Raw genomic sequence first — 139906 nt, 5'->3', positions numbered from 1 at the left:
CTTTTTAAGAGCAAAAACATTTTACCCCAGATGCCTTCCACTAGCCAGCCCCCAGCAGACTCCCCCTCCAAGTCAGTCACTGCTGTGACTTCTGCCTGGCCAGGAGTGTGTCCCAGCCTTTTCCAGAACCAATCACCAACAAGAATACAGGAGAACTATGCCTGGCTTAGATCACTCAGAGGCTGAGGGTACTTTTTCTGAACACGTGGTCAGAGCTAATAAACAGGCTAATAAAATTAAGGCTCTGCTTACAAAGAAGTAAAGGAAAATGGGCTTGCTTATTAATAATGCAGATTCCCAATTCCTGCTGCTAGTTGCAGGGCTGCTTCTGTAGACAGTCTGCCTCCGTCTGGCCTGGCACTTTGATCTTGTTTTTATGCCTCAGGATGAATGAACCTCAAACACCCAGGCTTCTTAGAATAGAAGGTCCTAGAGGAGGAGTGGTTTCTGAGAGAAGGAAGCACCTGCCCGCATCTCTTAAAAGGAAAGTACCTAAGCTTGACTGTCTGCTTATCTTTGAGGTTTTATTATCAATCAGGCCTTCTGGCACAAGTGATTAAAACCCAAACTAGCTTAAGTACAAAGAGAATGTATTGGTTCTTAGAATGGAAAGTCTCGGATTTCAGGTATGGCTGGATCCAGGTGCCCCTACAATACACTCAGGATTATGCCTCTCTCCCTCTCACCTCTGCTGTCCTCAATATTGACTTCATTTTCATGCAGCAAAGATGACCTCCAGCAGTTCCAGGCTTAGAGCATAGCAGATAAGTAACCATAGCAGAAAAAGAAACACCACTTTCCCAATAGTTCCAGCAAAAGTCCTGCAGCTGTCTCTCATTGGCTTTACTTGGAATGGCGTGTTCATTTCTGGATCTGGGGAATGTAGTTGGCTGTGTCCGAATCACATAGACTAAGAGCAGGGGAGGCTGGTTCCCAAAGAAAATGAGAAGGGTAAACGAATGTCCGTCAGGCTAATCTCTCTCTTGTGTGTAGAGAGCCCCAGAGAGCATCAACCTGTCCTGTTTTACCATGAAGAGCATTCAAAAGCTAACAGGGTGATAGGGGTTTAGTAAGTTGGGAGTGGTCAGGGAGGGGTCTTGGAAGAGACAGTATTGAAAGCAAAGCCTTGAGAGATAAGAAGTCAGTGTTTTAGGCGGCAGGACCTGTGAGGGCAAAACACCTGAGAAAAATCAGTATTTGACAAATGAGTGGCTAAACGAATGAATGAATGAGTGAATGATTAAATGAATGAGTGAGTGAATGACTATAGACAGACACTGTATACAAAGAGCCCCATCTTCTTGCTCAGAAGAACCCACCAGCCCCTGTAGTAATGGGAGAGCTGGAGTTGGGCTGCAGACCTTGCAGGGAAAATGGAGAGGGAGAGAAGGAGGAGGGGAGAGGAGGGAAGGAGGGAAAAAGCCACTCGGACTCCGCAGGAGCCAGGAGGAAGGGCCAGATGGACCCTACCTGGGAGACTACATCCAACGTTTCTCTCCTTGAGGGTCCTGGGCTGCCTGGAAACCCTCCCCCCTCCACAGCCTCCATTCCCTGCCCCTTCCCTCCCCCGCCTCACTCTCACTTCCTCTTTTCTGTTCCTCTTGCATACCAAGCTAGCTCTCATCTCAGGCCTTTGTGCTTGCTGTTCCCTCTGCCTGGAACACCCTTCTCTAAGAACTTCACAGCCCTCAGGTCTCAGCCAAGAGTCCCCTCCACCAAGCAGCCCTCCCTGACCACCCCAACTGAATTACCCATCCCTCTGCGCCCACAGCCTCTTCCAAATCACACCACCCTGCATACCTTCCTCTCTCTGAAAATGTCATGTTTGTGAATCTGTTGTGGTCACAGTTGTCACCCTGTCAGAGGCGTTTGAACCAGAGCAACCCCATCTTGAGTAGGGGCCAGGTAAAATGAGGCTGAGACTTACTGGGCTGCATCCCCAGATGGTTAAGGCATTCTGAGTCACAGGGTGAGATAGGAGGTCAACACAAGATGCAGGTCATAAAGACCCTGCTGATAAAACAGGATGCAGTAAAGAAGCCAGATAATACCCATCAAAACCAAGATGGCCACGAGAGTGACCTCTGGTCGTCCTCACTGCTACACTCCCACCAGCGCCATGACAGTTTACAAGTACCATGGCGATGTCGGGAAGTTACCCTCTATGGTCTAAAAAGGGAAGAAATGAATAATCCACCCCTTGTGTAGCATATCATCGAGAAATAACCATAAAAATGGGCAACCAGCAGTCCTCGGGGCTGCTCTGTCTATGGAGTAGCCATTCTTTATTCCTTTATTTTCCTAATAAACTTGCTTTCACTTTATGGACCTGCCCTGAATTCTCTCTTGTGGGAATCCAAGAACCCTTTCTTGGGGTCTGGATCGGGACTCCTTTCCTGTAACACTATTATTACTGACTTATGAATACTCTAGGGTTATTGCGAAGTCTGGGTGGGAGTCAGGCACAGTGTTTACCTGCTTGGCCCTGCAGTGCCCAGCCAGGTTCGTGGCCTCCTGCCTCTGTGACCCTGTTCAAGTGACCTCCCTGCTCTGGGACTGTCTGTTCCCCCATAATATGGAGACCTCTATATTGCTCTTCTATACCTCATGTCTGTCTTTTACACACACACACACGTGTGTGTGCATGGCTGTGGTGCAGGTTTAATGACCTCATGTAGATGTCTAGAGCATGGTTCTAGGCAGAAAATGGAAAAGTATTTATAATATAATTAGTTCAACCAGCTACAATATAGAGAGGGGTTTCCTGGCAGGCCATGTGACTTCAATGATGGCCTGGGTCTGGCTTCGCCTTTAACCTTCTTCCCAGCCTCCCCTCAGCTCTCAAGGGTCAGCTAGGGGCCATCGCCCTGCATGTAGGGAGGCTGGACGGCAGAAAGCATGAACCCCATGATGCTCCCTGTCCTGCCCTGCCCATGCTGTCACCAAGTGGGGCAGCTAGACTGAAAGGGCTTCCACAACTCTGGGGTGGGCACCAACAGCCAGGGGAGCTGGAGATTGAAGGGTAACATTGCAGACTGGAATAGGAAGCTCCCTGGCCTCCAAGCCAGGCCTCACTAGGACTCTCCTGCCCTCAAATCTGGAAGCTCAGTGTCTTCACCCTTTAGGTCTCTGGGGGATAGGAGACAGAGACTTAGGAGGGTCCAGGGGAAAAGAATTTCCAAGTAATAACATGGAAAACAAAACAAAGCTACTAAACCAAAGGATATTGCTATCAACCACAGCAGCTTTCACACTTTTTTTTTTTAACTGTGAGAGAGTCATTTGACATCACAACCTAGAATATATACTTTGAACCAAAAATAAAATCCTAAGCCCCCCAACTAACTAAGTGGACCCCCTTTTGGGCCAAAGGGACCCCAGAGACATCTGAACAACTGAATTCTAGCCATGAAGAAATGGGAGGTGCACATGCCTCATTCTAGCCCCTCCCTTCTGGAGTTTAGGCCCAACTGACCAACATTAACATTAAAATACAGATCACAGGACTGACAGAGTAGACTCTTTATGGCAATCAGATCCCAAATTCCAAGCTGACCCTGGTCACATGTTCTCTGAGCGCTGCCACTTAGGAGACTTCATCTGCATAACAAGGGCCTTGTCTTCTACAACCCCTTATGTTAGCTCAAGCATTCCTTTCTAAGGACTTCTTCAGTCTTTAGGCAAAGCTTAACTCTTCCAACCAAATGGCAATCAGAAAGTCTTTGAATCTGCCTGTAAGCCCTGCTCCCCACCCTCTGACTCAAGATATCCCACCTCTTTAGGCTGAACCAATGTACACCTTCCGTGTATTGATTTATGTCTTTGCCTGTAACTCCTGTCTCCCTAAAATGTATAAAACCAAACTGTAACCTGACCCCCTCAGGCACATGTTCTCAGGACCTCTTGAGACTGTACCCCAGGCCATGGCCACTCATATAGGCTCAGAATAAACCTCTTTAAATATTTCACAAAGTTTGGCTTTTCTGTCAACAATACACACTCACAATAAGAGTTTACCAAAGTAACACTTACTTAAGGCTGGAGACAAACTCTGATACTCTGAAATTTCTTTTTTCTTCTACTTAATTCCATTTCAGAAAAAAATTGCTGGTTAGGACCTTCTAAATTGATCTCATGAACCACTAACGAGTCACTACTCACAGCATGCAAAGCTCTAATTACACACTAGAAAGTATGTTTTAACACCAGAGGAAAATGGGAAAGTTTTACTCATAGAATATTCCTTTGCATTACACTGAATGTATTTTACTTGATAGAAAATGCTGTACTTTTGCTTAAAGCTAATTTCTACAGCAGACAGATGGAGAGTATACCATGGATAGGCACAGGCAGAGGAGGCTCTGCTTTCTGGGCCTAACTTCATTCATTCATTCCACAAATCTGTACCAGGTGTTGGAGGGTCAGCAGCAGTGTCGTGCTGTATTAATCTGTTCTCACACTGCTAATAAAGACATACCTGAAGGCTGGGTGCGGTGGCTCACGCCTGTAATCCTCGGGGAGGCCGAGGCAGGTGGATCATGAGATCAGGAGACCGAGACCATCCTGGCTAACATTGTGAAACCCCGTCTCTACTAAAAATACAAAAAATTAGCCAGGCGTGGTGGCGGACGCCTGTAGTCCCAGCTACTCGGGAGGCTGAGGAAGGAGAATGGCATGAACCTGGGAGGCGGAGCTTGCAGTGAGCTGAGATTGCGCCACTGCATTCCAGCCTGGGCAACAGAGCGAGACTATGTCTCAAAAAAAAAAGACGTACCGGAGACTGGGTAATTTATAAAGAAAAGAGGTTTAATTGACTCACAGTTCAGCATGGCTAGGGAGGCCTCAGGAAACTTACAATCATGGTGGAAGGGAAAGCAAACATGTTCTTCTTCACATGGTGCAAGAGAGAGAAGTGCTGAGCCAAAGGGGGAAAAGCCCCTTATAAAACCATCAAATCTCATGAGAACACACTCGCTATCATGAGAACAGCATGAGGGTAACCTCCTCCATGATTCAGTTACCTCCCACTGCGTTCCTCCCCCTGACACATAGGGATTATGGGAACTACAATTCAAGATGAGATTTAGGTGGGGACACAGCCAAACCATATTATGTGCCGAAGCCAGTTTATCCCAACTCACAAGAGCCCTTTGTTAAGTTTTTCAGGAGTTATGGTTGAACTCACATTGGTAGCTTGAAATCAGTCGTGGTGGAAGATTTATACTACGGAATCAGCAACTCTATAAGTCAGCATCCCCCAGCGCCTACAAAGGTTGTCAAACCTTTATGAGCACACTGCTAGTTAGCAGTGACCAAGACCTGATCCCTGCCCTGGCACAGGCTGTCCTAAAAGGACGGGGGCACACTTTACTCAACCACAAAAACACATATAAACACGTGCCTTATGTGTGCTATGTTCTATACACCTGCTATGAAGGAGAAGTATAGGAATTCATGAGAGAAGATAACAGAAGGAATTCAAACAAGGCTTCTCCAAGGACACGAAGTTTGAGCAGAGACTTGAAGGATGAGGGGATTTAACTAGACAAAGAATGCAGGGAACAGTATTTCAATGAGAAGGAATAGTGTGTGCAAAAGACCAGTGCTGAGAGAGGATGGTGAGTCTGCACAGCATAGCTGGAGTGGAGAGGATGTAGGAGCAGAGTGAGAGACAGAGACACCAGGCTGGAGATGTGAGCATCCCGGCCATGCGGGATCTGAGGCAGCACGAGGCCTCTGGTTTTTATGCAAAGAGCAATTCTCACAAAGCTACTCCCGCATTGCCATGCCCTCTTTTACACCTTGTCCTATCGGATTCTGCAAACTAGATTTATGGTGCAGATTGCACTCACTGTCCCCTTCACAGATGCAGAGGAGAGGAGACATCTCCATCTCCTCCTGACATGACTTTTGCTAACCTGCATTTTAGAAGTCAGCCTCTGAAAGATCAGACGTGAACATGATAAGAAAAAAAAAGTCCACAGCACTGAAAAGCTCATCATTTCACTGGCAGTAAAATAAGAAGCATTTACTTTATAGTTTTTCTTCAGCCTAAAGTGAGCTTTGAGGTGATGTCAGGAGGTAATTAAGGTGGGAGCTAATCAGCCCACACCAAGAAGATACTTTGAGGGCAGCCAGGAAAGCCTCCAAGTAACAATCGAAGAAACCAGGGGTTGACGGTGAAAGGGCACAGCTGCTTCTAGCATCTGCTAGTCTTACAGTGAGAGAAACAGAGCTCCACTTACCTGTGACCACAGAGGGCAGAGGGAGGACTGTTAGGTGGCAATTATGAGGGGGCACTTCTAGCCCAAAATAAGGTCTTTCCTGACTAGCCAGAGGCAGGACCCCTCCCATTCAGCATTGCAAGAAGTTGTGCTTAGATAACCTGGACAGGTCCAAATTGGGGGATTCAATGTCTCCCTCTCCCATTCCCATGCCCGGGAAGTCATCTCAGCCACTATTGTCAGGAGGCGGTGGACACTCCCTTCCTAACAATGCTTCTTGCTTGTTGTATAACCTTGAGGTGGCTGCCTAAACTCTCTGATCCACATCTAAAACTGGGGGCGGCCGGGCACGGTGGCTCACACCTGTAATCCCAGCACTTTGGGAGGCCGAGGCGGGCAGATCACTTGAGGTCAGGAGTTTGAGACTAGCCTGGCCAACATGATGAAATCCTGTCTCTACTAAAAATACAAAATTAGCTGGGCATGGTGGCGGGTGCCTATAATCCCAGCTACTCAGGAGGCTGAGGAAGGAGAATCACTTGAACCCGGGAGGCAGAGGTTGCAAAGAGCCAAGATCGCACCTCTGCAGTCCAGCCTGGGCGACAAGAGTGAGACTCTGTCTCAAAAAATAAATAAATAAAACGGGGCAATTTTAGTAGCCACCTCATAGGGTTGTTTTGAGGATTATAAGGTACAATGTGTATAGTGTTTGAAGAGCATCTGGTGCATAGTAAGTCCTCGACAAAGTTAGCTACCATCGGTAATAGTATTTCCAGCCTCCCTGCTCTTCCCCCAAATCAAACACACCTGAGATATGAGATGGGCGTTAACAAATTCTTTTACTGAAAGGTCAGTTTATTAGTTTTTACTCTGTTGCTAGTGCCAGAACCCCGATTTCAAATTGACTTAATTAGAAAGACAACAATAACAACGACAAAGATGGAACTTAATGGTACACATAACTAAAAAGTCCAGCTATATTTAGCTTCAGACATAGTTGTATCCAGGTGCTCAAAGGATGACATGAGGAGTGTCTCCCTGTCCCTTCTGCCAGTTCAATGTGCCTCTGTGTTGACCTCATTCTCAAACTGACTCCTCCCTTCTGGGGGAAACAGTGGCCACCAGCAGCTCCAGGTTCACATTCTACCATCTGAGCAACCCAGACAGAGGATCAGCAAACGTCCTAGAATTGGGTCTCAGTTCAGTGTGACCATGAATCTGTCCCAGAACCAAGAACAGTCGCCAGGGTTACATAGATTCCCATTTCCCAGGCCTGGGACATATGTCCATTTCTAGAGCTTGGAGAGGGGATCGCATCTTACTTAAATCATAGGGGCTGAACATGGGTAGAAGTGCGCCCTAAAGGAAAACAGGAGTGCTGTGACCCAAAGAGGAGAAAATGGTAGCTAAGCAGGGTGCAGCAACATATGTCACCTATAGTCACGCAGATCTCTTCTTGGAGGGCTCAAGGATGTGACTTTACCCATCTTTCTTGCCCCCCAGGCTTGGAAAAGGAGGTGTCTGAAGTGCAAGCTGTTCTCTCCTGCTCCCTTTTTCTCTTCTCAGCCTCCCTCCAACAGCCTTCTCTTTGCAGCCCTCCTGTCTGGGGTTCTTCTACTTTCCTGTGAAATTCCATCCTTGCATTTCTTTTTTTAATTGAGGCTTCAGTCAGATAATAACAGAAGCTCTCCTCCAGCCAGCTCTCCTATTCTTAAGGCGTCATACACATATTCCAGGCTCTGGTTGTGAAGTGGCTAGAATTTGGTGCCTGGATCAGTCAGGATTGAATCACAGGTGGGGGGCTGAAGCACCACTAAGATATACCTATAGACTGATTAGCTGCTACAAAAGGACTTGTTACTGGATTTGACCTTATGTAATTTAGGGAGCTGGTTAAATGGTCTCTGTCAGGTTGTTATCTTTGAGTCAGATGCTGGAACTGAACCCCATAGGTGCAGGAAGTCAGGAAGGGAAGATGGAGGAAAGGTTGGGGAGAGCAAAGAACAAGATGGAACCCACACGCATAAGCCGGAGTCCACAAGGACAAACCAAACCCCATGTGAGTTCTTTTGTAAATTTTATTTATTTTATTTTTTATATTTTTGAGACAGGATCACAGTCTGTCACCTACGCTGGAGTGCAGTGGCATGATCATAGCTCACTGCAGCCTTGACCTCCCGAGCTCAAGCAATCCTCCTGCCTCAGCCTCCCAAGCAGCTGGGATGCCAGGTGTGCACAACCACACCTGGCTAATTTTTCAAAATTTTTTGTAGAAATGGGGTCTTGCTGTGTTTCCCAGGCTGGTCTCAAATTCCTGGCTTCAAGTGATCCTCCCACCTTGGACTCCCAAAGTGCTGGGATTACAGGCATGAGCCACTGCGCCCAGCCCCATTTCAGTTCTTGTTGCCTCCAACCTTGGTGGTGTGGCTATCCTGGTGGAGCCAGGGTCCTTTATCATGGGGCAAAACACATATATCTGGCCCCATTTTAATATTAATGCTGGTCAGTTGTGCCTAACTTCTCAAAATGGAGGGGCTGAAATGAGGCACGTCTGACCTCCCTTCCTGTCATGGCCGGGAATTCAGTGTTTCAGGTTTCTCTGTGATCCCCCTCAGCCAAGGGGGGGTGTGTTCAGTTGTTTGGGGGGTTTAGGATTTTAGTTTTGGTTTACACTACTACAGTTTTTTATTTCTGGACACATAATCATGGCTGGCATTTATAATTATGTTTACAGTTACCTTTCCCATTACCTATTCCATATTCGCTTTGCCCTCAGCAACTACCTCATCTGGTTGGATCTTTGCCTGGTAGGGCGACCTAAACCCTCACTTCGGAAGGACCTGAGCCATTAGCAGCCCTGTCTCAATTGAGTTGCTGTAGTTTTCCATTGACTTCAATCACAAGACATGATAGTACTAAGAGACACCCTAGACCATATTCTGTATTCCAGACATACTCTTTATACTCAATTTCCCTTTGATACTCAGAATTAATTGCCTTGGCCAGTACAGTGACCTCCCCTGTGGCCTGTTGATTCAGTGGCATGAGGAGCCCAAAGTAGCCAGGGGGCAGTCTCAACTTCCAGTTCACTGGAATCATTGTTGTGTCTGCTGGTGGAAGCATCACTCGCTTTGGAAATAGGACCTCTAGACCAGAAGAACCTAGAGTTGTGGGAGGTAGCAAAAATTTTGATAGTGGATCACTAGGGGAAATAATGAGAAAATCCAATCCTGTTTTCATCCCTTTGTGTTGGGAACCCATGAATCATGCCTGGGGAAAGACAGCACCATATATTAGTCATTGATTTAGGGCATATACCACATCCTAGAGGACATTGCTCCAGCCCCACAGGTGTTGCCATATAGATTATGCTATGATCTGAATATCTGTGTCCTCCCTGCCAAATTCATATGTTGAATTTTTTTTTTTTTCAGAGCCTCGCTCTGTCACCCAGAGTGTGGTGGCATGATCTCAGCTCACTGCAACCTCCACCTCCTGAGTTCAAGCGATCCTCCCACCTCAGCCTCCTGAGTAGCTGGGACTACAGGTGCGCACCACCACACCCAGCTAATTTTTGTATTTTAGTAGAGACAGGGTTTCACCACGTTGACCAGGCTGGTCTCGAACTCCTTACCTCAAGTGATCTGCCTGCCTCGGCCTCCCAAAGTACTGGCATTACAGGTGTGAGTCACTGCACCCGGCCTCATATGTTGAAATTCTAATCCCTGAGGTGATAGTATTAGGAGGTGGAGCCTTTGGGAGGATGATTAGGTCATGAGGGAAGATCCCTCATGAATGAGATTAGTGCTGTTGTGAAGAAGACTCAAGAGAGATACTTTGTTCCTTCCACCATGTGAAGACACAGTGAGAAGGGACTGTTTATGAACCGGAGAGTAAGCCCTCACCAGACACCGAATCTTCTGGTACCTTGATCTTGGACTTACCAGCCTCCAGAACTGTGAGCAATAAATTTCCAGTGTTTAAGCCACCCAGTTTATGGTATTTTTGCTAGAGCAGCCTGAATAGACTAAGACAGATGACACCGAAACCAAATCTTCAAAAGTCCATTTCGAGTTCCAGTTCTGGGAAAGAAGTAGTAAACCCAGGCAAGAAGGAGTAAACACGTGCTACACTTTCTTTTCCACTGAACACAACTAGAAAATCCAGACAGAATACATGGCCCAGCTATTTGACAATTTTGGAAAGTCAGTTACAACAGTTGCATTGGGAAAGGAACACAAAAATTTAAAGTGCCACCAAATCAATGATGAGTTTACTATATTATTTTCCTCCTGTATCCCCTGACCTGAACTCAATACAGTCCAAAACTTGGAAATGAGCACTGTGGTGCAGACAGGGAGAAACCTAGGAGAGGCCTGGCTGAAGGAGCAGGAAAGGGTACTCCTAAAGTTCAGAGAGAGTGGGGAGAATTTATTTTCTCCCCCTTTTCTCTGTTTTCTTTCGAGCAATCCCATTGCAGTAGCAGAGCAGCTGGCAGAAGCCAAAATTTCAGGAAAGGACTTTTCTCTCCATTCAGTGGAAAGGATCAGACTCCATTGCTTTTTTTTCTCCCTCTCTGTTCTCCAACCTCTTGATCCTAGACCTGGCACAATCATGAAATTGGGCAGTTTCTGTCTGGAGGATCAAAAAGGGGAGCCCAGGGAACCAGAAAGTATCGGAAGATAACAGAGAGGGAAGGGCTTGAGAAAGTCACCCCATAAAGTTATTTATGAACTCATGGACTCATCTGGCCCTAATTAGCATGCCACAGACTGGAAACTGAGCTAATGATTAGACTTCTGCCCAGGGCCCAGACTGACCACTGGATGACACATTTGGAAGATAGATCAGAATAGCATTGCAAATGCTTCAAAAACTGAACTGACATTGGAACTACAGGGTGTAGAAGGCAAGTAGGAACTTATCAGTCTGAATCTACCCAGGTTAATTGGCCACTAAAACAAAACCATCAATATTCTCAATAGGATTTAAACAAGACTCAGAGTGTCATGATATAATGTTCAAAATGTGCAGGATGCAGTCCAAAATTACTTGGCATACAAAGGATACCAAAATTCTTAACTCTCATGGGAAAAGACAATCAATTCATGCTATTGCAATGATGTAAACTTTGTGATTATATAAAAAAACTCTTAAAACAAATATTAAAGTTATCAGCAAGGAAATAAACACACGAAGAAGAAACAAATGGAAATTGTGCAACTGAAAAACACTATAACCAAAATAAAATATTCATCGAATGGGCTCAATAACAAAATGGAGATGGGAGAAGAGAGTCAGTCAACTTAAAGATACAACAATAAAAATAACCAAATCTGTATAGTAGAAAGAAAAAAGACTTTGAAAAAAAACTGAACAGTGCCTTAGGAACCTGTGGGACAACCACAAAGGTCTAACATTTGTATCCCAGAGGCCAGAGGAAAGTGCGGTGCTGAAAAATATTTTGAAGAAATAATGACAGAAAATATCTCAAGTTTAGTAAAAGCCATTGTGACATAATAAGAGGTAAATTTTTTTTTTTTTTTTTTTTGAGAGAGTCTAGCTCTGTCACTCAGGCTGGAGTGCAGTGGTGCCACTGAAACCTCCGCCTCCCGGGTTCCAGCGATTCTACTGTCTTAGCCTCCCGAGTAGCTGGGATTACAGGCACGCGCCACCATGCCTGGCTAATTTTTGTATTTTTAGTACAGACGGGGTTTCACCGTGTTGGCCAGGCTGGTCTCCAACTCCTGACCTCAAATGATCCACCCGCCTCGGCCTCCCAAACTGCTGGGATTACAGGCATGAGCCACCGCACCCGGCCAAGAAATAAATTTTGGTCTATGCCTTCCCCCACTTCCTGACACACTGCTCCTAAAACAACTGAAATATTTTTGTATGCTAATGAGATGACTGATGGTTGGGGGATCCAGGACAGCTTCAGAATGAGGGCTCCTTGCCCAGAGAACCAAACACGTGATGAGTTGGCTAGAACTTCTAGCCACACCCCACCTCCATCTCTGGGGAGCGGGACGGGGAGTGAAGGTAGAGTTCATCACCAAAGGCCAACGATGCAATCAATCATGCCTATGTAATGAAGCTTTCCACCAAAACCCAAACAGATAGGGTTCTGAGAGCTTCTGGGTTGCTGAACAAGTGGAAATGCTAGGAGGCAGGTACAGCTGGACAGGACATGAAGCTCTGCACCCCTTCCCTCATATCTTGCCCTATGCATCTTCCATCCGGCTGTTCCTGATTTGGATTCTTTATAACAAGTGGGTAAATATTGATACTGAGCAAGGTTCATTTTGCCTGCACTCAATAAGCCAATCACTGTGGCGAAAGGTTTTGCAAAAAATAAAGGGTTTGTTCATGAGACAGCCAAGTGAGGAGGTGGGTGAATGGGTCTCAAATCTGCCTCCCCAAAGATGGGATTTAGGGATATTTATGAGATAAAGAAGCAGAGTGGTCTGAGGTGTGGAGAAAGGGAATTGGGATAAGAAAAAGTGAGGTAATTGGCAATCTGCACACACATAGTCAAGCCTCATGGCTCTTCATAGGAAGCATGTTTAGAAAATGGTGGCGTTAGTATGATCTGTAGGAAGATCTTTATGGCCCTCTGGCGTCAAAAGCTCACCTCTTGGACATTCACGCAGGCCCAGGTGAAGTGGTCTCAAGTGGCTTGAACTGGACAAGAGCTGACCCCAAATTCATGAAAAATAACTTTAAGCAACTGTTACCATGGTGACCTATACATCAGAGATGTTATCTATAAGGAAGCTAGTAGATTGCTTAGTTACGTGACTTTTAGCTATATAGGTATTAAGATTAACTAGAAGTAAGGAATTAAAAGTAAGTAAGGCAGTTTAAGTTCAGTGGGCTTAATCAAGTTAATTCTCAGTTTCAGCATACAGAGTGGGTTCTGTGAGCCATTCTAGCAAATGACTGAACCCAAGTAAAGGATCTTGTGAACCTGTAATTTGTAGCCAAGTCAGACAGAAGTTGTGGATAACCTGGGAACCTATCACTTATGATTGACATCTGAAGTGGGATGCAGTCTTACGGGACTGAGCCCTTAACTTCTGGGATCTGACACTGTCTCTAGGTAAATAGTGTTAGAACTGAATTGAATTGTAGGACTCCCAACTGCCACAGGAGAATTGCTTGTTTGAGGGGGGAAAAACCCCACAATCTGGCATCAGAAGTGTTGAGTGCTGAGGGTGAGTATAGAAGAGGAAAAACAGTTTGTTTTCCCTATATACAGACTTAAACCTGCAGATTCAAGGAGCTAAGTGAACCCCAAATAGGATAAACCCACAGAAATCCATGCACAGACAAATCATAATTAAACTGCTAAAAATTAAATATGAAGAAAATATCTTGAAAGAAGCAAAAAAAAAAAAAAAAAAGAAAAAGAAAAAAAACCCAACAAGCCAATACATGTGAATAATTCAAATGATGGCATATTTCTCAGCAGAAAGCATGGAAGCCAGAAGGAAATGGCCTAATATTCTTAAAGTGCTGAAAGAAAATAAGTGTCAATCTGGAATTCTATCTCCAGTGAAAATAACTTTCAGGAATAAAGGCGAAATAAAGACATTCTTAGATTAAGTAAAACTAAGAAAATTCATACCCAGCAGAAATGCTGTAAAAAACATTGCTAAAGGAATTGCTTCAGACAGAAGGGAAATGATACCGGAAGGAAACTTGGAACATCAGGAATAAAGGAGGAACAACAGAAGTAATAACTACCTGGGTAAATATAATAGGCTATTCTCCTCTTGAGTTCCTTAAAATCTGTTTTACAGTTGGAAAAAAAAACTATAACATTGGCCATGGAATTTTCATGAATGTGTATGTAATACATGACAAGTATAACATAAGAGGGGGAGAATTAAGAGACCTACTAGTGCTAAAGTTTTGAGTGATAAAATATTGTTTCTAAATACAGTGTAAAAAGTTCAGTATGCATTTTGTAATCCCTACAGTTACCACTAAAACTTATACAAATAGTTATAGTAAAAATCATAATTGATAACTTAAAATGGAATACTAAACTATGTTCAAATAAGCAAAAAAAAATGTCAGGAAAGGAAAAAGAGAGGAACAAAAACAAAATAGGCTGGGCACAGTGGTTCATACCTGTAATCCTAGCACTTTGGGGGGCTGAGGCAGGCAGATCATGAGGTCAGGAGTTCGAGACCAGCCTGGCTAACATGGTGAAACCTCATCTCTACTAAAAATACAAAAATTAGCAGGGTGTGGTGGTGGGTGTCTGTAATCCCAGCTACTCAGGAGGCTGAGGCAGGAGAATTGCTTAAACCCAGGAGGCGGAGGATGCAGTGAGCTGAGATCACACCACTGCACTCCAGCCTGGAAAACAGAGCAAGACTCCATCTCAGAAAAAAAATAAAATAAAAAATAAATGAAACAAATAGAAAACAAATGATAAAATGGTATACCCAACCCAAACATATCAATTATTACATTAAATGTAAATGGTCTAAATATATGAATTAAAAGAGATTATGAGAATAGATTTAAAAATTCACTTAACTATATGCTCTCAACAAGAAACTCCTTAAATTTAAGGAAATTTGTAGATTAAAAGTAAAAGAGTGAAAAAAGATATACCTGTAAAATTAATCAAAAGAAAGCTGGAGTTGTTATATCAGACAAATTAAAGTTCAGAGAAAAAAATTACCAGGAGTAAAGAGAAGCATTTCATATTGATAAAAGGGTCAATTATGATGTATTAACCTAACAGAGCTTCAAAATATGCAAAGCCGTGACAAGCAGAGAGAGGGCTGATGAAGCTGTTAGATTAAATGTTGCATGCATGAAACAGGCTGCAGGTCTTGTTGGGCCTTTTTTGGGGCAATTACACTAGTATTTAAAAACCAGCTTTCTTGAATAATCTGATTTCATGCACAGTAATTGCATAGCACCATTCCCAAGAATGAAATATCCATATATGGTATTAAAAACCATTTTATTTTTCTTTCCTGGAAAAAAAAAACAACACACAAAGTGAAAACTGACAAGACGGGAAAGAGAATAAATAATTCTACAACTGTAGTTAGAGACCAACATTCCCCTCTCAGTAATAAATATAATTAGTAGAGAGAAAATTAAGGATATAGAAGTTACATATCACAGACATAGAACTTACCCATCAACCAAATGGCTTTAATCAATATTTATGGAACATCTCCCCCCAAAATAGCAGAATAAGCAGGCTTTTTACATGCACATGGAACACTCACCGTGACAAATGGAATTGTGAGTCATGAAACAGAAGTTAAAAAGTTGAAAAAATTTGAAATCATATGAAGTATGTTCTTTGACCATTTAGAACTGTTTTTTTTTTTTTTTTGAGACATAGTCTCACTCTGTCACCCAGGCTGGAGTGCAATAGCACAATCATAGCTCACTGAAACCTCAAACTTCTGGGCTCAAGTGAAATTTTTTGTAGAGATGAGGTCTTGCTATGTTGCCCAGGTTGGTCTCGAACTCCTTGCCTCAAGTGATCCTCCTGCTCTGGCATCCCAAAGTGCTGAGATAACAGGCATGAGCCACCATACCTGGCCAGCATTAAACTAGAAATCAATAACAGGAAGATAACAGGACAATCTTTAATCATTTGAAAAATAGGACATTCCAAAGGGAATTAGGAAATATTTGTAGCTGAAAGAAAGTAAGAAACATATCAAAATTTGTGGAATTCTGTTAAAGAAGTGCTTATATAAAAATATATAGTCTTAAATGTTGACTATATTAGAAAATAAGAAAGATCTCAAGTCAATAATCTAAGTTTTCACCATAGGAAACTAGAAAATGAAGAGCAAAATAAGCCCAAATGAAGAGCAAGGAAAAAATAAGTGCAAAAATCAATGAAAACAAAAAAGCAATAGAAGAAATCAGTAAAACCAAAAGCTGTTTCTTTGAAAAGATCAGTAAAATTGATAAACCTCTAACAAGACTGAGGAGAGAAGAAGGGAGAGAAAGAGATAGAGGTAGAGATAAAGAGAGAAGAGAGAGAAGGGAGGGATTATCAATATTAGGGTAGAAAGAGGACCGCTATCACCACAGACCCTATAATTATTAAAAAGCTTATAAAGGAATATCAGTAATAACTCTATACACATAAATACCAAAATTTAGATGAAATGGACCAATTTCTCAAAAACTACCAGCTACTACATTCACCACTGTTGAAATAGATAATATGAATAGTCTAGTAACTATTAAATAAATTGCATGTATAGTTAATGCCATTTTAAAAAATCTCCTGGCCCAGGTGGTTTCAATGGTTTTAAATAAGTAATTTAAAGAAGAAATAGCACTAATTCTTCATAATTTCTTCCAGAAAATACAAAAGGAGAAATACTCTCCAACTCATGTTATGAAGCCAGCATTACCCTGATGACAAACCAGATAGACAGTATAAAAAATAATAATAAACACAACTAAAATACTCCTCATGAATATAGATGCAAAAATACTCAATAAAATATTAGCAAATTGAACTCGGCAATATGTAAAATGAGTAATAAACTATGACTGGCCGGGCACGGTGGCTCACACCTGTAATCCCAGCACTTTGGGAGTCTGAGGTGGGCGGATCACCTGAGATCAGGAGTTCAAGACCAGACTGACCAACATGGAGAAAACTCATCTCTACTAAAAATACAAAATTAGCCAGGCATGGTGGTGCACAGCCTGTAACCCCAGCTACTTAGAAGGATGAGGCAGGAGAATCACTTGAACCCGGGAGGCAGAGGTTGGGGTGAGCCGAGATCCTGCCATTGCACTCCAGCCTGGGCAACAAGAGCGAAACTCTGTCTCAAAATAATAATAATAATAAATGAATAAATACAATAAACTATGACCATATGGGATTTATACTAAGAATGCAACAATGGTCCAATTTTTTAAAATCAATCACTGTTATCATATTAACCATCTAAAGAAGAAAAATCATGATTATATCAATAGGTGCAGACAAAGTATTGACAAAATAAAACACTCATACATGTTTTGTTTTGTTTTGCAAAAAATAATCCTAGCAAACTAGGAATAGAAGAGAACTTCATCAACCTGATAAAGAGCATCAAAAAGCCTACAGCTAATATCATACCAAACAGTGAAAAATGAATGCTTTCTTTCTTAAGATTGGGAACAAGACAAGCATGTTCACCATTTCTATTCAACATCATATTGAAAGTCTTAGCCAGTGTAATAAGTCAAGAAATGGAAGTAAGATGCATATAGATTGGGAAGGAAAAAATAAAACTGTTCCCATCCCCAGTTGAAATGATTGTCTATGTAGAAAACCTCAATAAATATAAAATCAATCAATAAATAAAACAAAAACCCCCTGGCACTAATAAATAAATTTTGTAGGAAACACAAACTAATATGGCAGATGTAAATCCAATTGTATAAATAATAACATTAAATGTTGATGAAATGAACAATTCAATTAAAAGTCAAATATTTCAGACTAGATTTTTTTAAAACCCAAGATACAGCCAACAGCTCTCTATAGGAAAAACATGTAAGATTCAAAAATGTAAAGTAAAATGATGAAAGACAATGTACCAATATATCACGCAGTGACTACAAGAAAGCTGGAGTGGCAATACTAAGGTCAGAAAAAATAAGCTTTGTAACAAAAAAGTTATTACAGATGAAGAGAAGCATTGTATAATGATAAGGCGGTCAGTCCATCAGAATATATAACAATATAAACACATATACATCTCATAATAAAGCACCAAAATATATAAAGCAAAAACTAATAAAAATGAATAGAGAAATGAACAAATCCACAATAATAGTTGGAGACTTCAGTACCTCACTTCCAATAATGGATAGAACAACTAGGCATAAAATCAACAAGAAAATGGAAGATCTGAACAGTATAAATCAACCAGATATAACAGACAACTATAGCACACTTCTCCCAACAAAAGCAGAATACACATTCTTCTCAACTGCACAGAGAATATTCTGTAGGATAGAACCCGCACTAGGCAACAAAACAAATCTGTATAAAATTTTGATTTTAAAATTAAAATCAAAATCATGCGGCTGGGCACAGTGGCTCATGCCTGTAATCATAGCACTTTGGGAGGTTCAGGTGAGAGGATCACCTGAGGTCAGGAGTTCGAGACCAGCCTGGCCAACATGGCGAAACCCTGTCTCTACTAAAAATACAAAAATTAGCCAGGCATGGTGGCGATCTGCAATCTCCACCTCCTGGGTTCAAGCGATTCTCCTGCCTCAGCCTCCCAAATAGCTGGGACTACAGGCGCCCGCCAACACTCTCAGCTAATTTTTTTGTATTTTTAGTAGAGACAGGGTTTCACTATGTTGGCCAGGCTGGTCTTGAGGCCAGGCTGGTCTTGAACTCCTGACCTAGTGATCCACCTGCCTCAACCTCCCAAAGTGCTGGGATTACAGGCATGAGCCATCGTGCCGGCCGTAAATTCTTTTTTTTTTTTTTTTTTTTGAGATGGAGTCTTGCTCTGTCGCCCAGGATGGAGTGCAGTGGTGTGATTTTGGCTCACTGCAACCTCTTCCTCCTGGATTCAAGCGATTATCCTGCCTCAGCCTCCAAAGTAGCTGGGATTACAGGTACCCACCACCATGCCTGGCTAATTTTTGTATTTTTAGCAGAAATGGGGTTTCACCATGTTGGCCAGGCTGGTCTCGAACTCCTGACCTCAAGTGATCCACCTGCCTTGGCCTTTCAAAGTGTTGGGACTGGCGTGAGCCACTGCGCCCAGTTGAAATAAATTATTAGAAGACATATACTACTGAAACTGATTCAAGAGAAATCAGACAATTTGAATAGTCCTCTAATAAGTAAAGCGATTGAATTAATGACCAAAGACACACACACACACATGCACACACACACACACACACACACACCAAGAACCAGATAGCTTCACTGGCAAATTTTTCTAAAAATTTAAAGAAGAGCTAATACCAATTCTTCTCAAACTCTTGCAAAAATTAAAAAAAGGAGGCAACGCTTTCCAGTGGATTATTTGAGACCAGTATTACCCCAATACAAAAACCAGAGAAAGACACAAGAAAACTACAGACAAATATCTCTTATAAATATAAATGCAAATATCCTTAACACAATACTAGCAAACTAAATCCAGAGACATATAAAAAGTGTTATACACCATGACCAAGTGGGACTTATTGCAGGAATGTAACAGTGGCTTAACATCTGAAAATTAGTGTAATACACCATATCAATAGAATAAATTACAAAACCACATGATCATTTTAATGGACACAGAAAAGTCTTAAACCAGATGGCTTCATGAGTTAGTTCAACAAAACTTTTTTTTTTCTTTTGAGACAGAGTCTCCCTCTGTTGCCCAGGCTGGAATGCAGCAGTGTGATCTCGGTTCACTGCAACCTCTGCCTCCCAGGTTCAAGGGATTATCTTGCCTCAGGTTCCCGAGTAGTTGGGATTAGAGGTGCCTGCCAGCACGCCAGGCTAATTTTTTTTTTTTTTTTTTGAGACGGAGTCTCGCTCTGTCGCCCAGGCTGGAGTGCAGTGGCGCGATCTCGGCTCACTGCAAGCTCCGCCTCCCGGGTTCACGCCATTCTCCTGCCTCAGCCTCCCGAGTAGCTGGGACTACAGGTGCCCGCTACCACGCCCGGCTAATTTTTTGTATTTTTAGTAGAGACGGGGTTTCACCGTGTTAGCCAGGATGGTCTCGATCTCCTGACCTCGTGATCCGCCCGCCTCGGCCTCCCAAAGTGCTGGGATTACAGGCGTGAGCCACGGCGCCCGGCCTAATTTTTGTATTTTTAGTAGAGACAGGGTTTCGCCATGTTGGCCAGGCTGGTCTCGTACTCCTGACCTTAGATGATCTGCCCCCCTTGGCCTCCCAAAATGCTGGGATTACAGGCGTGAGCCACCACACCTCACCACTGCAGCCACTATGGAAAACAGTCCAGTAGTTCCTCAAACTGTTAAAAATGCAGTCACCATTTGACCCAGCAATTTTATTCCTAAGAGAAATGAAAACTTATGTCCACATAATAACACATACATAAAAGTTTATTTTCATATTATTCATAATAGCCAAAAGGTGAAAACAAAACCAAATATCTACCAACTGACGGATGCATAAACAATATTTGGGGGGGGGCGGGGTCCGTAAAAAAAAACAAAAAAAAAAACCCAATATGTGGTAAATCCACACAATGAAATATTATTCAGCCATAGAAAGGAACGTAGTACTGATACATGCTATAATGCGGATGAACCTTGAAGACATTACGTTCAGTGAAAGAAGCCAATCACAAGACACCACATATTATATGAATACATTTATATGAAATGTCCAAAATAGGAAAATATATAGAGACAGAGAGTAGACTAGTGGTTGCTTAGGGCTGAGACGTTTGGGAACAGGAGGAAAATAGCTATGCAGCATTGGGTTTCTTTTGTGGGGGTGATAAAAATATTTTAAAATTGGGCCGGGCACGGTGGCTCACACCTGTAATCCCAGCGCTTTGGGAGGCCGAGGCAGGTGGATCACGAGGTTAGGAGATCGAGACAATCCTGGCTAACATGGTGAAATCCTGGCTCTACTAAAAATACAAAAAATTAGCTGGGCGTGGTGGCGGGCACCTGTAGTCCCAGCTACTCGGGAGGCTGAGGCAGGAGAATGGCGTGTACCCGGGAGGCCAAGTTTGCAGTGAGCCATGATCATGCCACTGCACTCCAGCCTGGGTGACAGAGCAAGACTCTCTCTCAAAAAAAAAAATTATTTTTAATTGATCGTGATGATGGCTGTACATATCTATGGATATACTAAAAACCATTGACTTGTACATGATTTTTAAAAATTTTTAATTGCTGTGGGTACATCATAGGTGTATATATTTATGGAGAACATGAGATGTTTTGATACAGGCATGCAATGTGAAATAATCAGATCGGCTTGTATGCTTTAAATGTGTGAACTGTATGGCATGTGAATTGTATGGTAAGCGAATTCTATTACAAAAATTAAAAAATTAAAATAAGAAAAAAGAGTTGCCCTTTCCATGACAGGGACAGTTCAGTGTGGCTGGGCACAGTGGCTCACACCTGTAATCCCAACATTTTGGGAGGCTGCGATGGGTGGATCACCTGAGGTCAGCAGTTTGAGACCAGCCTGGCCAACATGATGAAACCCTGTCTTCACTAAAAATATGAAAATTAGCTGGGTGTGGTGATGGATGCCTATAATCCCAGCTACTCAGGAGGCTGAGGCAGGAGAATCTCTTGAACCTGGGAGGCGGAGGTTGCAATGAGCCGAGATTGTTCCATTGCACTCAAGCCTAGGTGACAGGAGCGAGACTCTGTCTCAAAAAAGAAAAGAAAATTAAAAAAGAGACAGTTCAATGTAATTAATTAGCCATCAGCAGACTGGTTGATTGTCCTGAGGAATGGTGCAATAAATCATTGCTAATTATAGTCATCCTACAGTGCTAAGGAATGCTAGAAGTTATTTTTCCTATCTAGCTGTAATTGTGTAGCCATTTGCCAACATCTTCCTATCCCCTTCAACCCCTATCCAGCCTCTAGTAACCACTATTACATTCTCTACTTCTATGATATCAACTTTCTTAGCTTCCACATATGAATGAGAATATGTGGTATTTATCTTCCCATGCTTGGCTTAATTCACTTAACATAATGTCTTACAGGCTCATTAATGTTGCCACAAATGACAAGATTTCATTATTCTTACGGTGGAATAGTATTCCATTGTGTATCTGTACCACATTTTCTTTATCCATTCATCTCTTGAAAAACACTTAGGTTGATTCCATATCTTGGCTATTGAGAATGGTGCTGCAAGTCTGCCAGACTCAGAACTTACCCACCTAGACAGATCAAGCAAGAGTTTAGTAGGCTCCCCCATCTATTTCATTTCGAGGCATACCATGATAAACTAGTGAATGCCAAAGGTCTCTTTGAGTCAGATTATTCTTATTACTATTTTGACTTCACTATCAACTATAGTAACCATGCTTACCTTATCTTTGGCATATAAGTACAGATATCTCTTTGACATACTCATTTCCTGTCCTCTGAATATATACCCTAGAGTGTATTGCTGGATCATAGATAGGATAGTTCTATTTTTAGGTGTTTTTAAGGAGCCTCCATACTGTTTTCCATTATGATTGTACTAATTTACATTTCCACCAACAGTGTATAAGAGTTCCTTTTCCTCTGCATCCTTGCCAGCTTTTGTTATTTTTTCTCTTTGGTAACAGCCATTCTAAGTGGAGTGAGATGATATCTTATTGTAGTATCAATTTGCATTTGCCAGATGATTAATGATGTTGAATATTTTTCATATATACTTGTTGGTCATTTGTATGTCTTCTTTTGAGAAATGCCTATTCAGATAATTTGCTGATTTAATACTCCTTGAGGATTTCTTGTAAGGCTACTCTAGTGGTAATAAATTCCCTCAGTTTTTGCTTGTCTGGGAAAGACTTTATGACTCCTTCATTTCTAAAGGATAGATTTGCTGTTACAGTATTCTTGGCTGCCAGGTTTTTTTTCTTTCATCACTTGGAATATATCATCCCATTCGCTCCTGTAATATAAGGTTTCTGCTGAGAAGTCATCTATTAGTCTAATGGGGATTCCCTTATATGTGACTTGATACTTTTCTCTTGCTGTTTTTCAAATTCCCTCATGGTCTTCAACTTTTGACAGTTTGACCAGAATGTGCTACAGAGAGGACCTTTTTGGGTTGAATCTATTTGGGGACTTTTGAGCATCCTGAATCTGGATGTCCATACCTTTCCCGAGACTTTGGAAGTTCTCAGCTATTACTTTATTACATAGGATTTCTGTGTCTTTTCCCATCTCTTTTCCTTTTGGAAATTTGAATATCTGTTTGCTTAACAATGTCCCATAGGTCTTGTAGGCTTCCTTCATTCTTTTTTATTTTATTTTTTGCCTGATTGAGTTATTTCAAAAGACCTGTCTTCAAGTTTAGAAATTCTTTCTTCTGCTTGACCTAGTTTGTTGTTGAAGCTCTCAATTATATTTTAAATTTCATTTATTGGCCGGGATCAGTGGCTCACGCCTGTAATTCCAGCACTTTGGGAGGCCGAGGTGGGCAGATCACCAGGTCAGGAGTTTGAGACCAGCCTGGCCAACATGGCGAAACCCCGTCTCTACTAAAAATACAAAAATTAGCTGGGCATGGTGGCAGAGGCCTGTAATCCCAGCTACTCAGGAGGTTGGGGCAGAAGAATTGCTTGAACCTGGGAGGCAGAGGTTGCAGTGAGCCAAGATCATGCCGTTGCACTCCAGCCTGGGCGACAAGAGCAAGACTCTATTTCAAAAAAAAAAAAAAATTCATTTATTAAGTCTTCAGCTCCAAAATTTATGTGTTTTTTTTTTATGATATCCATCTCTTTACTGATTTTTTTTCATTCAGATCATGAACTGTTTTCCTGATTTTTTTTTTTTTTTTTTTTTTGGGATGTTGTCTCACTCTGTTGCCCAGGCTGGAGTACGGTGGCACGACCTTGGCTCACTGCAACCTCCGCCTCCAGGGTTCAAGCGATTCTTCTGCCTCAGCCTCCCAAGTAGCTGGGACTATAGGCATGCACCATCATGCCTGGCTAGTTTTTGTATTTTTAGTAGAGACAGGGTTTTGCCATGTTGGCCAGGCTGCTCTCAAATTCCTGACTTCAGGTGATCCACCCACCTCGGCCTCCCGAAGTGCTGGGATTACAGGCGTGAGCCACCACGCCCAGCCCTGTTTTCCTGATTTTGTTGAATTGTCTATTTGTATTCTCTTGTATCCCATCAAATTTCCTTAAGATCATTTGAAGTCTTTTTTGGGAATTGCACAGATGTTCTTTTCTTTGGGGTCTATTATTGGAGGATTATTGTGTTCCTTTAGAGGTGTCATGTTTTCTTGCTTTTTCATGTTTCTTATGTTCCTACACATCTGGTGTAATAGCTACCTCTTCCAATTTTATGGAGTAACTTTCATAAGTAAAGACTTTTTCCTGTATATGTACCCTATAGTGTCGGTTGTGCAGGATGCTTTGGCTGTGGTTCTGGATAAACACAGTAGTATGATCTCCATGTGATTTCTTTGGCTGTAATTAATGTCAGCAGTGTCTGTGAATACTTCAGTGGCCTAATATTCAGGTGTTTGAGGAGGCAGTGGTGTGGCTTTGCTGGAGGAAGGAGCTGGGTGAACCCTAGGGAAGTGTGCACTGGGCATGGTGGCTCTGCTAGTTGTGAGGCAGCATTGCCATCACTGTTGGGCACCAGGCAGGCAAGTCCTTGGTCCCTGAGGGATTTGCACATTGGTTCCCCATGTTTTGGGGGCTGCCACCCTGCTGTGATAGATTGCCTGTTCCCTGGGGTGTGGGGCACTGTATGAGTTCAAATGCTGGGGTCATAGCTGTACTTCTGGATCTAACTGGTGTTGTGGCATTGCACCCTTTTGTGTGGACATGGTGGAATAACAGAAGGACCCCAGGGATGTGGAGATGCAGGGGCTATTGGCATCCAAGGCAGAATGCCCTCTAGCAGTGGGCTCTGTTCTCAAAATAGCCCTGTGTGGTAGCAGCCTGGGTCTTTGGGAGTGGGGCCTCAGTGTGAGTCCCTTCTCTGGGGCAGTGTAGCCATGTGGATTCTAGGCAGCTCCCTAGACTGGGCTTCAGGCCTGTGAGGACCGTGAGGCCCTCTTATAGCTAGGATTGCAGCAAGGACTGCAGGGCACCCCCCACTTACCTTTTACCTGCAATGGGGAGTCCTCTTGGCTCTGCACCAATACTGCTCAGGTGCTTTGCTTCCCTGTCTATGCTGCCATCACAATATTCTGGGGTTTTGTCACTTCTTTGCTGAATTCCAGTGTTTTCTCTTAGACACTCTATGCAGCTGAGTGTTGGGCCCTTCTGGTCAGCCATCTTGATGACCTCCACTAGAGTTTCTGACCTACAAAGAAGAGCTACCACAGAGCTCTTCAAGGATGCTAGGACTCTCCTTCACAAATTTATTTCTGATAGCTAGGATGAAAGTCGTGTCCCCTTGGCACTGTCAATGTGTATAGATGAGCAAATCTTACATGATAAAGCCACTCCAGCATTCCAATCTGCCTGAGCCTTTGGCCACCTTTCACTACAGCAGGAATCAACAAATGACAGTCCATGGGTCAAATCTAATTCCTGGGCTGTTTTCGTGTGGCCCACAAAATAGAATTGGTTTTTACATTTTTTTAGTTGAAATAAAATCAAAAGAAAAATAATATCTGTGACACATGAAAATGATACAAATTCAAATTTCAGTGTTTATAAATAAACTTATATTGAAGCACAGCCATGCTCAGTTACTTACAAATTGTCCTTAATGGCTTTATTGCTACAATGGGAGAGCTGAAGAGTGAAAAACTGAGACTGGCCTGTAAAACCTAAAACATTTACTCTATGGCTTTTTACAGAAAAAAAAATATGCTGATTCATGCTCTTTAGTACACCCAAGGAAATTCTGGCATTTTCAACCTATTATAGGCCCAGGTACGGGTCCATATATCAATCAGCCAACCAAGCAAACTGTCAGAACCATTCCTAGCCCCTCAAGATCAAACATTACATCTCTGCTTGGTGGGCCAATGTAAATACATTTGACTTGATCCAACTATATTGTCTTCCACCTTGATTCCACACCCTTAAGATCCATTTCTGCACATATTCCCCAGTTCTCTGTTGATATAAATTGGCAATTATTTGGGTGTGTATTGCACCCCCTCATGGGTCACATTTTATACCTCACCTTTCACATTCTCTTGAGCCTTGAGTCTAGTCATAGGTCTTAGAAGTAAGAAGTGATAGGAATAGGTCCTGAGGAGCATAGATGCCTTGCCTTATGGAAGGCCATTACAATTTCTTCAGGGAAGAGGAGACTCACTTCTGCAGGCAAGAGTGAAAGGGCTGCCTCTGCAGGCAAAGAGATTTGGCAGAATTTAGGGGTCTTAAAGTCCTCAGCTTCACTGGAATCTGCTCATATGTCTCCATCCCAATTTTCAGGATCCCATTCCTCCCCAATCAAAGCCCTAACTTTAACAAAAAAGACCCTGTGAGGTTAGAAGTTCAACTTTTGTTGGATTAGACTTTAGCTTTGGTTTTCAGAAATCTCAGCCCTATGACTATGGGAAATACCAGTTTCTTTCAGGGCCACCACTCACAGAAGCTTTCAAGTCCCTTATACAGAACCAGAGCTGGGAAGGTAAAGTTCTGAGTGCCATCATTCCACCTCAGCTCCAAGTTTTCCAGCACAGTCAGCAGCAATGAGCCAACCCCATTACACCTCTTATTTTCACTAAACTGTTCTGTGGAAGCAAATACTCAGTCACCCAGATCCTTTCCTTCTATAGAAACCTAATATAGGAAGCTACTGGTGATGGTCTGAGTGACTGCCTTGCCACTCCATGCTATGACCTATCAGTGTACCCTTCATCACTGAAAACAAGGTCATTAATGGCTTTCAATTTAATTAGAGAACCAATTCTAGAAAAACCAGATCTCGGCCGGGCGTGGTGGCTCATGCCTGTAATCCCAGCACTTTGGAAGGCCGAGGCAGGTGGATCACGAGGTCAAGAGATTGAGACCATCTTGGCTAATACGGTGAAACCCCGTCTCTACTAAAAGTACAAAAAAATTAGCTGGGCGTGGTGGCAGGTGCCTGTAGTCCCAGCTGCTGGGGAGGCTGAGGCAGGAGAATGGCGTGAACCCGGGAGGCGGAACTTGCAGAAAGCCAAGATCATGCCACCGCACTCCAGCCTGGGCAACAGAGTGAGACTTCGTCTCAAAAAAAAAAAGAAAAAAAAAAAGAAAGAAAAACCAGATCTCATTGTTAAGATTCTGGTCTTCTGGAACCACTCTTAGTACCAAATTCTGTATCAGCAAAGCTGAACCTTTAATACATATGTGGGCGTACACATACACAGTTTGCTACACGAATTTGACCTTCAACAATTGTAGTTGCTAGTGAAGCTCTCTTTGTAGGGCTGTTGTCTTGATGCTGGAACTTGAAACCCACAGGTGCAGGAAGTCAGGAAGCGAAGATTGAGGTAAGATTGGGGAGAGCACGGAACTAGTTAGAACCCACAAGCACAAGCTGGAGTCCACAAGGATGGCTGAACCCCATGTTAATTCTTTTTCTTTTTCTTTTCTCTTCTTTTTTTTCTTTCTTTCTTTTTTTTTTTTTTTCTTTTTGAAACAGAGTTTCACTCGGTCGACCAGGCTGGAGTGCAGTGGTGTGATCTCCGCTCACTGCAACCTCTGCTTCCCAGGTTGAAGAGATTCTCTTGCCTCAGCCGCCCCAGTGGCTGGGATTGCAGGCATGCAACATCATGCCTGGGTAATTTTTGTATTTTTAGTAAAGATGGGGTTTCACCATGTTGATCAGGCTGGTCTCGAACTCCTGACCTCAAGTGATCCACCCGCCTCGGCCTCCCAGAGTGCTGGAATTACAGGCATGAGCCACTGCGCCCAGCCCCATGCTAATTCTTGTTGTCTATGACCTTGGTGCTGTGGGTGTCTTGCTAGAGTCATGGTCCTTCATCACGGGGCTGAGCACACATGTCTGGCCCAACAACTGGGGAAGCTGAAGGAGGATCCAGCGGAAGGTGAAACAGTTGCAGCCCTGGTTGCTGCCTTATGCCAATGAGATGAGCTGTCTGATAAGTGACAACTGGTATAAGCTGTGAAATGTCCGCGGCTTCACCTCTACCCAGCAAATCCCCAACAAGAATGTCTCTTGTGGTTCACCCTAACCAGAAAACACAGGCATCTAGGGAAAAAGATTCTGGGAAGTGTAGTTTAACCTGGCCAAGGTGACACATTACAAAGCCACCTCAGGCGATGTTTCAAACCCTGTTTAACCTCCCACCATCAGCAGCTGGAGTCCTTGACTCAATAACTTCTTGAGAAGCCAACAGACTTTACTGAAGCAATCATTGGAGGTCATCCTCAACACCCCCAAGAAAAGCACAATCTAGTGTCAGATGAGAAAAGGCAGATTCTTTCCAGTTAATGTGATCTGGCCTCAATTTCAAAACAAGAACCTTGACAGAATTGTACTCAGGAGGCTAGCTGAATTACAACATCCACTCCATTAGCTCCTGGCAAGATATCTCCCCTGATGTAAGGGTGGAGGAGGAGGAGGCTTCACTTCAGACCATGATGCCACAGAAAAAGATGTCTTTTGCCAGAAAGGGATTGGGTAGCAGATGAAAAACTCTTTGAGAGCATTGGAGGCGCTGTTGAAGTGATGTCTGGAAGTCTCTATCAAGTCTGAGAATCAGTGCTGCTGTCCTCTGGAAGTTTCAAAAACGACCAGTCTTTTTTTTTTTGAGATGACGTCTCACTTTTGTCACCCAGGCTGGAGTGCAATGGTGCAATCTTGGCTCACTGCAACCTCCGCCTCCTAGGTTCAAGTGATTCTCCTGCCTCAGCCTCCCGAGTAGCTGGGATTACAGGCATGTGTCACATGCCTGGCTAATTTTTGTATTTTTAGTAGAGATGGGATTTCACCCTGTTGGCCAGGCTGGTTTCAAACTCCTGACCTCAGGTGATCCACCTGCCTTGGCCTCCCAAAGTGTTGAGATTACAGGTGTGAGCCACTGTGCCTGGCCAACCCCCAGTCTTAACAGTTATCTTTTCCTTTTACATTGGAGTAAAAATGACTTGAGGCTCCATCTCCTGACTTGGTGGCAGCTCCCCATCCTTCTCAGCATCCTAATCAACAAATTCCTGAGGGCAATTATTTTCCTTGATGGTATTTGGGGTGTCACGGACTCAGCTAAAAGACCACATTTCTGTGTCCTTTGCAATTAGAGGTAGCAATCCGAAGGAAGTAGAAATCTTTGGGAGGGAGTCTTGGGAAGTCTCTTTAAAAGGAGCTGAATCGCCTAGTGGTGCCTTTCCTTTCCCACTTTTTTTTCCCCTTCTTGATTTTTTTCCTGGAATGTGGCATGATGGCTGAGGCTTCTGCAGCTATTTTGTGATCTTGAGGCTTCAGGCCACATGCTTAGGGTGGCAGAGCAGCAAGTCCGGTCCCTTATGATATTAGGGATCCTCTTCCCAGCCTTGCACTATGTACTTCAGAGTTCTGCTATGTGAGAGAGGAATAAATAACCTGTTTAAGTCATTGTTGTTTCTGGCTGTCTCCTGAAGCTGAATACAGTTTCTGCCTCTAGAACTCTTGCTATGTGAGATAATAAATGTCCTTTGTAGTAAACAATATTACTGCCCATCAATACCCAGTTCCCTTCTGATGTGGTTTGGCTGTGCCCCTACCCAAATCTTATCTTGAATTTTCACATATTGTGGGAGGGGCCCAGTGGAAGGTGGTTGAATAATAAGGGCAGGTCTTTCTCTTGCTGGTCTTGTGATGGTGAATGAGTCTCATGAGGTCTGAGGGTTTTAAAAAGGGGAGTTTCCCTGCACAAGCTCTCTTCTCTTGTCTGCCACCGTGTGAGACATGCCTTTCATCTTCTGCCATGATTGAAGCCTCCCCAGCCACGTGGAACTGTAAATCCAATAAAGTTCTTTCTTTTGTAAGTTGCCCAATCTCGGGTATGTCTTTATCAGCAGCATGAAAACGGATTAATATACCTTCCTATAAGAAGACTGTAATTTTCTGTGCTGTTGAACTCAAATGTGCCCATGTGATTTGCTTTCGATAATGATAATGTGAGCAGAAATGAGGTGTGTCCCTTCCTGACAGAGGCTATAAGAGCCAGTGTGTGTCTCACCTTGTTCCTTGTTCTGCCTTCTGCCTGCTATGATAACCAGAAACATTTCTTTTCTTTTCTTTTTTTTTAGACAGGGTCTCACTCTGGAGTGCAGTGGCGTGATCTCAGCTCACTGCAACCTCCATCTCTTGGGCTCAAGCGATCCCCCCACCTCACCCCTCAAATAGCTGGGACCACAGGCGCAAGCCACCATGCCCAGCTTATTTTTATTTATTTTTTGAGACAGAGTGTCACTCTGTCACTCTGTCACCCAGGCTGGAGTGCAGTGGCTTGATCTCGGCTCACTACAACCTCCACCTCTCAGGTTCAAGTGATTCTCCTGCCTCAGCCTCCTGAGTAGCTGGGATTACAGGCATGCACCGCCATGCCTGGCTAATCTTTCTATTTTTAGTAGAGATGGGGTTTTGACATGTTGGCCAGGCTGGTCTCAAACTCCTGACCTCAGGTAATCCGCCTGCCTTGGCCTCCCAAAGTGCTGGGATTACAGGTGTAAGCCACTGCACTTGGCCTAATTTTTGTATTTTTTGTAGAGATAAGGTTTCACCATATTGGCCAGGTTGGTCACAAACTCCTGAGATCAAGAGATCTGCCTGCCTCGGCCTCCCAAAGTGCTGGGATTACAGGTGTGAGCCACTGCGCCCAGCCCAGGCTTCCCCATCATCTTGGGTCCCATCCTAGCTCCTAGCTGAACCGTGAGGGACATGTAGTGAGAGCGAGAAACAAACCTTTGTTGTAAGCCACGAGATTTTGAGATTATTTGTGACTGTCAATTTTAAGCAAAATTGGTCTGGCTTGGCATAAGGAATTAGAGGTTGACAAGCTCTTTGGAAAGGCTGGTGGAGTGCGCTCTAAGCGAAGACTGCAAATGATTCCACAACATGAGCAGACTGACTTGCCCAAGGAGCTTCTCCCTCCACCCCAATCAGGAGCCCCCATTGTACACATCAGCTTCAGCATCTGGCTGCTCTGTCTGAGATCCAGGGATCAGAAAATCATCACCACCCAGGACAGAACTGCCTATTTGTTTTCAATGTTCTTGTTTTGTATTGAGTTATAACTTACTGTGTTAGTTCATTTTGCATTGCCATAAAAGAATACTTGAGACAGTAATTTATAAGGAAAAGAGAATTCTTTGGCTCATGGTTCTTCAGGCTGTACAAGCACAGCACCAGCATCTGCTTGGCTTTTGGTGAAGAGACCTCAGGAATCTTTTACTCATAGCAGGAAGTGAAGGGATAGCAGGCGTGTCCCATGGCAAGAGCAGGAGTAAGACAGAGAGAGGGGGAGGTGCCAGGCTCTTTAAGCAACCAGCTGTCATGTGAGCTAAGAGGGCAAGAACTCACGCATGACCATGGGGAGGACACCAAGCCATTCATGAGGGATCAACCCCCATGACCCAATCACCTCCCACCAGGCCCCCCTCCATCATCGGGGATCACATTTCAATATGAGATTTGGAGGGTTCACACATCCAAATATCACTTACACATAGTAAAGTGTACAAATCTTTTTTTTTTTTTTTTCCTTTGAGACAGGGTCTTGCTCCATCACCCAGGCTGGAGTCCAGTGGCGTGATCTCGGCTCATTGCAACCTCCGCCTCCCACGTTCAGGCGATTCTCCTGCTTCAGCCTTCTGAGGAGCTGGGATTACAGGCATGCACCACCATGCCTGGCTAATTTTTGTATTTTTAGTAGATACGGGGTTTCACCATGTTGGCCAGGCTGGTCTCGAACTCCAACCTCAAGTGATCCACCTGCCTTGGCCTCTCAAAGTGTTGGGATTACAGGCATGAGCCACTGCACCCAGCCCTCAAAACTTAAACGTACAATTTGATCATTCTGATCAATATATGGACATGTAATCTGCACCACTGTCATCAGGGCACAGAACATTTCAATCCTTCCAGAAAGTTCTTTCATGCCCCTTTGCAGTCTCTCCCCACCTCCTGCTGACATAGTAGAGGCCACTACTCTTCTGATTTTTATCACTGTTAATCAGTTTTGCATATTTCAGAACTTCATATAAATGGAGTTACACAGTCTGTGCTCTTTCGTGTGTGGTTTCTTTCACTCAGGACAATGCTTTTGAGATTCATTCATGTGTTGTGGTAGCTCAGTCTTTCTTCCTTCCACAGTTTGTAGTCCACTCACTTGTGCTGATGGACATTGGGGTTGTTTCTAGTCTTTTTACTATTACAGATATTGCTGTAAACATTTGTGTGTGGGTCTTTGTGTGGACATGTGGTTTGATTTCTCTTGGATAAGTACTTAAGAGTTGAATAGCTGGGTCATAGGTTAAGTGCACATTTACCTTTTTAAGAAACTGCCAGTTTTCTTTTCTTTTTTTTTTTGAGACCGAGTCTCGTTCTCTTGCCTAGGCTGGAGTACAGTGGTCTGATCTCGGCTCACTGCAACCTCTGTCTCCTGGGTTCAAGTGATTCTCCTGCCTCAGCCCCCCCCGGTAGCTGGGATTACAAGCACCCGCCACCACATCCAGCTAATTTTTGTATTTTTAGTAGAGACGGGGCTTCACCATGTTGGCCAGGCTGGTCTCGAACTCCTGATCTCAGATGGTCTTCAGCCTCCCAAAGTGCTGGGATTACAGGTGTGAGCCACCGTGCCCGGCCTAGAAACTGCCAGTTTTCTAAAGTGATTGTATCCCTTTCTGGTCCAGCTACGAATGGAAATTTCACTTGTTCCACATCCTCTTCCCACTTGGAAGTGTCTGTCTTTTTAATTTTAGCCATCCTAGTGGGTGTGTGGTGGTATCTCATTGTGATTTTCATTTTTACTGATGACTGTTGATATTGAACATCTTTTCATGTGCTTATTGGCCATTTAGATTTCCCTTTTCCTTCCTTCCTTCCTTCCTTCCTACCTTCCTTCCTTCCTTCCTTCCTTTCTTTCTTCTTTCTCTCTTTCTCTCTCTCTCTTTTTTCTTTCAAAATGGAGTCTCTCTCTGTTGCCCAGGCTGGAGTACAATGGCGCAATCTCTGCTCACTGAAACCTCTGCCTCCCAGGGTCAAGCAATTCTCCTGCCTCAGCCTCCTGAGCAGCTGGGACTACACCACGCCTGGCTAATTTTTGTATTTTAGCAGAGATGGAGTTTTGCCATGTTGGCCTGGCTGGTCTCAAACTCCTGACCTCAGGTGATCCGCCTGCTTTGGCCTGCCAAAGTACTGAGAATACAAGCATAAGCCACCACGCCTGGCCAATTTAGATATTCTTTTATGAGCATAACTGACTTTTAGTACCTACGAGGCTAGTGACTGGACACTGGAATGGTACAGCCAAAAAAACTCAACACTTTCACCATCCTATGAGCTCACAGCAAACAGCAAATGGCACAGAAAGATGGTCTCTTTTGGTCTTCCAAGTCTTCTGTGAGGGCCTCTAATTCGCACAGCTGAATCCACACCCAAAACCACATCTTTGAGCGCATCTGGGAAACATAGTATTAGCATTTTCATCCCTACCCCATGGAAGATAGAATGAGTGGCGAGAGAACACCGAGGGCCAACCCCACTCATCCCCCCTTGAGTTAGTACTGCCTCTATTCTGTGCAAGGAAGTTGTCAGGTATTCTCCTGAACTGACGTGGTAGCACACGACATGGCTTTAGGCCCCAAACAAGGTAAAATCATGTTGAGTCACATGGTCAGAAAGTAAATCACCTTTGAATATCTCTTATTTTTTGTTTGTTTGTTTTTGAGATGGAGTCTCACTCTGTCACCCAGGCTGGAGTGCAGTGGTGTGATCTCGGCTCACTGAAAGCTCCACCTCTTGGGTTCAAGCGATTATCCTGCCTCAGCCTCCTGAGTAGCTGGACTACAGGCATGCACCACCATGCTTGGCTAATTTTTGTATTTTTAGTAGAGATGGGGTTTCACCATGTTGGCCATGCTGGTCTCGAACTCCTGACCTCAGGTCATCCACCTGCCTCGGCCTCCCAAAGTGCTGGGATTACAGGCATGAGCCACAGCGCCCGGGCTTGAATATCTCTTAATCCAACAAATGAGATGAGGGAGAAAGTCTCTATAGTAAGGAATTAATTTTACCCCAAAGGGCTGACTTCTGGCCTTGCTGTTGGAAGGTAATCTCTAAGCCCTTGGAATGTTCTGCCTGATAAGAGTGTCTCTATTTACATAGGGACCTAGGGCCACACCAGATCATTTCTAACAGTGTGATTTCCATTGAGGAATGTGGGCCACACAGTATCAGCTCCACCCCTGGAGGGGCTGGAAACTAATGTCGGCCACACATGTGGTCAATTACGTCTATGTGACTGAGCCCCAGTAAAAACTCTGGACGCCAAGGCTTGAGTGGGTTTCCCTGATTGGCAACACTCTGCATGCACTGTCCCACATGGGTGCCCGCAGAAGACAGTGCTGGGAGGAGACAGCTGGAAGCTTTGCACTTGGGACATTCCTGGATGCTTCCGGATGTGTCTCTGTCCTCGGCTGGCTTTCATCTGTTTCCTTTCACTATAATAAACCGTAACTGTGAGTCTGAGAGCATTCAGTGAGTTCCGTGAGTCCTTGTAGTGAATTGTCAAACCCTTGGGAACCCTCAAACCCGCAGCTGGTGTCAGAAGTGAGACTCACAGTCAGAGCTGAGAGTTCCAAAGAAACTCCCAAACCCTGCAGTTTCTTTGGGCAGCAGCGTGAAGATCACCTCCCTGATATTTGAGGGTCTCCCTCCAACACCACAGACCCAGGCCTCTGGTTCACAGCCCTCTGCAACATAACAGAAACTCCAGACCCAGCTAGAATGCAACATAACATCTTCATTTCTTTTCACTGGATTTATTTATTTATTTGACAGAGTTTCACTCTGTCACCCAGGCTGGAGTGCAGTGACACGATCTCGGCTAACTGCAGCCTCTGCCTCCTGAGTTCAAGCAATTTTTGTGCTTCAGCTTCCTGGGTAGCTGGGACTACAGGCGTGCGACACCACGCCCAGCTAATTTTTGTATTTTTATATAGTAGAGACGGGGTTTCACCATCTTGGCCAGGCTGGTCTCTTACTCCTGACCCCAAGTAATCTACCCACCTCGGTCTCCCTCCCAAAGTGCTGAGATTACAGGTGTGAGCCACTGCGCCTGGCCTTGGATTTATCTTTATAGCTATCTTCTATCTATATCAAGCAGTACTGATTTTCCATATATGATTGTAGCTTTTAAAATAAATATGTTTAAACTAAAAAGGGAGTTGATCTTTTAAAAGAGAGAATAATAGTACAGATGGGGTGAAAATATGTCATAAGTTGGGAATATGTGATGATTGAAGTTTGAGAACTATCGTACTAGAAACATCTTGCACACACTGGTGTGGCCACCACCCAGCCAGCGGGCAAACGTAGCTGCCAGCATTTCCTGTTCTAACCGGAAATTTATCTTCCCTGCCACAACCTATGTCCCCCACTGCCCAGTGATTCTCAACGTTTTCAAAAAGCAACCTGCAGTATGAAATGCATTTCATATCACACTATCATGTACACTGTTAGGTTGAGCCATATGACATTGCTAGTTTTATAGGTCAAACACATTTGAATATTGACATTTTCAAATTATTCAACTTAATATATATAATCAGGCTGGGCATGGTGGCTCACACCTGTAATCCCAGCACTTTGGGAGGCTGAGGCGGGCAGATCACCTGAAGTCAGGAGTTCGAGACAAGCCTGGCCAACATGGCGAAACCCCATCTCTACTAAAAATACAAAAATTAGCCAGCCGTGGTGGCGGGCACCTGTGATCTCAGCTGCTTGGGAGGCTGAGGCAGGAGAATCGCTTGAACCTGGGAAGCAGAGGTTGCAGTGAGCTGAGATCACTCCACTGCAGTCCAGCTTGGGTAACAGAGCAAGAGTCCATCTAAAAAAAAAAAAAAAAAAAAAAAGACATAATCCATTGTATATGTAAATGTATACTCATATCTAGATGACATCCCCTCCTGATCAGTTAGACATCTGTTCTGCTTTATGTGGTAGGTGCAAATAATGAAATAATTTTAGTATCCCCCTGTATGTGTATAATATACATATTATAATGAAGATATGCATACATATATAATGTATATAACATGCTACATATTATATATAGTCTTATATTTGAGATTAGTGATGCAGTAATAACATTTATAGTGATGCATTAACAATTATGTTATAATTGTCATATTCTATACATTATATAATTATATTGCATATGATGTATATGACATGCTATGTATATTATATATATACAATCTTACATTTATTAGTGATGTACTAATGTCTTTTAAAAATTATTCTTTCTTTCTCTCTTTTTTCTTATGCTACTCAGAGCCCACTAAACTGATTTAGTAACCCATGAATGGGCTATGACCTGAAGTTGTGAAACACTGTTATGTAAGCCCTGTGACCAGGACCTTGTCTCTTGATTTTGGCACGACCCTTAAGCCTGAGTAGAGCTCTGGTCTAAGTCCTGCACTTCAGGGGACCTGCTCTGGCCTAATCTGGTCGAGCCCAAGGGCCTTCAGGAAGTGCCCACCAGCACCTATGCTCTTCTTGACCATGTTCTAGATCCCTAGGACCCCTGAATTCCTCTCTCAAATTGCTCTGGGCCCATGCTGGGGCCTGCAGGGCCTTCTTGGTGGACACATTCCTAAGCCAAGAAGTGCCCCGGAGGGTGGCCATTTGTGTATTGGGGGCTGTGGATAGAGCTTGGAGGTGCAGGCTGTGGCATCCACACTCATGTGTGCAAGGCCCCTCCCGGTGTGGGAAGGGACTAGAAGTAGGAAGGAGAGGGGATCCCTGTGATCTGGGACCTCCAAACCCTTAAAAATGTTAGGGGTGAGCTGACACTGGGTACCTGCTCCCCTATGGGGACCATGCCAGTGTTCTCAAACTGACTGCAGGCAGAAGCCAGCCCTGGCTCTCTCTCTGGCCAGTCACCCAGCACACAGACTCACCTGCACCCGCCCACCGCCATCCTGTCTGCCACACACTAGACTGGCTTCCCTAACTTTATTCCCTGCCTTGGCTTGTTATATTTTTCTTTTTTAGAAACAGGATCTCACTCTGTCACCCAGGCAGGAATATAGTGGTGCAATCACAGCTCACTACAGTCTCGACCTCCTGGGCTCAAGCAGTTCTCCTGCCTCAGCCTCCTGAGTAGCTGGGACTCTAGGCACGCACCACCATGCCCAGCTAATATTTTTATTTTTTGTAGAGTCAAGGTCTCACTATGTTGCCCAGACTAGTCTTGAACTACTGGCCTCAAGTGATCCTCCCGCCTTAGCCTCCCAAAGTGCTGGGGTTATAGGTATGGGCCACAACGTCCGGCCTTTGCTTTATTCCTTGAGGGCCCTGAGGCAGCCCCTGCCTCCTCTTTCCACTCCCCTGTCCCAAATGATCAGAGATCCTGGGGCAAAGACCACAGTGCTTTACTTTTTGTCTTAACAGAGGAGATAACTTGAGGGACAGCCCCCAAGGCGCCAGGTAGCCTTCAGGGGCAGGCAGGGTTGGGGGAGGTAGGAGACTTGGACCGGCAGCCCTGGCTCCAGCTTCATCATCTGTGTCTTCCCTCTCTGGCCAGGCTCTTCGAGGGGATGCAGGAGGCTGGGCACGGTGAGCTGGCAGGGGGCTTGGTCTTCGGGTGCCCAGCGGGTTGTTGGCTCCTGTTTCTGATGGACTCACCTGCAATGATTCCGGCATAACCGGGACAGCTGCCTGCACTTGCCACCTGTGGGTGAAGGAAATGGTTCAGTCACGAGCTAGAGTGATATTGATTCTTATCGTGTGTTGTGGGGCTGGGGAACCAGGTTGATCAACCCTGCCCCTCGGGAAACTCAAAGGCAACTCCATAAACAAATGATGGAGAAACACACCGAGAACAGCCAGTGCTGGGGCCCTGCGAGAGGCCCTTCCCACACAGGCTCACAGAAGAGCCGTTTGGAAACTCCCATTATTTTGTATCTCACTTATTCATTCATTCAGGCACTAAGAACACAGTTGAGGACAGAGAAAAAAATCCCTGCCCCGGCACAGTTTTCTTTCTATGGGGAAAGACCAACAAGAAGAAAAATTACAAAATCAAATGTATGAAGGTGCTAAGTGGGAGGGTGTTAAGTCCTACAAAGGGAAATAAGGCCAGGAAGGAGGCATGGAGGCCCAGGAGCTGGGCTCATCCTCACAGGGATGGCTACTGGGGCTTCAATGAGGAGGTTACTTTTTTTTTTTTTTTGAGACAGAGTTTTGCTGTGTCACCCAGGCTGGAATGCAGTGGCACAATCTCAGCTCACTGCAACATCCACCTCCTGGATTCAAGCGATTCTCCCGCCTCAGCCTCCCAAGTAGCTGGGATGACAGGCATGTGCCACCAAGCCCAGCTAATTTTTGTATTTTTAGTAGAGACAGGGTTTCACCATGTTGGCCAAGCTGGTCTTGAACTCCTGGCCTCAAGGGATCCACCTGCCTCAGCCTCCCAAAGTCCTGGGATTACATACGTGAACCACTGTGGCCTGCCAAGGAGGTGACATTTGAACAAAGGTCTGAAGGAGGTAAGGGAGACACCTGGAGGAAGGGTGTTACAGGCAGAGGGAACAGCAGCGCAAAGGCCTTGAGGTAGGAGGACACAGATGGGTTCCAGAGACTTATCTGTGGCTGCTCCAGAGTGAGGGAGGGGGAACTTAGAAGCCAAGGGTACTTTAGAAAACACCTGCCACCCTTGCCTCCTCCAGCCCCTCAGCTCTCTGGCCTCGTCTTCTCCTCTCCCCCAACCTACCCTGTCCTGGCTACTTTGCCTCCTCTGCTGCTATAGCAATGGGCGCAGCTCATTCCTGCCTCCAGGGCTTGGCACTTGCTGCTCTCTCTACCTGGTGATTCATCTCATCATCAGGGATCAGTTCCAATTTCACCACTCCAGGGAGGGCTTCTCTCCCCACCCCTCTCTTCCCTGTCACTCTGCTTTATTTGGCAAATATCTTTCTCTGTATCCACTCATTCATGCATTTATTTGCTTATCATCTTCGACCAGATGTGAGCTCCTGAGGACAGGGACCAGGGCTGCTTGTCACCACCATGCCCCCAGCATCACCCAGCATAGGTTTGGCACAGACTAGGTGCCCACAAATATTTGCTGTTGGAAAAATACATGGCCCCAGAGCTAACGTTCAGGCTCTGCTCTCACACAAACCTGGGTCCAATCCTTCACTGATTCTTTTTTTTTTTTTAAGTAAAAAAAATTATTTGTGTAGAGACAGGGTCTTGCTATTTTGCCCATGCTGGTCTTGAACCCCTGGGCTCAAGCCATCCTCCCACCTTGGCCTCCCAAAGTACTGGGATTACAGGAGTGAGCCACCGTGTCCCGCCAGCAAATGAATTTACTGATTCTTCTGTGCTGTGTGACCTTAGGCAAACTCCTTAACTCTCTGAGCCTTAACTTCGCCACTGGGGTGAGAATAGGGCCTGGTGCAAAGTCAGGATCAACACATACATGTTGTATGACCGAGGCAACAGTGCTTGACTCTCAGATTCAGTGGGGATCACGCACACATCAGGAATCATGTCTTATGATTGTTAGAATTCTGCCTCTCCCCTTAAGGCAAAAAAAGATGTGGCTATGCTCATTTTCTTGATGAGGAAGTTGGACAAGAGAGGTAATGAAACTTGGCATTGGTTATACAGATTAACTGATAGCTCGTGTTTTATTTCACCCACAACATTTTAAAAACCTTTTTTAAAAATTAGTTTCTCTGCTTGTTATTCTGCCTTTCCCCACAACTTCCTTTCCCTGCATGGGGCCCTGGGCCCCTTGCCCTCTGGTTAAGCATTGGCAGGAGACAGCGCAGCAGCCCCACCTCCAGTTCCATCTCTCACCAGGCCTCCTGCAAAGCCAGTGCCTCCTCTCGTCCCTCAGGCTGGGGGATAACAGGTCCCCATCCTTGCTAGTCCTAGGGCACTGCACCATCTCATTGCCCTGCCTGTACCTCCAGAGATATCACTCTATTAAACTTTCTCCAGTTAATCCTTTGCAGGTCCTTCTGCCACCTGCCATGACCCTGATCAACACAGCTGTCAACATTTGAGTACCAAAAGATTTTACAGAAACATTAAGCTCTTAAAAGAGTAGTTACTCTGGCTGCTTCAAGCCTCTATTCTTGCTGGATTGAGTGGGTGGGGTTGTTCCATGAGGCATTTAATCCTCAGTTATCTCCTCCTGACACAGCCTTTTTCAGCCCTTGTTCCCTGCCAGGCCTGGGTGCAGTGGGCTTGTGACTGCTGGGGTGGTATGCTGACTGCCAAACGGCCCTTAGTCTCTACCCCTCCCTGTCAGTATCCATGTCCTTTGCCATGTGACTTTGCCTGTCTTCCCATCAAGAGGTGGAGTCTATTTCCTTGAATGAAACCCAGCCTCATGACTTGCTTTGACCTATGGAATGAGGCAGAAGTGATAATGGCCAGTTCTGAGCCTGCATGCATTCACTCTATCTTAGATCCCTGCCACCACCATGCAAACAAGCCCAGGCTAGCTTAGTGAAGGATAAGATGATGTGGCAAAGAGCCAAGGCACCCCAGAAACAAAGTTTCCTGCTGACCCACAACTGAACTCAGATGCAAGAGTAAATCCAGTTGAGACCAGAAGAATCACCCAGCTGAGCCCAGCCTATGTTTCCAAACTGTGGTATTGAGAGCTCAATAAATGGTCATTATTTTAAACCACTGAATTCTGTGGTGGTTTGTATGGATATGCAGCTAATAGATACCTCATTTAAAACAAAATTGCCCAGGGACCTTTGAGAACCCAGCCCTCAGTCATAAGTCCCCCTCCTGGTCTTGGTGCCCTTCCCACCCAACCCCAGTTCTCACTGGTGAGGATGATGATGCCTGTGATGAACAGCACAGCTGCGACCAACAGCCCCCGTTTCCGGAGGGTGTGTTCATCTGCAGAGAGAAAAATGAAGGGGTAGAGTCAGATGGACCTCACCTTTCCTTCCCCCACATCTTCCTGTGGATAACTTACCATAGAAGAAGGGGTCATCCTCATGAAAACCTGGAGAGGCAGACAAAGAGCAAGTCAGGGTTCAGCAAAGGTTTGTGAAGTGAATACGTGAATGGCAAAGTCAGGAAAGGGGGACTCCTGGGTACCCTTAGAACAAAACCCAAAATCCTCACCATGGCACACAATCTGGCTCCCATTATTCCTCTAATCTCATTTCCTTCCCATCCCCCTCACTCCCTGCACTCCAGCCCTACTGGCCTCCCTGCTGTTGAACATGCAGACACCTTCTCACCTCAGGGCCTTTGCACTGGCTGTTTCCTCTGCCTGGAACACACTTTCCCTAGACATCTGCATGGCTCCCTCCTTCACTCCCTTCCCAGTGGGGCCCTCCCTGGTTTTGTATATGAAATACAGGTTGACTATCCCTAATCCCCAAATCCATAATCCAAAATGTCCCCAAATCTGACACTTTTTGATGTCATGTCAGGGGTGTTTGAACCAGAGCAACTCCATCTCAAATAGGGTAAAATAAGGCTGAGACCTACTGGGCTGTATTCCCCAGAGGTTAGACATTGTTAGTCACAGGATGAGATAGGAGGTCGGCACGAGATACAGGTCATAAAGGCCTTGCTGATAAAACAGGTTGCAGTAAAAAGCCAGTTAAAACCCACCAAAACCAAGATGGCAATGACAGTGACCTCTGGTCATCCTCACAGCTCATTATACGTTAGTTATAATACATTAGCATGCTAAAAGGCACTCCTACCAGCACCATGACAGTTTCAAATGCCATGGCAACGTCAGGAAGTTACCCTATACAGTATAAAAAGGGGAGGAATCCTCAGTTCTGGGAATTGCCCACCCCTTTCCCAGAAAACTCATGAATAATCCACCCCTTGTTTAGCATATAATCAAGAAACAACCATAAAAACAGGCAACCAGCAGCCTGTGGGGCTGCTCTGCCTATACAGTAGCCATTCTTTATTCCTTTACTTTCTAAATAAACTCTATGGACTCTCTGAATTCTTTTTTTGTGCAAGATCCAACAGCCCTTTCTTGGGGTCTGGATCGGAACCCCTTTCCGGTAACAGTCTGACATGACATCGAAAGGAAATGCCCACTGGAACATTTTGGACTTCAGATTTTTGGGTCAGGAAAGTTGAACTGGTAAGTATAATGCAAATATTCTAAAATCTGAAATCTGAAAGTCTCCTGGTCCAAAGCATTTTGGATAAGGAATACTCAACCTGTACTCCCCAGTCACTCTCTAACCCTACTTTACTTTTCTTGATAGCAAGTTGAAATCAACTGATACATAATTATGATTATTTCTTGTTGTGTTTCTCTTACCACTAGAATAGTAGTTCCATGAGGGCAGAGATTTTTTCTGGCTTGTTCACCACTCTATCTCTGTCCCCTAGAACTAGCCTAGCACACAAGTACTCAGTGAATATTTGTTGAATGAATGGATGAATGGGCTCTCTATGTGACCCATGGGCATATCATTTCCATTCATTCACTGGGGGGCTGACTGGGCAGGAAGTGGAGGATAAGATCACCAGGGAAAGAACCAAATTGCCCCTAGAAACGGAGGTCCTTGCTGACCCACAACTGACCTCAGATGCATGAGTAAGTCCAGCTGAAACCAGAAGAACCAGCCAGCTGAGCACACCCTAGATTTCCAAATTGCAGAAATGAGAGCTAAATAAATGGTTATCCTTTTAAGCCACTGAGTTTTTAGGTGGTTTGTATGCAGCAATAATTTATGCATTCACTTATCTATTCAGACATTTATCATGTGCCCACCCTCTGCCTGGCTTGAAGTCATTTACTTTCCCATCACGTCTTTACTGAGAACTATTCTGTGCTGGGCTGTATTCCAGGTGCTGGAAATACACAGTGAACAGAAAATAGCCTGCTTCCAGTCTGGGGAAGCAGTTACTGACCAGATGGCTTGAGGGTCTGGGGGTCTGTCTGGACGTCTGTGCTTGGGGATGGTCTCTCAGAGAGCGTCGTGGTGTCATCAGTGGGATGAGCTGAGAGAGTGGCCAGATCAGTGGAGGGCAGGAGTGAGCCATGGAGGCAGAAACAAGGGATATTACTGAGAGTCTGCAACTGGAAGAAACCCCTCTCCCACATCTACACAGCTGGTGTGCAGGGTCAGGCATCCCCCCTACTCCACACCTAGAGGCAATAAGAAATGGCAGGCGTTGAAATGCTGAAATAAGCACATAGCCCCGCTTACGACTATCTGATCTGGCTCAATCCCCGAGGGACTCCAGACCCCTCTCCAAGACCTTCTGGCCCACACTATAATCCAGGAGATAAAGGAACGAAAGGGCAACACCTGCCAAGGACTCTGACCCAGCTACATAGTCTGGAGAAACTTGTAAAACATTCTGAATATTGGCTGGGTGCAGTGGCTCATGTCTGTAAACCCCAGCACTTTGGGAGACTGAGGCGGGCAGATCACCTGAAGCCAAGAGTTCAAGACCAGTCTGGCCAACATGGTGAAACCCCGCCTCTACTAAAAATAAAAAAATTAACTGGGCCTGGTGGCACACACCTGTAATCCCAGGTACTCGGGAGGCTGAGGCAGGAGAATTGCCTGAACTCGGGAGGTAGAGATTGCAGTGAGCCAAGATTTCGCCACTGCACTCCAGTCTGGGCAACAGAGCAAGACTCTGTCTCAAAAACAACAACAACAACAAAACTATTCTGAATATCACCTCTGCCCCCAGACCGAAAATACCAAAGGATTCTTCTCTTGAAAAAAAAAAGAAAAAAATCAGTACCTCCAAAGAAAAGGCCTCCCCCAAGAACTGAGAAGTGCCCCCACACCACATCGGAGGCCTCAACAAGAAGCCAGCAGACAGAGAAGCTCCCTCGTGAAACCCAAGTTCCCTGGAATTATCTCAGTGCCCCACACCCTAAATAGGAACTGGCAACCAAGGATTACAAGATATTCAGGGAATGCATTGCCCAGAGGAAAGTATAAGCCAGATCCACGGCAGAGACCACAGGAATGCGAAGGACAGCCATACTGGTGTGTGGTGCTCATGCACCCTGGTGTGAGACAGTCTGGACTCAAATTCCGGTTCTGCCACTCTTGGCTGTATTGCCTAGGGCAAGCTGAGTAACCTCTCTGGGCCTCAGTTCCCTTTCCCGTAAAATGGGAGTAATGACAGTTCCCACCACACAGGATGATCACAAGCATCGAATGACTGAATACACAGAAGCTTAGCACAGTGCCCAGCATGAATAAGCTCTCAGCAAAAGTCAGCCATTGCTATTAGTGTCTGCTCAGCACTCTTCCTCCTTCTGGAACAGCTCTCCCTTTCTTTGTGGGAAGACATTGCCCTCCCTTCCCCAGTTATAACCCAGGCTACAAAAGGAAGCTTGTGACCTCAGTCTGGTCCTTCCCTGAGACCTTTGAAATCCCAAGTAGGGATATTGAGTGACAGCTAGGTACTATAGACTGAATTCTATCCACCCCACCAAATTCCATGTGATGGTATTTTGGAGCGAGGGCCTTTGGGAGGTAATTAGGGTTAGATAGGATCATGAGGGTGGGTCCCTCATGATGGGATTAGTGCCCTTATAAGAAGACACCAGAGAGCTTGCTTTCAAGCTCACAAGCCCACCCACACATGGAGAGGACATGGTGAAGACAGAGCAAGAGAATGGCTGTCTGTGACCCAAGGGGAGTCCTCGACAGACACCAACCCTTCTGGCACCTTGATCTTGGACTTCCCATCTCCAGAACCGGGAGAAATGAATTCCTATTGTTTAAGCCATCCAGTCTGTGGTATTTTGTTATCGTAACCTGAGCAGATTAAAACCCTAGGTGAAGTCTGGAAGTTTTGAGCTAGGAGCCTCAAATAACATGAGCCATTTCCTTCCTAGGTGGAAGAGAAGCAAAGATAGAGGAGGAAGAGAGGCCTGGGGGCTTTCATGCCCAGCCTCTAGGCAACCCAGAGGCTCAGCAGTGACAGCCATTTGTCCTTGATGAATTTCTGTCACATATATCCAGGAACATGGACCAATACATAGAGCAACTCAGGTCAGCAAAGACTCAGTAAATTAATGCAGTGATGTGAGAATGCTTTATCAGTTGATAAGTGTGGACACAGCTGCTATCCCCCACCCCCTACAGGTGCACTTTTGTACAAACTAGAAAAGTTCCCTTCTGTAAAGCACTTTATTTCCATCCATTGTAGGATTGTTTTAATAGATAAATTCTGTAAGAATGAGATGCTTTGCTGCTATCACTAGAAAACTGGAACAATTATAAAGACCGACAAAGAGAATGGCATGGCCCGAGAGGCGGTGCTCTTGTTCAGTGCCCAGTCTGCACAACTGTACATGTCTCTCTGGGAGTGGCCTATGCTACAACACTTTCCAGTGTGGGGCTGCCCCTCAAATAAGGATCATCACGCAGGCATTAGAGGCGATCTGTTGCCTTATCTCAGCTCAGTCTCCTTTCCCACACCTTCTGGTAACGCTAACTCACTTGTCCAAAGGAAAACCCCCTCTTCCCTGACTCTTGGTCTATGTGGTTCAGGCATGGCTGGCTGAGCCTCTTCTCTAGCCCCAGGGTGGGGCACAAGACTCAGGCCTGACCAGTGAGAGCAGCTCATTTCTCAGGCTCTCATTGGTTCAGACATGAACATGTGACTCCAGCTGAACCAATGAGAGTCAATTCTAGGCCTCAGGCTAGAAATAATGGGAAAGATTTTGTTCTCTAGCCACCACGTATGTGACCTAAAGTTAGAACTATGGGACCATCTCTGCCATCAAGAGGGGAGAAGTTAGTCGAGAATGAAGACAACAGAACCAAGAGAGGGAACAAAGCACTCATGACAGTGCTTACTCGCCTTGATCCAGCTATGCCTGAAGTTGGCTACTTCTGGACTTTCCAGAACTTATATAGCCAACCATTCTTGTGTGTGTGTGTGTGTGTGTGTGTGTGTGTGTGTTTAAGGTGAATTTTCTATATTTTGCAACTGAAAAGCTCCTGCTCTAACATTAAGGAGATGTACAAAAAAGAAATATCCACAGGCACATTTTATAGCCCCAGCCCTCCAAGGGGAACTGACAGAAAGAAAGTTCCAAAGTCTATCAGTTAGAGAAACACTGCATATTGCATGCTGCCCCTTGGGGATCCTTTGCTGAAAATTAGCTTAATCAAGACTCTCAGAAGTCCTGCCACAAAGAAACATGGTTAACTTTAACTCAGGGTTCCCCAAATAACTTTGACCACAAACCAAAAACATTTTTTTTAAATGTATTAACAATTCCCCAAACAGGGGCACTGAGAAACGTACTGAGGGAAATGTTGACCTAGATAGAGAATTAAACAAAAATCGTAGGCTGCTGCTCTTAGTCCCATGCTATACCTGCTTTGGTGCTCTTGTGTGTCTCTGGATCTGTCACTAGAGGCCCATCCGTTCCTTCCAGTCGCTGGGTCTGGGTCTGGGGTTGTGGTGTTTCTATTCAGGTCAGGAGAGCAAGGACGGAAGGATAAGAAAGAGTCACTGGGGAAAGAGAATTGGGGCCGGGCGCGGTGGCTCATGTCTGTATTCCCAGCACTTTGGGAGGCCGAGGCGGGCAGATTACCTTAGGTCGGGAGTTCGAGACCAGCCTGACCAACATGGAGAAACCCTGTCTCTACTAAAAATACAAAATTAGCTGGGCGTAGTCGCTCATGCCTCTAATCGCAGCTACTCGGGAGGCTGAGGGAGGAGAATTTCTTGAACCCGGGAGGCAGAGGTTGTGGTGAGCCGAGATTGCGCCATTGCACAGCGGCCTGGGCAACAAGAGCAAAACTCCATCTCAGAAAAAACCTAAGAGGCTGGCAAAACCTGAAAATGTCAATATACCAAGTGTCACTGTAGGGTTGGGAAGGGGGACACTCCTGCACACTGCTGGTGGGTTAGGAAATGGGTACAGTCACTTGGGAGGGCAACTTTTATTTTTACTTTTATTTATTTTTGAGACAGGGTCTCACTCTATCACCTGAGCTGGAGTGCAGTGGTGCAATCATAGCTCACTGTAGCCTTGAACTCCTGGGCTCAAGTGATTCTCCCGCCTTAGCCTCCCAGGTAGCTGGGACTACAGGCACATGCCACCATGCCCAGCTAATCATTTTGTACTTTTTGTAGAAAATAGGTTTTGCTGTGTTGTCCAGGCTGGTCTCAAATTCCTGGGCTCAAGCGATTCACCCACCTCAGCCTCCAAAAGTGCTGGGATGACAGGCATGAGCCACTGTGCCTGGGCGGCAGGAGGGCAAATTTTAAAACATTAAGCATGCATGTCCTTTGCCCTGTATTGTCTTGGATAAAAGCACAGGCTCTGGTGCCAGATTCCTGGACTTCGATTCCAGCTGCGTCCCTGACTTGTTGTGAGACCTTGAACCAGTTACTCAGAGCCTCTGTTTCCTTGTCTGTAAAATGGGGACAATGGTAATTTCTGCCTCTTAGGGTTTGCGTGAAGGTTGAATGAGTTAACATACGCAAAATATTTCGAACCATGACCAGCACATAGTCAGTACATATTCCAAGTGCGTTTGCTCAAGGAGGAAGGGACAGAGTTGCTCATTGTGGTGCTGTGTGTAGACAGAAAAAGCTGGAAACAGCCAACATGTTCATCAAGAAGTGTGTGACTCCATAAGCTGTGATATAGGTGCCTTGTGGAATACCAGGCAGCAGAGAAAACAAAACAAGTCCTTATGCAGTGATGTGAGAAGAACTTCCAAACATACGACTGCACGAAGAAACAAAGCAAGCTGCAGAACAATCATAAGGTCTCCTTAAGCTCACACAAACACAGCACACAGTCAGTGCATTTTCTCCAAGTAATATACATGGGATGTGGTATCACTGGGGACCTACCCCAGTGCTGACAGTGGGGACCTCTCAGAGACAGAGGGAGAGAACGAGGATTGGGGAGGGGAGGTGACAAAGGGGTTTAGTTTTGCCTACAATCGTTTTATTCTTTCCAGGCAGAATGTGTTTATGTACTACTGTGTCTTTAAACATCGATTGAAAAAATCAGGGAGCACTTTTTTTTTTTTTTTTTGAGACAGGGTTTCGCTCTGTTGCCCAGGCTGGAGTGCAGTGGCAAGATCTTGCCTCACTGCAACCTCTGCCTCTGGGCTCAAGTGATTCTCCTGCCTCAGCCTTTCGAGTAGCCGGGACTACAGAAGCACGCCAACGCACTCGGCTAATTTTTGTATTTTTCTGTAGAGATGGAGTCTCACTGTGTTGCCCAGGCTGGTCTAGAACTCCTGAGCTCAAGTGATCCATCCACCTTGGCCTCTCAAAGTGCTGGGATTATAGGCATGAGCCACTGTGCCTGGCCGGGAGCACTTTTTGAATTATACTCCAAGAAAACGTCAAAAAATTGTTCAAAAAATTCAAAAAAGGGATCAGAGAAAAAAGAGATGAAAGGAAGAAATAAATGGGACTGGCACACAGAGACTTTCTGGGGGTGTTTGCAAAGTTCTGCTCCTTGACCTGGTTGGTAGTTACATAGGGATTCAATTTAGAGTAAGTTGTTACACTGTAAATTTATGGGTTTTGTATTTTTCTATATGCATGTTAATTTCACAATTGCAAAAGCGTTTTGGTTTTCTTTTTCTAAAGAATTGAATGGAATTGGCTGTCCCCACCCAGAGTAAACCAGGGCATTCAGAGCTGGGAGTAGGGACTGAAATGGGCAACCAAAGACCTATAGTGTCAGAGGAAGAGGGGAAACTTTGTTTGTCTTGGTCCTGTCCCCACCCCCTGCCCCTGCGCTACTCACCATCAGCAGGCCAGGTTGGGGTCGGAGAGGTGGGCTGGAGTTCTGTGTAGACTGCATCTGGAGTCCAGAAACAAGGGGTCAGGGAGAGAAAAGGAGAGAGAAAAAGAAGTGGGCAAGGTCTATGGATGGAGATGCCAGAGATTCCCGTAGCAACTCAACTTTAATGTAATAGAAATGGCTTAATTAATCCAGCCATTTGCTAACTGCTGAAATGTGCTACCAATATGTCCCCTTCTTTGGTACCTTACGTCCCACAGATGCCACACTACAGCTCCTTCTTCGAGATGCTGGCTGCAAATTATCTTTCTCAAGACTCTGAGAAGTGCTGCCTAAAAAAACATGTTTAACTCAGCTTCCCAAATGCACCTGCTCTGATAAAAGCCCCCAGAACTTCCTTTAGGGACCATCCTTCCCTGACTCTTGGTCCACTTTATTCAGCGGGGCTGACACCAGCCCTGGTGGAGGTTGGACATGGAACCCAGGCCTGGCCAATCAGCTTTCTATGCCTGTGGCCACAGTGGCCAGCTCAGGGATACGACCTGAGCCTGGCCAAAGATAACTCAGTTCTGGGACATTTGCTGGACTGGGGAAAGGAAATTCTCTTGCTGGGATTCTTAGCAGACAGGATGAGAGCCCCAGGCTTCAAGGGATCATCTTGGCCCCATGAGAGGAGACTCTTCCTGAAAATGAAGCCAACACAGAGAAAACAGAACCAAGAGGTGGAGAGAGGTTCTGATAGCATCATTTGAGCACCTAGATCAAGCCATGCCTGAAGGTCTGTACCTGGACTTTTTCGTTACATAAATCCATAAATTCCCTTGTTTGGTCCAAGTTTGGGATTTTTGTTGCTGTTGTTATTTGCAATGACAGGATCTTGATAGATGTGTCCCTTTCCTCACCTGGGGCTCGTGTCGGGACCTGAATATCCATGATAGTTGAGTCTGCTGAAGAACTGGACGTGGTATCTTTCAACGTCTGTCCTGGGGAATCAAGGATGAGAAGTCAGGAGGGAGCCTGGTCCCCCTCCTCTCACCACCCCCGCCCTCCCCTCCCTGGTGAAACCTTAGGGGTCCTGTCTGCTGGTGGAATCACTCAGCTTTGGCTGCATCAATCCATAATGCTGAAAGTGTTTTCAGCTATGCCAATGCATGGGAACCCTTCTTCTAGTCCCCCTCCCCACCCATCCCTGTGGGATGGGAAAGTCAGTTTAGTCTAGTGAGCCCAGGTGCTAGGGTCAGCCTGGGCCCTGGTTTCAAATCCTGCCCCCAACAACTTTCTTGCTGTGTGACCTGGAACAAGTGAAGTCCTTTCTCTGAGCCTCAGTTGCTTCATCTGCAAAGCAGGGATAATAACTGAATCTACTTCACAGGGCTGTAGATAGGGTGAAATGACACAGAGCAGGGAAAGGGTCTCCCACACGGCTTACCATGTGGTCAGTGCTGGATAACTCCACTGCCCCCATCCTGGTCCTGCCTCTGTACCCTCCAGCCTGGACATCCCAGCAGCCTCCTTGTTGGGCTCCCTGCTCCTGTCCCCGCCCCCACAGTCTGTTCCAACCTGCAGCCAGAGGGAGCCTGGGACCACCTGAGTCAGGTCGGGGCCCGCCTGGTTCAGAGCCCTGCCCTGGCTGCACTTCACTCCACATAAAAGCAAAGCCCTCACGTGGCCCGTAAGTCCTCCTCCATCTGGTCCCATCACTTCTCTGTCCTCTCGTCATCCCACTCTGCCCCTTCTCATCCCAACCCAGCCACCCCACCTGCCTGCTATTCTTAAAACACACCAGACAACACTCAGCCCCCAGACACCTGCAAAGCTCATTCCCTCATTTCCTCCAAGTGTTTGTTGGTCCAAATGTCACCTCCTCAGTGAGGCCCTCCCTGACCACCCAGTTTAAACAATCCTCATTACCTCTACTTTTCTGCAAGCACGTATCACCTCCTAGCACACGATATAATTTACTAACTTGTCTCTCTCCACTAGAGTGTGACCTCTTGTTTTATTCACTGCTGTTTCCCCAGTGCACAGAATATCTAGCACATAGTAGGTGCTCAATAAATATTTGTCAAATGACTGAACGAGTATATGAAAATCATTTTATGAAGGAGAAATGAGGGCGCCTTCAGTGGGGCGTGCACCCTGGGTTCTGGGGGCAGGCAGGACAGTTGTTTTCCCAGCTCCTCCACCCATTCTCCTCTGACACAGGGCACTTCCCTTCGCTGAGCCTCAGTTTCCTCATCAGTAAAATGGGCAAGACAACAGGTGTGACTGACTCTCAGAGGCAAAGCCTAACTGAGCTAACACACACCACACCTGCCACGCAGAAAGGACAATCAATACCCCCCCGTGGTTCCCATCTTTCAGGAGACACTTTCCAGGCAAGGCTGAGATGTTGCCAACTCTTTGGACTAACCCCAGCTCAACAGCTTTGCCTAACTGTGTAATGCCTGGGGACTCTGGGAGCCTAGGTTTCCTGGCTGCTTAGTAGAAAACCGACACCAATCTCCCCGCCAAATCAAACTCAGTGAGTTCTTCTTGGAGGTGAAATTGGAGGATGCTCAGCAGGACAGGCCCTGGCCAGACTCACTGGAAGCAGCCACCCGGGTCTGAGGTGTCCAAAGAGGGTGTAACGTCGCCCCGCCATAGGGATCCCCACTTCCTGGTGCCGGCTCAGCGGGAGGGTGACAGGGCGGGACAACGTTCACACGGGCCAACCACCCACCCCGCAGCACACGTGGGGCTGGCCTGGCTGGGGGCTCTGGGGCAGGGTGGAGGCCAGAGATGGGTCTTACCTCTGGTGGGGAGAATCAGGCCAACGATGGTGAGAAGACACAGGCGACCAGAGGGCGACATCTGTGGGACCAGGCGATGCTGGGGTCAGCCATGATGTCAGTGAGACCGACCTCCGGCAGCCCCCGGGGATCCTGCAGCCCTTTCCCTGCCCTGAGCAAACACCTCTGGCTTCCAAGACCCCCTGCCAGGGGCTGACGGCTGGCCTCAGGGGAAAGGGGATGGTCTTAGGTGGGGATACCAAACGGTCACCCTGCTTCCTTCCCCTGCAGGTCCCCAAAGAAAACAAGAAGCATCAGATAAATGGGTCTTCCAGCAGCTGCAAGGGCCGGCGGGCACTCCTGAAGCAGAGAAACATCTCCCTGCGCCTTCCGCCAGGCGCTTATCCCTCACTGGGACTGACGCAAGGAGGGGACTGGGGCAGAGGAGTAGATAGGAGGCCTCTTCCCTCCCCCAGGGGCCCAGAGCCCAGGAGTCGGCGAGGAGGGGAAGGAGGAAGAGTGAGTAACGCCTCCCGCGCTCAGAGGAAAAAGTGAGTTGGTGTCAGGGGCCGCCTTGCAGGGATGGCGCGCTGGAGAGACCTGAGAGGCACTGGTCCGAGGGGGGTGACAGAGAGCTGGGGAGACTGAGGCAGGAGGGCGGGAGCGAGGCAGAGCGGCCCACTGTAGCCCAGGAGAGGAGGCAGAGAGATGTGGGCGTGGATGGGGGGCGGAGGGGAGCGGAAGGGGTCAAACCCCTACCCACCTGAGTCCGGCCCGTGGGCAGAGGGGCAGCGGATGGAGGTGGCGCGCGAGAGGGACTTACGTCGGAGCTGGGGGTCCTAAGCCGGCAGCCTCGTGGGGAGAGGGACGCGGCGGTGGCTGCTGCGTCCAGGCGGAGGGTGTGGCCAGGGGAGCGCGAGCGGGCGGGGACCCAGACGGGCTCAGTCATTTCCTCTTGGGTTTCCTGGCTTCAGAGCCCGGGGTGGGAGCAGGAGGGGGAATCGCTGAGGGCGACGGGGGGCAGGGGTGAGGGCATAGTGGTGGGGGAGGGTGGGAACGGGGATGGGGCAGGCAGGTCTAGGGTGAGTGGGCGCCTCTGAGACAGCAGGGGGAGAAACGGGAGGGGTCTATTCTGGGGTCGCTGGAGGAAGGGAAAGGACAAATCCGGAGGTGTTGAGGAAGGAGAAGGGATTGAAGGGGGGCAACTCGGGGCACTGGGGGAGGAGAAGGAAGAGGGGGCAACTCCGGGCACGCAGGGGAGAGCTACCCCAGGTTCAGTTCTGCACCCCTACCCACACCGTGCCCCACAGATGAGAACACACAGACAGAACAGGGGAAAAAACCAAATGCACATTTATTAAGCTCAAGACATGGACACTGAGGGGCCAGGGGGACGGATCTTCGGGGATGAGACAAGGAGGTGCAGGGGGGCCATACACGGGGATGCTGGGGGTGCTGGGCCGGGATGAACTCCCGGATCCCAGGAGCTGGAGGCCTAAGGCCCTGGGTCTGGGGTGCAGACGGGCTCTTTGGGGGATCGTCATTGCCAAGGCCTGGGGAGGGACAGCAGGGTGCAGCGGCTCCAGCCTTGGGGTGGGTGGGGCGGCTCATTCCGGGGAGCGCTCCCGGCGCGCGGCTGGGTCCCCACCGCCTCCACCCGGTCCTCAGGCTCCCGCGCTCAGGCAGGGTCGGCAGCGGAGTTTCTTCGGGAAGGTGTTACACGCCGCCGCCACCAGGGGCTGGGGAGAGAGGGGGTGCGTGAGCCACTAGAGAGGTGGAAACTGCCTCCCTCCCCACAGCTCGTTGGCTCTCCGTTCCCCGGCACCATGGAAGCCAGACCCCAGGGACTGTCACCCCAGAGCTAACACTGAGGAGCTGTCTTGCCTCCCACACTCTAATGTCTTGTTCCCTTGGGGACACCTCCTGGCTGCTGTCATGGAGAGAAACACCTGCTACGGGGCTGGCGACCCCAGACCCAACCTGGGCTTTTGGGGCTATCCGCCTGCCAGAAAGGGAGTCCCCATCTCCCTTCCCATTTGCAATCTCCTTCTACACCCTCACTCCTTTCCTACACTCCCTGTCCTGAACATTTGGATACAACGGGAATTCCTCCATTCCCCACCCGCTGCAGACCATCATTCACCTAGGATAGACCAGAAACCTGTGCAAAGTCTTCAGCTGTGCCCCAGGTGACAAGGCCAACCCCCATGCTGCCCCACACATCCATAAGTGCCTTGTTCATGTTTTAAAACTCATTAAATAAACATGAAACAGGCCAAGCGCTGTGGCTCATGCCTGTAATCCAAGCACTTTGGGAGGCCGAGGAGGGCGGATCGTTTGAGGTCAGGAGTTTGAGACCAGCCTGGCCAAAATGGCAAACCACCATCTCTGCTAAAAATATAAAAATTAGCCGGGTGTGGTGGTGTGTGCCTGTAGTCCCAGCTATTTGGGAGGCTGAGGCAGGAGAATCGCTTGAACCCAGGACGCAGAGGTTGCAGTGTTGTAATAAGCTGAGATCGTGCCACTGCACTCCAGCCTGGGCAACAGAGGACAGAGCAAGACTCTGTCTCAAAAAAAAAAAAAAAAAAAAAAGGAACATGAAACAAATTCCACACCAAATACTCCTCAACCATTGAATAACCCGTGTCCCCCTCCTGCATTTTTTTTTTTTTTAGTTATAAGAACTTTATAAGAGACACAGAAATTCCCATTTCTGTTTTTTTACAAGTCTCCAGAAAGGCTGCATTTCCGCTAAAAACAGGTCAAGATATTTTTACATAATTAAAATTAACAGCCTCAAAGAAATCAGTCTTTCGTTGACATGCTTGCCCTGCATCCCTCTCGCTCTCCCTTTACACTTTCCATGCTTACACCCATTCTCCCTCCTCCACCCTCCACGCCCTCCTCCTCCCATCCTCCTCCCCTTCCTTCCTGGGCTCCTCCTTCCCACATTCTCCCCAACACCTCCGTCCTCTCCACTCTATCCCCTCCTGTGCTTCCCAGCTTTCTTCTCCATCCTCACATTCCCTGCATCCCATATATTCTTTTCCAATGTGAATTCTAAAATCTGCATTCTATTCATCTCTCTTTTTGTTATTTTGATGCAACTATTCAGAAACCTTCCCTCCCTCCCTCTGTCCCGCTTCCTCGGCTATTTCATCCTGGATCTGCCTGGCTGAACGATCAAGTCTGGAAAGCCTCTCCCCGTCTTCCTCAGTGCTCCCTCTCTCTCCCTCCTGATTGACAGAGCTCCTCCCACATGGGGCCCTTCTCTTCACAGGCCTGTGTCTTCCTCTCCTGGCAAATCAGCTTGTCCTGGCTTTTATAGGCTTGAGCATTTGTTTCTGGGAATCTCTGTGGACTCTGGGACATGTCACATCCCACAGCCTCCCCACGGTTTAGCATCATCTTTCTTTTCCCTCCCTCCCTCCCTTCCTTCCTTCCTCTTTTTTTTTTTTTTTTTTTGACAGTCTCACTCTATCACCCAGGCTGGAGTGGAGTGGCACAACCTCAGCTCATTGCAACCTCCACCTCCCAGGTTCAGGTGATTCTCTTGCCTCAGCCTCCTGAGTAGCTGGGATTACGGGTGCGCACCACCATGCCCGGCTAATTTTTGCATTTTTAGCAGAGACGGTGTTTCACCATGTTGGCCAGGCTGATCTCGATCTCCTGACCTCAGGTGATCCGCCTGCCTCAGCCTCCCAAAGTGTTGGAATTACAGGCATGAGCCACCGTGCCCGGCCAGGTTTAGCATCTTTCATCTGCGGAATTTCCTCAGCTTCTTAGGGAATTGTCCCGTGATATCTGCAGGCACCACCCCCCCTCCGCCCCCTGTGTCCAGTCCATCCCCGCGACTTCCCTTCTGAGGGTTCCCTTCCCTGCCCCACCTAAAACTCTCCCAGAACCACACAGTTTCTCACCCTTACCTGAAGAGGGAAGCTCAGACTTACAGGATTTGCAGGTTGGGCTGTGGAGGCAGAGATGAGAGAGAAAAGTAGAAAGAGGTTCAATAACCATAGGCTTTGGGGAAAACACATGGCAGGCCCAGTGGATCCTGCCCATCTGCTAGGGAAGCACCCCGAGGCCCCCTCCCGCTCTTTGCCCCCTGCTGCCAGACCTCTCAGACCTGGAGTCCGCCTTCCTGCACTTCACCTTCTTGCCTGTTGGGAGAGAGAGACAGAACAAGAAGACAGGACATAGGGGGTAGGATATGGATGAAAGCCAGCAGAGGAAGCGGAGGCTGAGGCAGCCCAGGAATGGGTCGCACTTACTGATGACGATGAGGATACCCAGCAGGAACAAGATGGTTGCCAGAGTCATGCCCACAGTCTGCACCGTGTTGTAGTCTGGGGAAGATAATGGGGGACATCGAGGCAGGGACAGCACCTTGGCTGCACCTGGAGCCCAGTCCTGGCTCTGGGTGGCCCAGCCAGGAACCCAGAATCGCCCAGGGAGGCTGTGGACTGTGCTGGACACTCCTTCAGGGGGTTGATGTGAGGGTGTAGGGTGTGGGCTTGGGCACCGTTAGCTCCCCTTGCCCTCTGTACCCTCTACTTTCCTCCCTTGCCCTCTCCCCCTGCGCTTTCCACCCTGGATATATATATAATACTCTCCCTCTACCACCTCCTCCCTGGCCCTGGTTCTGTCCACCATTGTCGCCCATCTGGCCTCTGCAGCAGCCTTCTCTAGGGTCTTGCTGGCCTGCCTGCACTCCCACCTCTGATAGCCACAAGGACCCATCAACATTTGAGTCAGATCTGGTTTCTCCTCTGCTCAGAGCCCTCCTCCCGCCCATTGCCCTCAAGGTAGAAACCACAGTCCTCACTAGGGCCCTCAAAGTCCCATATGATCCAGTTCCTTTCCTTCTTGGACCTCACCCCACCTCACTCTCCCCATCAATCCTACTCCAGCCACAGTGGCCTCCCCACTGTACCTGGGGCATATCCAGCATGATCCTATCCCAAGGCCTTTGCACTGGCTGTTCCTGCAGCCTGAAAGCTCTTCCCCCAAATATCCACGTGGCTCCTTCCCTCACCAGTGTCTGGGCTTTATTTGATTGTGAGCAAAACCTCTGGCTGTCCTATTCAGAATTTCCATCCTCTCCTCCACACTTTCCAATCTCATTCCCTTCTTTATTTTACTTCATAGGAATTATTCTTGCCTAATATTCTTGCCTAATAATATTCTTGTCTTTTTTTTTAAGAGACGTAGTGTCACTCTGTCACCCAGGCTGGGGTGCAGTGGTGCAATCATGGCTCACTGCAGCCTCTACCTCTTGGGCTCCAAGAGATTGTCCCTGCTCAGCCTCCCAAGTAGCTGAGACTACAGGCACACACCACCATGCCCAGCTACTTTTTAAATTTTTTATGTAGAGCTGGGCACAGTGGCTCATGCCTGTAATGAGCCTGTAATCTCAGCACTTTGGGAGGCCAAGGCAGGCAGATCACTTGAGGTCAGGAGTCCAAGACCAGCCTGGCCAACATGGTGAAGTCCTGTCTCTTCTAAAAATATGAAAATTAGCCAGGTGCAGTGGTGTGGGCCTGTAGTCCCAGCTACTCGGGAGGCTGAGGCAGGAGAATCACTTGAACCTGGGAGGCGGGGGTTGCAGTGAGCCGAGACTGTGCTACTGCACTCCAGCCTGAGCCACAGAGTCAGACTTTGTCTAAAACAAGAAAAAAAAGTCACAATCATAGTTCATTGCAGCTTCAAACTCCTGGACTTGAGTGATCCTCCTGCCTCGGCCTCCCAAAGCACTAGCATTACAGTTATGAGGCACCATACCTGGCCAATAATATTCTTGTCTAATATATAATTTTCATATTTTGTTTTCTTGAGTATCTGTCCCTTTCCCATTGAGTGGAAGGTCCAGGGGGAGGGCAGGAATTCTTGCATTCTTGCATTCTTGAATTCTTGTCTGTGTGGTTCATTGCAGTGTCTCCAGCTGCTTGGAGCATTGCCAGAAATAGAGCCTGTGCCCGCTAAGTATTTGTTGAGATATGAATTTATGGAGCACTCACTCTGTACCAGTAGTGGTCCAGGCCTCTACCATCAAGGAGTTGACTTTCGTATTGTGAGAAAACATTAAAGCAACAACCCCCCTGAAAAACAAGTCATGCGACACCAGCTGAGTATGGTGTGGCTCTTCCTTGCCGGGGAGTCAGGAGGGCCTATCCCAGTAGAGTAGTCTATGTTTGATCTGAGGCCTGGATAAGGGGGAGCCTTAGCCGGTCGTGTACAAAGGAGAAGCATTACTGCAGAATCATAGCACACGCAAAGGTCCTGAGATGGGAGAGAAATTGACACCTAGGGAAAAAGTATGAATGAGCAAAGGGGTGGGGTGGGGGCAAGAGGAGGGTGTTCAGAGGGGAAACTGGAGCCCGATCTACCAGGCCTGGGGTAACTTATTTGAGCTTCAGTGCCATGGAGGAGATTTAATGCCACCAGTCAGGTATCTTTCCCACAGTCCTCATAGGTGGGAACTATTACTATCCCTTGTTTACAGAAGGGCCCAGAGAGGCAAAGTTGCTTGCCCAAGGCCATACAGCTAGTGAGTGGATAAGGCAGGATTCAAATCCAGGCAGCCTGGGCTCAGAGTCATTGCTTCTAAGGTTTTCCTTCATCTGCTTCTCTGACGACACCAAGGCACCAGCCCAGATCCCGGTGAGACCTGAAGGGGGCTCAGAGAGAGTGTGAGGCATCCCCACTCCCCCATCTGGTTCTGCCCTCCATGAACCCAGCTGATGTGAACCACACCCATATATATGGTCCCATGGCCAGTGGCCCAGCACGTATCGTGTGGCCACAGCTGAAGCCATGTCCGGAGTGGTCTGTGAACACCTGCAGCTACTCCCCAGTCCAGCCCTATCCCCAAATCCAACACTCACCATAGTAAAATGGGTCAGGTTCCTCAGGAGCTGAGGGAAACAAGCAGAGAAAAAGAGAAAGAAAAAAAAAACTTAACAGTGTATTTCTTAATATTTTTTAGGATCCAGATGGAGCCACTGGCCTAATCATTTCTTTGTGGAAGTCAGATAGAGACCCCTTGGTTTGGATGATGTGGCCTCATGGCAGGCCGCAAGGCTGGAAGAGCATAGCTCAAGCTGGATTCCAGCCCCTACTCACTCCATCAGTCAGCAGCATCCTCTATGCAGTGTACAATCTACTCAAACTACATGGCAGTCCTGGTTCTGGACCCCTATGGAGGTCTGATGCAAGCTATGGACTCATTCCCTGAAAAACACAGACACACTCCCACTTGCACATGATGTCATGAGGTTAAAACAGACCCCATTTCCACTGGTGAACCAATGAATGTCTCAGCTTCCCCTGAACACTCCCTAAAACTTCTCAGTCACCTGAGAGCTCCGACAGGCACCTGCTGCTACTGCTGACATCCACTCACTCCTGATACTCCATCCAGTACAGGGAAGCTGTGCTGATTCATACCCCACATTACTTATTTCTTTTTCTTTCCTCCCTCCTTCCCTCCCTCCCCTCTTTCTTTGCCTTTCTTTCTTTCTTTCTTTCCTTCTTTCTTCTTTCTTTCCTTCTTTCTTTTTTTGAGACAGGGCCTTGCCCTGTCACCCAGGCTGGAGTGCAGTGGCGCGATCTCAGCTCACTACAACCTCCATCTCCCAGGTTCAAGCAATTCTCCTGCCTCAGCCTCCCAAGGACCGGGACTATAGGTGTGCACTACCACTGCTGGCTAATTTTTGTATTTTTAGTACAGACGGGATTTCACCATGTTGGCTGGGCTGGTCTCAAACTCCTGACCTCCGATGATCTGCCCGCCTCAGCCTCCCATAGTGCTGGGATTACAGATGTGAGCCACCATGCCTGGCCCATTATTACTTATTTCTAAGACACCATCAAGTTTAAGATTCAAAATTGAGTTTGTAATAGTTTTCCCTGTGTGTGTGTGTATGTGTAAATATGTTTGGAACTCTACCACGTGAAATGTCCCCATCCATTAGAAGACACATAATGATTTCAGAAATGTTCACATGTGGATAAAATGTGTGTGTGTCTCTGGATTCACTTTTCTCCACTTCCCACCTTCCTGGCCCTAATCATGTTCCCCTGCAGGAGAGCTCAGAACATCCTTCCCATTCAACAAGTTCATCCTGATGGTTCTCGAATGCCTCTGACAGTTCTTATTATATTTGGCCTTCCCTAGAGCAGAATTTGGCAGCAGACTGTCTGCCACATGGGGAGAGGGTGAGGGGTGCCAGGGTGATGCCTGATGTCATTGGTGTTCTCCTTCCCCCTTCGAGGCTCAGAGATGGATGGCTCCCTGGAGGTTGGGTAGGGCCATGTGACTAATTCCGGCCAAGGAACCGTGAGTAGAAGTGCATTGTCACTTCCAGGCTGGGGCATTTAAACATTCAGGAACATTCAGGCCTCCAGGCCAAAGCTCTGTTTCACTTCTAGCCTGGTGGCCTGAATGTTCACAGTGGTGACTGCTCTAGTTTTCTTTGGTGACTTGTCAACCTGTGATGGACGTATACGTGAACCTGGTTGTCACAAGCCCCTGAGACTTTTGGTACTATTTGTTACCACAGCATACTCTAGCTGAAACTGATTGATAGAGGTGGCCCCAAAGCAACACCTGTTTGTTACCACAGCATGCTGTAGCCGAAACTGACTGATAGAGGTGGCCCCAAAGCAAGACCACGATTCACACAATGTGTAAGTTTACCCTTCCCAGGTCTCTGTCCAGTCTTCAAAGAGGATGTCTTAGGTTGGTGCTGAGGTATCTTTAACACCTTCCAACCCTTGTTAATCTCCCCCTTTACCTAAGAGAAAACAGGCCTTGGGCTCCAAGTCTTCAGCAGGCAATAAAATCTAGGCAGAATTTTGTGGCATTATTTGGTTTTCTCCTTTATTTATTGATGTAACCAGCAGTGGGTAGCCCTGACTCCATTCCAGCCTCCCTGCTAAGCATCTGACGGATATCAGCGCATTTACTCTTAATCTTCATAGCAACTCTTTCATATGGGTGCGATCTTCATCCCCATTTCCTGGAAGGGGGACACCAGACCCAGAAAAGCGAAATCACCTGCTTCAGATTGCTCTTATGCTGCCTTCAACTTAAGGCAAAAAGAAGACGAATTTTCCAGCTGGGCACAGTGATTCATGCCTGTAATCCCAGCACTTTGGGAATACAAGGTGGGCGGATCACGAGGTCAGGAGTTTGAGACCAGCCTGGCCAATATGGTGAAACCCCATCTGTACTAACAATACAAAAATTAGCTGGGTGTGGTGGTGTGCCCCTGCTAGTCCCAGCTACTTGGGAGGCCGAGGCAGAAGAATTGCTTGAACCCGGGAGGCAGAGGTTGCAGTAAGCCAAGATCGTGCCACTGCACTCCAGCCTGGACGACAGAGCGAGCCTCTGTCTCAAAAAAAAAAAAGAAAAAAAAAAAGAAGATTAATTTTCCAGTTGTGATGGTGCTATAAAATAAAGCTTGTTGTTTTCAAAAGCTAATCCTGGGTTGGGCATGGTGGCCCACGCCTGTCATCCTAAGCACTTTGGGAAGCCAAGGTGGGTGAATTGCTTGAGCCCAGAAGTTTGAGACCAGGCTGGGAAACATAGCAAAAGCAGTCTCTATGAAAAATACAAAAATTAGCTGGGTGTAGCAGAAGTGCCTTGTAGTCCCAGCTACTCAGGAGGCTGAGGCGGGAGGATAGATTGAGCCCAGGATGTTGAGGCTGCAGTGAGCTGTGATCGTGCCATTGCACTCCAGCCTAGGCGACAGAGTGAGACCTTGTCTCAAAAAATAAAAATAAAAAAGCTAATCCTTTGAAGGAAAAAAATTAAATAAATAGCAGTGTGAGGAATATTTGAATAAAGCAAAAATTGTGACGGTAGTACTCAAAAGCGCCAAGATGGTGAGACGCTGCTTCAGGGTCCCTTGTGCTCTGTGTAAGTTTCCCCACCAGAGAGTAAATTTGTTTGACTCATCACTGCTGTTCATCCTGACATTTATGAAAGGCTCTTCAAGTTTTCTGGGATGAATGAATGAAGGAATGATTATGAGGCAGTCCTAGGCTGCAGGAGGCTGTAAAAGGTGGATTGTCTCACTTGTCTGTTTTCCACACACCCGTCCTTCCCCAAAGTTATCGGGAGCCCACTGGGTGAGCCCCTGTCCCAGAATCTGGTGTTCCATGTGGAAGATCCTCCTCCATGCGGAAGATCCTCCTCTGGTCCCTGCTGCCCCAGCAACCTGGGCCCTCAGGCGTGGCTGGGCTAAGGGTGGGGCCAGGAGTCAGGCAAAGGAATGTGCACTACTCCTGGCCAGCTGCCAAAGAGATAGCAGGAAGGAGGTGGTTGCTATGGCAACTGGGGCATCTTGGGAGGTGAAGAGAGGTGATAGGTCCCGCCACCCCAGGCTGGGTGGGGTCCCCTGTGAGGTCCTGTGTGAGATGCAGGTTTCAATCTTGACCCTCTCCCCTCCTTTTGTACCTCCTGCCATTGCCCCTGCAGGACTGGCTTCTGGCCAAGCTAAGGGTCCATTTCAGGGATAGGGACCCGGACCCAGCTGTGCTCATGCATCCCTCTTCTGTTCACTCCTAATTCTCCCTCCTGTTCTCTGGCAGGGTGGAGGGAGACTCTCCCCTCTTCCCCCCTCGCTCCCCAACAATTCATTAATTAGTTTCCTTAAGCAGCTTGCAATGCACAACATGCTTTTCCTCCCCCGGGGTTTCCCGAGACCTGCGGTCCCCTGTCATGCTGTGACTGGGAAAGGGGGAGGCAGGGGAGGTTGGGTTGAGGAGTCTGTCCTCCCACCTCTGCCCGTCTGCTGCCATCGATCCTGCTAACCACCACCTCTGCAAAAAGAAGCCCTGGGCTCCCGCCAGGCCTGCTGCCTCAGCCCTGCCCCCCTCCCTAGGGTAGCTTCCAGCCTCTGCAGCCCCCCCCACCCCCCGCCCTGCTTCGGATTCTGCAGATATGGCTCAGTGCAGCAGCCCCCGCCTGCTGGGAAGCGCGGAAGGGAGGGAGCCATCCAAGTGGAATTCGGGTTCCCTTCACTGCCAGGGGCTTCTCGGCACCCCTGGTCCCCTGCCCTCAGTGCTGGAGACCCTTGCTGGGCACTGGCTCCCTCTTGAAGCAGTCTGTGCCTTGCTCATCTGCAGAAGCAGGATTAGCAGTGGGGGCTATTAGGGGGCGACGGTAGAAGTGGGTGTTTAAGTGGGTGCATAACTGGGTTAATTGGTGTGGAATGGAAATCAGTGTGTGGCTGGATGGGGGCAGTAGGGGCAGCTAGGTGTATACCCAACAGCACCTCTGGGATTGGAAAACACCCCTGCTGTGGGCTGGAAGGAGGGTCCCATCGCCCCATTCCCACACATAGGGTCTCACTGCAGTGGTTTGGGCCCCACCCCACATGGCTCCCTTCTTCTCTTTCTACTCCCCTCTCTCCCCATGGGTCCGTCTCTCTCCCTCCGTCTCTCTGCTTCTCTCTCCATAGCGGTCTCAATCCCACTATCTTCCAGGCTCTCATATTTTCTCTCTCTCTCTGCATCTCTGTCTACTGCTCTCAGCCTCTCCCCTCCACTGGGAATCTCTTTGAGTCCATCTATTTGTCTTCCTGGGTCTTTGTATCTGTGACTCTGGATCTCCTGCCTCTCTTGGTCTCTGTCTCTTCCAGGTTCTCCCTGTCTGTCTCTTGCTATATCCCTTCTCTCTGTCTCTTCCTTCAGCTCTCACTCCTTTCCTCTGAACCTGGCTGTCAAGGGTTTCAGGAAACAGACACCCTAGGAGACAGCACTGGAAAGAAGAGGGACATGAACCTCCTCCCCTTCCCTTGCCCACCCCAGGGACCCTGAAATCTTCCAGAACGTCTCTGGTCGCAGACCCACCCGCTCCCACCCTGCAAGCTCATCTCTTCCCCGTCTGCTACCACCACGGTGCGGGACCAGCCACCCGGTTGCCATAGCGACCTGTCCGAGCATCCCTTCTCCCGGGACTGCCACTCTCCAACCGCAGGTCTGGCACAGGACGCCCGCCGGGGAGGGGGTGTCCCAGAGACCCGGAGGGGCGATCGGGGGGGCGCATTACAAGGGCCTCCGCCCACAGGAGGAGCGGACCTCCCTCCCCCAACTCCCTTGCCTTACCATGGCTTGAATCTCCGGACACCCTCTCTCCTAGGCTCTCAGATCCCGGAGCCCCCCTGCAACCCCCTCCCCAAACGACGCTCACCCTTTGTGGGGGTCTGGGTCGGGGTCGCCATGCTGGGCCGGAGCAGGGGGCTGCTGGATGCTTTGGCGGCGAAGGCGCGCTGCAGCAGCTGGAAGCAGGACGGACCGATGTGGGGGGGAGCTGGGGGGAGCCCTGGCGTGGGGGGGCCTGCAGCCAATGGGGGCCCGGGGAGCCCGCCCCCGTGCAGGCCACCCCCGCCCCCGCCCCCGCCCACCACCGTCGTCCCCGCCCCTTCCTCTAGGGTGGGGCGCCCCCTGCTGGGGCCCAGTGGCGCTGGGCTTTCGCGCTGAGGGACCGAGACCGACAAAGTGCTGTCGAGAGGAACGCACGTTTTATTGGAAGTCTGGGCGGCAGGGGGAGTCTGCAGGGGCAGGGCTGGGGAAGGGGCGGCGGAGGGGGCGGTGGGCGCGCAGGTGGAGCGTGGGAGATGTCAGGTGCCAGGGGAGTCCTGTGAGGGTGAAAAGGGTGAGAGGCGAGGGGGGACGTCCAGCCCCACCCCTCGCCGCCCTTCAACCCTGGCACTTGGCCCCCTCCCTCTCCCGCCTTTCCTTCCTCCCTCCTTCCCTCCCACCGCCGTGTCAGAGCTGCAGCACCTGGCCGGATTCCATCGCTCCAGGTGTTTCTACCGCCTGCGGGTGGACAGACCTGGGGGGAACACGGAGATCGGGGGTCATTATGGAGAGGCATCCCCAGTTCCTGGGCAGGTGGGGCCCGCGGCGGGGCAACTCCCCGCCCTCCGCTTTCAGATCCAGCCCTTCCCTCTACGCAGCCAGGGAGGGCCAGGAAAAGGGGTCCTTGGAACCAGCCCTCTCCCCAAAATACCCGCAGTCTCCCCAGACTCACGGCGGATGGAGCTGCGGAAAGTTCCCTCCTCTTCGTCGGGTTCCCCAGTCCTGGGAAGACAGAGGCAGAGGGATTTCGGGATGGAAAGGGGGAGAGGCTGCCCTTCTAGGAACCCCCCAGTACAAGCCTCCTTTCCCAGATTGGTGTAACTAGGCCCAGATATGGACGAAGAGCAGGCTCGGGGTCCGCTAGAAATGAGGAGCACCCAGGAGCAGCTTCTGTGCTGGCAGGGGGCTTCTGAGCTGGTTAACAGTGAGTACCTCCGCGGATTTGGGGGCAGGGATGTGAAGTTGGTAGGGGAGGGATAGTCATGGGGACTTGGCAGACTGCCATGAGATGGCCTGGGTTGGAAACCCAGAACCCCCCATCTTCTACTTGAGTGATCTTGAACAAAGTGACTTTACCTCCCTGTGCCTTAGTTTCCTCATCTGTCAAATGGGGTTAATAACAGCACCTCCCTCCCAGAGGAAGTGAAACCGTATCTGACACGTGGTACACACCCAGTAAATATTAGCTACTACTTATGATAATATCTATAATTGTTCTAACATATTCATACATTGTCCATGCTTTAACATTTTATTCGAAGAGGAATCAAAGAGCTAGGAACAAGACTCTAAGCTAAACTGGGCCGCGTGTGAGATGATCTCATTTCACCGCCGTTTCTTCTTTCCTGCACTTTGTGTTATCACGCTTTGTGATTTTTCTATCTGTGGGGCTGTTGGAACCCACGGCCACCGCCTCCACTAGGCTGGGAGCTCGGCCAGGAAGGGCGGGAGGTTTTTTCCTCGCTTGGTCCCAGGGCCAGGCTTGGGCCATGGCACATAGTAGGTGCTTAATACATAGTCGCCGATGGGGATCGGGCTGCGGGTCAGGGGTACTCCCCGCCTCACCCGCGGCGCCCTCCAGAGCAGGAGCGGGCGAAGGAGGGCGGGGAGGGGCGTCTTACCTCTGCTGCTGGTTGAACTTGCACCGGCATCTTCTGCCTGTGGGCATGGAGAGGTAGGAGAAGCTGAGGCTCCCTCCCGGCGGGCGCCAAGCGGCGCTGTAGCTCCAGCTCGCCCTCGCGAGGGGCGGGGCTTGGGGGACGGGGCGGGGCTAGAGGCGAGACCGGGGGCCGGGGAACCAAGGCAGGGTAGGCGGGGCAAGGCCTGGGAGGGGTTGGGGCGGGGCGGGGCCAGGGAGGGGCGGGACCGGGGAGAAGCGGGGCCAGGGAGAGGCGGGGCCAGGAAGAGGTGGGGCCAGGGAGAGGCGGGGCCAGGGAGAGGTGGGGCCAGGGAGAGGCGGGGTAGAGGGCGGGGGCTAGGGGCACTCACTCAGCACGATGAGGATGCCCAGGATGAAGAGGATCCCGGCGATGACGAGGCCTCCGATCTGCAGGGACTGGTAGTCTGTGAGCAGCAGAGCAGGGAAGGTGAGGGCAGGGAGGAGAGGAGGGAGAATAGGAGAGGGGTAAATTGGGAAGGAGGGAACAGGGAGAAAGGACCAGCAGGCAGAAGGGGGGAAATAAGATAATTAAGGGGGAGCAGATATGGGAGGAGGAAAGTGGGGTACCAGGGAGAGGAAAGGGGTGTATAGGAAAGGGAGGGAGGGGACAGGGAGGAGGAGGACGGGGGGAGAGAAGATGGGAAGAAGCAGAGGATGGGCCACGAGATGCTGAGACAGACGCAGGCAAGAGAAAGAGAACCAGAGAGGTATCACATAGACAGTGACACAGATAGACACAGACAGGAAAAGATGCAGACAGGTGGAATCAGAGAGGAAGGACAAAATAGAGGGAAGGAGAATGACAGAGATATCAATACTGGGACTCTGGGGGAGGGCGAGGGGGAATCAAAGGACCAGCAAAGCCAGGCTCTCCCCCAGGACTCAAAATTAGACCCCCCGCTCACCGTAAGTGAACGGGTCGTGTTCCTTTGGACTTTCTGGAAAGAGAGAGAAATCAGGGGTTGAATGCTTCCTGGGGTCCTGGCAGGGAGGGGCATGAGGAGACCACTGGAGGCTCTGCCTTGCTGGGCTTAGAGTCTGAGGGTGTCTGGGCAGGCTGCCCACACTCTCTGGGTCCCAGCTGCCCCCTCTGCACTGTCCCAGATGGGGCAGGTGGCACCTAACTGCCCCAGCTCCCTGACTCACGGCAGGCTGTCTGTGACCCAGTTATCCCATCGGGGATTCAGCCCCATCCCACCCCATCTTTGCCTGATCTGGGGCTTCCTCTCCCCTCCCCCAAATACCAGCCTGTGACTGGACCCCACGTGGAGACCCCCAAACTTCTTGGTACCCCAGCCGACTTAGTCTAGGTTGGGGTCTCCAACTTGGTTCTTCGGTCCCCACCGCCACCCCTGGGGCTGAGGTGGGTAGCGGGCAGCCTCCCCTGCACTCACCTGCCTTGGCCATGGTGAGGAGACCCACACAGAAAACCAAGATGTGGCCAAGAGACGCCATTGTCCTGGGGGGGACACCACGGATTAGGCAGTGTGTGCCCTTGCTCTCCCACATAGGGCTTGAACCCAAGGGATTAAGTCAGAGACAGTCTGGGGACTGAATCACAGAAGTGTTCGTCCTCTATCTTGGTGGCTCCAAGCTAGAGAAACGGGTATCCCCAGCTTCGTGGGGACACAGTGTCACCAAAACAACCTCCACGATGGGATCACACAACACCACAACGTAGCAGGGACGGGGGTGAGACACACAGTCCCCGGGGGGCCTCCCTTGGGCCTCCACCTCCCGCAGCAGGCCCCCGATTCCCAGACCTACCCTGGCAGGGCAGAGGAGGCGCTGCCTCACACAAACACGGAGCAGGAGACAGCAGGGCACGCCCAAGTCCCACCTGCCTACATGCCCGGCCTCACTGTGCCCCGCGAAATCCCAGCTCCCTGCCCTCTCCGCCCGCCCGCTCGCGGCCTGACCCTGGGTATAAATATCTCCCACTTCACCCTGGAGGAATTCTGCTCGCTCAGGCCACCATGGCAACAGCCTGCCTTCCCCCACTCAGGGGGTCACGCACAGCCCTGCCGGGGTGAGGCCCAGCTGCCACATCGCCACAGGCTGCCCCTGTGGGAAAGGCCACCCCGTCTCCTCCCTGGGCAGCAACGAGAAAAGGAAAAGACAGCCCCTCTGCCCGCCTCTGGGTGACATCTTTCACAATCGGATGTCAGGCAAGTGACATGAGGCCCAGCCCAGTGGGCCTTAGAGATAGAAAACACATGCTGGGGCAGGGATACACACACACACACACACACACACACACACACAGTGGGGCCGGAATGGACATGAACAACAACCTCTCCCCAAACTTCTGGTTGGAGCAGGACGTGGGGTGTAAACACCGTCAGGCATCCAGTACTCCTCCTCTGGGCCTCCGGTGCCCCCACGCAGTGACGCAACCAGCCCTACACACGTGTGTGTCCCAACTCCACACCCTGCCAGGGTGCACACGCACCAGCAGGGCAGGGAGGAGTCACCCACATCCCACCCTGCAGAACCCACTGCCTCAACCACACTCCCTCCCTCTTGGGTTGGCCTGCCTGGGAAGCCTTCGGGCTGGCCACTCCTGCTCCCAAAATAGGCGGCCCAGCCAGACCAGGGGTGAGGCCTGGAGGGAAGGAGTGGGGGACGCTCACCCCAATCGGGCTGTCCCCTGCTGAAAGAAGGCCCCCAAACGTCCTGCTGTGCCCCGGGGGCTGAGCACTTTGGACCCCCTGGCCCAGAGCTGGACGCGCCGCCCCCAGCAGCCTCCCCTCCCAGCCCCACCCCACCCATGCCCTCCCCAACCAGCAGCTGTAACTGGAGCTGGGGCTGGAGGGGGGCCAGGGGGCGGCCCCCAGCCCAGACTGCCCTGGCCCGCTAGGTTAACTCTCTCAGTTCAGAGAGAGCAGCAGCAGGCAGCCAGCAGGCAGGCTGGAGAGGCTAGGAGGATTGTGGAGGACAGGGTTGTGAACACACACACACACAAACACACACGCCTCCAAGAGCTTTTGGGCTGAGGCGGCTGCCCCCTGGGAACTGGGTCCAGCCAGGGCCTAAGGTCACCCAGCCTGACTGCCCAGGAGCCCACTGACCCCCGATCCCAGTGCTCTGTGAGGTCCTTAACAGGGCTGTTTTAGAGGACGGGAGGGAGGTGTGTGTGTGTGTGTGTGTGTGCGCGCGCGCATGTGCACTATCTGCTGTGGTGAGATCCCCAGAAATGCACCACACACACACACCCACACACAATCCCAAAGACCCAGATATACAGGTACAAAACCAGACAAAACCATGTATGTATGTACATCCATAGAAGCAGACACACACAGAATGACACACTGATAGAGAAACCCAAAGACCCGGACACACAGCCAACACCTTTTATGCCAGTCACAAAATACCAAAACAAGCACATTTATGTCTACACAGACCCACACACGCTCATGTAGATGGATGGCCACACAGAGATACAGTCAAAGACATAGCCACATCACCATCTACACTCACAAACTGGCCACAAAAATGCATGTTTCTGTGAAGACCCACCCACAAATGGCCATACAGAAACACACAAGTATGTGCACACCGCACATAAATGCATTCTAAGATGCATGGCCAAACATGGCCAGGTACCGTGGCTCACACCTGTACTCCCAGCACTTTGGGAGGCCAAGGCGGGAGGATCACTTGAGGCCAGGAGTTCAACACCAGCCTGGCCAACCTGATGAGACCTCGTCTCTACTAAAAAAATATACGAAAATTAGCTGGGTGTGGTGGCGTGCGCCTGTAATCACAGCTACTCCAGAGGCTGAGGCAGGAGAGTCACTTGAGCCTGGGAGGCAGAGGTTGCGGTGAGCTGAGATCATGCCACTGCACTCTAGCCTGGGCAACAGAGCGAGACTCTGTCTCAAAGACAAAAACAAAACAAAAAAACCCCAAAGGTACAGACATGCAGCCAGCACTCCTACATGGTCCCAAAGATAGGAAGGCCAACAAGCTTGTGTACACACAGACAGATTTCCATGGGCACAGATACACAAGCAGAAACACCATCAAGGACAACCCGCCGCTCTCACACATACCCACAAAAGCAGAAACACACACACTGGTTCACACCCTATGCTTGAGCAAACAGGCACATGGTTGGCCACGGTGACAGACGCGCAGGCTGACACACTTGCATGTTCACACATTCCAAAACCACAGATATGTATTTAACCCCACGCTTTCCTTCCCCTGAGCTCTTGTCGGGGACAACACACCTGGCGTCCCCATGGGCAGGCCAGGTTTACAGGTCCTGGTGACAGGGAAACCTGGAATGGCCCAGGCACTGCACTCCTGGTTGTGTGAACTTGAGCAGCTCTGTGCCTCATTTTCACATGCTCCAAAATGGAAAAATCACTAAGATCACGTGTATAATCCTGGACAGGGCTCAGAGGTCTCTGAACTTGACATTGTCTTATGATTAACTTCATTTTTTGTTTGTTTGTTTGTTTGAAACCGGGTCTTGCTCCGTCACCCAGGCTGAAGTGCAATGGCACAATCATAGCTCACTGTAGCCTCAACCTCATGGGCTCAAGTGATTCTCCCACCTCAGCTTCCTGAGTAGCTGGGACTATGGGCGTGCGACACCACGCCTGGCTAATTTTTTAATTTTTTGTACAGTCGGGGTTTCTCTATGTTGCCCAGGCTGGTCTTGAACTCCTGGCCCCAAGCGATCCTCCCACTTCAGCCTGCCAAAATGTGGGATTACAGACATGAGCCACCGTGCCTGGCCTATTATTATTGTCCTTGTCATCCTCCTCCTTGTGAACTGGACTGCTGGGCTGGGCACCCTATGAGAGTGGGTTCAGATCCCTCTGTGCCCCTGGCACTCAGCTCTCCAACTTCACTTTCAGGGACCCTGTTTATCATACCCAATAGTCAGTGAAGGAAACTGAGAGCTGAGGGGCATGGCTCAAACCACAAGCTGCTGGGGTCTGCTCCTCTAGGACCTGGATCTGGAGCCCACCCCCAAGCCTGCCGACCACTGTGGGATGCCCACCTTGTGCTGAACCCCAAAAGGATGAGTTGCCTCCATCACCTGAGTCCTCTCCACAACTGGGAAGCGGGTGCCACGATTGTCCCCGTTTGACAGATGGGAAAACTGAGGCCACACAGGACTGGGCCTGGAACCCAGATCTGCGTGACCTCCAAGCTGTTAAGCCCCCTTATCCTCCAACGAGGCTTCTGGGCGTGGCCGTCAGTGTCAAGAGAGGCTGCATGCATTCCTCAATCACAGGATGAGTCTCGTCGTCAGGCGATGAGGTGGTACAGCCTAGGGGTTAGGTTTAGAGCTGACTAGAGCCAGGAAACTAATCACATAACTTCCCTGTGCCTCAGTTTCCCCATCTGTAAAGCAGGGATAGCAGTACTGCCCATCTCACAGGGTGGCTGTGAAGGCTGAGTGAGTATAAACATTACTACTATTTCATCTTAGCTAACAAGTGTCATTTACTTATGTTTCTTATTTAGTGGACAGAATCTATCCAAATGACTAAAATTTAGTCCAGATTAAAACAACCAATTATCCATCTATCCATGAACTCTGATCTCCAAAGAAAGAATGCAAAATAACCTGGAGCCGGATGCCTGGGTTTGAATCCCAGCTGTGCCCTCAGCTGGGTAACCTAGAGTTCAGGTTCCCTGACCTCTGTCTCCACTTCCTCCAGCTGTAAAGTGGTGATGATGACAGCACTAACTTCAGAGGGCTTTGGCAAGATCAGAATGAGTTAATAGATGAGCTTTTAGGACAAGGCCAGGCTCAGAGTAGACGCTGAAGAAGGGGTGGCATCATCATCATCATCATCACCATCATCATCATCTTCATCATCATCATGTCCTCGGGTTGGTGCTGCCCCCCAGTGGGTGTTGGCCACTCGAGGGTTAATTTCAGGGTAGGGGAGGGAGGCTAAGGGCTTGGGGCCGGGCAGAGGTCCTGCCGAGTATGACCACCAGAGGGAGCAGCTGAACGTGATCTGGCCCTGACAGCGCCCAACACACCCTCCTGGAGCCAGGGGAGGGGGCTGGCAGAGAGTGGCCAGGACGGGATGTCCCCAGCCCCCCCAGGGCCTCTCCTCCCACCCTGCTCCAGTCTGCAGAGCCATCTGGTCCCCACCCTGGTGACATCGTCCTCCTGCTCCCTCAATAGGGTTGAGTGGGGAATCTGGGGAGGGGGCTGGTGGGAGTGGTGGGGCGGCTCCAGCCCTTGGTGGCCCCTCCCCCTCCTGTGGGGCTGTCCAGTCCCTTCCCCCAAGGCCGACCTTCTCATGGCCTCTGACCCCCTCCTCCTTCCCATCCTACTCTGCCGGGTGTGCCGGGTGTCCAGCGAACCCCTTTCCCAAACCTTCGGGGAGAAGGGAGGTGGGAGGAGGCAAAGAAACTACAGGCAGGGAGCTGGAAGGGGGGGGTGGGGGGGGGCAGGAGACAAGAAATCAAGACACCAGGCAGCAGGACACACACACACTCACATACACTCACACACATAGAGACCAACAGATAGACAGCTACCTAAAGCCTGAAAGACTGACAGCAACACAGAAAAAGAGAAACAGGCAGAAAGAGAGACAAAGACAGAAATAGAAACAGACTAACACACAGAGTCAAAAATACAGAGACAGAAAGACAGGGAGAAAGAGAAACAGAAAATTAGACACCAAAGACATACGAACAGGGAGGAAGGCCGACTGAAAGAAAGACGGAGAAGAGGAGAGAGAAGCCAGGGCCGAGCGTGCCAGCAGGCGGATGGAGGGCGGCCTGGTGGAGGAGGAGACGTAGTGGCCTGGGCTGAGCTGGGTGGGCCGGGAGAAGCGGGTGCCTCAGAGTGGGGGTGGGGGCATGGGAGGGGCAGGCATTCTGCTGCTGCTGCTGGCTGGGGCGGGGGTGGTGGTGGCCTGGAGACCCCCAAAGGGAAAGTGTCCCCCGCGCTGCTCCTGCTCCAAAGACAGCGCCCTGTGTGAGGGCTCCCCGGACCTGCCCGTCAGCTTCTCTCCGACCCTGCTGTCACTGTGAGTGTCCAGCCTTCTGCATGCCTGAAGGTGGGGACGGAAGTCCTGGGACCCCAGAGGTTGGGATGTGGTGCCGGGTCTCCAGGGAAACAGGGGCCCATCAGGATCTCAGGAGATGGGCAGCAAAGGCTGTCGGGATGCCTTGAAGAGGGGTGCTGGCATCTGGGAAGGAGCAGAAGGAAACCCCAGAAGGCAGGGACAGCATTTGGGGCCCAGGAGGAGGGTTGAGTGCTGTCAGGGTCCTTGTCAAGCCAGGAGGGCAAATGCCTGCCTCCTCTGGCATGCAGGGGAGACACATCCAGGGTCAGGGTGGCACGCTGGGGTCTCCCGGATGGCAGAAGGCTCTGGTTTGCAACTGGAGTATTGCTGTGGTGTCCCTCTCACCTACCACTGTCCACATCCCCAGCTCACTCGTCAGGACGGGAGTCACCCAGCTGAAGGCCGGCAGCTTCCTGAGAATTCCGTCTCTGCACCTGCTGTGAGTGGGGCCTGGCTGGGCCGACAACCAGCTCAAGGGAGTGTGCGTTTATGCACATGTGTGGGAGTGTATGCTCACACAGATGTCAGGTGGGCATTGATGCACGTGTGTGGGGGTGTGTGCACACGTGTGTGCAAAAGCATTTGTGTCCATGCACATACTCACACCTGCGTGCCCATGCCCATCTAGGCTGAGGGTGGAGACCAGGGTTAAAATGTCAGATGGGGGCTGCAATTCTGTAAAAATTTCTTTCTTGCCCCCTTGCCAGCCTCTTCACCTCCAACTCCTTCTCCGTGATTGAGGACGATGCATTTGCGGGCCTGTCCCACCTGCAGTACCTGTGAGTGAGGCCAGGGGATGGAGGCAGGTGGGTCTGGGCAAGGAGGGACCCTTCTGTGGCTCCCAGAGTAGGGGGAGATGGGAGCTGTGGCCCTGAGGAGCAGGTGTTTGGACATCATGGTGGGATGATGTTGATAAAAATGGCGAACCCAATGGTGATGATGCTTTGGGTGATACTGATGAAGTTCTCAGGGCTGGTGTCAATGATGTTTATCAGTGTTGATTATCACCTCACTTCTCTGCTTCAAGATCTACAAAGGGCCCGGATAACCAGAGCCTGATTCTGGCTCTCCCTGACTCATAGAAACCCAGGAAGGGTGTAAAGAAGTCAGAGACAAGAAACGTTTCAAATGACCAGGAAACAACTCTGAATTAGGTAGTGGTGGTGATACTGTGGTGGTGTTGAGGGTGGTGCTGACGATTGGGTAGTGGTGGTGATGGTGGCGGCGGTGGCAGTCACAGCATGACAATGCTGGCATTGGTGTGGGTCATGGCGTTGATGATAATGGCAGTGGTGATGACCCTGTTGCTGCTGCTGACATGGGGTTGGTGGCATTATTGATGATGATGGAGTGGGGATGATGTTGGTAAAAATGGTAGCCCCGGTGGTGATGATGCTATGGATGAAATCACTGATGAAGTTCTTGGGGCTTGTGTCTGTGATAATTATCAATGTTGTGGGGGTGGGTCATTACAGTATTGGTGTTGATGTTGGTGATGGCTGTGGGTAGGATGTTGGGGTTGGTATGAATGGCAATGTTGTTGATACTGGGTTGGTGATGATGGTGAAGGTGTTGGTATTTATGGAAACTCCGGCAGTGGTAGTACTGGTGGTGGGCGAATACGTGCATCTTGGGCATAATGGAGATGTGAGTGTTGGCAGTGTTGGTGGCGCTCATGCTGATGTGTGTGATAGTGCTGCATTGGAGATGCGGGTGGCAATCTTTTTGGTGTTGATCATGAAGGTTGTGTTGTTGGTGATGATTATTAGTGTTGTTGGTGTGGAGTTTGGTAATGATATTGGTGATGGTGTTGATGGGAGTGGGTGGTGATGTTATTGGTGACAATGATGCTAGTGTTGGTGATGATAGTGGCAAGGTATAATGTTGGGGATAACAGCAGTTATTGGTCTTGGGGTTGATGATGGTAACACAGACATGGGTGTTGGGGATGCTGGCATTGGGTTGGTCATTACAGATGATGCTGGAGGTAATGTGGTGGTGTGGGTGCTAGCACTGGTGGTGGTGATGGTGGTGGCAGGGTATGGTGTTGGGGATAATGGCAGTTATTGGTCCTGGGGTTGATGACAGTGATAAAGACATGGGTGTTGGGGATGCTGGCATTGGTGTTGGTCATTACCAATGATGCTGGAGGTATTGGTGATTTGGGTGTCAGCACCGGCGATGGTGATTGTGGTGGTGGCAGCAGGACAATGTTCACAGTGAAACTGGCAATGACTATGGGGCCAGTTTCATGGCTCCTAGAATTGATGGCTGGGACTTTGGGAGGAGAGGTTTTTGAGAGGCTTTCCCTGGGATTGTCCGTGGTATTGGAAGAGAATTCAGCACCTTCCAGTGGGCCTATGTCTTTCATGGGGTGCGTTCCCTGAAGCTCAGCGGGCCTCCCCCTGACCCCAGCTTCCCTCCACAGCTTCATCGAGGACAATGAGATTGGCTCCATCTCTAAGAATGCCCTCAGAGGACTTCGCTCGCTTACACACCTGTGCGTGCCTCCACCGCCCCAGCCCTCCATGAGAGGCACCCGTGCTCCACCCCCCAGGGAACACAGGGTATCCTTGTGGCTGCTGACAGTGCCTTCTCTTCCTCCACCAGAAGTCTGGCCAATAACCATCTGGAGACCCTCCCCAGATTCCTGTTCCGAGGCCTGGACACCCTTACTCACGTGTGAGGCTCATGGGGGCTGGGAATGTGGGGGGTTGGGGAATGTTTGTGTCGGCGGGGGGCATCCGTGCCCACTTCTGGTTGGTGTGCATGCATTTGGCTGCAGTGGTTCTTACGTATTTTTCTTACCACTATGGGGCCCCATCTCTGGGGACACTTGCCTGAGGTGGGGGCAGGAGCATGGCCCCCAGGGCGTGGAAGCCGGGTCGCAGCCCCTCCCCGGCCTCTTGCCCCAGGGACCTCCGCGGGAACCCGTTCCAGTGTGACTGCCGCGTCCTCTGGCTCCTGCAGTGGATGCCCACCGTGAACGCCAGCGTGGGGACCGGCGCCTGTGCGGGCCCCGCCTCCCTGAGCCACATGCAGCTCCACCACCTCGACCCCAAGACTTTCAAGTGCAGAGCCATAGGTGGGGGGCTTTCCCGATGGGGTGGGAGGCGGGAGATCTGGGGGAAAGGCTGCCAGGGCCAAGAGGCTCGTCTCACTCCCTGCCCTGCCATTTCCCGGAGTGGGAAGACCCTGAGCAAGCAGCACTGCCTTCCTGAGCCCCAGTTTTCTCATCTGTAAAGTGGGGGTAATAAACAGTGATATAGGAGTGCCATGGGAATTCAATGATACATCTTCACATGTTCGGCATTTGGCGCCGGGCCTGGGACAGGAGGTCCTTATAAACGTTCACCCTTGTTAACATAAAAGCAACCACTTTAAAAATTCTTCGTTAAATGCCAAGTATTGCGCTAAGAACTGCAGGTGCAATGTCACCTCCTTTACATTGACTCACCTTTTCTATAAATAGATTTTGTTGCCTTTTAGGATACTGGGCAGTGCAGAGAGCACAGAATGATGAGGCCAGCCCTGGGTCTCGCCCTCAAAGAGTTCAACGTTCAGAAGAATGCAGGCCCAGACAGGACAGCCCAGGACGATCTGGGCAGGATGGGGAGGCCCAGCCAGAGGGGTCAGGGCAGGGATGGGGAAAGCTGTGGGAGCTGAGGGAGCCCAGAGTCAGGGCCAGGGCCACACAGAGCTGGGGGGACAGGAAGGGCTTCCTGAAGGAGTTTAAGCCTGAAGGGTCTTTACACAGATGCTTTTCTTTTCTAAGAGTTGGGGTCTCATTCTCTTGCCCAGGCTGGAGTGCAATGGCGCCATCATAGCTCACTGCAGCCTCAAACTCCTGTGCTCAAGAGATCCTCCTGCCTAAGCCTGACAAATAGCTGGGACTACAGGCATATGTTACTGTGCCTGGCTAATTTTGTTTAAAAAACTTTTTTGTAGAGATAGGGTCTGGGAGATGCTACGTTGTAGAGATAGGGTCTGGGAGATGCTACGTTGCCTGGGCTGGTCTTGAACTTCTGGCTTCAAGTGATCTTCCTACCTCAGCCTCCCAAAGTGCTGGGATTACAAGCATGTGCCACCACACCCGGCCACAGATGCTATGAATACAATAACAACAGCAATAATTATTATTATCTATAACAATATGAAGGGGGCCTGCCCCTCCACACCTGTGGGCATTTCTCGCAAGGTGGAGAAGAGAGACTGAGAAAAGAAATAAGACACACAGACAAAGTATAGAGGAAGAAAAGTGGGCCCAGGGGACTGGCACTCAGCAAGTGAGCACCCGCACCGGCACTGGTCCCTGAGTTCTCTCAGTATTTATTGATCACTATCTGTACTATCTCAGCGAGGGGGATGTGGCAGGACTATAGGGTAATGGTGGGGAGAGGGTCAGCAGGAAAACATGCAAGCAAAGGACTCTGTGTCATAAATGAGTTTAAGGAAAGGTACTGTGCCTGGACGTGCACGTAGGCCAGATTTATGTTTAACTTTACACAAACATCTCAGTGCAGTAAAGAGTAGCTGAGCAGTATTGCCGCCAGCATGTCTCACCTCCAGCCATAAGGCGGTTTTCTATCTCAGTAAACAGAATGTACGATCGGGTTTTACACCAAGACATTCCATTCCCAGGGACGAGCAGGAGACAGATGCCTTCCTCTTATCTCAACTGCAAAGAGGCCTTCCTCTTTCACCAATACTCCTCAGCACGGACCCTTTACAGGTGTCGGGCTGGGGGACGGTAAGGTCTTTCCCTTCCCACGAGGCCATATCTTAGGCTGTCTCAGTGCAGGGAAACCTTGGACAACACCCAGGCTTTCTTGGGCAGAGGTCCCTGCGGCCTTCCACAGTGCATTGTGTCCCCGGCTAATGGAGAATGGAGAATGGCAATGACTTTTACCAAGCATACTGCCTGCAAACACATTTTAACAAAGCACATCCTGCACAGCCCTAAATTCATTAAACCTTGAGTCAATACAGCACATGTTTCTGTGAGCACAGAGTTGGGGCTAAGTTCATAAATTAACAGCATCTCAAAGCAGAAGAATTTTTCTTAGTACAAATCAAAATGGAGTTTCTTATGTCTTCCTTTTTCTGCATAGACACAGTAACAGTCTGATCTCTCTTCCTTTCCCCCACAACATGTATATATAATGTATATGTAATTATATATGCATACATAATTATTATCAGCGTATAATTATTATTATTCTAAGTGTAAGGAAGACATGTTTTTGGTCTGTGGGACACATAGAAGAAGGGGATATAATTTAGGGAGTCCCTCTTCATTCAAGTTATCCAACAAATGTTCACTGAAGTCCACTCAGTGCCCAGCCCTGTGAGAGGTGATGGTCACTGTGGTTGTGGCCTGAGCCCTGGCCTTACGGGACTTACAGTCCTGGGAGTTTGGGGAGATGGACATTTAACAAACACGGCACAGATCAATGTGTGCTATACGTTGTGATAACTACAAGGAGTGATGAGAGAATGAGGGTTCCTATGGGAGTCAGAGAAGGCTTCTCTCAAGTGGGGATGTTAGGTCTCGATGTGGCTAAGTGAGGAACAGAGGGAAGGGCTCTTCAGAGAGAGGGAACAGCCTGGCCAGTGGCCCTGAGGCAGCATACAGTGTGCCCTGTATGAAGATCAAACGAAGGCAGGTGTGGCTCAGGGGTAGTGAGTGGAGGGACAGGTATGGATTTTGGAAGCCACAGAGAGGAGAGGAGACTTTATTCTGGGCCATGGCAAGAATAGAAAGTTTTTTGTATGTTTGTTTGTTTATTTGAAACAGGGTCTCACTCTGTCGCCCAGGCTGGAGTGCAGTGGTATAATCACGGCTCACTGAGGCCTTGACCTCCCCAGGCTCAGGTGATCCTCCCGCCCCAGCCTCCCTGGTAGCTGGGGCTACAGGTGCACCACCACCATGCTTGCTAATTTTTTGTATTTTTTGTAGAGATGGGGTTTTCACCATGTTGTCCAGGCTGCTCTCGAACTCCTGGGCTCTACTGATCCATCTGCCTTGGCTTCCCAAAGTGTGGGGATTACAGGCGTGAGCCACCCCTCTCGGCTGAGAGTTTTGAGCAAGAGGTGATTTGATAGCCATTTAAAAAAGATTTGCCCTTTAGGTGGGCATTATATGTAGTTTGGCTCATTGCTTCAACGCTGGCACCTGGAAACAGGGCCTGGCACGCAGAGTGAAATATTACAGCCTGGAGGCAACCGCCCAGCTCCCCCACTAACAAGCGGAGCAGCCTTGGTGCCCCAGTGACCATGAAAGCCAACCCGCTGTCACAAACTCTCAAAATACCATGAATTAAGGACAGAGGGATCTGGAGTGAGCTGTCCAGGTGTGTGGGGCAGTCCCTGGGCATCGTCCTTGCTTTCAGGCTTGAAACCAGGTTGTGGCACACCCACGTGATGGGAAAGGAGACCAAGTTGGGATAAGCTGTTTCCAGGTGTGGTGGCTCATTACACTCATCACATCTGCCCTTGTTCCATTGGTTACTCAGTCTCAAAACCGCCACATCTAACTTTCAGCGAGGGAGGTGAATGGGGGTCCCGGGATAATGCAGCCTCTAGCTGGGTGGCCTGGTGACCAGCTCCAATCCTCTCTCCTGGAAGGTGGGAAGGATGGATTTTGTTGGATAACAGACTGCCTGTGCCATTTAGCCTTTGTTTTCTCATCTGCGAAGCGGAAATCATAACAGAATGTACCTCATAGGGATGTTGTGAAGTTAAATGAATTAATCCAGATGCTGTTTCTAAGGGATTATTTGGTGATGCCACACAGCTTAGAAAATAAGATTTATGGGCCAGGCACGGTGCCTCACGCTTGTAATCCCAGCACTTTGGGAGGCCGAGGTGGGCAGATTATGAGGTCAGGAGTTCGAGACAAGCCTGGCCAACATGGTGAAACCCCATCTCTACTAAAAATGCAAAAATTAGCTGGGCATGGTGGCAGGAACCTGTAATTCCAGCTACTCGGGAGGCTGAGGAAGTAGAATTGTTTGAACCCAGGAGGTGGAGGTGGCTCATGTCTGTAATCCCAGCACTTTGGGAGGTCAAGGCAGGAGGATCTCTTGAGCCTAGGAATTCCAGACCAACCTGGGCAACATAGCAAGACTCCATCTCTGCAAAAAATAAAAAAATAGACAGGCATGGTAGCACACACCTGTAGTCTCAGCTTAAGAGGCTGAGGAAGGAGGATCGCTTGAGCCTAGAAGGTGGAGGCTGCATTGAGCTACGATTGTGCCACTGCACTTCAGCCTGGGAGACAGAGTGGGACCCTGTCTCAAAACAAAACAAAATACCCCTCGACCCAAACCAAACAAACATCTACCGATCAAGATTCCAGTTATATGTCCCTATGAGGGGGGTACCATGAATGGCCCCCATTTCAGAGATGTAGGCAAACTGAGGCTCAGCAATGAGGACCCTGGGGGTCCTGGGGCCTGCCTGACTCTCTTCTCCACCCGCAGAGCTGTCCTGGTTCCAGACGGTGGGGGAGTCGGCACTGAGCGTAGAGCCCTTCTCCTACCAAGGGGAGCCTCACATTGTGCTGGCACAGCCCTTCGCCGGCCGCTGCCTGATTCTCTCCTGGGACTACAGCCTGCAGCGCTTCCGGCCTGAGGAAGAGCTGCCCGGTGAGCCCCCTCCCCGTCCTTCTGCCTGTCCAGCAGCCTGCCTGGCCGGCCTGACCTGCCTCCCCACCTCCCCACAGCGGCCTCCGTGGTGTCCTGCAAGCCACTGGTGCTGGGCCCGAGCCTCTTCGTGCTGGCTGCCCGCCTGTGGGGGGGCTCACAGCTGTGGGCCCGGCCCAGTCCCGGCCTGCGCCTGGCCCCAACGCAGACCCTGGCCCCGCGGCGGCTGCTGCGGCCCAATGACGCCGAGCTCCTGTGGCTGGAAGGGCAACCCTGCTTCGTGGTGGCCGATGCCTCCAAGGCGGGCAGCACCACGCTGCTGTGCCGCGACGGGCCCGGCTTTTACCCGCACCAGAGCCTGCACGCCTGGCACCGCGACACGGACGCTGAGGCCCTGGAGCTGGACGGCCGGCCCCACCTGCTGCTGGCCTCGGCTTCCCAGCGGCCCGTGCTCTTCCACTGGACCGGTGGCCGCTTCGAGAGACGCACAGACATCCCTGAGGCCGAGGATGTCTATGCCACACGCCACTTCCAGGCTGGTGGGGACGTGTTCCTGTGCCTCACACGCTACATTGGGGACTCCATGGTGAGGCTGGGCCTGGGGGCGGGGGGCTGGCTTTTCAGCACTGACCCAATCTTGCACACTAAGCCTCTAAACTCTGACCTACCTTCACATGCCGACCTTTGAACCAGGACCCCACCCCACACTGATGCCAAGACTCTGACCCCCTCAAGCCTGGCTGACTCCGAACCACTCCCCAGTCCCCGACACTGATGCTGGCCCCAACATCCTGATTCTACCCCCAGATGCTGGCTCTGTGACTCAGATGCATTCCAGACTTCACCACAGCCACACCTGTCCCCACCCTGACACTGAGCCCCCAAGGCTGACGCTAGGGTTAAGCACTGCCCACTCTCTTTCTGGAGTGAGGTGCAGGCAGGGGAGGGTTCTGAGTCTGGAAGGACCCTGATCTGACTCAGGTGTTCACAAGGTCGCTGGGTGGGGAACAGACTGGGGGAGCAGGGAGAGGAGCCTAGAGGCCAGGGAAGAGGCTGCCAGGATGGTCCAGTCGGGAGGGGATGGAGTTCAGCCAGAGGTGGTGGGAGAAATGTACAACTGTAGAAGGTGAAACTGACAGAGTCCATGGCTGAGTGCTTCTGTGTGGGGCGTGAGGGCAAGGGAAGGGCTCAGAACAACTGCATGTGTGTGGCCGAACAGGTGGGTGGTGACTTTTATGAAGATAAGAACGCTATGGGAGTTTTGGGACCGACAGGCTTCTGCTTCCAAGCTGTTCCAGGGCCCCCAGAGACCCCCGGGACCCCAGGCCCTCACTGGCCACACCCCCACAGGTCATGCGCTGGGACGGCTCCATGTTTCGTCTGCTGCAGCAACTTCCCTCGCGTGGTGCCCACGTCTTCCAGCCACTGCTCATCGCCAGGGACCAGCTGGCCATCCTAGGCAGCGACTTCGCCTTCAGCCAGGTCCTCCGCCTTGAGCCTGACAAGGGGCTCCTGGAGCCACTGCAGGAGCTGGGGCCTCCGGCCCTGGTGGCCCCCCGTGCCTTTGCCCACATCACTATGGCCGGCAGACGCTTCCTCTTTGCTGCTTGCTTTAAGGGCCCCACACAGATCTACCAGCATCACGAGATCGACCTCAGTGCCTGAGACCACCAACGGGACTCTGGGCATGGCTGGGGCCCCTGGACGGCCCCTTGGCTGGCTCCTGGCCCCACTTGGGGTGATGGCTCGCCTGTGAGCTGCTGACCATGGGCCACGTTCATCAGCCACATGTCTAGGCCTTAAGCCCACTTCTTAAAGGATCTGCACCCATGGGGGGACATAGAGGGTCCCAGCCTACTGGACCTCCCGAGCTGCCCTTCAGGTCTAAAGCAACATCTGGACATCTCGGCTGGGGCAGATTCCCCATCAAAGGCAACCTGGGGGGTGCAGGCTGGTGCACTGCATGGAGTCGAGGTGGAGGTCACGTGCAGAGCTCCATGAGGTCCCGGAGCCCCCCTCTCAATCCGCTCCTACCCCCGCTGGTCCCTCTGAAAGCACCGAGGGGTTGATGGCATTCCTTTCCCATTCTAAACTCCACGCAGCCAATCGCTTTCCTGGAGGAGCGCCAACCTCGAAGACAACTCAGCGCTGGGCGGGTTCCCCTCTGCTGCTTGTGCGCATGCGTGCGGCCGCCCAGCAAGCTGCGCCTTTTGCGCCTCTTGCGCGTGCGCGGGGCACAGGGAGGGACAGCGGGAGGTGTCGCTTTGAGCCTGGTGCCCTTCTAGATGGGCGACGGAGGCAAGGACAAGACGAGTCCGAGCTCAATAAATGCGCTGTGCACCCTCCCCGCCCAGTGTTGTGGATCCTTGGGAGAGGATGTCCTGTGAACGGCACAGGGCGGGGATGGTGTCCCTGGAGCAGTGCTCGGAGCGGCCCGGGTCCCAGGGAGGCGTTTCCGCAGTTCATGGTCTCTGAGTGTGGGATCGTGGTTATGGAGGGACTCAGGGGATGTTTGAGGGATAAAACGGCATGATGAGGGGACAAGTCACGAGTTTATTGTGGGTCTCTTTTTGGGTTCATGTCTCAGGACATTGGAGGAGATATTTTTGGGTGTTTTGAGTTTTTAGGCATGTTGTGGGGTAGTTCATGAGAACATTTTGCATGCCTTATTAGGTATTGGGGAGTCTCAAGGGACTTTGAGGCTTGTTGGAAGTTCTCACACTATGTGGTCATTGTATGTTATTAAGGGTAGCATAGGGAATTATTTAACGGGCTTGCAGGGACATTTGGGTATTTGGAAAGATCTTGTAATAAAGTGAGGTCTCGGGGTAAGTGAGAGGGTCACAGGGGCTTACTGTTATAAACTGTCTGAACACTTCCATCATAGCGGGACGATCCTATGTCCCAGTTTTCCTGGAATGGTCCAGGGTCCACTGGAATGTTCCAGTGTTCCATCTGGCTAGAGCTCTCTTTCATTCCTTTTGGCTACTAGTAAATCCCAAATTGCATATGAGGTTCCCATGGCTGAGGAGGCAGAGGGCGGGCCTGTGCCATGTCCCAAGCCACAAGGGAACAGGCCTGTGGGCTTTTCCCAACAAGCAGGCTCAGTGCCAGCCTCTGTGTCAGCCTCCAGGGCACGCCAACCTTCTCATGGTGCCCCAAGCCCCACCCCAATGCACACATAGGAAGTCTCCAGGCTGCTTAGGCAGAGGCACAATCATTTTAGATAAAAAAAAAAATTGAACAAAGAGACCCTCTTGCGAGAGGTGAGATGAGGCCCTGCCATGCAAAGGAGTCCCAGCAGAGGAGGAAGAATTCCATCCTGGAGTTCAAGTTTCTGTGCAGAGACAGGACCTGGGGACAGAGAACGGTCCTCCACCCAATTTCAGCTGGTCTGTCCTCATCAGCTTTGGGCTGAGCCTGCGGGAGGTGATGGGGTCCGTTTGTGAGGGTGGATTGAGTTCTTTTCTTTCCAGTGTGCATACACACACACACACACACACACACACACACACACCACTTCCGTGTTCCCCTGAGCCCCATGCTGCCCCATCTTACCTGGGGTGATGAGAGGTGGAGTCTCCCCTGGATGGTGACTAAGGAGACAAAAGTGGTGAGATTGGTGTCCGCCCCCATTTGCCCTCTCCCTCTGGGTAGAGGGTTCTTAGCCTGCCCAGACATGTCTTCCTGGCTGCCTTTCCATTTGGGGGGTTGTGCAATCCCAGGGGCCAAAGCATTTCAGGATTTGGGGCCCCCTGGGGATTACCAGCTAGAAACAATAAACCTGGAAATCTTAGCGGCAGGAACTCTAAAGGGCAGAGCCCCGAGGCCTCTCCTGCTGGGAGAGTTAGCCCTTTCACCCTGAAAAGCATCCAGTCAGCCTGAGGCGGGCATGCCGGCACAGTATCTTACCCGGACTTCTGGCCAAACTTGCATTTGCATTTTGCACCTGTTGGGGAGAGCTGAGTGGTCAGGGGAGGGGAGCCCCAGCCCCGGCCCGCCTGCTCCCCCGAGCTCCTCCACTCACTCATGACGATGATGATGCCCATGGCGCACAGAACCCCAGCGCAGATGAGCCCGCCAACCTGGAGGCTGTGCCAGTCTAGGAGGAAAGTGGAGGGGACCTCAGTGCCAGCCTGTGTCCTCTCCATCTGTCCCCCCATTCTCTTGACAAATATATATGGAGCACCTAGGATGCTCAGGGTGCTGGGGACACCGCCATAAGAAAACAGAGAAAATCCCAGGTGCTCACATTCTGGTTCACACACCAGCAAACACGATCTGTCGTGCAGGGTCAGGCAGAGATAAGTGGTTTGAAGAAAAATAAGTGGGGTGGGAGATGGAAAGTCAGAGGGCGGGCTGGGCATAGTGGCTGACACCTATTAGGTTGGAGCAAAAGTGATTGCGTTTTTGGCTAGACATGGTGGCTCATGCCTGATATCCCAGCACTTTGGGAGGCCGAGGTGGGCGGATCACCTGAGGTCAGGAGTTCCAGACCAGCCTGGCCAACATGGTGAAACCCCGTCTTTACTAAAAATACAAAAATTAGCCAGGCATGGTGGCAGGCGCCTGTAATCCCAGCTACTCAGCAGGCTGAGGCTGGAGAATCATTTGAACCCGGGAGGCACAGGTTGCAGTGAGCCAAGATTGCACCACTGCACTCCAGCCAGTCACACTCTGGGTGAAAGAGCAAAATTCTGCCTCAAAAAAAAATGCATTTTTGCCATTAAAAGCAGTTGCAAAAACCACAATTACTTTTGAACCAACCTAATATAATCCCAGTGCTTTGGGACTTCAGGAGTTCTGGAGTTCTAGACCAGCCTGAGCAACATAGTGAGAACCCATCTCTACAAAGTATACAAAAATTAGCCAGGCATGGTGGTGTATGCCTGCAGTCCCAGCTATTCAGGAGGCTGAGGCAGGAGGATCGCTTGAGACCAGGAGTTTGAGGCTGCAGTGAGCTATGATTACGCCACAGCACTCCAGCTGGGCAACAGTGTGAGATGCTGTCTCTAAAACAAAAAAAAAAGTCAGAGGGCAGCTCTTTTAGAGGGAGTTGTCAGGGAAGGCCTCTCAGGGGGCTGCATTTGAGCAGAGGGAAGGGAGGGAGCCATGTGGTTCTATGGAAGGAAGTGTTCCAGGCAGAGGAACCCGCAGGTGCAGAGGTCTGAGGCTGGCAGTATGTCTGCTGTGTCTGAGAGGCTTGGAGCAGAAGGAGTGAGGAGCGTGGAGAGGTGAGGGCAGAGCGGGGAGTAGGGAGCAGGTCATTGGAACCTGGAGGCCAGATGAGGGTTTTGATCGAATAGCTCACCACCTCCAGGAAGTTTTCTCAAGTCAACACTTCTCCCAGCAGTTGATCTGAACCAACCAATGGCTTCTTGCAAACTGTCCTCACCTCCTGCGTGTGTCTATCTTGCTGGAATAGAACCTTCCCAAAGGCCAGGTTGCTGCCTCTAGTTCCTTTAATCCACTGTGTGGCATGTTCAGTAACCCCATCCTAGTCCCTTCGTATCTTTGTCCTGTGACGCTCACGTCAGGCCCCAACCCTGTATGGGAACCCTTGGCACCAAGCAGTATGTGGGGTTGTGGGGAGGGGAGTGGGGGCACGGGCTCTCACCATAGTAGAAAGGACTGTTTTTATCTGCAAGGAAAGAAAAAAGATCATGAATCCAGGATTACAGCCAGGATGCAGGCCTTCCCCACCCAGGGGAGAATTTGGGGGTGTGACGGGTGAAAGAGTCCAGTCTGACTCACCTTCTAGGTCATTGGCGTCCAGGACAGGCAAGCCTGGTGGGAGAAGAGGGGAAGGAGGGGAGATGGTGATGCCGGCCTCAGCCAAGCCCTTGGGCAGGGCCCGGGGAGTTTCAGGGGCCTTGGGAAAGGGTCTCCTGCGGGACAGGGGTCCTGTCACTGAGCAGCCACCTCATCCCCTCATATCCCAACGTGGAAATGTGGACTCGCCCACTCAGCCCCACACCTCCGAGTCACGCCAGCATTCTGCCACCTGAAATGGGTTCTAATCTAGGAGGTTTTTAGCCACTGTTTGGTCTCATGTTTCCAGACACGTGGTTAATCCATGCCTCCTGCAGCAGCGGGGGACTTTTCTGGTCAAGACGACAGATGGTTTCAGTTCCCAGATTCCTGTTTCCCCAAGTCCGTTCATGCTCAAAGCCCATCCTCCCGCTTCCACCATGTCCACACCCACCTGGTCTGGTGTTTGCACATCATTGAAAATGACTCACTATTATACACTTAAATAGACTTTATTGAAAATGTAATTTTAGATCACTACCCTGCAGGGAATACTGGTCTTGCCCTATGTAATGGATAAAAACTGTGCCTGTAATCCCAGAGCTTTGGTAGGCTGACGTGGAAGGATCTCTTGAGCCTGGGAGGTCAAGGCTGCAGTGAAAAAGTAAAAAGGGGGCTGGGCACAGTGGCTTAGGCCTGTAATCCCAACACTTTGGAAGGCCGAGGCAGGAGGATCACTTGAGGTCAGGAGTTCGAGACCAGCCTGGCCAATATGGTGAAACCTTGTCTCTTCTAAAAATACAAAAGTTAGCCAGGCATGGCAGCACACGCCTGTAATGCCAGCTACTTGGGAGGCTGAGGCCGGAGAATCGCTTGAACCTGGGAGGTGGAGGTTGCAGTGAGCCGAGATCATGCCACTGCACTCCAGCCTGGGCAACAGAGCGAGACTCTGTCTCCGAAAAAAAAAAAAAAGAAAAGACAAAAGGGAAAAGTGTTTGGAAGTTAAAGATGCAGTCGCACTGAGCCGAGCCTTCTACTTGAAGTTTTTAGAGAACTGGCCGGGCAGTTATCTTCTTTCAGTGCTTTGAAGGTGTCATTTCATCATCTTCTCTAGCTTCCGTTATTTCTGTTTAATAGTCAATCAAGGCCAGTGCAGTGTGGCTCATGCCTGTAATCCCAGCACTTTGGAAGGCTGAGGTGGGAGGATCAAACTCAGCCAGGAGTTTGAGACCAGCTTGGGCAACACAGTGAGACCTCGTCTCTGCAAAAAATTTAAAAATGCACTGGGCATGGTGGCGTGTGCCTGGAATTCTAGCTGTGTAGGAGGCTAAGAGAGTAGGATCGCTTGACCCCAGGAGTTCAAGGCTGTAGTGAACTGTGATTGCGCCATTGCACTCCAGCCTGAGCAACAGAGACTCCCTTTCAAAAACAAAAAACAAAAAACAAAAACAAAAACAAAAGCCAAAAAAAAGAAGAGATCGAGAGAATGGGGAAGACGGTGACTTTCCAGCTGTGTGAGCCAGCTCTTCTCGTGTATCCCTGGTTATCACTAGTTTGACTTTTCTTACCCTCAGGGTGATGCTGTTCTAACATTTACCACCTTCCCGGGGAGGTAGAAAAGCACAAGAGAGAGACAGAGGCTGGATCCCCGCATCCAGGGGATCCAGAGGAAAAGGCAGACGGGGGATGGGTACTCACCTGCCAGGAACACAAGCAGGCCCAGGGTCACCTTCTGCATGTCAGAGCGCTGGCCTAGAGGGGTGGCGGGAGGTCCGGCCTTAGCAGAGCCACCGGGAGGCTGGCCCTGTGCCTGTGGCTCCCCAACCCTCCTCCCCTGCTCCCCAGGCAGGGTGCGCAGCTCACCCGGGGCAGGAAGGCTGGCATCTCGCTGGGCTGCGAGATAAGCCGCAGCTGCACCGTGGAGTGGGGACTGGGTGAAACTCGGGCCTGAGGCGGGAGGAGCCATAATAACTCACTGAACATGGACTTCAGGCTTTCTGGGAATCGCCCCGCAACCAAACGAGGGCGCCACTGCCCGCTGTTGTCCTCACTGGACAGATGGGGAGACTGAGGCTCTGAGAGGTGAAACTAGGTGCTCTAGCCAGGAAGTAGGATTTAAGCCAGGCCTGGCTCCCCAGCAGCTGCTCCTAACTAGGGACTGTCAGGGCCTTGGGGTGTTTGGGGAAGCGGGACATTGGGAGCCAGGCGGCAGGAGGCCCGCTTCCCAGGAGTGTCTCCGTAGACCGCTCAGAGCCTGCCCGGCCCTGCCAGGACATTGCAGACTTCAGGCTGAGGACTGAGCAGGTTCTTCAAGCTGCTTGGGGTGGGGCGGTGTGTGGAGGAATTGACTTGAGGCTGGGACTGGGGGTAGAGGGGGACTCTACCTCCTGGCTGCAGCCCTAGCTCCATCTCTGTTCCCCCAAACCTCCTGCCCCTCATCCCACACCCATGCCCTTCCCAGTCCCAGCCCTGGCCCTGCCTAGCCGGGGTCCCCAGCCCAGCCCCTGACCCTACCCTAGGCCCAGCAGAGTTCCTGGTGACAGCAAACACTTTCTCTTTCCCAGGTAGACCTGCTCAGCATAAGGAACTCGTTTCTCTCTCCTTCCTGACCTGGCATCAGTCCTGCCCTCTCACCAGCCTGCAAGGCTGCACCAAGCCCTGGCCTCCGAGCATGCCCTCCCCTGCCCTGTCCCTGCCCAAATGCTGAGTGCATAGTTATCATAATTGTTTTTCTTTTTTTTTTTTTTTTGAGGCGTTGTTTCACTCTGTCGCCCAGGCTGGAGTGCAATGGCGTAATCTCAGCTCACTGCAACCTCTGCCTCCTGGGTTCAAGTGATTCTCCTGCCTCAGCCTCCTGAGTAGCTGAGACTACAGGCGTGTGCCACCAGTCTCGGCTAATTTTTGCATTTTTGGTAGAGACAGGGTTTCACTGTGTTGGCCAGGCTGGTCTCCAACTCCTGACCTCAGGTGATCCACCCACCCCAGCCTCCCTCAGTGCTGGGATCACAGGTGTGAGCCACCACGCCCGGCCTAGTTATAATTTTGATAGCGAGAGCTGGCACTTCCTCCACCTTGCCCTGGAGTGCACACTGACCTTGCCGTGTTCTCACTCACTTAACCCCCCAGCAATCCCCGACGTCATCCACTATGTCCTCATTTCACGAACAGCAAAAATGCTGAGAGAGGGTGGTGCCCGCGACCAACGGTGCGGGTGGTCCCTGCAGGTTGGCACAGACTCCTCCCTCTGCCTGCGCACCCCAGGGCCTGGGAATCCTCTCAGCTTCCCAGTTAATTCCACATGCTGAACTCACAATTTTAGTTGGAGCATCCATTTGTTTTCCTTTTTTTTTTTTTTTTTTTTGGTGGGAAGAAAGCCTGAGGCTTTGGGGAGCATTACTGAGGCCCAGGAAGTGTTTAGGATCCCCAAAAGTGTTGGGGGTTGGGGGAGCTGGCGTGGGTGGGTGGGCAGGATGGCATGGTGGATAGGGGCACAGGTTGTAGGTGGACTGCCTGTGGTCTGAAGCTGTCACCCATGACCATACGAGTCCTGGTAATAACAGCAGTTGCTTATTGAGTGTCTACCCCATGGGGGCATTTTCTCAGCTTCCCACTTACTCGCTCAATCTCTGCAGCTTAATGCAGGGGGCACTATTATTAGCCCACATTGCAGTTGTAATCCTGTAACCCCTGCAAATTCATCTTAAAGCCCTATGCTCTGTCGCCATGGCTGTTGAGTCTCACCTCTTAAGCCTCTTTCCAGGGGCTCCTCCAAGCCACCTCTGGCCTGCAAGGCCCCACTATACCCCCTTCCCATGATGTCATCCAGCCAAGACTGACAGATGGTATCCTCCTCGCCCCAGCCTCTGCAAAACAACGTCCAGTCCCATGCTTCCGGAGGCTGCAGGGAGCCGGGAGCTGGGTCTGCCCTCACATTCCCCATTCAGGCTGTTGTCTGAAGAGGCTATGGGCTGCTCCAGAACTGATGTGGTTGGTGAGCAGGTTAGAGAGGAAGGCAGCCCTGCAGCTGATGCTCTGTCTACCTGCTCTCATCCTTCCTGGCCATGAGGTCCCAAGGCCGGCCTGAGGACTGTTTCCCCCACCTGCCCTCTGCTATCCCCTCTATTCCTCCATACCATGGGAGAATGGTCTCATGTTCAGGGGTGGGTAGAAAGATCCTGCCCGCTGTGTGCTCCTGAAATCTCCCAAGCAACTCCCCATTTAAAGCTTCCCCCAGCAGCTCCATCCTTTTTTCCTGGAGGTCTCCAGAATCCAGATCCCTCAATGTCTGGACACCCCGAGTCCACCCAGCATTCCTCATCCACCCAGATGTCCCCAGTCCATCTACGCACCCCTGGTCCACTTAGATACCCCTACCTACCCAGGCACCCCCTCTCCTCCACCCAGATATCCCCAACCCAGATATCCCTAATCCATGCAGACACTAGTCTTTCAGACACCCCAACCACACTTATCAGTCCTGCCCTCACCTCAGCTGGTTCAACAAGTCCCTGAGAGGAGAATGGTTGGGAAAGGGACATTAGGGGAAGGGACTTTCTCTTATCTCCTGGCTCCAGAAAAGCATTTCACAAGATTTTAGGCGCTTTAACATAAAAGCTTCTATGGGGCAGGGTCAGGGGGCAGGTAGATACCTCCTAATTTAGGGGCAGAGACAAGGAGGGCTTGGAGGAAGGGGCCCCAGCTGCTCACCTGTGTGGTTCACCAGGCTGAGCAGAGGTTCCGGGAGAAATCGGGCTGCCAGGCGGAGTCCTGCCTTTATCCGAAGCTGCCACGCCCTAAGCAAACCTGGGCAGGTAGAAAACAAGTCAGATGCCCTAAGGCCCAGGGGCTCCATTCCTGCTCTTAAAGAGACAGCTTCACCCCCTCCCCAGCCATGGGCGGCAGGTTGCTCCCTGGGGTCACCAGGGCCACAGCAGCCTCAGGTGAGACGGAGAATTGGATGGGCTGGAACTCGGTCCCTGGAATTAAGGGAGGAGCTTTCTCCAATCTCCTGTGCCCAGGAGAGGACCTTGAATGGGGAAGGTTCTGGGGTCTTTAAACGGCAGAGCCTCCAGGGCCATGCAGTGAGATAACGCGTTGGTGTTCCGACCTCACTTCTTTTCCTTAGATGATGTGTTTTGCCTGGTGGAAGGATTGCTGGCAGTTGTGGGGAACTTAAAGTCCCCTTCCAGGCCACATCTTGCTGCTGGTACAATTTCAGGATCAGCAGAAGATGCTAGCCTGACCAAAGTCAGGAGATGGGGCAGGGGTGGATATGAGGGAGTGGCTGGAACAGCAGGGAGGGGTCAGAGTGGGGACTCTGGGACCTTAGTCCTGGTCATAACCTGCTCCCTGCCCTGGGGAGAATGAGAACTGTCTCCCAGGCACCAGGCTGCAGTTTCCTAGCCAGGCTCTTTCCGTGGGTGCTGGGAGCCAGATGCCTGGGTCTACAGAGTGGGCGCTGATGGGGGCGGCTGCCTCCTAGTCCACATAAGGCCCCCTGCACTGTACAAGCCTCCCTCCCCCTTTCCTCCCCTGTCTCCTGCTCCTCCTCCAGGCATTCCTTCCGGATGGGGTCTGTGCAGGCTCCCCCATGGTCCCAGTTGGGGGTGCCCCCTCCCCTCAATTCCGCCTTCTTAGACAGAGGGACTTTTGTCTGGGGGCTGGATGGAGAACAAGGATCCTTTGAGAGGTTGGCGGAGGATTGGGGTCACGGGGAGGGGTAGGGCCAGGAAAGGGGTAGCTCTGCCCTGGACACCAGCTGGACTCCAGGCGACCCCAACACCACCGTGGGGGCGGGGAGGAGGGCTGCAGGGCCTGGCCAGGGAGAAGCAGCTGCTGGGAGTGTGGAGCACAGGACAGGAAAAGGGGGTTTGGGTCAAGGCTCTTCCGGAAACTGGCCTGCTGGGGGCAGAGAGAAGGACCCCCCACTTGTCATCGCTGAGGGATGGGGGAGGGGAATGTTCGCCCAGCGCTACACCCTTTCTCTATGTGGTTCCCTGGGGCAAGTTGTCAAGCCCAGGCCCTAGACAAGGATAAGGCTCCCTCCTACCACTGTTAAGGCGGGGCCAGTTCCCATAAGGAAGCCGGGCAGGCGGACCTCGGGTAGGGCTCTAAGCAACAGGTCCAGGAGGAGATGGAAACAGGAAGGGGAGGCCCGGAGGCCAACTCAGTATAGCTAAGGGGGTCTTTGTGTCTGGGCGGATAGCGTCTCTTCCCTAGACCCTTGAAGCTTGTGTCTGGGACGACCCCTTGGTGGTCTTGGGAGTGGAATGGTGTCTCCCTCTGCTGGGAAGCCTGGGAACTGCAGGCATCCGAGAGCAAGCAGGGGCGTGTACAGGGTGGCTGGGAAGGGCGGGGGGTGCTCTGCCCTTCAGCGGAACGGGGTGAACTGGAGAACTGTTGTCTAAAAATCTTGGAGGAACACGCCTGTCCGTGGTTAGATACAGAAGTATTTCCCAGACAGCTTGCTAAGGGAAAAAAAAAAACAAGGTGTTGGGAAACCGTGCAGTGTGCTACCATTTGTGAGCGGTAAAATAATGCATATGTATATACTTGTAATGAATAAAATATTTCTGGAGATTGGCATCCATACCCATGGCTTCTGGAGAGGGAAACTGGGAGGCTGGAGGATGGGGTGGAAGTGAGACTCACTCATCATCACGTGCCCTCATATTTTTTGAATTTTGCATCTTGAAAATGTACTACCTTAAAGAGGTTTAATTTAAAAAATTTGGTTCAGATTTAAAAAAAAATTTGCAGGTCAAATTTTCAACCTAAGGGCTGGTTTCAACCTGGGGGACCAGCAATTAGAGCCTTCTGACAACCTCTGAATGTTCTGTAGTTTTAAACACCATGATCTTACATTCTGAGGTACAGACGTTTACGGTTTTTACCCAATCCAGGTCAACCATAAATTCTTCCTAGGCTGGACGTGAACATGCTGCTTCCAAGTGTGTGTTGGGCTGGGGCTGGGGCTTGGGTTTATGGTCAGAAGGACTCTGAGACCCCAGTGTGATGAGCACACTGAGATCCTTAGGAAGGGCTGTGAGGAGTAGAGTTTGTGCAGTCACTTGCACCCTATTGGGGATTAGGTCTCCTTTGGAGTGAGTCTTCCGGGCCAATCTGACTTCAGTTATGTTTTAAATGCCCGTAGGTAATATGTTTTATTAATATATTGTATATAATATACATAATAAACATATTTGAAAAAGTTTCTCTCGTTTTGCTTTTGGAATCATTTGGGCCCAAAGAACCTGTTAAGGCTGTGAGTGGCTGTGATTTCTCCGCATCCTGGGAATTCTTGCAAAATGAAAAAAACCAAACCTACAGATAGTTTCTGACATCGTAAGTTTTTCAGGAACACTGAATTAAAGCACAGAATCAAAGCCAGAACATGTTATACCATCCCTGATTCAAACTTTTATTGATTTTGTTTCAATAATTTCGTTGCTCTTTATTTAAGGCTGGGAGCGTTTCTGCAGGCTCCTGGCCCTAGAGAGGGCAGCCTGGAGGCACCCCCAGCCATGAGAGGGGTGCTGGTTGGGTGGGGCCTTGCCTTTGCAGGTAGAGCCTGAGCGGCCAGGCTGACCGGCTGGGAGGTGTGGTCACAGCGATACGCCAAGGTCCCACTTCCTGGACAAGATGGGGCTAGAGAGGCCGGTGGACAGGGTAATGTGGCTTCCTGGGGCTTTGTGGAACAGCGCTGTGGTCTCAGCACCTGTGGGAGAAGAGTGGGCACTGGCCCACACCATGGGGATGGTGTGGCTGTGGACATATCACTGTCCGCCTGGCTTCCAGGAGCCATGTGAGGTGACACAGTGGCCAAGAGTCCACAGGCTCCCTGACACCTGCCTCTGTGCTGCTCTGACGTCATCACTCACCCACAGAAGCTAGAAATGGAGATTTTTATGATGAAATCTCCTGGTTTTTTTTTTCTTTTTGAGATGGAATTTTGCTCTTGTCACCCAGGCTGAAGTGCAGTGGCACGATCTCAGCTCACTGCAACCTCCGCCTTCCAGTTTCAAGCAATTCTCGTGCCTCAGCCTCCCGAGTAGGTGGGATTACAGGTGTGTGCCACCACACCCGGCTAATTTTTGTATATTTAGTACAGACGGGGTTTCACCGTGCTGGCCAGGCTGGTTTCCAACTCCTGACCTCAAGTGATCCGCCTGCCTCAGCCTCCCAAAATGCTGGGATTACAGGCATGAGCCACCGAGCCCGGCCTTCCTGATTTTTTTTTTAAAAGGTGAGTTCTTGCTCTGTTGCCCAAGCTGGAGTGTAGTGGTCCAATCATGGCTCACTGCAGCCTCCAACTCCTGGGCTTAAGTGATTCTCCCACCTCAGCCTCCCCTGTAGCTGGGACTACAAATGCACGTCACCACACCTGGCTAATTTTTTAATTTTTTTAGAGACGGGGGTCTCGCTATGTTGCCCAACCTGGTCTTGAACTCTGGGTCTCAAGTGATCCTCCCACCTTGGCTTCCCGAAGCGCAGGGATTACAGGTGCAAGCCACTGCACCCGGCCCTGATTTTTAAATGTTGGTAACTTCGTTTTCTTAACACTTTGTAGACAGAATGAAAAATATCCAGTGGTTGGATAAGGCCCTGGGGCCACCGGTTGGAGCCCCCCATCTTACAGACTAGGCAAACTCAGGGGAGGTTCAGGGTTCCCCCTAACCCCTGTTGTCACTCACTCTGCTCTGGCCACCTGGGCCTCCTTGCCGTTCCTGGATCACTCCAGGCATGTTTCTGGCCAAGAGCCCTTGCAATGCCTATTCCCTTGCCTGGCTCTCTTTTCTCCCGCATCTGGACAGCTCAAAGCCATGAGGTTCAAGTGGCCTTCCCCGACCACCATTGCACCTACCCCCTGACCTCTCTATGACCTTTTGACTTCTGTTTGCTTTTTGTGTGTGTGTGTGTGGTGCTATCTGCCTCCCCTGCTAGCACGTCAGCTCCTCTCAGGGATTTTCATCTGAATTACAGAACAGGGCCTGGTGGATAGTGGGTGGTCACGAAGTATCTGTTAATTACCAGGCTGGGCACCATGGCTCACGCCTGTAATCCCAGCACTCTGGGGGGCCGAGGCTGGAGGATCCTTTGAGTCCAGGAGTTCAAGACCAGCCTGGGCAACATAGAGAGATCTTGTCTCTACAAAAATAAAAATAAAAGTAGGTTTAAAACAATTATAAAAGAAAGGCGTTCTCCACCGCCACCCCCCATCCACGGAGGCCTTGCAGGAGCTGAGGTGGGGGTGCTGAGGGTGGAGCTGCTGATGGGGGCAGGGGGTGTGGAGGAATGAATGTCTTGGCCAGCTTCCCCATCATGTGGGGAGTGGGGGCGGCGTGGTGGGGGTGGGGAGGTCTTGGGCAGATGGCTGGGGGTCCTGGGTGCGGGCAGGAACTACAGGGAAGCAGGAAAGGGCAGGGAACACATTTGGAGCTAGACATCTGGGACAGGGACTTCTGGTTCAAGTGGGAGCCCTGCAGCCCGCCCCCCTCCAGCCTGACTCAGTCCCTAAGAGAAGGATTGCAAACTGGCGGTCCCAGGGTGGAACCCAACTATTGTACCTTTAGTTTTTACAAAGCATTGCAAAAATTAATAATTGCGAACATTTAAACAGCAGGACAAGCTGTGTTTCCAGCATCTCTGGAAAAGTCTGGACTAAAAGACCCCCATTCCCACCTGGAAGCCATTGCTGAGGTGGCAGGTCTGTCTCCCTGGGGTGCCCCAGGCCCCAGCTCTGCCTGCTTTGATGGAGGGAGGGAGGGAGGGAGGGAGAGAAGGAGACGGGGGCTTGCGGTTGCTCCGGCCCAGACCTGCTCCTGTCACCTCCCATCTCAGACCTGCCTTCCACCTTCAAGGCCATGATTACAGCACAGACTCGACAGACGCAGCTTCTGGGGTGCCTCGGGGCGTGGTTGACACAGCAAAGGCCCCAGGACTGTCCTCCACAGACCAGGAAGAGAGGGCGACTCCGCCTGAAGGATTCAGGAAGAGCTCTGTCCTGTTTTGTGATCTCCCTCCAGAAAAAGGCTAAATATTTATTTATTGGTCAACCAACAACAGAGAAGACTGAGTCTTTTGAACCAACAACAGAGAAGACTGAGTCTTTTGAAAACGCCTGGACAAGTAAACAGGGACAGGAAAAGTGAGACACAGAAACTCAGAAGAAAATTACATAGATATAAAGAGATAAAGCGAATCAGGCAAAATACTAAGAATTGAGGAAGCTATGTGAAGGGTATTTGAGTGGATTGTACGGGTTACATGACTTTTCTATAGTCGAAAATCTCAAAAGTTGGGGAAAAAAATCAATTAAACAATATATTTTTTCAAGACAGTGTCTTGCTCTGTCACCCAGGCTGCAGTGCAGTGGTGAGATCTTGGCTCACTGTGCAACCTCCGCCTCCCAGGTTCAAGTAATTCTCCTGTCTCAGCCTCTGAGTAGCTGGGATTACAGGTGCCCACCACCATACCCGGCTAATTTTTTGTAATTTTTTAGTAGAGATGGGGTTTCACCATGTTGGCCAGGCTAGTCTCGAACTCCTGACCTCAAGTGATCCGCCCGCCTGGTCCTCCCAAAGTGCTAGGATTACAAGCATGAGCCATTGCGCCCAGCCCTTAAAAATATAATATTAAAGTTAACACAAAATAATAAATCACAAGATAAAAAACAACACCAAAAAAGTGGAAGGAAAAGTAAATTTAGAACCGGGTAAACTAACAGTTAAGGAAACAGAATTTAAATGAACTTAAGAAACTCTATATTTATGTATATTACTATAGTTTATATATTGAATATTTTATCTATATATATTTTTCCTTTTACTGTCTATATATTTTTCCTTTGCCTGTGTTCTTGTTGGCCCTCCCACAATGTCTTCCTTCTCCTTCCTCCTGGATCAGTTCACCGTTCACAGCCCCTTGGGTCCCAGCTCTGCCCCTTCCTGGCTGTGGGTGACTTAACTCCTCCTGGCCACCCAGCCCCGGCCCCCTAACGGTGGGAGCCCCAAGGCTCTGAGGCTGGTGCTGGGGCTGGCAGGCTCCCTCCTGGCTGCAGAGGCAGGACCATGAGTCTGCAGTTCTAAGAGCCTGGCTGGCACCCTCAGCTGCGGGGAGGCACTGACCCAGCAGCCTGCTGGCAGCCGGGACCCATCTCCACATCCCCTTCCCCCTGCACCCTGGTATCCAAGAAGGCAGTGCCGCACTCAGCCTGCGCCAGCACCACACCCCTGCTCGGGCCTGAGTCATTTACCTACAATTGCTGACTGTCTCTCTATTCTCAACCAATAATCCGGGGGCTTGTGGCTGCAGGACTTAACTGCCTGCGGAGAGTTATTCTTCCACTTAGGGAAACTGCGGCACCCGGGCTTAGTTGCTTAGCGGAAAGTCACCCAGTTAATTAACGGGCAGTCAGGATTCCACCCCACGTCTGGCTGCACACACACCCTGTGTGATTGCAGGGAGTGCACGGAGTACTAAAAACAACAGGGGCGGCCGGGCGTGGTGGCTCACGCCTGTAATCCTAGCACTTTGGGAGGCTGAGCCAGGCGGATCATGAGGTCAGGAGTTCAAGACCAGTCGGACCAACATGGTGAAACCCCGTCTCTACTAAAAATATAAAAATTAGCCAGGCATAGTGGTGGATGCCTGTAATCCCGGCTACTCTGGAGGCTGAGGCAGGAGAATAGCTTGAACCCGGCAGGCAGAGGTTGCAGTGAGCTGAGATCGCGCCACTGCACTCCAGCCTGGGCGACAGAGCAAGACTCCATCTCAAAAAACAAAAACAAAACCAAAACCAGGGGCCCACGTAAACTTGAGGGCCCCAGGAACAGTCAGCAGGGTTTGAAGAAGGGATAAGACCCCAGAGAATATTTCCAGAACCATCCACTTCTCCCCTCCCACTGCCCTTACCCTGGCCCAGCCTTTGTCCCCTCCAGCTTGGACGTCCCAGAGCCTCCTCCTTGGCCTCCCTGCTCTGGTCCCTGCCCCACCGCAGTCTGTTCCCCCCTGCAGCCAAAGGGAGCCTGGGACCACCTGAGTCCCATCAGGGCCCACCTGGCTCAGAGCCCTGTCCTGGGCGCACCTCGCTCCAGGCAAAAGCGAAGTCCTCACTAGCCCCATAAGTCCCCCACCATCTGGTCCCCGTCACCTCTCTGACCTCATCGTCTCTTCTCCCCAGCCCCTCGCTCAGCTCCAGCCACACCAGCCTCCCTGTGGCTCGTCTAATGCACCAGGCCCCATCCAGCCCTTGCAGGACTCACTCACCCCTGAGATGTGCACGTGAGTGCCTCTCTCCTCCTCTTTCTTGGGGTTCTGCTCAAATATCACCTTCTCAAGGAGGCTTTCCTTGGCTTCTCAATTTAAAACCATCTTTTCCATCTGGAAGCCACCAGTGCCCCTCCCCATCCTGTTCTGTATGTTCTTCCCTGACACGAACGCATACGGCCTCCTGACAAACTATATAATTCATACTGGTGAGGCCTATTGTCTCTCTCTCCTCTGGAATCTCAGCTCCACCACGATGGAGAGATCTTGACCGTTCCACCCACTGCTGTTTCCCCAGCACTGAGCCCAGGGTCTGGCACATAGTAGGTGCTCAGGAAGTTTTTAATGAGTGGATGAATGAACGCCATTCTTTTTTTTTTTTTTTTTTGAGACGGAATTTCGCTCCTGTTGCCCAGGCTGGAGTGCAATGGCGTTATCTCAGCTCACTGCAATCTCCGCCTCCCGGGTTCAGGTGATTCTCCTGCCTCAGCCTCCCAAGTAGCTGGGATTACAGGCATGCACTACCACGCCTGGCTAATTTTGTATTTTTAGTAGAGACGGGGTTTCTCCATGTTGGTCAGGCTGGTCTCGAACTCCCTACCTCAGGTGATCTCCCCTCCTCAGCCTCCTAAAGTGCAATTTTTTTGTATTTTTAGTAGAGATGGGGTTTCTCCATGTTGGCCAGGCTGGTCTCGAACTCCTGACCTCAGGTGATCCACTCGCCTCGGCCTCCCAAAGTGCTGGAATTACAGGCGTGAGCCTCCATGCCCGGACTAATGAACACCATTGTTGAGAGTTACTATATATCCCAGGCCCCGCCACAGATGAATCAGACATGCCACCTCCTTAATTTGGCCACAGCTTTTTGGGAGCACACAGTAGGCCTACAGACAGAAAGGGAAGGGCTCAGAGCCTGACAGCCTGGGTTCCAATCCTAGCACAGCCACTTTCTCCTTATGTGACATTAGGCAAGCAAGTCTGCCTTCCCGGGCCTCAGTTTCCCCATCTGTACCACTGGGATAATATCAGCAGTCCATCTGCTGGGCTGCCCTTTGGAGTCAATGGGCTCGTTGTGTGGGACGCTGACAGCATGACTAATTCTGAAAGCTGGTTCCCTTCCTGGAAGGGGGTGGAGTGGGAGGGGTGTGGCTGTGTGTTTTCCAATAGCCAACAATGGAACTCTTGTAGGCAGGGGCCCTCGGGCGTAGAAAACACATCCACCCCTGTGGGTTCTAGACAAAAGTTTCAGGTCTCAGAGTGGAGGTTTACCAGGGCATTTACACTCTTTGAAGATTGTTAAGAAGAAACACTGGTTTGGGGGGACATAGGGACACTGGGGTGGATTCCCATTTTGCCCTCTCTCCCTGCAAGAAGTGGCTGCCAGAGGTGGGGGGTGGGGGCAGGATCTCTCCCACCTACAACTCCTGAGTAGGATTAGATAGGCTTAAGAAAACCTCTGGGCTGCAGTGATTGGCTCAGTGGGGTTTAATCAAAGTGAAGCATTGGAATTTTTGTTGAGTACTAGGGGTAAGAAAAGATTCGGGTTTTGGACAATGGGGAATACACGTTTAATGACTGGAAAATTGGCAGTTATTTTGCCATCACAAGAAAAGCCAGCCTGAGGACAAAGCTAATGCTATAGAGAAACACAGACCAAGAGAAATGCTGAAAAACTGAGTTAGCACCCTGATCAAACCATGCCTGATCTCCCTCTGGAATTTTCAGTTATGTAATTAGTCTAAAAATCATAAAACACAGTCTGTGACTGGTTTGAGTTACCTTTTATGAGGCTTTCTGTAACCAAAACAGCCAAAGTGGTATATAGGGAACTTCTGTGGACCCAGAATCTCTACACTTTCACTAGGCTATCATATGATTTTTACTTAGTTTGAGCCAATGTATTTATTTTAGCTTCAATCGGTTCAAGAGTCTCTAGATGCCAATGAGTGCTTACCTCATCAGGTCAGGGCTCTCTCTGCAGACAAACCTGGGTCCCATGAACCTACATCTTTGAAATGAACACAATGGGACTGCTGGACTCGTTTCTCCTTCCCAAGTTCCACCTTGAAAAGGGGCAATGAGCTGGAGGAGCCACAGGACTTGGTAAAAGCAGAAGCGCAAGTGCCTGGAAACTCAACACTCTTCCGGTCAAAGGAGGTGACGTGTGAGTGCGTGGTTGCTTGATAAATGCCAGGGGAGAGTGGGTGGCACCCAAAAGATGCCCCTGAGGGTCCCACATCTCTGCCCCGGCCCACAGGAGGACGGGGAGCAGCACACAGCGTGGGTGGAGGCCTGGCAGTGGCAGAATTACTCACAGCGCTCCCCAGCCCAGAAGGCCTCCCCGGCCAGGTGGTGGTACCTGCCCCCCATGGAGCAGCCGCACTGGATTGGGGGCACGCAGTCCATGCCACTGAGCACAAAGCCTCGGTCACACTGGCAGCCATCCTGGCATGGTGTCAGGCAGCTGTCGGGCAGGGCAGGCTCGGCACAAGAGCTAGGACAGGAGGAGCCGCAGAGCTCGTAATTGCTGTGGGGAGGACAGGCCAGCTCTGGAAGAAAACAGGTAGGAGTTAAATAATTGAGCAAGCATTACTATTCTGGAGCATTTCCAACCAGAATAGGACCAAGGGAGCAGAGAGAGGGTTGTGGCGGCCAAGGGTGAGTCATAAAGGCAAAGGAGGGGAGGTGGAGGCATCATCAGGATGTAGCATAATGACGGTGGCGTGGTCACGGTGGTGGTAACGGCGGCGGCGTGGTCACGGTGGTGGTAACGGCGGCGGTGTGGTCACGGTGGTGGTAACGGCGGCGGCGTGGTCACAATGGTGGTAACGCTGGCGGCATGGTCATGGTGGTGATAATGGTGGTGGTGGTGGTCGTGGTGATAGTAATGATGATGGTGGTAGTGCTGGTGATGTTGTTGGTGATGTGATGGTGTTGATGGTGATGGTAGTGATGATGGTGATGGTGACAGTGATGATAGTGGTGATGGTGGTGGTGGTGGTGATGACAATAGTTGTGGTTGTGGTAACAATGATGGTGGTGGTAGTGATAATGGTGATGGTGATTATAGTAGTGATGGTGATGCTGATGCTGGTGGTGATGGTGATTATAGTAGTGATGGTGATGCTGATGCTGGTGGTGATGGTGATGCTGGTGGTGATGGTTGTGATGGTGATGATGATGTTGATGGTGGTGGTGGTGGTGGTGGTGATGGTGATGACGGTGGTGATGGTAGTGGTGATGATGGCTGTGGCTGTGGTAACAATGATGATGGTGATGGTGGTGATGGTTGTGGTTGTGGTAACAATGATCGTGGTGGTAGTGATGATGGTAATGCTGGTGGTGATGGTGGTGGTGATGATGGTAATGCTGGTGGTGGTGGTGCTGGTGGCGATGGTGCTGGTGGCGATGGTGATGATGGTTGTGGTAACAATGACGGTGGTGGTGGTGATGATGGTAATGCTGGTGGTGGTGGTGGTGGTAGTGATGCTGGTGGTGGTGGTGATGGTGACGGTAATGATGATAGTGACTGTGGTGATGACAAAGGTGATGAAGATAGTGATGAAGAAACAACCTTGGTCATGCTGGGTTATGTTCAGGTTAGTTCGTTACTTCAGCATAACCCAGACCATCCTGACTGATGCAATAGCACTCAGTGTCATCTGTCATTGTTATTGCAGAGTTTTAAGCAGGTAGGTTCTTCGGGGGAACAGTTAGCCAGCAAGGCATGCAGTGGGTCACTTTGGGTGGTGTTGACCTAGGAGGACATCCTGGAAGTGGTATTGGGCCAGCTGGGGAGGTCAGGCTGAGAAAGACCCTCCCTGGGAATACCCACTTACTGCAGGCCGTGAGGTGTCTCCAGGGCTGCATGGGAAGGCTGCGCTGCTGGCTTTCCTGGGCGCAGCTCCCCAGTGTGGCACACAGAGCCTCTCTTGAGCCCCCCGTGGCACAGAGGTCATGGATGCAGTTCTCCACATGCACCTGGGGATCCACGTCCTTACTGCAGGCCCTGTAGGGCCCATCTTGGGTGCCCAGCAAGCCACAGAAGGCCTGGTATAGGGCTGCCTTGTCTGGTGGGCACAGAGGGGCTGGGCCCCCATTAAGCTGTTGGCATCAGAGAGCCATGTGCTATCAGAGCCGCTGAGGTCATCCTGGGTATCCACGCTGAAGTCCCCGCCCAGGCCACAGAGGGTGTTGGTGTAGGTCTCAGGCACTGCCACTCAGAGGGCGTGGGATTCATGAAAGGTCACGGAGAGGCCGGGTGCCACCTGGACTGTGATGGCCAAGGGCGTGGAGAAGGCCTGGAGTGTGCCCCCCAGCCAGGGGCAGGGGCAGGCCAGCCTGGGAGCCGTTCACCTGGAACACAGACACCCAGGCTGCGTCGGGCAACCACGTCCAGACACCTGCCCCTCCTGGGCCCCTGCTCCTGCCACTGCTGAGATCCACTCTGCACATAGCACCCAAGGAGCGCTTTGAAACCGCACATTAGATCCTATCCCTCCTTTGCTCAAAACCTTTCCATAGCTCCCTAGTACACTTGGAGAAAATCCAAACTCGCCACCGTGGCCTGGGCAGTCCCACAAAATAAACCTCTGTCCCCTCTGTCCTCATCTTGTCTCACGCACCCCTTCACTCATCTGCTCACTCTGCGCCAGCTCCCCGGGTCTCCCCACCACTCCTCCAACACACCAGGCACCCTTCCAGCCTCTGCTCCTCTGCCTGGACACTCTCCCCATGTATCTACATGGCTCCCGGTCTCTCCTTCCGATCTCTGCTCCACACTTCACTGCTTCCCTTTTTGTTTTTTTGGAGACAGGGTCTCGCCCTGTCACTCAAGCTACAGTGCAATGGCATGATCTCGGCTCACTGCAGCTTCAACATCATGGGCTCAAGTGATTCTCTCGCCTCAGTCTCTCGACTTGTTGGGACTACAGACGCACCATCACACCTGGATAATGTACTTGATTTTTTGTAGAGATGGGGTCTCACTATGTTGCCCAGGCTGGTCTTGAACTCCTGGGCTCAAGCGATCCTCCTGCCTTGGTTTCCCAAGTTCTGGGATTATAGCCATGAGCCACCGTGCCTGGCCTGTTTCCCTGTCTTAAAGGGCAACACCCTCACTGGCCCCTCACCCCTTTCCTGCTTTTTTCTTCTCCAGAACCAGCTGTCACCTTCTGACATATCAGAAATTTACTTCTGTATTTGTTTATTGTCTTTCTCCCAGGGATTTTTGTCTATTTTTCAACAAAATTAAGTTCCTGCCTTCGAAGAACACATATTCTGTCAAAAGGAAGATAGATCATAAACAAAGAAATGATTGACAGAAAAGATGATTTAAGAGACTGACAGATACTTCAAAGGAAAGAGCTGGGCGCGGTGGCTCACGCCTGTAATCCCAGCACTTTGGGAGGCCGAGGCGGGCGGATCACGAGGTCAGGAGATCGAGACCATCCTGGCTAACACGGTGAAACCCCATCTCTACTAAAAATACAAAAAATTAGCCAGGCGAGGTGGCAGGTGCCTGTAGTCCCAGCTACGCGGGAGGCTGAGGCCGGAGAATGGCGTGAACCCCGGGGGGCGGAGCCTGCAGTGAGCCAAGATCACGCCACTGCACTCCAGCCTGGGCGACAGCAAGACTCCGTCTCAGAAAAAAAAAAAAAAGGAAAGAAAAGGAGTAGGGTTACAGTAGAGAGAGGGTGGGAGTGGTGGTTCTTTTCATGTGTGTGGTCAAGGAGGGCTTCTCGGAGAGGGTAACATTTGTGCTGAGACTTGAAAGATGAGAATGATCAGTTATATGAGGACCTCCAGGAAGAGTGTTTCAGGCAGAGGGAACAGCCTGTGCAAAGGCCCTGAGGTGGGAGCCTGCCTGGAGTATGGGAGGACACTAGGAGGTCACTGCGGCTGGAGCATAGTGAGTGAGGGGCAGGTGGGAGGGGACAAAGGCAGAGAGGTGACAGAAACCAGTTTTGTAGGGTCACATAGGCCACAGTTTCACTCTGAGTGAGGTGGAGCCATGGGAGGGCGTTGAGACAGAAGGAATGTGACCTGAGTCCGTTTCTTGTTCTTTTCTTTCTTTTTTTTTTTTTTTGAGACAAGATCTCACTCTGTAGCCCAGGCTGAAGTGCATGGTGCAGCCTCTGCCTCCTGGACTCAGCTGATCCTCCCACCTCAGCCTCAGCCTCCTGAGTAGCTGGGACTACAGGCATGCGCCACCATGTCCAGCTAATTTTTTATTTTTTTATTTTATTTTTTATTTTATTTTTTTTGAGACGGAGTCTTGCTCTGTTGCCCAGGCTGGAGTGCAGTGGCACAATCTCGGCTCACTGCAACCTCTGCCTCCCAGGTTCAAGCAATTCTCCTGCCTCAGCCTCCCAAGTAGCTGGGATTACAGGCGCCTGCCACCACGCCCAGGTAATTTTTTGTATTTTTAGTAGAGACGGGGTTGCGCCATGTTGGCCAGGCTGGTCTCCAACTCCTGACCTCAGGTGATCCACCCACCTTGGCTTCCCAAAGTCCTGTGATTACAGGTGTTAGTCACCACGCCCGGCCTAATTTTTTTTATTTTTGTAGAGTGGGGTCTCACTACATTGCCCAGTCTAGTCTCAAACTCCTGGGCTCAAGCAATCTGCCTGCCTCGGCCTCCTAAAGTGCTGGGATTACAGGCATGAACCACCACACCTGGCTCCTGAGTTCAGTTTTTTTTTGTTTTTTTTTTTTTTTTTTGAGACAGAGTTTCGCTCTTATTGCTCAGGCTGGAGTGCAATGGTGCTGCAATCTCAGCTCACTGCAAACTCTGCCTCCCGGGTTCAAGCAATTCTCCTGTCTCAGCCTCCCGAGTAGCTGGGATTATAGGCGCATGCCACCTCTCCTGGCTAATTTTTGTATTTTTAGTAGAGACGGGTTTCATTATATTGGTCAGGCTGGTCTCGAACTCCTGGCCTCAGGTGATCTGCCGGCCTCGGCCTCCCAAAGTGCTGTGATTACAGGCGTGAGCCACCATGCCCGGCCTCAGATTTTTAAAGACTGCATCTTTACTCTGCCTGCTGGGGGTGGGGATGCAGCACTAGTGGTACAACGTTGGCTTGACTTTGCAGTTATATGTTTTATTTATTTACTATTATTTTTTAATTTTAAATGTAAATTTTAAATAGAGATAGGGTCTTGCTATGTTGCCTAGGCTGATCTTAAACTCCTAGGCTCAAGTGATCCTCCTTCCTCAGCCTCCCCATGTGCTGGGATTAAAGGCATGAGCCATCACACCTCACCTGTGTTATTTATTGATCAAATGCTTTTATGCCCTTACTAAATGCCTTCTCCTAGATAATTCACACCTCTTAATCCTCACATACAGGTAGGTACCATTCACTTCCCTTTTACAGATGGGAAACTGAGGCACAGAGATGTAAAGCCACTAGGTCCAGGTCCACAGCTAGCAAATGGCACAGTGGGATTCAGTCCTGGCCCCCTGGACCCATCACCACAGGCTTCACCATGTTGCCACGTTGCCAGCTAAAGCATCCACCGAACCCCAGGCGGACCCAACACCCATCAACCCTGAGGGGCCCAGACAAGAGTAGAAATGGAGGTACACACCTTACACATCTTCATGTTTAAGATTACAAACCAAGCTGCCACACTATTACATGGAATACGGTCTATCCTCCCGCCTTGATGCATAAACCTCCCTAGTGTCCTGGTGGTCAGGTGCAAAATCAGAATTTCCAACTTTTCCTGGACAGGATCTGGCATCCAAGGAGAGACCGCCCTGGGCCCATCTCTTCTCTGTGCAGCCCCAGCTCTGGCCCTCACTGCAAGAGGCACTGCGTCCCCATACATCTAGCCTGGGCCGCTCTGCCCAGCTTGGTCCACACTGGCTTCCTGCAATGGTGCCTAGAATGAGTCACGTGGGCCGCATGGTCCACTCTTGTGAGGATGGACCTGGGGACAAGGCCGGTGTGGACCCTGGAAGCAGCTCTGAGCCTTTTAGGCAGGGAATTCCCATTCCTGGAGCACGGTCTGGAAGGGGAGGGCCATGCAGGCTCCAGGCTCTAGGGGTCAGCGGCGTTTCCCAGAGGACTCCAAAGCCCACGGAGTGGGACGCAGCCAGAAGAGGCCAAAGCGGGTGGATCCTCTGAAGCTCAGGGCTGGGGCCCTCTGCCCACTTCTAAAGGTCCCAGTAGCTCCTTCTCCAAAGGGAAGGCCCTTGGGCCACCACCCTTTCTTCAGCCTGTTTGTGTTTGTGTTTGTTTTTGTTTTTCTTTGAGATGGGGTCTCTGTTGCCCAGGCTAGAGTGCAGTGGCGTGATCTCAGCTCACTGCAGCCTCGACTTCCTGGGCTCAAATGATCCTCCCACCTCAGCCTCCTGAGTAGCTGGGACTATAGGCACGTGCCACCACTTGTGGCTAAATTTTTAAATTTTTTATAGAGACAGGGTTTCGCCATGTTGGCCAGGCTAGTCTTGAACCCATGGCCTCAAGCGATCCTCCTGCCTCAGCCTCCCAAAGTGCTGGGATCACAGGCGTGAGCTCCCACGCCCGGCGTTGCTGTTCTTCATGCTCATTACTTACTAGAGTTCCTGGAGGCCCAGGACCAGAGCTGGGTGACAAGTACCTGGACGGCTCCAAACTGTCCTGCCAGCAGTGACAGCTGCCATCCTGCCACATCCACATCCACCTGCTGGGCCCACGTGGCATCCCACGGCTCCTGGCGCCTGATCTCCACCCAGATGGCATAGGCGCTGTGGTGTGGCCGGCATGTTCTAGCCAATATCTCCCAGCCAGGCCCTTGAACCTGGTGGTGGGTCCCATTGAAAGTGCGCAGGTGGGGATCTCCGTACAGCCACAGTGTCTCGTAGTGCATGGGGTAGCAACCCCAGACACCCCTGTGCTGGCAGCACAGCTCACAGGGCCTGCAGGCATGAGGGTGGCACTTGAGCAGGCGTCCAGGTCCATGGTACACGCACCTCTGGTCACAGGGGGCTGCAGGCAGCACCTCAGTACCCAGCCGGATATAGCGGCCCTGCAGGTGGCAGCCGCAGCAAGCGTGGGGCACCGAAGATGCCTGCCTCCAGGGCAAAGCCCTCGAGGCAGAAGCAGCTCACTGTGCACTGGAGGGTGCAGGGCGCGGAGTTGAGGCTAGCACAGGTGGCCAGGAAGGGTGGCCCACAGAAGTCATAGTAGCTGTTGGCTGGACACGCCACACCTGGGGGAGGGGAAAGATCACCCAGAGGCCACAACCCTGAAACCTTTGCTCCCTCAATTAGAGGGAGAAAAAAATCAGGGTGAGTGCAGGGGAGGGAAGGGCAGGAATGAACCACAGGACGATTCCCAAACTGCCACTGTTCTTTTTTTTTTTTTTTTTTTTCCAGACAGGGCCTTGCTCTCTTGCCCAGGCCAAGTGCAATGGCATGATCTCAGCTCACTGCAGCCTCCCGATTGTTCTCGATGAAACTTTTAACCACGTGGTTTGTTATGCATGTCACACCCACAGGCCACTTCAAACTTGCAGCACACAGTGAGCAACTCGGACGATTTAGGGTCCAGTGCTGGGAGGTGAGAGGTAGGATTAGGAAGGGCCCAAGAGGAGCCCTGGTCTGGCTTGAAGCTTGGGTTAACATCCTAGGTAGGGCTGGGGTCTCCCTGGGGATGAGGGCTTCCGATCCACCGGGGAAGGAGGCATCCTAGCTAGCCAAGTGGGGAGGCCCTCGTTGGAGCTGGGGGCGGCGAAAGGGAAGGAGCACGTAACTGCGTCCCAGGCCGGCTCGCCACGCGGGCAGGCAACGCGCAGCGCAGGGCGCAGAGCTGGACATAGGCCTCCAGCACGGTGCACAGCATGCGGTTGCCCGTGCCATACTGGCAGAGGTCAGAGACACACACCTGCATGTAGGACACGGGGCTCTCATACCAGTGGCACTTGGCCAAGGGCCCGGAGCGGTTTGCCAGAACACTGCAGAGCTGCTCCACCCGGGGCCTGTCCTGGCAGGGCTCAGCGCCACCAGGGTCCCGCCGGCAGCTGGGGGATCACAGGACTCAACACCGCCACCTCCAAGCCTCCTCCTCCTCCTGCCTCCCGCCTGGCCACCCTCGGCCAGTCCTCCTCTGCCCACACCAGGTTCTCCCTCCCAGCAGCTGACAGCTCCTGGTGCAGTTTTAGACACGTTTAAAAACCTCAACCCCATAGTAACAAATGATTTTCATACAGTTACTCAACATGAGGGAGTCATTATTTTTTTTTTTTTTGAGACAGAGTCTCGCTCTGTCACCCTGACTGGAGTGCAGTGGCGCGATCGCAGCTCTTGGCAACCTCTGCCTCCCGGGCTCAAGCGATTCTCCTGCCTCAGCCTCTCAAGTAGCTGTGACTACAGGTACCCACGACCACGGCCGGCTAATTTTTGCATTTTTAGTAGAGACGGGGTTTTGCCATGTTGGCCAGGCTGGTCTTGAACTCCTGACCTCAGGTGATCTGCTCACCTTGGCCTCCCAAAGTGCTGGGATTACAGGTGTGAGCCACCACGCCCGGCCAGGATAGTTATTAGTTAGATCATGGATTCTGGAACCAACTTTGTTAGCTTCAGATCCCAGCTCTGCTACTTGGACGAATCCCCAAGTCTGTGCCATCCAATACCACAGTCACTAGCAACCAGAGGCTACCGAGTATTTGAAATATAGGTAGTGTGACGGAAGATGTTTAATTTAATTTACACATAAATTTAAATAGCACGTGTGTTTGGTGCATTGGACTTTGCAGGACTAAGGTGTCAGTGAAGGGAGGCTGGCACGGTGACTCATGGCTGTAATCCCAACACTTTGGGAGGCCGAGGTGGGCAGACCACTTGAGGTCAAGAGTTCAAGACCAGCCTGGCCAACATGGTGAAACCTCATCTTTACTAAAAATATAAATATTAGCCGAGCGTGGTGGCGTGTGCCTGTAATCCCGGCTACTCGAGAGGCTAAGGCATGAGAATCACTTGAACCTGGGAAGCGGAGGTTGCAGTGAGCCGAGATCGTGCCACCGCACTCCAGCCTGGGCGACGGAGCAGGACTCAAAAATAAATAAATAAATAAATAAATAAATAAATAAATAAGGTCTCTGTGAGGAGTGCTTCCTGTTTCCCCTGTGAGAGGTGGGGGGGTGGAGTATTTAGGATCAGGGACCCTGAAGCCAGGATGCCTGGACTCAAATCCCTGTTCCACCATTTTTTTTCTCTCTTTTTTGATAGGGTCTCGCTCTGTCACCCAGGATGGAGTGCAGTGGTGCCAGCATGGCTCATGGTAACCTCGAACTCCTGGACTCAAGAGATTCTCCTGCCTCAGCCTCCAAGTAGCTGAGAATACAGGTGTGCACCACCACCAGGCCTGGCTAATTTTTTTTTTTTTTTTTTAAAGTAAAGACGAGATCTTGCTATGTTGCCCAGACTGGTCTCAAACTCCTTAGCTCAAGTGATCCTCCTGCCTTGGCCTCCCAAAATGCTGGGATGACAGACAAGAACCACCATGCCCGGCCCGTTCCATCATTTCTTATTGTGGGAACTTGGGCAGATGCTTTGCCCTTCCATGCCTCAGTCTTCCCCATCCGTGAATGGGTATAATCATTGTTCCTGATTCTACCTGAATCTCCTGAGAGTTGTGTGTGCAATTCACACCCTCTTCTTCCACCTTTCTGTTCTCGAAGCCTGCCTGTCTGCCCACTGTTTTCCCTGAGCCCTGTATTTCTCCCAACCCGGGCCCTTCCTGGTCCCAGGCAGCCACCCACCCAGGCCGGCTGTCCTGGGTCCACCAGGCATTGCCAAAGATGGCATCACTGAGGGTGGGCACCCTGCTGGGGAGCACCTTGTCATCACTGGGGTCGCCACTGAAGTTGCCGCAGAGTCCACAGAGGTGGCTCCAGAACTCAGGCCCCACACACATCAACGGCATATTGTGGCCATTGAACTGTACCTGGAGCCAGGTGCCCACCTGCAGGAGCACCAGGCCCTGCTTACCGCCTGGCTGTCCACCTGCAGTGCAGGGGAAGAGCTCAGGATCCATCTCCCCCTACCATCTCCCACCCCCTAGTGCCATCCATACACTCCTCATGACCCCACAGCAGGTAAGGTGTATGAATCTCCAAGCCGAGCTGTCTGCTCCATGCCACCAAGGACCTCACACCTCACACTGCCAAGTTCACCTTAGCCCCTTCCCCTTCGTTTCCCTTCCCTTAGTTTTCTCATCCACTTGCCTGGCTTTAAACCCCAGCTGTATTCTGACAATTCCCAAATGCCCTCACCAGTCCTAGAACTCCAGGTGTCTGCATCCTGCTGTGTCCCAGCTCTGGGAGAAAAGAGGCACCTCGAACTCCCCACGTTCAAATCTGAACTCCTAATCTTACCCCAAGCTTCCTCTCCTACCTTCTCCATCTCAGGCAGTGGCAGCTTGTCCAGGACGCGGAGGCCAAAAACCAAATCATGTTGGAACCTGCCCTCTCTCTCATCCCACAGCTGATCCTTTCAAAATATTTCCAGAATCTAACCATGTCTCACTCCCTCTACTGCCCTCTTCCTGATTCCAGCCACTGCCACGTTCTGCCTGAACAATCGTGTCAGCCTCCTCTCCAGTCTACCTGCTCCTCCCAGGTCCTCAGCCATCTGTCCCCTGCATGAAGCCAGAGGGATCTGCTGACACCTGAGTCAGATCAGGGGCCTCCTGGGCTCAGAGCCCTCCCTGAAATCCCTGGAACTCTCAACCCATTCTGAGTGAAAGCCAAAGTCCTTACAGTGACCCACAAGGCCCTACAGGATCTGTCCCCATTAACGCTCCGACCTCACCCCTTACTCTCCCCAGGTTTACTCCACTCCAGCCACCTGGCCACTGGCCTCCCTGTTCTCTCTCTTTCTTTCTCTTTCTTTCTTTTCCTTTTCTTTTCTTTTCCTTCCTTCCTTCTTCCTTCTTCCTTTCCTTTCCTTTCTTCTTTCTTTCTCCTTCCTTCCTCTCTCTCTTTCTTTCTTTCTTTTTTTCTTTCTTTCTTCTTTCCCTCCCTCCCTTCCTTCCTTCCTTCCTTCCTTGTCTTGCTCCATCACCCAGGCTGGAGTGCAGTGGTGCGATCTCAGCTCACTGCAACCTCCACCTCCTGGGTTCAAGCGATTTTCCTGTCTCAGCCTCCCGAGTAGCTGGGACTACAGGCATGTGCCACCACCCCCATCTAATTTTTGTATTTTTAGTAGAGACAGGGTTTCACCATGTTGACCAGGATTCAATCTCTTGACCTCATGATCTGCCTGCCTCAGACTCCCAAAGTGTTTGGATTACAGGCGTGAGCCACTGTGCCCAGCTTCTTTCTTTCTTTTTTAAAATTTTATTTTATTTTATTTTAGAGACAGAGCCTCACTCTGTCCCCCAGGCTGAAGTGCAGTGGTACTACCATGGCTCACTGCAGCCTCCAACTCCTGGGCTCAAGTGATCCTCCCAAGTCAGCCTCCCGAGTAGGTGGGACTACAGGCACGTGCCACCATGCCCGGCTAATTTTTTAATTTTTAATTTTTAGTAGCGATGGGGGTCTCACCTATGTTGCCCAGGCTGGCCTTGAACTTCTGGCCTCAAGTGATCCACTTTGGCCTCCTAAACTGCTGGAATTACCCTGTTCTTTCTTAATAAGGCTAAGGGCATTTCTGCGTCTGGACTTTGCACCTAAGTTTCCCTGTGCCTGGAGGGCTCTTCCCTCATTGCTCATAAGGCTTCTCCTTCCCTCCAGCAAGTCTCTGCTCCAAAGTCACCTCCTCAATGAGGCTTTTCCTGCTCACCCTGTTTAAAAATTATAACTCCCACCCCATACTCACAAGCACTCCTGATTCTCCTTTCTAGTTTTATTTTTCTAGGACTTATCACCATCTGAAATATTATGTATTTATTTTTTACTGTTTGTCTCTCACTATTATAATGTGCACTCTAGGAGAGAAGAGACCTGTCTCTTTTGTTCTTTGCTGTGTCTCCAGAGCCTAGAGCAGGGCCTGCTACAAAGTAGATACTCAGAAAAATTTTGTGAATGGATGGATGGAAGGATGGATGAGTGGATAGATGGATGGATAGATGGATGGATGGATGGATGGATGGACGGATGGATGGATGAATGGATGGATGAATGGATGAATGGACGGAAGAATGGATGAGTGGATGGATGGAAGGATGGATGAGTGGGTGGATGGATGGATGGATGGATGGATGGATGGATGGATGAGTGGATGGATGATAGATGGATGAATGGATGGATGGCATAGGCCAGGTGGTAGGTGCAGGTGCCCTGGAAGTGGGCTATGACCCCAGCGAAGGTGAAGTAATGAGGATCTCCAGTGGCCACGCAGGTGCCCAGGGGGCTCTGGCAGCCCAGCTGGCCACCCTGCAGACCACAGATCTTCCCAGTGGGGCAGCACACGGGCTGCAGCGGAAATGCCCCGTTCTGTCACAGCTGCAGCGGCGGGTGCATCGGTTCAGCCAGACCAGGTCCCCAACCTGGGGAGGGAGGCCAGATCAGCATGCCCTGCCCAGCCCAGCCCAGGTGGACCCAAACAGGGCCTGGTGGAGGCCCAAGGCTGGCCTGGCAGCTGACCCAGAAGAGCAGAGGCTCAGGGGCTGGCTCAGCATGGGATGGGCAGGAATGCCATGCCCAGACTCAACAGCTGGGGGTCTGACCGTCATGACAGGCTACTGCCTTACCCAGAGGGCAGCAAACTTGTGACACCTGCTTTCTCTCAGTGGAAAGCACAGCCTAGTGATTAGCAGCACAGTTTTGGGGTCAGAGAGACCTGGAGTCCAGACCTAGCTCTGTCCCTTGAGATCTCTGTGCATCCTGTAGCCTCAGTTTCCCCCTCTGCACATTGGGGGCAATCAAAGGGCTGTTTGAAGGTCAGTGCGGTCATACGCATGAGGCTCTCACCACCCAGCTGGCCTACAGTAACCAAGTTCTTGACATATATCTGATACCGTGATTAATAACATGCTGGCCCAGTGCTCAAGGCATAATAAGCACTCAGAAAATATTACCTTTTATCCTGATGACAGGATTACACACGCAGCAAATGACCAAAATATGTTCACGATGGTTATCATTATATATCATTAAGTGGTTAGCACAGCAATACAGCAGATGCCTGGTACATACCAGCCATTATTATTGTTAATATCACCATTATTTTAATATGCTTACACAAGACACATTGTAAATGTCCAAACTCTTAATATATTAGCCATTATTATTATTATTATTACTATTCATAAAATGCTTAGCCCAGGCATGAACACAAAGTAAATACCCAATATATTTTATCTTATTCATTTAATTATTTTTTTGAGATGGAGTCTTGCTCTGTCACCCAGGCTGGAGTGCAGTGGTGTTATCTCAGCTCACTGCAACCTCTGCCTCCCGGGTTCAAGCAATTCTTGTGCCTCAGCCTCCCAAGTAGCTGGGACTACAGGCATGTGCCACCATGCCCGGCTTATTTTTGTATTTTTCAGTAGAGACAGGGTTTTGACATGTTGGCTAGGCTAGTCTCCAACTCCTGACCTCAAGTGATCCGCCCACCTTGGCCTCCCACAGTGTTGGGATTACAGGTGTGAGCCACTGTGCCCAGCCCCCAATACATTTAAAACTTTTTTTTTCTTTTGAGACGAAGTCTCACTCTTGTCCCCCAGGCTGGAGCGCGATGGTACAATCTAGGCTCACTGCAACCTCTGCCTCCCGGGTTCAAGCGATTATCCTGTCTCAGCCCCCGAGTAGCTGGGATTATAGGTGCCTGCCACTAAGGGAGGAGACCACCCCTCATATTGTCTTATGCCCAATTTCTGCCTCCAAAGAAAGAAGTAAAAGCCAAAAGGCAGAAATGAAATCCACAGGCAGATAGCCCGGCGCCACACCCTGGGCCTGGTGGTTAAAGATCCACCCCTGACCAAATCAGTTATGTTATCTATAGATTACAGACACTGTATAGAAAAGCACTGTGAAAATCCCTGTCCTGTTCTGTTCTGTTCTTACTGGTGCATGCAGCCCCCAGTCACATACCCACTGCTTGTTCAATAGATCACGACCCTCTCACATGGACCCTCTTAGAATTGCGAGCCCTTAAAAGGGACAGGAATTGCTCACTCGGAGAGCTCAGTTTTTTGAGACGTGAGTCTTGCCGATGCTCCTGGCCAAATAAAGCCCTTCCTTCTTTAACTCAGTGTCTGAGGGGTTTTGTCTGCAGCTCGTCCTGCTACACCACCACGCCCAGCCAATTTTTGTATTTTTAGTAGAGACTGGGTTTTACCATGTTGGCCAGGCTGGTCTAGAACTCCTGACCTCAGGTGATCCACTCGCCTCAGCCTCCCAAAGTTCTGGGATTATAGGCATGAGCCACCGCGCCTGGCCACATTTTAATTATTATTATTAGCAGTACGGGACCTGATGTGTGATCACTACTCAAATGTTGGCCATCAAAATAATACAAACGGTTTGGGTGTGGTGGCTGATGCCTGTAATCCTAGTACTTTGTGAGGCTGAGGCAGAAGGAGCCCTTGAGTCCAGGAGTTTGAGACCAGCCTGGGCAATACGGTCAGACCTCATCTCTACAAAAAATTTAAAAATTAGCCAGACATGGTGGCACACAACTGAAGTCCCAGCTACTCAGGTAGGTGACTGAGGGGGAGTATCATTTGAGCCAGGGAATTTGAAGTTGCAGTGAGCTAAGATGGCGCCCCTGCACTCTAGCCCCAGCAACAGAGCAAGACCCTGTGTCAAAAAAATAAATAAATAAATAAAATAAAAATAAATAAAAATAAATAAATAAATAAAAAATAGCACTGACCACAATGCTAAAACATTTAGGACAGAGTCTAATACCTATTAATGATAAATAAAATGAACTGTTTTGATTATTGTTATTATTACTACTATTACATTGCCAAAGTGTGTAGTGGGGGCCATGCACTCAATAAATGATGGCTAATATTTTAAAAAGTCAATAGTGCTGACAGTAATAATAATAATACATATATTTTTTGAGACAGAGTCTCGCTCTGTTGCCCAGGCTGGAGTACAGTGGCGCCATCTCGGCTCACTGCAGCTTCCTCCTTCTGGGCTCAAGCGATTCTCCTGCCTCAGCCTCCCAAGTAGCTGAGATTACAGGCGTGGACCACAACATCCAGCTAATTTTTGTATTTTTAGTAGAATGGGGTTTCGCCATGTTGGCCAGGCTGGTCTCAAACTCCTGACCTCAGGTGATCCGCCGGCCTCGGCCTCCCAAAGCGCTCAGATTACAGGCGTGAGCCACCGCACCCAGCCAATAATAATATTATTAAGCACTTAGCACACAGGGAATGACCTTAGTAACTAGCAGCAGTATTGGAATCATCAATAATAAAGCAGGTCAACACATTGTGAACCCACAATGATCCGCACAATTGAATATAGGTGTCCCGGATTGGGCGCCCATCCCTGGCATGTTTTGGGGGCTCCCTGACCCCCATGATGGGCCGACCCCCTCACAACAGCAAGACCCTGCCCCCAGCTCACCTGGTAGGAGGGGCCGCCGTGCGCCGAGCCGCACTCCTTCGGGTGCCGGCACCTGGCCCCTGCCCACAGGTGCGCGTTATCGCTGGCGCAGCCCTCGGAGCAGGCAGGGCGGCCGCGGGGACGCAGAGCTGCACCCGGCGCGGGTCCAAGCGTTGCTGGTAGCTGCTGTGCTTAGGACACGTGGCGGCTATGCAGGGAGGAGAAAAAGCGCGGGTAAGGAAACGTGATCTGCAGGCCACATTTGCCCAACTCCCTGACCGAGTGCTTAAAATCTCGGCTCTGTCGTGGTGCTTAACCTCTCCAGGACTCCGTACCCATCTCTCCGAAAACAGTACTGACCTCAAACTGACTTTGAGGGTTAAGCAAGTTAAAATAAATTAAGTGGTTGGGACAGCGCCTGGCACCCTGGGAACCTTGGATAAATGCGACCTATTGTTATTCCAGAAATAGCCCCTAGGTGGCCCACCTTTCTCACTCCATGAACACTGTCTTACCTCCCCCCCACCCCACCCCGCTCCCCGCCTTGCCTATTCCAAACCCTTTGAGGGTTCCCTACGGCCCAGGTGTCAGAGATTCACATCTGGATCTAACATAGGTGGGTTAGAACCTGGTTTTAGGGGTGTCCTGATCCCCAGGATGGTATCGGACAGGCTTTTGTTGCCTGTTGGTTGAGCAAGAAAGCGGCACCTTCCACCCCCACCCCGTAGAACATGACCTGCCCCGATTGCGCCCCTAATGTTGGAACCAGCTAGGAACCCTTAATGGGCAAGCATTAGGGGCCAGCAAAGCTTTGGTGCAAGGGAGGAAAGCCGGATGTTTTAGGAGCGATCAGAAAAATCTGAACATGGACTAGGCTTTTCATGATATCTGGGAATTACTGCTTATTTTGTTAGGTGTGAGCAAATCAAGCAGGTTTTTTTGTTTGTTTGTTTTGTCTTTGTTTTTTGAGACGGAGTTTCGCTCTTGTTGCCCAGGCTGGAGTGCAATGGCGCAATCTTAGCTCACCGCAACTTCCGCCTCCCAGGTTCAAGTGATCCTCCTGCCTCAGCCTCCCGAGTAGCTGGGATTACAGGCATGCAGCACCACACCCGGCTAATTTTGTATTTTTAGTAGAGATGGGGTTTCTCCATGTTGGTCAGGCTGGTCTCAAACTCCCTACCTCAGGTGATCCGCCTGCCTCGACCTCCCAAAGTGCTGGGATTACAGGTGTGAGCGTGAGCCACCCCGCCCGGCCACAGCAGGTTTTTTTCTTTTTAAAAGTCCTTATCTATTAAAAAAATAATGTGGAGTATTTACAGGTTTACACGTTGTCTGGGATTTGCTTTACACAAAATAAATCAATAAGGGAGGGGTGGAGGTGGACACAGGTCGGCCACAACTTGGCTGTTGTTGAGGCTGCCTTCTGGGTACAGGGGCATTCAATAGGCTATTCTCTCTACTTTTATGTTCAAATTTTCCATAATAGTTAAATAAGAAAGAAAGAATTAGACGATATGGCTAGTAATAAAACTTCTTTTGTCTCTGGAGAAAGAAAGTCTTAGTTCAAGTCTCAACTCTGTCTGTTGTGATTAGCTGTGGACAAATGGCTTTACCTCTGTGAGCCTCTGTTTTCCCAAATGTAAAGAGGGAATAATAACAGTCATTGCCTCTCACTTGCAGGGTGTTTCTGAGACAGTGGTGGCAAGAGGTACACAGAGCCTTCGGCCCCATGCCTGGGACATTGTAGATGTTCAATAAGTATTAGCAGTTGTTGGGATTGTTATTGTGGCATCTCAGGTCAGGCATTCTGAGGGTGGAAAAGGACATCCCCTTGACCGGGAGCCAGGGATCCAGTCAACCCAGGGTGGTATTCAAAATACATAGCGGGCTGGGTGCCATGGCTCATGCCTGTAATCCCAGCACTTTGGGAGGCCGAGGTGGGCGGATCACCTGAGGTCAGGAGTTTGAGACCAGCCTGGCCAACATGGTGAAACCCCATCTCTACTAAAAATACAACAAATCAGCTGGGCATGATGGCAGGCACCTGTAATCCCAGCTACTCGGGAGGCTGAGGCAGAAGAATAGTTTGAACCCGGGAGGAGGAGATTGCAGTGAGCTAAGAACAAGTCACTGCACTCCAGCGTGGGTGACAGAGTGAGACTCTGTCTCAAAAAAAACAAAAAACAAAAAACAAAAAAAACATAACAGTCGGTAGCATACAGGCCCCCTACCAATCCACATGCGTCCAGCTGGAGGCTAGAAGGAGAACCTGGAAGGCCTTCCTGTGCTGGAATTGGGAATATGGGAAGTGGTTGGGGCACTCAGGCAGCCCAGGAGTACAGAAGGATGTCAGTCTGTGTGTGGCCATACAGAGCATGCGGATGAATTCCTGCCCTGCTCGACCATGACTCACCACAGAAGGAAGAATTCCTCCAGTGCCTGATGGTGATGTTGGCGCCCTGGCAGATGGCGGCATATGTCTGCAGGGCCAGTCAGAGGATGTGGTCATCACCCCCAGCAAGACACAAATCATCGACACAGCTGGAAACATATGGGTCTGGGTTGATCTCCCAGTGGCAGTGGCTGAAGGGTCCCTGGGGGTCCTGCAGGAGCCAGCACTTCCTCCTGGCTGACACAATCTGCCCCTGGTCATTGCAGACTGAGACTGGACAGGCAGCCCCACAGTTGTCCCTACAAGCCTTGCTCTGCTTCTCCAAGGTAATGTCAGCCTTAGCGTCCTCACTGGGGTCACCGTTGAAGTTGCCGCAGAGCCCACAGGTGTGACCCTTGTAGAGGTGGGGCAGGGTGAGGGTGAGGCTGTAGGTGAGATCTGTGCTGAGCCAGAGGCCAAAGTCTGACTGCAGCAGGGAGAAGAGGCCATTCCAGTGGACGGCAAGGCTGCCCCCATTCAGGCTTACGGGGAGGGCTGTTGTCTCACCATTCACCTAAGGAGCAGGCAGAATCAAAGGAAGGCTCGGGAGCATAGGACCACAGTTGGGTCAGTGTTGCTTGGCACATAGTAGGTGTTCAAATACGTGAAAAATGTTGGTATTTTTTTGATATAGGGTCTCACTCTGTCGCCCAGGGTGGATGCAGTGGCACAATCATGGCATACTGCAGCCACGAACTCCTGCGTTCATGCGATCTTCCCACCTCAGCCTCTTAAGTAGCTGGGACTATAAGCTGGGACTATAAGCGTGTGCCAACACACCCACCTAATTCTTTTTTAGATACGGGGTCTCGCTATATTGCCTGCTTGAGACAGGCTGGTCTTGAACTCTTGGGCTCAAGGGATCCACCTGCCTTGGCCTCCCAAAGTGTTAGGATTACAGACGTAAGCCACCGTACCAATACATGTAAAACATTTTTAGATGAAGGAACAAAGACATAACTATAATAGTGACCATCTCTTGTTTTATCCTGTTCTGCATTCATTTCTCCTTTCTCTGGATTTCCCTGAGAACTCACCTCTCCAAAATCAATCCATGTGGTTCACAGAAAGTCAATCCTATCCTAACTTCCAGCACATGACCCAGGCCCAGCCAATCAGCTAGTCCACCAGGGATTCAGGGGTGGTCACATGACTCAAGCTGGGCCAGTGAGGGACGCTTTTCCTCCAGTGACATTTGCTAACCTGGCAGCTGTCCTTGTCCCTACAAGGTGGGATGGGATGGTGCATGTCTGAAAATGAAGGAAAGGAGAACCCAGAAATGGAGACAGATTTGAGACATATTGTTCAAGCACCTGGGTCCAGCTATGCCTGAATCCATACACCTGTAGATTTTTTTTTTCAATTGTGTAAATCAGTAATTCTTTTTTTTCTTAAGCTGGTCTGAGAGTGTTTCTGTTATATTAGCTGAATGCATCTGATGGATATAGTCAAAAATGGGCATATAATCAGAAAATAGAGGTAAAATGTAGAAATAATGGAGACAGAATAAGTTTTTCCCTTGGGCCTATGGGTTTGGGTGAAGGGTTGGGGTTCCTAGAAACGACACGTCCCAAAGCTGGTGCTTATCTGAGCCATGCCTGGGCTGTCCCTCCGCAGGTGGACCTGGGTCCCGTTAACCTGGACAGACACCTCCAAGATGAGCGTGAGGGGGCTGCTGGATCTGTTCTTTCACGGCTGTATCCTGAAGAATGGCAGTGAGCCGGAAGAGCCACAGGATTCGGCAAAGACGGACACACAGGTACCTGAGAACTCAACAGTTTTCCCATCAAAGGTGATGATGTGTGAGTGCCCGGCTGCTTGGCAGGTGCCAGGGGAGAACGGGTGGCACCCAAAGATGCCCCTTAGGGTCCCACATCTCTGCCCTGGCCCACAGGAGGAGGGGGAGCAGCACACAGCATGGGTGGAAGCCTCGCAGTGGCAGAATTGCTCACAGTGCTCCCCAGCCCAGAATGCCTCCCCGGCCAGGTGGTACCTGCCCCCCATGGAGCAGCCGCACTGGATGGGGGTCAAGCAGTCTGTGCCACTGAGCACAAATCCTGGGTCACACTGGCAGCCATCCTGGCATGGTGTCAGACAGCTGTCGGGCAGGGCAGGCTCGGTGCAGGAGCTGGGACAGGAGAAGCCACACAGCTCGTAGTGGCTGTCAGGGGGCCAGGTCAGCTCTGGAGGAACACAAGTCATTCAATCCAAGGATGTCAACTCACTGCCCCACGTTCAAATTATGTTCCCTGCTATCTCCCCAGAGCCCAGCTCACGGCAAACCTCAATGGATATTTGTTGGAAGAATTAATGAATGTGTCGAAGCCTTTTCTATAGCACATATTTGTTCAACTTCGGCATCCACTACATGCCGGGAACATCCCAGGGCCTGGGGACACAGCAATGACCAAGACCGAGATCCCTGACCTCATGAAACAGATGTTCTAGGGCAGACATTGACAAGCTTCACCCTTGGGCCCAAATCTGGCCCTCCACCTGTTTTGGCACAGCCTACAATCTAAATAGTCTTTACATGTTTAAGTGGTTAGAAAAAAAGAAACCAAAAGAGGAAATTTTGTGAGGTGTGAAAATCATGTAAAATTCAAATTCCGGTGTCTATAAATAATGTCTTCATGAAAGCCAGCTCGCCGGTTCGTGTATTGTCTATGACTGTTCTTATGGTACAACAGAAGCTTTGAGTAGTTGTGGCAGAGTGTGGCCCTGAAAGCCTAAAATATTTATTATCTGGCCTTTTATCATAAAAGTATGCTGACCTATTCTAGAGGGGGGAAATGGGCGACAAACTAGCAATAAATAAAAGATAATTTCGGATTGAGAAACTGGGTTAGATCTGTGTTACCCAGCTTTAGGTAGCGCAGAGTGGCCGAGCCCCATGGGCTGATTTGAGGACAGTGGCTAGGGAGGCCTCTCTGCAGAGGTGACATTGGAGCCGAGGCCTGAATGATGGAAGGAGCCAGCTGTGTGTACATCTGGGAAAGAGCATTCCAGGCCAGGGGGACAGCAGATGCAAAGACCCAGGGGTGGGAAGGTATTTGGCGTGGTCCAGGGACAGCAGAGAGGCCAGTGTGGCTGGACCCTCGGTGTGGAGTGAGCTAGACAAAGCCAGTATAGGAGGAGGCAGGGTGAGCCGAGAGAGGCCGCTGTGGGGGCCTCTTAGGAGGAGGCTTGGAGGTCAGCTTTCATCCCAGAGGTAAGGGGGACCCAGGGATGCTTTTAATCAGGAATCTGATGAGATCTGACCTATGCTTTTTCATTTTTTTTATGTTTTTGAGACAGAGTCTTGCTGTTTTTGAGACAGAGTCTTGCTCTGTCACCCAGGCTGAAGTGCAGTGGCACCATCTTGGCTGACTGCAGCCTCCACCTCCACCTGGGTTCAAGCGATCCTCCCGCCTCAGCCAGTGCACACCACCACACCCAGCTAATTTTTTTTTTTTTTTTTTTTTTTTGTATTTTCAGTAGAGACAAGGTTTCACCATGTTGGTCAGGCTGGTCTTGAACTCCTGACCTCAAGTGATCCACCCACCTCGGCCTCCCAAAGTACTGGAATTACAGGTGTGAGCCACTGTGCCCAGCCCTAACCTATGCTTTTAAATGCCTTATGGTAGGTTCTGGTGACACGCTGGTGACCAAGAGAGACCCCATCCCTAACCCTTGTCTTTGGGGGTTTCACAGATCAGGGGAAAAACATACTGGAGGAGAGATTGCTGGGGAGGGTTTTTTGTGTGTGTGTGTGTGTGTGTGTGTGCGCGCGCGCACGCGCATGCGCTGGCGGAGTGGGGGTGTCCCCCAGTCTCAGGATTAATAAAGAAAGTCAGAAAAGGAGAAATGTCCTGGGTGGGACGTGGGAGATATTCCAGCTCAAAGTTCATCTTGATTTGAGCACCCAGAGTCTGGGGGCTGGAGGAGACACCTGCACCCTTCCTGGATGGGTTTCCTGGATTCCTGCTGCCTGGAATGTCCCCCCGCCTCCCCGCTCCCCCAGCCAGCTCGGCTCCCTTTTCCACCACCTTCAGTCCCCACTCCCAGGGCACCTCTCTGCACCCCAGGGAACCCTAACCCCCCAGTTTAATACTGCATGCCCCTTCTCCAGCACTCCCCAGCCCTGCCCCGCCTGACTTACTGTTTAATCACCTACTTACTGGCACTCTTTCTGTCTTCTCCACTGGAATGTCACCTCCATGAGGGCAAGGTTTTGTCTGTTTGAGTCACTGCTGTGTCTGCAGCTTCTAGAATGCTGCCTAGCGCTTAGTAGGTGTTCAGTTAACCTTAGTCAAAGTGTGTGATGCCCCCGGGGCTTGTCTCTGGCTTTGGGAGGAGGGGTGGGCCAGGCAGGCCAGAGGCCAGAGCACCCACCACCAGTCCCTTATGTTGGCCTTCAGAGCTTGCAATGGGCTGTTTCCTTTGGACAAAGAGAGGTTTTGTTTGCAAGATGCTGAACTTGCTTCCTGCTCTGAGAGGAGTGAGGAACTAGGGGCAGAGAAAAGGAGTTGCACCTCCAGGTCCTGGAAGTTAGAGGCCCAGTCCTTCGGGATAAAGTCCTCACTTCTTGCCTGCCATTCAAGGCCCCACAGACACAGCCCAGGACCATGTCTCTCTCCAGGCTCCCCCATCTCTGGCTCAAATTTACACAGTCTCTGGGCTTCTGAAAACCTTGTTCCTTCTCCCTAGAACATTTGGCTTCTCCTTGCTTACCTATTGGCTTTGACCTGTCATTCAAGCCTCAGCTCTCGTGGCCCTTCCTCTGGGAAACTTGGCCTGACTTTCCAGGCTGGGCCAGCCCCTCCTCTGTGCTCCCATGTGGCCCTACGCTTCCCTCATCTGAGCCCTGATCACTCTGCCGTGGCTGCCCCACCACAGACTCGGCCACCCTGGCAGCGTGTGGGCCCTACGAGGTCAGAGACCCGGCACTTCTCAGTCCTGCCCTGGCCCCTGCATCACCCAGGGCAAGATCAGGCCCAGGGAGACCCCTCCCTGCCACTCCCCAGCTGTGCGGCTCTGTGTCTGCTCTTCATCTGTGAAATGGTCGCGTTGTCCCATTCACACCAAAGGGATAAAAAGATGGCTCAGGACCCATCTCAGCTGCCTGCTGGACTGGAGAGGGTGTGGGCCGGGCTGATCCCAGGCCCTCCCCAGGACAGGCTGACCCAGTCTCTGGGACAAGGCCTGCCAACAGCAGAGCCCTGTGGTTTTGATTTCCGGACAGAGTGATGTTAACACAGGTTAAAAATCAATTTCAGGCTGGGCACGGTGGCTCACCAGCACTTTGGAAGGCAGAGGCAGGTGGATCACTTGAGGTCAGGAGTTCAAGACCAGCCTGGCCAACATGGCAAAATCCCATCTCTATTGAAAATACAGAAATTAGCTGGGCATGGTGGCATGCTCCTGTACTCCCAGACACTTGGGAGTCTGAGGCATGAGAATTGCTTAAACTCTGGAGGTGAATTTTGCAGTGAGCCGAGATTACACCACTGTGCTCTAGTCTGGGTGACAGAGTGAGGCTCCATCCCAAAAAAAAAAAAATCAATTTCATAATGACAGCTAATACTTGTAGAACATTCACTATATTCACTCTATTGCCAGCTACTGTTTATTTGTTTGGCTCTCACAACAACCCCACAAGAGAAGTGTTATTATCACCATTCTTTCTCTTGTTAAAGGGGAAACTGAGGCATGGAGAGGTTAAGTGACTTCACCAAGAGCCCACAGCTGAAAGTGGTGGTACTGGCATCCAAGGCAGCCTGACTTTGGGATCTGATCTGTGTTCTCAATCTCAATGCTATACAGATCAGTGGGAGCATTCCCTGCTTTGAAAAATGAAATAGAATAGAAAAGAATGTAATGCAAAGTATTGAGTGCATTTTCCTATTTGGTGACACTTTGTGTGCTGTGTATGCATATATTGGTGTGGTCAGCTGAAGAACAGCCCCTCAAAGATGTCCACAGCCTAATCGCTGTATCCTGTGTTACGTTACATGGCAAAATGGACTTTGCAGATGTGATTAAGGTTCTAGACCTTGGGAAGGGGGAGATTAACCTGGATTATCTGGCTGGGCTCAGTGTAATCACGTGGGCTCTTAAAAGTGGGAGACAGAGGCCAGAGAGTCCATCAGAAAGAGGCAAGGGATTTCGAAGCATGATGGGGACTTGACCTGCTGTTAGTGGCCTTGAAAATGATGGAAGGGGCCATGAGCCAAGGAATGTGGGTGGCCTCTAGAAGTAGACACCAACCCTCAGGTTACAGCCAGCAGAGAGACAGGGCCCTCAGTCCTATAACCATCAGAAACTGAATTTGGCCAGCAATTTAAATGATTAAGGAAACAGTTCTCCCCTAGGGCCTCCAGAAAGAAATGCACTCCTGCAGACACGTTGATTTTTAGGCCAGCGAGAACTGTGTTGGAATTGTAAGAAAAAATTTGACATAGCAAGACCCCATCTGTACAAAACATTTTCAAAAAATTAGCTGGAGTTGGGCCGGGAGGGGTGGCTCATGCCTGTAATCCTAGCACTTTGGGAGGCCAAGGTGGGCAGGTCATGAGGTCAGGAGATCGAGACCATCTGGCTAACATGGTGAAACCCCATCTCTACTGAAAATACAAAAAATTAGCCAGCTGTGGTGGCAGGTGCCTGTAGTCTCAGCTACTCGGGAGGCTGAGGCAGGAGAATTGCTTGAACCCAGGAGGTGGAGGTTGCAGTGAGCTGAGGTCGTGCCATTGCATTCCAGCCTGGGCAACAGAGTGAGACTCCATCTCAAAATAAATAAATAAATAAAAATTAGCTGGGTGCAGTGGCTCATACATGTAGTCCCAGCACCTTGGGAGGCTGAGCAGGAGGATCGCTTGACACTAGGAGTTTGAGAACTGCCTGGGCAACATAGCAAGACTCTGTCTCTACAAAAAAAGTTTTAAAAATAGCCAGGTGTGGTGGTGTGTGCTTGTAGTCCCAGCTACTCAGGAGGCTGAGGCAGAAAGAGCACTTGAGCCAGGAGTTGGAGGCTGCAGTGAGCCATGATTGCACCACTGCACTGCAGCCTGGGTGACAGAGCGAGATCCTGTCTCAAAAAAAAAAAAAAAAAAAAAAAAAGTGTTATTTTAAGCTGCTGAGTTTGTTGCAATTTGTTACAGCAGCAAGAGATAGAAAACTAATAGAATTAGATCCTGAAATGAACTATATTTTGTATTGTGGGTCTCCAACAAAAATGTTTGAAAGACTGCTTAATGCTCTTGACAAAGATCGCTTGGCAGCAGGACAAGGGTGAGAGGCCGCAGACATTTGTCCTTTGGGCACCAGCCAGTACTACTGCCCACTGCTAACCTCATCCCAACTTCTGCCTGGGCAGTCTCCCCAAGGGCAGAGCCCGCGGTCAGGCAGAAGTCAATCGGAGACTCACATTCCCCTGGCCACAGTGAGAGGTACAAGAAGGAGTCAGTTGAAGCCACAGAGACGCAGTGCAAATCGTGTTGGAGCTTCTGAGACCCACGGAGCTCTCTTTCCTGCTGGGCTGAGAAACTTGAGTGGCTGCAAGGTGTGGAGCCACTGTGGTCAGGGTGAGCCTGTCTGGATGTGGAGCCAATTTGGTGGGAAGCATGAAACCAAGGCCAGTGATGTCGAGCGCCTCACTGGGCCAGGCCTGAAGTAGCTACTCTGAGATCATTAATTATGCAACCCCACAAAATGGGCGGAACTGGTTTTCTGGACCTGGCCGGCAGAACGTGCTGGCTGGCACGGAGAGGATGCCACTCACCGCAGTCCACCAGGTGTCTCCAGGGCCTCACTAGGAGGCCGTGCTGCTGGCACTGCTGGACATAGCTCCCCAGAGCCTCGCACAGGATCTGCCGGGAACCCTTTGTGGCACAGAGGTCGCGGATGCAGCTCTCCATGTGGACTTAGGCCTGGGCCAGCTCATCACAGGCCTGGAAGGGCCCATCATGGGCACCCAGCAGCCCACAGAAAGCCAGTGACTGGTACCAGCCCTCTCGGTCGTGGGGGCACAGAGGGGCAGTGCCCACGATGGAGCAACTGGCTGGGGAATCCAGGTCCTTCAAGCTGAGTGCAAATGCCTCCGGGTCAGGCAGGAGCGAGCCATCAGGGGCATGGAAGTCATCATGGGGGTCCCTGATGAAGTCCCCACACAGGCTGCAGAGGGTGCCAGCGTAGGTCTCAGGCACCATAATGGATACATGGTGGCTTCAGTCATAGGAGACCAAGAGGCCAGCGTCAGTCTCCAGCATGGCCCCAGAATCGCTGAAATAGACGTGCACTTGGCCGCCAGCCAGGCGTAGGGGCAGGTGGGCCTGGGTCCTGTTAACCTGGAGACACACTCGGGGCCATGTCCACATCAAACACCCCTAGGTGGGTCTGGGAATCCCTGAGAACCTTTGGGGTGAGGCTGTGTCCCCTCAAGTCTTCCTAGGATGTGAATGGGTCCTCCCCGGATTCCTGCGTCTAAGCCCGCCCTTCTGGGGCCTGATCCCAGCCCCTGCCCAAGCTCACCTGTGCCCTCCCGGGGGTCTGAGCCTCCATCATCACCTTCACCCCGTGCACGTCCACCTCGATCCGCCGAGCCCCAGTCATGAGGGCCGTGGGGCTTAGGTACTCATTGTCCACCCACACTGTGAAAGCTTGTGCCCTCAGGCCGGCCTGACAGGTGCGGCTCAGCACATAGTGACAGGCACCCTGGGCTGTGAGGGCTGTGCTGTTGAAGGTGTGGTAATGGGGGTCACCTGACACCCAGCTGCTACCTCTCCGGACCCCACAGTACCAGGCCCCGGTGAGCAGGAGGCAGGCCTCCCCGTCCTCACACGCCTGGGGGCTGCAGTGGGGTGGCTGCCCAGCCTCCTTGCACTCACACGGCTCACGGCAGTTGGGGCTCAGCTCCTGCGGTCCCAGGTGCAGAATGTGGCCCTGCTGTGGGGTCGGGGACTTGGCATGGGGTGAGTGTGATGGCGCAGGCTTCCAGCGAGAGGCATTCAGATAGAAATGCACTTGTCAGCAAGAAGGAGAAGATGCCATGAGGCTCCGAAACGTAGCTGGGACTACAGGTACGGGCCACCACACCTGGCAAATTTTAAAATTTTTGTAGAAATGGGTTCTCACTATGTTGCCCAGGCTGGTCTGGAACTCCTAGACTCAAGCGATCCTCCCACCTCAGCCTCCCAAAGCACTGGGATTACAGACATGAGCCACCGCACCTGGTCAGGTAAAATTCTTAAGAGGAAAAGTAGGAGCAGATTGGTGTGTTTCCATCAGAAAGCCTGGGTGAGTGCCCAGGAATGGGTGAAGGTGGGGAGGAGAGGAGGGCAGGCTGAGCCCTGGGCACTCCAGTGTTTAGCGTGTGGGCTGATGGGGACGCATGGCTAGAGGAAAACCGGGAGAGTGTGGGGTCTTGGAAGTTGGGAAGAGTGTCTCATGGAGAAGGGAGGGACAGGGCTGTGTCAGACATAACTGGCGGTCAATCAGGATGTGGCCTGAAGATTGACTACTGTCCTGGGGGGACCTCATCGAGAGTGGTTTTGGCTGCATGAAGTTGAAGGCGGAAAAAGCCTGACTAGAGAGGGTCCGAAAGAGAGAATGAAAAGAGAGGAACTGATAGCCAGCCGTGGTGATGTGCGCCTGTGGTCCCAGCTACTCAGGAGGCTGAGGTGGGAGGATCAATTGAGCCTTGGAGGTCAAGGCTGCAGTGAGCCATGACTACATTACTGCATTCCATCCTGGGCTATGGAGTGAGACCCTGTCTCTCAAAGAAAGAAGAGAGGCATTGGAGGCAGTGAGCCTGACAACTCTTCTGTGTGCTTTTATTGTACAGGGTATCTCAGAAATGAGGCAGTGGCTAGAGGCGGAGGAAGGATTGAGGAGAAAGGTTTTTGAAGATGGCACAAATTGTAGCCTATTGGAATGCAGTGAGAAGGATCTGGTAGAAAAGGGCAAATTGGCCAGGCGCAGGGTCTCACATCTGTAATCCCAACACTTTGGGAGGCCAAGGTGGGCAGATCACTTGAAGTCAGGAGTTTGAGACCAGCCTGGCCAACATGGTGAAACCCCATCTCTACTAAAAACACAAAAATTATCCGGGCGTGGTGGCACACACTTGTAATCCCAGCTACTTGGGAGGCCGAAGCAGGAGAACCGCTTGAACCCGGGAGGCGGAGGTTGCAGCGAACCGAGATTGCACAACTGCACTTCAGCAGAGCGAGACTCTGTCTCAAAAGGAAAAAAAAAAATAGCAAATTGATGGTGAAGCTCATTGGAGCTCAGCATGCCTCAGAATCCCCGGAAGGGCTAGCAAAAACAGACTGCAAGCCGGGAGTGCTGGCCTGCACTCCCTGTAATCCCATTATCCTGGGAAGCCAAGGCAGGCAGTTGCACTGAGCCAAAATCATGCCACTGCATTCCAGCCTGAGTGACGGAGACCCTATCTCAAAAAAAAAAAAAAATCCAGATTGCATGTCCCTACCCAGAGTGGTGGTCTGGGGTGGGACCCAAGAATTTGCACTTCAAACACATTCCTAGGTGCTACTGATGCTGCTGGCCTAATAGCTGCACTTTGAGAAGCACGGATATAGAGGAGAGGGAGAGGAAGCATTGCTGGGAGATGCAGGAACTGTCACAGAGGTGGCCGAGCCAGGAAGGAGCACAGACCACCCTCCATCATGGTAGCCTGGACTGTAGGTGGAGGGTTGGGGAGTGCCTGGCAGGTTCCAGCTGATGCTACCAGTGAAGTAGGAAGCGATCTCATAGGCTGAGAATGAGTTCCAGGGAGGAGGTTTGGTCTAAAGGGAGAGGAGAAGGTGTGAACAGGTGGCCAGGGAGAGGAGGTGAGTGAGGGTGCCAGGGAGGTGGAAGGAAGGTCCTTTCAAGTTCACAGTCACAGGTACGACACCAGCCCAGGTGTGCTCTGCTGCCTACATGCAGGGGTGAGTGCAAGTGGAGAGGTGTGGTTCACCTGTGGGGTATTGGAGGAAGGAGCGCAGGAGGTATGAGTGTAGACAAGCAGGGATTTGAGAGGGAGCCTGATGTCCCAGAAGGTAAGAAGTGGGGAAGCACCATAGGCTCAGTAGGCTCAGCAGATGGGGCGGCCAGTGAGGTCAACCAGTCAGGAAACCAGAGGGTGGGCGGCAGAAACTGGGTTGTGTAACAGAGAAAGGTGGGGTCAAGGGGACAGGTGGCGCTGAAGCCCCGGAGGGCTGCATCGGTGGGCAATGTGAGGTCCATGGCTAGGATGAGAGCCCGGGAGGCTCTGTCTGCCTGCGACCATCGTCAGCCTCAGCGAGTCCACCAAGTGCTTCGCCATCTGCTCGCCATGTGTCCTTCTGTCCATCTAGCCCCCTTCTGCCGTCTGTCTTGCCAGCTGCTCTGGTCACCCCAATGTCACTCTGTCTGTCTTTCCATCAACCTGTCCATCTGTCCAACCGTCCTGTCTTCCTGTCCATTGGCCAGCTGGTCTGTCTTCTTGTCCGTCTCTCTGCCTGTTATTCGTTTTGTCTGTCTGTCTGCCTGCCTGTCCATCTAACATTTGACTCTGCCCGCCAGTCTCTGTGGCAGTCTCTGGGGCTGTGGGCACTTAGTGTGTCTGCGACTCCACGGCTGTCCGGGTTCTATCCTCCAGCCCGGCTCCCAGCCCCACTCACCAGGATGTGTTCTATTGGGCCATGCGATCTCACTACCACATCCCAGCCATGGATGACCAGCCGCACCAGGGCCTCTGCCACCGGGCCTCCCCTCCTCAACTCCACCTCCACGCAGATGCCAGGAAGCAGGGCCAGGACGAAGTGGCAGGGCTGGAGCCGCAGCTGCCATCTGGAGAGTGTGTGCGGGTGGCCCTGGGGACCCAGGTGGCAGGAGGGGCCACGAGGGGCCCAGCAGTGTGGGAAGGGGTGTGCAGGCATACACTGCTGCCCCACCTGGCAGCCCTCCGGCCAGCACCACACCCGGCCTTCCTGCCCACAGTGTGGTGGCTGCAGGCACTGCTGTTCCAAAAAGAGGCACCGAGGGGCAGGAACTGGGCTGTGGAGAGAGTGGGCTGCGGTGGGGGTGTCTGGGGCTGAGGCTTGAACCTCAGGTCCTGGGGAAGGTGGGGACTGGGGGTTCTGACTCCTGGATTTTTTTTTTTTTTTTAATTTGAGACAGAGTTTCGCTCTTGTTGCCCAGGCTAGAGTGCAATGGCGCGATCTTGGCTCACTGCAACCTCCGCCTCCTGGGTTCAAGCAATTCTCCTGCCTCAGTCTCCCAAGTAGCTAAGATTATAGGCATGTGCCACCATGCCCGGCCAATTTTGTATTTTTAACGGAGACGGGGTTTCTCCATGTTGGTCAAGCCTCGAACCCTCAACCTCAGGTAATCTGCCTGCCTCGGCTTCCCAAAGTGCTGGGATTACAGGCATGAGCCACCCCGCCCGGCCTCTGATTCCTGGATCTAAGGATGGAATGGACTGAGGGCTGACTGGACTCCTGGGTCTTGGAGGAGGAGAGGGTGGGGCCTGGGCTCCTGGGTTCTGTGGCTGGGCCCTGGGAGCAGGCAGGTCTGGGGCAGGTTCTCCACCCTTCACCATTGTAGGTGCAGCCGTTGGGGACTGCAAAGCTGTTGATGCAGAAGGCCTAGTGCCTGGGGATGCCCACATTGCTGGTGTCTGCCACATTCAGGATGCCTGAGGTCTGGGAGCCAGGAAGGGTGAAGTAGTCCCTCTGTCGGCCGCTGTTGAAGCCTGCCTGGGGGTGTCATTTGGAACAGGGTCAGCCCACCTGCGTCCTCACCCTCCCCAAGGACCCAGGGGAGGGCAATGCCCCCCAGGCCGTGGTGGGGGCTCCCACCGCTGGCCACCCCCATGGTCCACTGGATGTCCTTGTAGTGAAACAGCACCCAGGAGGGGCCGCTGCCCAGGGCCAGCACCTCCTGGAAGGTGTTCACCTGCAGGGCAAGCGCCAGGAGCCAGGGTGTCGTGGGCTGGTCCAGGGGCACCCAGGACCCTCCTCACTGCCCAGTCCTCAACCGAGCTCCATCTGCACCACTAAGCTGGCTGCTTCCAGCTGTGCCACCTCCTGGGCCCCCATCCACGCCACATCCCGGGCCCCTACCCATGCCACATCCCAGACCCCCATCCACGCCACCTCCCAGGCCCCTGTCCACACCATGTCCACAGCTGCCTCCGCTGGCACCCGTGCCAGCCTTCCTTTCACATCCCCCAGTCTCGATTTTTCTGCTCTGCTCTCATCCCCTCTCTCTCTCCGTCTCTCTCTCCTTTTCCTATTCTCTGTCTCTCCATCTGATCATCTCACTCCTCTCGCTTGCTGTCTTGCCTCCTCTCTCTCGCCATTTCTCTCCCTGTTCGTGTCTTCCTTCTTTCTCACCCGTTTTCTCTACCTCGCTGCATCTCCATGCTTCCGTCTCTCTGTCTCTCTCTTCCCGCCCCCTCTATCTCTCCCTCGTTCCCCCATCTCCGTCTCTCCTCCATGGTGTCTCCTCCTTACCCAGGAATCCAAGCCCTTCTTCCCAAGGGGTTGGGCCAAACAGCCTCAGCCTGGGCCCTTCTCTGCCACCCGCTTCCTCACCTGGGGACCAAGTGCCCCGTAAAATGGAATTTGGTCCCACATGGCCACCAGCAGGGCGCAAGGGGTGGGCGGGGCGTGGGGGAAGGCTGAGGCCAGGTCTCAGGCCACCTGCTGCAGCAGCTCTGGCTGGCGGCTCTGCCGGTACCACATCTGGCCCCTGCTCAGTGTGGACCCATCGGCCCAGAACGGGACTGCGAAGGCCTGGCCCATCTCCTGGGGAAACGCCTCCAGTGTGAAGAGAGCCACAGCCTCCCCAAAGGACACCAGCCCATTGGTGCAGAACTGGGGGAAGTGAGGAAGGGCAAGACCCGCAGGGGGTGTTGGCAGGGCAGGGGGCAGAAGAGGGACAGGGCCCGCCCCAGGAAGACGGAGGACGAAGCCAGAAGGAGCCAGGAGCTATAGATATAGACAGGCTCCGAGTCAAGAGTGGGGTGGGGAGAAGAGAGAGAGCCCAGGGACCGCACGGTCAGGGCCAGGGCACTCACATAGGCCGTCCCATGTGTGGCTTCGAAGAGCAGGAAGGGCTCCAGCAGCCACAGCTCCTCAGAGAAGTCATCATCCTCTGCAGGGAGGGCCTGATCCCCACGCTCCAGCCCGTAGGGGTACAGGAGCGAGGCTGGGGACACGAGACCACTGAGGCTCCCCTCAGAGCCCCAGGGCAGGGCTGTGTCCCCTCAGTCCCCAAGAGAAAGCTCCAGGTCCCTTGAGGGACTCCAGGGTGGGGCCATGGCTCCTCAGACCCCTGGAGCCCTCCCTGCCTGTCCACATGGCCCTGTCCTCTCTCCAGGTTAGGGAGCACATCCATTCTCACCTCTGATCTCCTTGCTCCAAGTCACTTGGTTCTGTAGGACTGAGGGGAAGGATGTCAGCTAAGGGCTGGGGCCCACGTGCCACAGTCGACCCCCTTCCAGAGTCCCCACTCCTACTCACCCACCAGCAGAAGCCACAGTATCCCCATGGTGGCTGCAGGTGCTGCGGGCCAGGTGGGCTTATACCAGGGCAGAGGTGGGGCCGGGGTGGGGACGGGGCGGCTGGAGCTCACCTTCCATTGTTCGAGGGTCCAGGGGGCCTGGGGGTCTCCCAGGGATCCTGGTTCCCATCCAGTCTGCCTGAGGCTGGGCCAGGTCTGGGGTTGGTGGGCAGGGCAAGGGAGGAAAGAGGGGATGGAAATCTTCCAGGGCTTTGCCAGGGGGCCGGGTTGCCAGAATCTGGAGGAACCCCCCACCCATTAGCAAGGCTGGGCACAAGTCAAGCGATCCACAGTGGGGAAGTTGAGCCACTGCTTGGTGAAGGGCCGCTGCTGACAGACAGCTGAACATGCAGGGAGCCTCTTCCCATGGGGCCCTGCTGGTTCTCTTGGAGCAGGTTAGAGATGAGCGCACAGTGTCTGGGAACGGAGTGTGTGTGCATCAAGCAGGGCCAAGATGTGTGGCTGGGGAGACTCATAGGCTGCAGGCCAGCCCCGGGGGCCCAGGCGTGGGCATCTGCAGGGCATGGCTGGGGCTGCCATGGTGGATAGTCAAGGTCAGGCATTTAGGAGTGTTACTGGACCCAGAAGGGGAGATTCGCCTGGAGACGTGAACGGGGAGAGGGGGAGGAGGAGCATACAGGCAAGGGGGCTCGTTACTGCGCACCTGTGAGATTCACGGACCACCCTGGTGGAGGAGGCTCAGAGTTAGGCACTGGGGACTCCATCTTCAAAGCAGTGTCCCAAAGGGGTACTCCAGACCCTCAAACCCCAGACAGCCCTTTACCTGGTCAAACCACATGGGACAGAGGGTCACCTGTGTTCCTGGACCAAACTGAGGATTAGGCTGCTATTTCTCATGGCCCAGTGATGAGATGCAGATAAACTGGGAGAACAGGGAGGTTTTTTTTGTTTTTGTTTTTGTTTTTTGAGACGGAGTCTCGCCCTATCGCCCAGGCTGGAGTGCAATGGCACTGTCTCGGCTCACGGCAACCTCTGCCTCCCGGGTTCAAGCAATTCTCCTGCCTCAGCCTCCCAAGTAGTTGGGATTACCAGCACCCACCACCATGCCTGGCTAATTTCTGTATTATTAGTAGAGACGGGGTTTCTCCATGTTGGTCAGGCTTGTCTCGAATTCCTGACCTCAGGTGATCCGCCTACCTTGGCCTCCCAAAGTGCTGGGATTACAGGCATGAGCCACCGCACCCGGCGAAAAGGGAGTTTTTATTTCTGTAACTGGTTATAGGGTGAAAGCCTGGAAATTGTCCCCAGACCAACTCAAAATTACAAAGTTTTCCAGAGCTTATATACCTTCTAAGCTATATGCCTGTGTGTAAGTGTAGTTTCTTCAGACCCCCAATTAAACTTGTTTAATCCTAAAAGGGTCCTGTTAAGAATTCATTCTTTATCTTGTCATGCTTTAAAGCCCAGGAAAGGCCTGAGCAAAACTCTTGGTAGGCTTTTGTTACATTCCAGCTTTTGTATAGGGCACTGGCTCTATCAGCTTTTAATATTTGACTTAGCCACTCAGTCGGTGCTGAAACAGTTGTTATGGAGGCCTGCGTTAGTGAGACCTGGCCTGCCACACCTGGGCCCAGTCCTGATTCGAAGGCTCCTTTTTGCACCACCAGTCCAAGGAGTGTCTGGGTTAAGGCATCCCATCTTTTTCTCCAGAACACCCCCAGCATCTGGACACATGCACTTCCCTAGGGGTCCAGGGACCCCCCCACCACCCCGCCAGGGAGAAAGTGTCCGAACCTGCTCAGCAGAGAGAGGCTGGGAATGAGAGCTCAGTGCCATATCCCGAGCTGTTCCAGCCCCAGGCCCCAGCGCCAGCCCTGCCCCTTGGAGGTGGACCTTGGACGGGATATGCAGCCCCTCTGTAGGACAGCAAACCCCACAGACCCTCCTTCCCAGCTTGCATGGTGATGAAACAAGTGTTTCCCAAAGGGCGGCACATGGGCTGCTGGCGGGAAACCCCGGGAGAGTACAGGATGGCAGTGAAGAAGGAATTGTTATTATTTCACTAGCATTTGTTTATTTAATACATTTGTTTTGATTTATATTGAAAAACATATATCTGCCACCGCCACATCAAACCCAAAGTTTCTTTTTTTTTTTTTTTGAGACAGAGTCTCGCTCTGTCGCCCAGGCTGGAGTACAGTGGCGCAAACTCGGCTCACTGCAAGCTCCACCTCCCGGCTTCACGCCATTCTCCTGTCTCAGCCTCCTGAGTAGCTGGGACTACAGGCACCCACCACCATGCCTGGCTAATTTTTTTGTATTTTTAGCAGAGACGGGGTTTCACCGTGTTAGCCAGGATGGTCTCGATCTCCTGACCTCGTGATCCACCCACCTCGGCCTCCCAAAGTGCTGGGATTGCAGGTATGAGCCACTGCACCCGGCCTCAAACCCACAGTTTCATAAACATTATTGTTAAAGTCAAGGCTGCCAGGGCACAGTGGCTCATGCCTGTAATCCTAGCACTTTGGGAGGCCAAGGCAGGTGGATCGCTTGAGCCCAGGAGTCTGAGACCAGCCTGGGCAGCATAGCGAGACCCCATCACTATCAAAAATACAAAAATTAGCCAGTCTCATAACCCGGTCTCAAAATAAATAAATCAATAAAAATAATACATAAATAAAGTCAAGGCTAAGCTTAAAAAAAAAAGACACACACACACACAAAAGGAAAAGAGATAATTTGAATAAAACAATACAAGTAGTACCAGCGGTATTTGTTTGCCCCTAAGCTCCATAAAGTTGGTTTGTCCTGTCCCCTATATTTCTCCAATTCCTAGAACAGTGTCTGGCACATAACAGGTGCTTAATAAATATTATTTGAATGAATGAATAGCAAAAATTAAGACAGACACTTTCAAACGTCTGAATTTGGGGAAATACTGAAGTAACATGTATAAAACTCTCAGTACAGTACCTGTCACATAGGAAGTGCTCAAAAAAATGCATGGATATGTTTATTAATATAAATTATTATTATTATTTAGAAGTGAAACAGGCATTGTGGCCAAATGCTAATTAGTGAAGTATTAAATTAAAGATTTGCCCAAAGCTGACTATCACCTTCTTAGAATGAACTTCTGTAATGTAAGAACAAACGTGAAAGTGTTCTAAACAGTTATTACTGTCATAATTTTATTATCCACAATTTTAGCAGGGAAATATTTCAGGTTGAACACCTTACTGAGGGATGATTTCTCTGCTTTGTCAGCTGTTAATTTGCTCCGATAGTCCATAAGCTCCTAGGGCAGTTTTAAGATGTGGCCCCAAATTTTTTGACCTGCCTTCCACCACCAAAGGGTGGGGTCTCCATCTCCTCCTCTAGGGTCTGGACAGGTTTGTGATTGCTTCAGCTGACAGAGTGGAGCAGAAATGAGGCTGGGGTGTAAAGGCCAGTGTCTGCTGGAATGCTCACTCTGGAGCCATGAGCCACCATGTGAGATGTTCAAATGTCCTTGGGTAGCCATATTGGAAGGAAGCCCAAGTTAGCCAGACAGACAATGAGTCCAGAGTACCAGCTGAGCCCAGCTTTTGAGTGATCCCAGCCCGGATACTAGACTTGTGAGTAAAGAGCCTCCTTTTGGGATACCGAGGCAGGAGGGTCACTTGAGCCCAGGAGTTCAAGACCAGCCTGGGCAACCAGTCCCATCTCTACAAAAAAAAAAAAAAAAAATTAGTTGGGTATGGTGGCACACACCCGTAGTCCCAGTTACTTGGGAGGCTAAGTTGGGAGGATCGATTGAGCCCAGGTGGTAGAAGTTTTAGTGAGCCATGATCACACCACTGCACTCCAGCCTGGGTGACAGAGTGGGACCCTGTTTCAAAACAAACAAACAAAAGAAGCCTCCCTATTCCAGTCCCTGTTCCTTTAGGCTTTCTAGCTAAGGACCTGGTCATCAGGGAGCAGAGACAAGCTGTGCCTGCTGTTCCCTGTCCAACTTTCTGAGCCGCAGAATCCATGAGCATTTACTGTACCCACTAGCTTTGGGTGGTTTGTCATGCGGCAAGAGCCAAAACAGCTCCTCGCTTCATAACTGCAGGATTGAAACAGTGTTACTTTTTATGTAGAAACTAAAGTCCATCTCCCTACTTACGCTGCTATCTGAATGTTCACAATAATTATTTCTGAATATAAAATGAATAGCCTTCACCATCATTGCTAATCATGGCTGTGATTTTATGTATGAAATAACTGTTGTGGCAGAGTAGCTGTACATTTCTCCTTCAACCCAGCTGGGAGAATGCCAACTTATAACCACATATGGAGCTATCTGTTCCAAGTAACATCCAGAAAGCTTTTCTATATTTGAAAAGGACTATGTAGATATAAATGCTAAATAGGAATGCAAAACTTGGCTTGGGTTCCTGATGTAGTTGCACTAATTCTGTAAGATGGGTCAAATATGTCTGATTCTGAGCGGCACCACAATGACATGGAAGTACTTTTCATATTCAGCTTTTCTGAAGACTGAGACCCTGGCAGGAACTGAAAGCAACCTTGTGACTGTTACTATTCTTTTTAAATATCTTCCTAGCTCTTTGGGGTGAGTGGCAAGGTTGCTGGGAGCAGGAGGAGAAACTGAGGCTCACTGACCCCTGGCATACAAGGGAAACTAGTGAATGGCTGTTGAGTGAATCACAATCTCCCCAGCCCCTCCACTCCTCCAACAAAGCAACAATGCAGACAGAACTCAGAATGGCTGTCAGAGGCGTCTGAACCAGAGCAACTCCATCTTAAATAGGACCTGGGTAAAGTAAGGCTGAGACCTGCTGGCCCGCATTCCCGGTAAATTAAGGCATTCTAAGTCAGAGGATGAGAGAGGAGGTCGGCACAAGATACAGGTCCTAAAGACCTTTCTGATAAAACAGACTGCAGTAAAGAAGTCGGGAAAACCCACCAAAACCAAGATGGCCATGAAAGTGACCTGTGATTGTCCTCACTGCTACACCCCCACCAGCGCTATGACAATTTACAAATGCCATGGCAACGTTGGGAAGTTATCCTATATGGTCTAAAAAGGGGAGGCGTCAATAATCCACACCTTGTTTAGCATAACTAAATAATAAATCAAGACTAAATCAAGAAATAACCATAACAATGGGCAACCAGCAACCCTCGGGGCTGCTCTGTCTATGGAGTAGCCATTCTTTTATTCCTTTACTTTCTTAATCAACTTGCTTTCACTTTACTCTGTGGACTTGCCATGAATTCTTTCTTGCACGAGATCCAAGAACCCCTGGGGTCTGGATCGGGACCCCTTTCCAATAACATGGCCACCTGGTTTTTATTTTCCCAGCAGGATGCCTGTTGGCTTTTAATGACCAAATTTCCATCAGATCCCCTAGAATAAGGCCACATCCCCCCAGACTTCCCAGGGCAGGGCCATGCCTTCTTCAGTGCCCCTCACACCCGCCCTTCTCCTCACCAGAGCGATATGTCCCTCCAGGACATGGTCACCTCAGTTTAGAACCCCCAGGGTGGACCATGTTCTCTGAGAGTCCCCAGACTTCCTAAAACACAGGTACAGTACATTTCTCAGCTGGCAATTACAAAGGAAAACTCAGTCACTCCCTGTTGTAACTCAATACGTTTCTAACAAAGCAAGCCGTAGGTCAGGTCTCAAATTACATCCCACATGCCATGGGTAGAACACCACAGCCAGAGGTAGACGTTTGGGGAAACTGCACTGAGGCTCTGCTAACACGATGTGGGCCTGGGGGCTCCTGACCAACAAAGCAGTGGTGGGGTTCAACCTCGCCAGGGGTGTGGGGATCGGGGAGTGACGCTGGGATCGTTTTCCAAATGCACAGTTTGTCAGTTTCTCAAAGGAATTCTTGTAGATCGTCTACATTTTAGGAAGCTGGGCTGGGTGCAGTGGCTTAGGCTTGTAATCCCAGCACTTTGGGAGGCCAAGGTGGGCGGATCACCTGAGGTCAGGAGTTCGAGACCAGCCTGCCAACATGGTGAAACCCCGTCTCTACTAAAAATACAAAAATTACCCAGGTGTGGCAGCAGACATCTGTAATCCCAGTGTCAGGCCTCTGAGCCCAAGCCTGCATGTATACATCCAGATGGCCTGAAGTAACTGAAGAATCACAAAAGAAGTGAAAATGGCCAGTTCCTGCCTTAACTGATGACATTACCTTGTGAAATTCCTTCTCCTGGCTCAGAAGCTCCCCCACTGAGCACCTTGTGACCCCCACCCCTGCCCGCTAGAGAACAACCCCCTTTGACTGTAATTTTCCACTACCTATCCAAATCCCATAAAACGGCCCCACCCCTATCTCCCTTCACTGACCCTCTTTTCGGACTCAGCCTGCCTGCACCCAGGTGATTAAAAAGCTTTATTGCTCACACAAAGCCTGTTTGGTGGTCTCTTCACATGTATGTGCGTGACACCCAGCACTTTGGGAGGCCGAGGCAGGTGGATCACCTGAGGTCAGGAGTTCGAGAGCAGCCTGGCCAACATGGTGACAGCCCGTCTCTACTAAAAATACAAAAATCAGCTGGGCGTGGTGGGGCACGCCTGTAATCCCAGCTACTCGGGAGGCCGAGGCAGGAGAATCGCTTGAACCCAGGAGGCGGAGGTTGCGGTGAGCTAAGATCACGCCACTGCACTCCAACCTGGGAGACAAGAGTGTAACTCTGTCTCAAAAAAAAAAAAAAAAAAAAAAAGGAAATTGCTTGGGAGCTGTGGTCCATGGGTGATGTATTATAATTGTTATTATTTAAAGTCATGGTGAACAGGCTCCCCCGTTGAGCCTTTCTTCAGCAGAACAGCAGGTTTTCAGCAACACGCGGCTGACTCCAGGCAGGAAACCCCTTAATGTGTCACAATGTTGGGGCAGCAGTGCCCCCTGGTGGCCATCGGGGCTGCATGAGGTTCTGCAGAGGCTCTACAGAAGGGGGTTCCTCCCCAGAAGCTGCCCAGATGGAGAAAGGGGTTGGGGGAGGGTCTCAGGCTGTGTTCCCAGCGTCTCCCTATCTCCACCTTACAGGGCCCCATTTTCCGTGTTGGTTCAAGGTAGATGTCTTTTTTGCTCACTGAGCATCTATTTCCACTTCT

General features: G+C 50.5%; 5 protein-coding genes and 1 pseudogene across 16 annotated transcripts; 2 read left to right on the top strand and 4 right to left on the bottom strand.

Moving 5' to 3' along the window:
* Window positions 1–37461: 37461 nt before the first annotated feature.
* On the bottom strand, window positions 37462–52799 carry FXYD5 (FXYD domain containing ion transport regulator 5). 4 transcript variants are annotated; one of them, XM_003816123.6, is made up of 9 exons: window positions 52373–52799; window positions 51631–51691; window positions 49741–49821; window positions 48842–48898; window positions 46435–46527; window positions 42982–43071; window positions 41057–41086; window positions 40903–40977; window positions 37462–37777 (listed from the first exon to the last, which is right to left on the bottom strand). In XM_003816123.6, the coding sequence occupies exons 1-9, from the start codon at window positions 52556–52558 to the stop codon at window positions 37728–37730; spliced, it is 723 nt and encodes a 240-aa protein (XP_003816171.4). In that variant the 5' UTR covers window positions 52559–52799; the 3' UTR covers window positions 37462–37727. The 4 variants fall into 4 exon arrangements, with proteins under 4 accessions (XP_003816171.4, XP_003816170.2, XP_008967455.2 ...); XM_003816122.4 differs by having other exon boundaries at window positions 52433–52799; XM_008969207.6 differs by lacking the exon at window positions 37462–37777 and having other exon boundaries at window positions 39282–40977.
* Window positions 52800–52939: 140 nt separating this feature from the next.
* On the bottom strand, window positions 52940–64205 carry FXYD7 (FXYD domain containing ion transport regulator 7). 3 transcript variants are annotated; one of them, XM_034944686.3, is made up of 7 exons: window positions 64138–64205; window positions 63809–63896; window positions 58494–58523; window positions 55881–55955; window positions 55727–55769; window positions 55536–55576; window positions 52940–53348 (listed from the first exon to the last, which is right to left on the bottom strand). In XM_034944686.3, the coding sequence occupies exons 2-7, from the start codon at window positions 63837–63839 to the stop codon at window positions 53326–53328; spliced, it is 243 nt and encodes an 80-aa protein (XP_034800577.1). In that variant the 5' UTR covers window positions 63840–63896; window positions 64138–64205; the 3' UTR covers window positions 52940–53325. The 3 variants fall into 3 exon arrangements, with proteins under 3 accessions (XP_034800577.1, XP_008967459.1, XP_003816205.1); XM_008969211.6 differs by lacking the exon at window positions 64138–64205 and having other exon boundaries at window positions 55736–55769; window positions 63809–64035; XM_003816157.4 differs by lacking the exon at window positions 64138–64205 and having other exon boundaries at window positions 63809–64006.
* On the bottom strand, window positions 64123–68403 carry FXYD1 (FXYD domain containing ion transport regulator 1). 4 transcript variants are annotated; one of them, XM_003816140.6, is made up of 8 exons: window positions 68272–68403; window positions 67033–67097; window positions 66544–66576; window positions 65968–66042; window positions 65601–65637; window positions 64652–64701; window positions 64402–64453; window positions 64123–64256 (listed from the first exon to the last, which is right to left on the bottom strand). In XM_003816140.6, the coding sequence occupies exons 2-7, from the start codon at window positions 67091–67093 to the stop codon at window positions 64431–64433; spliced, it is 279 nt and encodes a 92-aa protein (XP_003816188.1). In that variant the 5' UTR covers window positions 67094–67097; window positions 68272–68403; the 3' UTR covers window positions 64123–64256; window positions 64402–64430. The 4 variants fall into 4 exon arrangements, with proteins under 4 accessions (XP_003816188.1, XP_003816191.1, XP_063456200.1 ...); XM_003816143.5 differs by lacking the exon at window positions 68272–68403 and adding an exon at window positions 67933–68082; XM_063600130.1 differs by lacking the exon at window positions 68272–68403 and adding an exon at window positions 67406–67711 and having other exon boundaries at window positions 67033–67254.
* A 2427-nt stretch (window positions 68404–70830) lies between these two features.
* LGI4 (leucine rich repeat LGI family member 4) lies at window positions 70831–82690 on the top strand. Its single transcript, XM_034944672.3, has 9 exons — window positions 70831–72660; window positions 73067–73138; window positions 73407–73478; window positions 75128–75199; window positions 75310–75381; window positions 75615–75784; window positions 80184–80348; window positions 80426–80931; window positions 81696–82690. The coding sequence occupies exons 1-9, from the start codon at window positions 72491–72493 to the stop codon at window positions 82008–82010; spliced, it is 1614 nt and encodes a 537-aa protein (XP_034800563.1). The 5' UTR covers window positions 70831–72490; the 3' UTR covers window positions 82011–82690.
* An 856-nt stretch (window positions 82691–83546) lies between these two features.
* On the bottom strand, window positions 83547–116171 carry FXYD3 (FXYD domain containing ion transport regulator 3). Of its 4 annotated transcripts, XM_055104108.2 has the most exons (10): window positions 115881–116142; window positions 100679–100912; window positions 90804–90899; window positions 87795–87848; window positions 86100–86132; window positions 85963–85986; window positions 84373–84447; window positions 84258–84294; window positions 83904–83941; window positions 83547–83765 (listed from the first exon to the last, which is right to left on the bottom strand). In XM_055104108.2, the coding sequence occupies exons 2-10, from the start codon at window positions 100767–100769 to the stop codon at window positions 83749–83751; spliced, it is 465 nt and encodes a 154-aa protein (XP_054960083.1). In that variant the 5' UTR covers window positions 100770–100912; window positions 115881–116142; the 3' UTR covers window positions 83547–83748. The 4 variants fall into 4 exon arrangements, with proteins under 4 accessions (XP_054960083.1, XP_008967468.1, XP_063456199.1 ...); XM_008969220.5 differs by lacking the exon at window positions 100679–100912 and having other exon boundaries at window positions 84258–84447; window positions 115881–116171; XM_063600129.1 differs by lacking the exons at window positions 100679–100912; window positions 115881–116142 and adding an exon at window positions 91439–91688 and having other exon boundaries at window positions 84258–84447.
* Window positions 100833–137344, top strand: LOC129394787 (cyclin-dependent kinase 12-like; annotated as a pseudogene).
* Window positions 137345–139906: the final 2562 nt, after the last annotated feature.

This window comes from Pan paniscus, chromosome 20 (assembly GCF_029289425.2).
Source record: "Pan paniscus chromosome 20, NHGRI_mPanPan1-v2.0_pri, whole genome shotgun sequence".
Taxonomy (NCBI): Eukaryota; Metazoa; Chordata; class Mammalia; order Primates; family Hominidae; genus Pan; species Pan paniscus.
The sequence above is the reverse complement of the archived record's forward strand: the minus strand, read 5'-3'. Positions and strand labels throughout refer to the sequence as shown.

Bases quoted from the DNA above. Each gene is read 5' to 3' on its own strand.
- FXYD5 (XM_008969207.6), bottom strand. From the start codon at position 52,558: ATGACTGAGCCCGTCTGGGTCCCCGCCCGCTCGCGCTCCCCTGGCCAC. The intron at 51,692-52,372 runs GTGGGTAGGGGT...CTGGTCCCACAG, and splicing joins TGCCCACGGGCCGGACTCAG to ATGTCGCCCTCTGGTCGCCT. The intron at 48,899-49,740 runs GTGAGGAAAGGG...TCTGGACTCCAG, and splicing joins GGTCCCGACACGAGCCCCAG to ATGCAGTCTACACAGAACTC.
- LGI4 (XM_034944672.3), top strand. From the start codon at position 72,491: ATGGGAGGGGCAGGCATTCTGCTGCTGCTGCTGGCTGGGGCGGGGGTG. The intron at 75,200-75,309 runs GTGCGTGCCTCC...TTCCTCCACCAG, and splicing joins CTTCGCTCGCTTACACACCT to AAGTCTGGCCAATAACCATC. The intron at 80,349-80,425 runs GTGAGCCCCCTC...ACCTCCCCACAG, and splicing joins GCCTGAGGAAGAGCTGCCCG to CGGCCTCCGTGGTGTCCTGC.
- FXYD7 (XM_034944686.3), bottom strand. From the start codon at position 63,839: ATGGCGACCCCGACCCAGACCCCCACAAAGG. The intron at 58,524-63,808 runs GTGAGCGTCGTT...TGTTTCCCTCAG, and splicing joins GACCCAGACCCCCACAAAGG to CTCCTGAGGAACCTGACCCA. The intron at 55,956-58,493 runs GTGAGTGTTGGA...TATCTTCCCCAG, and splicing joins ACCTGACCCATTTTACTATG to ACTACAACACGGTGCAGACT.
- FXYD1 (XM_063600130.1), bottom strand. From the start codon at position 67,147: ATGTGGGAGAGCAAGGGCACACACTGCCTAATCCGTGGTGTCCCCCCC. The intron at 66,043-66,543 runs GTGAGCGGGGGG...TGCTGCTCACAG, and splicing joins ACACGACCCGTTCACTTACG to ACTACCAGTCCCTGCAGATC. The intron at 64,454-64,651 runs GTGAGTCTGGGG...TGTTCCCCCCAG, and splicing joins TTTCCGCAGCTCCATCCGCC to GTCTGTCCACCCGCAGGCGG.
- FXYD3 (XM_055104108.2), bottom strand. From the start codon at position 100,769: ATGGACTGCGTGCCCCCAATCCAGTGCGGCTGCTCCATGGGGGGCAGG. The intron at 90,900-100,678 runs GTGAGTAATTCT...CTACCTGCCCAG, and splicing joins CTTCTGGGCTGGGGAGCGCT to GTTTGCTTAGGGCGTGGCAG. The intron at 84,448-85,962 runs GTGAGAGCCCGT...CTTTCCTCCTAG, and splicing joins AAACAGTCCTTTCTACTATG to ACTGGCACAGCCTCCAGGTT.